Here is a 144,179-nt window from a genome sequence, read left to right on the forward strand (position 1 = left end):
ATACCAGTAGTGACAAAATGCTGCTTCCTAACTTAGGGGAGAAAGTTGAGCTTAAATGAAGACGTTTCTGTGTTTTCCATGTTGAGACATGTGATCTGCCATCTGTATTTGCAGTGACAGGGTGCAGTCGCTGTGTTACCTGCAACTAACCAGGCAGCTCGTCTCCTGTTCCTCGGATGGTGGGATTGCAGTGTGGAACATGGACGTTAGCAGAGAAGAGGTAATAACAGGCAAAGGGGAAGCAATGCTGACGGAGATCCCTGAGGACCCTGCTTCTCGGTTTTCTCCCTACAGTGTAAATGCTGGCTGCCCCCTGTTCCACCCATGGATTTTTGTTTGAGGGTCCTGCTTGTCATTTTGCACTGTATCTTCTCTCCATGTGGGGGTTTCCACCAATGACGAGTAGTGTGTACAGTCACATAGCATTTAGGCTAATGTTAGCCTTGAGAAATAAATCCACTGGGAGGATTCGAGACAGCCAGCCTTTCAGCACATCCAGCAATGTGGGCTACTGGGGACCCTCCAAAGTACCCTAGGCTTTGAAGCATTCCTGTACAGAAACCCTGAGGTGTGTCAGAGACCATCATCAGTGATGTAGCTATGTACTTGTTGTCTTTCTGGGAAAATGTTTCTGTTTCTCTGCTTATTTCTCTTATTTTCCATTGAGCTCCACTCTACTAAGTCCATATTGACATAATGTTCTTTTTGGGCAACATGATTTTTAACTTGGTTGAGCCACTAACTAGTTGAGACCTTAATTTCTTTTCTTTGAGTGTCTATTCCTGTTCCCAAAAAGTGAAATCATTGAATGAGTTGATTTCTAAGTCTTCTTCCGTTTCCTTAAATAGATACTCTAAAGATCTACACAATCTGTCTTTTTTTTTTTGAGTTATGCCTGCAGTGAATATGCTTGACCTTGTCATTATGTGATTATTCAATAATTTATTTCAAGCAAGTTTCCAAAAATAGACCTTGCATTGCAAGAGTAGGTACGCTCTAAAGGCCTTTTATAGATTTCATCAGATGGTTTCCAGGCAGGATTTCCATTCTCATTTCTGCCAGCACTGGGACTATCTGTCTTTTTTCTGTGGCATTAGAGCCTATGATGACAATTGCCAAAGAGCTGATTCCAGAGAAGATCTTAAAGTCTAAGATCTAAGTGAGGCTAATGATTATAGTTTAACTTCAGAAGCATTTATCAAGCTCCTACAGGGTAGCCATACTGTCTGGGAGCTTAGGTGAAGATCCATACTCCATGGTTGCCCTTGATCATTTAGAGTGCAGTGTGCGGCACACACTTAAAGAGGACACCACGCCTAATGCAGAATTCTCACCAACCCCTGCACCTGTGCCTGTTCTGTGTTGCTGCAGGTATTTGTGAGTCTAGTTCTCACTGAATAAACCATTTTTAGCATGTCCCAGAAGAAATAATCAAGGGGGTTCAATCTGTTTTTTTATTTTTTTAAAGTAGCATGACTCATTTCTACACTTTATGGCTACTAAGTTCTGTACACAAAGATTCTTCCCCACAAGAGGCTTGTAATCTAATGAAAGAAATAGCCTCCCCTATAAATAATAGAATACACTCTATAATACAGAGACATCGTTATTCTTTGGTTTCTTAGTAACCTTGTAAGATGCCAATCCAATAATGAGGACACGCTTTTTGAGAAAAAGGAAAAAGAAGGTTTATTGCTTTGTTGGCAAAGGAGAAACACAGGGGACTGCTGTCCCAAAGGCTGTGATTCTCCCCATCATTTCTTAATCTTGTTCTTAGAGAACAGAAAGCTCAGAGACAGGTATTAAGAGAAGACCATGGAACTAGTGCTACTAGTGGCTCTCTAAGGGCTCACCATTGGATTTCTTCCACTGTTCTGATCCTCAGGAAGTACTTTTAGAAAAAAAAAAAAACATTTAGAAAATAGAAGCAGACCCTTTATTCAATCTTACATAATTGTGGACTGTATTTGCACATCTCCGGAACTGAAAAATAATTCCACCAGTCAAGGTGCTTCCTGTGTGGGCAGTTTACTTCCTTATAGTCATCTATGGAAGAGGTGGGAAAGCAAACTGTCAAAAAGATGCATTATTTTTAGCAATCTTTCTCCCTGGCCAAATAAATGTAGTAGAAAGGTAAATAGCCTGTGATTTCTGAGGTTACCCTGGTTAGGATTTCGAATAGTTTTATAGAATTTCCTTAGCTAAGCACACAGGGGCTTGAGCCCACATTCTCCAGCTCTACCATGCTTGCCTGGAATTTCTTTCCAAGTCACCTGTGACAATTGCCTGGAGCATTTCCAGTTCATCATAGCTGCCAACCACCCCGGTACCATCAGGCCTGAAGCAAATTTGCCTACCTGCTAGGTTATAATTAGAGGGCTTCCTTTTTGGAAGCATCTACAAACTCTCAGTGAACAAGGAACAGTATTTATAGGCAATGAATCCCCTTGAAAAGAGAACATTTTCAAACTTGTAGATCAACTAGTATAATGTTTCTTACATTAAATGCAGTGTTGACGAATGCAGAAGTTAGTGGTAGTAGTAAAATGGATTTAGATCAGGCAGATGGAACAAGATGTGGGAAAGAGAGTGAAGCAGTCATAATGCATGATTAATATTCTCTTTTGCTCTTCTTCACACAAAACAAAGCTTGTTTCTCCTTGGATAATAAAGAGCAGAATTGCTCACAATAGCTTATAGTTTAACCTCGAATTTTGAGTATGAAGGAATTATGCTCCCTGAAGCAAGACCTCAGTTCTATTGTTTGACATATCCCAGAACTATGTTTGGAGACCCCATGTGGTAAAGCAAAGAGCTTGGTGGACAAGCCGAGTGACCCAGGCAGGATTCCTGTGTCTCCTAGGCCATGGACAGCTGCTTCAGTCTCAGAGCCAGTTTTTTGTCTATAAAATGGGAATAATGTTGCTCTGTATTTCCTAGGCATGTGATGAAAATTCAGTGACATAAAGCATATAAAAAACTTGCCTGCTGCCTGGACTTAGGTGGCATTTACTGCATACCAGGCACTATTCAGAACACTTCACAAATATGAGCTCATTTAACCCTCACAGCCTTGTGAGGTACATACTACTGTTTTCAGATGTTACTGATGAGGAAACTGAGGCACAAAGAAGATACATAATACCCCTGAGGACAGAGCTGAGAAATGACAGAGTCAGGATTTTAGTGCAAGAAATCTGAGCCTGAGTCTGAGCTATTATAACCACCTGCTAGGACTATTCAAAGGAATTGAGAATTTAAAAGGTGTCTTATTTATGTATTTTTAAAATGCCCTTGCTTGAAATTGAGTCACTTAGAAACTTGGTAAGATGTTAGAAAATCCATGAATGTGTTGCTTAACTGACACCGCTGGAGAGAGGGACCTTTAATGTTAAAGGAGTGTTCTGGGCCATTGAATCATGATTCTTCAAGTGCCAACCCATTATGGAGATACTGTTTTGGATGAAAATGTATAAATTTGATATATTTTCCTCATTTCTTGATGATGCAGTTTTACCTTTCTGACCACAGGTCATTGTGTGTTGTATGGTAATAAAATTCATGTTTGTTGTTTTAAGTTTCTTTCCCCTTCCTATAGGACTAACAGATTTTTTCCTGGAACTGTATTCTTGCCTCCAATTCTACTTACTTTGGTTCTTTTTAGGACAGGCTTAAATCTGTTGTGAACCAAGAAACAGGTTTTTAGAATGTGAAGATCAAAACAGGCCAATAGTGTCATAATGAGAAGCTGAGGGGAAATGCAGTCCTGTAACATTGCTGAAATCATGGTGGTGACTCAGAATGTAAGCACAGTATTGACTGTGGCAACCAGCTCCAACATATTGTAGAACTGAAAAAGAAATACTGGCGCCAGCAAATTCTGTTACTCCTGCAATAATTTCTGAAACAGCAATGCAAACATACAGATGTGTTGACATTGACTGTGACTTTCTGCTCCCCAGGCTCCTCAGTGGTTGGAAAGTGATTCCTGTCAAAAATGTGAGCAGCCCTTTTTCTGGAACATAAAGCAGATGTGGGACACGAAGACGCTGGGGTTGAGACAGGTGAGTGGGCAACACTGACACATCACGGGGTGGGTGTTATTTCCATGTTTGATGAATCTGTTGATCTTTGAGGGAAATCACACTTTGTTGGAAATTCTGTGAATTCCTACATTTTTTATATCACTATCATATGAAGAGCACCACTTTTCCTGGGGCCAGTGAGACTTGATTCGCAACTATTCGGTGTTGTCCTATGTAGAAACAGTGAGGTTTTTTTTAATTGATACTTCTTCAGTTTATGAGTGTTAGTGAAGTCAGTATTTCATCCAGCTGCATATAAATTAGAACAAATTAGAGCATCTACTTATATGCTTTATGCTGCTGCAGTCAGGTAAGAAGTAGCAATTTAATCCTCACTGGCATACTCTGACCTATAAAATTTAGCTTATTCTAAATTGTTCCAGTGCAAACATACCTGGAACAATCTTGTTAAATATGGTTTGAGGACTGATTTTTATTTTTTATATCAAAGAAACATGCCCCAAGTAGCCTATAGATTTCCAAGGTACAAATAACACTTTCTATTCATATAATAATAAAGTTCTACAACAAAATATATTTCTACAGCAGCCTTGAAGGTAGCCCCTCACTCAGGGTGAATATGCATTTTTGCAGGTACGTGAAAGAGAATGATGATTTTATTCCTTTTGTTCTGGTTGCATCTCTGTGAGGGATCAGCCTAAAGTTTGTATGTGTTAAAAAACTTCCTTTGAGTTCACTCACAAAGCTACCCTACCATAAGATCTAATATGAGATCGGCAGCCAATGCAGGAGTTATTTTAGTGCTCATTAACATTCTAATGCTCTGGAATAGCCTCTGAATTCTATCATTAGATTTCTTGCAATGCATGTCTAGCAGTAGATAGTGCATTGTAATTGTTGGGAGAAGTATTCCTCACTTCTAAAGGAAACATGAAGGAATGAATTTTTACTCATTAACAACTAATAGAACAGAAAAGATGCTGGTCATGAAATTTTAATGGTAAAAGAATGTGACTCCCATCTGCTTCAAATGTATGATATGTCAGGGTCATTGTACTGTCATGTGTAACTAATTAAAACAAATAATAAAAAAAAAAGAAAGTGACAAAATCAGCAATAATAATTGGGACTGTTTTGGAATGTTCTCTAAGCTTATTTCCTGAATCACCATTTGAGAGATTATGATTTTTTTTCACTGGCATGATGGCACACTCCTATAATCCCAGCAATTTGGGAGAGTGAGACAAGAGGATTGCAAGTTCAAGGCCAGCCTCAGCAACATAGCAATACCCTAAGCAACTTAGTGAGACCCTGTCTCAAAATAAAAAATTAAAGGGGCTGGGGTGCAGCTCAGTGGTTAAGCATCTCTGGGTTTCATCCTCAGTACAAACAAACAAACAACAAAGATTTTTTTATATTAGTGTCCTAATGAGGACATAATACATTTTAACCTTAAAATTTTTCTTTGATGGAGGAATAGATTATCCTTCCCAGACTCTGCAGTGATTGGGCTCCTAAATGAACTTGAACTCAGTTTTAATAATAACATGTAGACACATAATATGAAGAAATAGAAAACAGTTTATGATCAATGGAGTAAGGTTATCTGGAAACCCTTGACTGATGTTGAAGTTATTGATTGATATAACTTGAAGATATTGATTGATATTGGGTGATTATAATTCAAAGCATAGCTTCCCATGTGCATTATAGCCAAAGCTAACTGCTGTTCTCCTCCTCTGGTGACCCTGAAAGCATCACTGCAGGAAGTGTGGGCAGGCCGTCTGTGGGAAGTGCAGCAGCAAGCGCTCCAGCTACCCGGTCATGGGTTTCGAGTTCCAAGTCCGAGTTTGTGATTCCTGTTATGATTCCATCAAAGATGAAGAGTGAGTGCTCACATGTTTTGTCTTACTGCATCTTACTCCTTCTGTCTAATGGACACCTAAAATATGAACAGGCTCTTCTGCCATGTGTTTGTCTCTTCTGAATTTCATAAACCATTTCTTAAAGAGGAAACCCTGACCTACTATTATGACTTATGACTACCACTGTTTATCTCAAGCTGCCCCATTAGTGGTACAGATTTCTCATGAGGAATGCTGTGACCAGCCCAGTAGCCAACTGGACAATCCTGAGTCTCAGCATCGTGTAGGGTAGTGTGCAGGGACAAGGCCAAGAGCATGTGGATGGCAGCAGTTGAGCTGGCTGTCTACAAAAACATTCAGCGCCCTGACCTTTGTGTACACATGTGTACAAACTTAATTACTGGGAAAACTCTACAGATCAGTACACTTTCTTCTATAAATAACTGAATATTTATATTCTATTATTTTTTAAATTTATTTTTTAAATTTATTCTTTTTAGATATACATGACAATATACAATGTATTTTGACATATTATACACACATGGAGTATAATTTCCCATTCTTTTAGTTGTACATGATGTGGAATTACACTGGTCATGTATTTATATATGTCTGATTCATTCTATTGTCTTTCCTATTCCTATCCCCTCTCCCTTCCCTTTATTCTCCTTTGTCTAATCCAATGAATTTCTATTCTCTCCCCCTTATTGTGTGTTAATATCTGCATATCAGAGAGAACATTTGACCCTTGTTTTGGGGGAATTGGCTTATTTCCACTTAGCATGATAGTCTACAGATTGATTTACCATCAAATGCTATAACTTTATTCTTTTTTATGACTGAGTAATCCATTGTTTGTCTGTACCACATTTTCTTTATCCATTCATCTGTTGAAGGGCACCTTGATTGGTTCCATAGTTTAGCTATTGTGAACTGAGCTTCTGTAAACATTGATGTGGCTGTGTCACTGTAGTGTGCTGATTTTAAGTCCTTTGGGTATAAACTGAAGAATGGGATAACTGGGTCAAATGGTGGTCCCATTCCAGATTTTCTGAGGAATCTCCTTACTGCTTTCTAGAGTGGTTGTACCAGCAGTCCAGCCAACAGTGTTTGAGTGTGCCTTCTTCCCCCACATCCTCACCAACATTTATTGTTACTTGTATTCTTGATAATTGCTATTCTGACTGAAGTAGGATAGAATCTCAGTGTAGTTTTAATTTCCATTTCTCTAATTGCTAGAGATGTTGAACTTTTTTTCTTATGTGTGTTGACCATTCGAATTTCTTCTTCTGTGAAGTCCCAGCATTCTATTCTTAAATAACTATTTGTTGTAAGTGTACATCTGTCTACATACCTGATTCTGCCAGGACAAAACCACGATTGCCTTTTTTCCCCCTTTGAATCACTGTTAAAGCAGTGGGGCAAACCTGGGCAGAGGCTCAAATTGGAAAGCCAATGTGTGGTGGCTAGTGTTGTAAAATGAGCCAGTGGTGGGAGTAAGGGCTGCTGGGCTGTAGAGCACAGTGGGTGCCTTCACTGAAAGCACGCACTGCACCTATGGAAGGCAAACAGGTTTCAGAGAATGCCACAGCTTTCGGATGGATGCCTTGCCTGTGCCATGTGATCTTAGCAGTTCCTATTCTAAGTTGAAGGCTTGCATTTTATGCATCAGCCTTTCCAATTGAAAGTAATCAACTATTTTGAGTGTCTTATAAAACCTTTGATAAAACAGTCTTATAATTTATTTTGCTCTCTTTCATCCTTTAATGTTAAATTAGTCTTCATTTAAATTAGTCACATTTTTAGAATCTAATTTTTAGAATCTAATTTTAGCAGTATTATTTAAATGTTTATGATGTTTATACTGCTGACAAGACCCCTTATCCCTTCACCCTAGGAGGTAAGGTAATGACTTCTTTTTTCTTTGTCAGTCGGACCTCTCTGGCAACCTTTCATGAAGGCAAACATAACATCTCCCACATGTCCATGGACATTGCTAGGGGACTGATGGTGACCTGTGGGACCGACCGTGTTGTAAAGGTAAGCTGGCGCGTTGTCTCGGCTTCTCGGTGTGGGCTGCTCCATTGTCACACTGTGAATGAGCTTCAGACATTTCCAGACAGTTACTGTTTCAACTGGTGAATGTGCCTTCCCTTTTCATAAGCAACCTACTGCCCACTTGAGATCCCAAGTGACAAATTGCATGCTTGTGAGTTTCCAACCCCTGGTGGCAGGGAATCTCTGGGGTTTCCTTTTGCTGTGGGAGGATGGCAAAGTGAGTTAGTCAGGCCTGGCTGCCCTTAGATCCCGGGGTCCTGGGCTGTCCCCAGGTCTCTTCCTCCCAGTGGGCCTGGACCTTTGCCGGTGCCTGTGCCCACGCCTTCCAGGCCTTTGGATGCCCCTTTACCTGTGGACAGAGGGCAGCCTAATTGTAAGGGACAGCCACATGTTTCTTCATTAAATCTCTGGGTCACTAACACAGATGTTTTATAATTAGTGTCCCTCTTGAGTTGTGAAACCGGGAAATATTTTATACTCCCAATGGGATTTTTAAAAAATTTAAATGTATAGCAAAACATTACCGTAATGTTATTTTCTTATACTGCCTATAAGATTCTTGCATGTCATAGAAAACTGCATGTTTTATCTCTATGTAGATCTTAAGGAGGTTTTGTAATGAGAGAGGAGAATGGGATAACTGACTATTTGACAACTTTTCTAGGTTAGCAGCAATTTGTTTGTCATCGTAGACTTGATACTAGCCTCATGGTCAGTGCTGCCTTCTCCATGTGTCTTATTTCCCTTGTAGATATGGGACATGACGCCTGTGGTGGGCTGCAGCCTGGCAACTGGGTTTTCTCCACACTGATCCGGGAGCTGGGTGATATCAACACCTTACGAACAGTGGCCTCCACCAAGTGAAATCCTTCCCATGTAGCTCCACAGCCACTGTCACAAGCATGGGCAGTAGCCACCTAAAAACAAATCAACATTTTTTAAAAGAAAAAATGTAAAGGTGTGTTTTTGGGCATTTGTGGAACTTCCCTGTGGGAACTAATGTGGAAAAGGTCTGTCTGTAGAGGTTCCCTGAGGAATGAAATTACTTCAACAAAAATTCCTCATGAACAGTGACCTCATAGGTAAGAGTAATCTAGTAAATGAGATTTTTAGAGGGAGAGAAAAAAAAAAATAGAACAAAAAGTTAATGCTTAAATCTTCCTGAAAGCAGTCCCAAGTACAAATACATGTCCACTCAGACTAGCGGGCCTTCAAGGGCCCTTGAGCCTATTGTTGGAGCAGGTGTTGGGGTCAGGACAACCTGTATTCCCTTTCTCCAGGTGTGCAGCAGGAACTTATGAAACCAGAGGTCGCTCCCTGTGGCTGGCAACACATGAATATTCTCTGTCCACGGTTGCTGATTAACTTACAGATGTCTGTTCTCTGCAGGTAGCACCGTACTCTGTGCTTAGCATCTAGCTCGCTTCAGTTGTTTCTCTTCTAGCCAGTAGCCATGGGTGACTTTTGCAGTTGTTATTGAGTTGTGAAATTTCTCTAGTAACCAAGACAGTCCACATTTTTCCCTTTCCCTCAAATGTGCTGAGGGCATAGCTTTTTTATGGTGCTGTTAACATGAGAGTCACACAAACACCCGACACTTTCTCATTTCAGCTAGTAGTGACTAATGAAGACCCAGCTGCCATATGGTGGTGATGGGAAAGAGCAGTCTGCTTCACGGAGCCCAGTCCTCCTTCACACCTTAGTCCCAAGACGAGCCCCTGCGAGATTGTGGGAATTTAATATGCTCCTCAGAAAAGCACTCCAGGGCTTGTAAGTGATGCTGACTTTTAGTTGTAACTGGTATTATCCATGTCATAGGAGGGAGTTGGTGGCCCACAGCTGTAATGGGTGACCATCAGGTCCTGTTCAGTAATCCCTATCTTTTAGATCATCTTCACAACTGCCAAAAGCTATTGTTTAAAATGCATTTTTAAAGCTTTTGACCAAGAGTACTAGAATGAGGAAGAGGCAGGGAATGGGAACCCGTCTTTTAATAGTCAAATAGTTCTCTGTGTGTTGCCTTAACAGCTCGTGTATCTTTGGTTTTGGGTTATGGAAGTGAGTGGAGAAAGACTTACTTTTTGAAAAGACTAATGTAAAAATAAATAGCAACAATATCTCTGTTAGTTCATGGATATGGATTAAAAAAACTTCTGCATCACTGCAATGGGATCATATCAAGACATTGTCATCATTCTGTTTGATAACTAAAGGACTAAATCTGCTTTATAAACATGGTTTATTGGGGCAAAAAAATTAAGACAGGCAATGAAGCAAAGTTTTTTTAATGGCTGTGTGACACAAAAAAATAACTTTGGAAAGTGAAGGCAGCAGTGCACCATGTTCTGGAATGATCTGCATTGGAAGCTGAATTGTCTTGAGAAATAAGAATGATCTTGTTATAATTTTTTTGTTACATCACCTGAAAAAGGTATTTCTTTGAAAAACACATCCTAGACTCTGCAAAATGTATATTACTAACATAATGTGGAAGACAAATTGAACAATGGTAACTTTTTAACCACAAGGTTGAATGTTCAACTTCATGTATTAACTTCAGTCAGTCAGTGGTTCAACCCAAACAGAAGTGCTTTTCTCTGGGTATTAAGTCCTGAAAGGAGAGCTCTTACCCTGTGGAGCAGTGCTGCCCTTTGACTGTGTATTTCTTTAACTTCTGTAAAATATGACCTTTTAATGTCTGTGGCAGATAGAAGAGAATATCACAGCTGCTGAGAATACACCATAGCTTTCCAACTTTTTATTTTAATAAAAATCTTAATGAACAACCCTGTGCTCCATAGAGAGCACAGAGTTATTTTAGGCCTTCTAAGGCATTAATATGAATCAAGGAGGAAAATTATATTTAAGGAGGAATCAGCGTGAGATACCTTAGAAAATTCTAGAGTGTTTAGGTATGGTTTACTCTTTGCCTGAGCCTGTGATCTCTTTTCATTTAAAAAAATGTGTTTGCCATACTGATCTTGTCTCTGTCACTTGTGAGGTTGCAAATGCAGTAATATTTTTGATGGAGTGGGAGAAGATTATTTTCTGTGTTACTGATTAGGCGCACAGGGAAGGTTCAGATAGCTGATAGTTACTGCCTTATTTTGACTGTATTTCTCTTAAACGGGTCGCTTAAGATAGTTCTTCATGTAGCAGTTTACTGTTTTTTCCATTCCTGAATCTTCAAGCTAATTTGTACAAATAGGGACTAAGAAGTACAGAAAATTAGACAAGATCCTTATGTTTAGGTCTAGAATGTATGTGACAAGGAAATGCCAATTCTTCGTTATCAGCATATTTTGAAATCGTCCCTGTTTTTAAATAAGTCTAAGTGATAGCAATACCTCTGTAGCATTAGGTAGAAACATGTTATTATTCACTACCTTGTAAATCTCTGTTTACTACGTCCTTCTTCTGTCTTGCTACCTAGAGGATATAAACAAAAAAATATTACTCTAGAACATACCACTTTGTTCTCCCTTTTAAAGATTCAGTTTGTTAGTATCTATATTTTTTAAAACTGTTGAAACTGACCCAAATATGTAATACAAAATCAATTTTCATTAAAGTTCTTTCTACTTCTGTTACTGAATCTGGTGTTCTCCTGAAAAATAAGAAACCAGTTATTAAAGACATCTGCTCATTAGATATGTGAGGTTTAACAAATAAGTAATACATGCTACGTTTATTCAAGTGTCTATTGCTTAATTGTTAATTGTGAGCAGATTATCGAATGCCTCCTCTATTTTATGTAGTTTACAATAACTTTGAATAAGTTGAAGTTTAATTGTGCAGCAAATTTATATTAGAGTACAATTTAAAGTGTTTTCCTGTATAGCCTTTTTTGACTGGGGAAGCAGAGGGTGATATTAATTAGTACTCTTTGTTCTTGTACTAGCGTTTCTAGAAGATATGGTGCCCTGCATATCCCAGAGAGGCTAGAAAACTTTGTTCTCTGCTCCTATTGTGGATTCTGTTTTTGTGGTTTTTTTTTTTTTTTTGAGAATATACATATAATAAAATATTCCTGGCTTGTTACTACGCTGCTTAATTTAGCTTTTGTTGTGTTTGCGCTTGACATAGAGCAATGGTAGTATCAGTGATTTATTTAGCACCCTCTCTTCTGGGTGCTTTACCTGCACTATGTTATTGAATCCTGGTAACCCTTATGCACGGCATCATCTTCCCTCACCATTTACATTTGAAGATGAGAAAACCAAGAAGATTCCATCTGTCCGTCCGTCTGACTGGAAAGCATGTGCCTTCGCAGATGCCCCACCTCACTGTGCCTGCAGGTCATGGGCTTTCATGTAAGGCAGGTGGGCTGGATCTCTGCTGAAGTTTGGGAAGGCCTGCTTGAGTCATCAAGGCTCAGGACATAGCTCTCTGCACAGCACCTCCATGTGAGCTCTGCCTCTCAGCAGCTCAGTTTTGCAGTTAAGACATGGTAGCTCAGGCCCAGGAGGAATGAATCCTAGCTAAGGCAGTGAGCAGTTGTCCTAGCCAGTCAGGTTACTGTGTTTTTCAAGAACAGATATAGCTTTGTTTCTTCTCTGCATTAAAATATTCTCTAAAATATAAGAAAAGTAAAGTAACAAATAATATGAAACAGTTTTTAAAAATGCTCTAATCTTACCACACAGAGAAAACACTATTAAATTTATGCTGTATGTTAAATAAATACACACAGATCTATTTTTAATGGGAATATACTTATTTTTCCACTTGATACATTGTAGATGGTTTACCCATGTTTAAAAATTGTTCTACATGCTGTTATTTTTAATGGCCACATAGCTGTAGTACATTGGCTGCGCCCCCTCTGGGCTCTTGCTGGGATCAGGTGTCTCCATCTCTTTGAGGTTGGGTTAGGCCTTGTGATCTGCTTAGCAAGTGCAGTAGTAGCTGGGATGAAGCTTTTCAGTGTGGGCAAGAGGCTCTCTCCATGACTGTTCTTTCATGGAAGTCATGGGGACATTTGTGGACAGAAGTGTGATACCGAGCCGTCCCATAGAAACAGCTGCCCTGAACCTGCGATGGAATTAGCATAAGCAAGAAATGCATCTTCATTGCTTTAGTGCACTGAAGTAAGGCTGTGTGCATGTCCTCCAAAAAGGAGGGCCCAGTCTTTGGATCCTCAGTGCCCAGCAAAAAGATCTGCTGCATCCTTAAAGCCGTTGACCCTTTGATTTTCTAATCCTTAAGTTTTTTGATATTTTTTTTTGTGTGTGTGTATCATTCATTACTCAACAGATGGAGAACAAAACTAAGTGTCTATAAAACTAAGTGTCTATATTCTTCCCATTTTTTGAAAATGCCACCTTAGGCTGAGCATGTAGAAAGTTCTGCTGTGCACTTTTCCTCAAGTTGTTGGAATTAGAGAAGTTGGAAAGCACCTTCTAATAAATTGGGAATCTGCTTGCATGGACCCAAGAGGGAGAAAGGGAAAAGGATTCTTCCTTTTTTCTATATGTTCAAGGAGAAATGTGTTTGTTTCTTCATCTACTTGTGTAAAAACAGTTTGTTACTCGGTTGATTTGGGGGCTTGTAAGTTATTCTTGTACTTTCATATTTCATTTCATGGTCAGATGGAGCATCTAATATCTTTTGCTGCAAGAGTCCTGTCAGCTGGCCGTGTACCAAATGAACACAAGTTGCAAGTGTGTGCTGAAAGCATAGGCAAGCTTGTAGACACAAGCCTCAGCACAAGCACCCCTTCACTACACATCCCCGTCATGGCCACTTCACGTGATTCAGCTGCTGCTTCCGCAGTCCAGTCCACTCCCTTTCAGTGATTCCATTAGCCCCCCAACCAGCCCCCCTGGTCCTGCCACTGCCCCATCAGCCCACTCTCCACAAGACTGTTTGGGTATGCCTCAAATCATGCCATTCCACAAACCCCGCACAACTCCCGTCCCAGTCACAGAAGTTCAGGTTCTGAAATGGCTCCTCATCATCCCCCCAAACATCTACTGTGGTCTCTGGATTGCTCCTCTCTCACCACATCACACTCCTTGTTCTGCCCTCCCAACTTTAGTAACACAGGGAATTTGTGCATATGACATCATGAGCCAGTGCCAGGCACAAAGTATCTAACAAATAATGATGCTTCTGTCTGTACCATTTGGGTACTCTGTGCATAAATTAAATAGAAATCTGTGAATTTTCTTAGGAAACAAGCTGGTAATGGAACAGTTTGCAACCATCACTTCTGTCCATCTCATTTCATGTGTCAAACTGTTGATACACTTTCCAAAGGTTGAGGGCAGTAGATTATAAATGATGAGTACACAGGGTTGGGGGTAGGCACCATAAAGTGTTTCTGGTTCTCCTCAAAACATCAAACTCAAAGGAGGTCTGATCATCACGAGACTTTAAGAGCTCTGCTTTGTTGCTTCATGTTCACACGAGTGCCGTTGGTCCTTTTAAAATGCTTCTGCAAATTGCAGACCTTCCTCCTAAGTAGTAGGATCTATGTTCCCTCCTCTTGAATCTGGGCCAACCATAGTGAACTCAGTGACCCCACTGGAACATCAGTCATTCACTAATAGAACGTGGCAGAAGTGACTGCAGTGTCTAAGGTTAGATCAGAAGATGCCATGCAGTTGACACCAGGTTCTCGTGGGAAGCCAGCACCTGAGACCACCAGGTGTCTGATCAACAGCTGAGTTGAATTCCCAGCTGAGAACCAGACTTGTGAGTGTACCATTGAAGACATAGCCCAGCTGAGCTTTCAGGTGGTTGCACATCCAGCCGACAACTGACTGCAATGGCTTGAGATGCCCCGAACATGGACTGCCCAAGTGAGCTTCTGCTAAATTCCTCGCCAGCCAAATTGTGAATACAATAAAGTGATTGTCTTAAATCATTGAGTTTTGGAGTGATTTGTTATACAGCAATAGTATTCTGAACAGTGATCTCCTAAGTCTTCCTCTGGGGACCAGAGTGCAGAGCACTCTTCCAAGCAAAGGAATTGATTTGGACACAAGGTGATGTAAGTACAGATGAGGAGCTTCCTCAAAAAACAAGGTGGATTTCCATAAGGGCACTCTGGAAGCTCAAGGTTTCTGTCAGATACTGATAGATACTCTTAAAGTTGGATCTGGTCTCATTAAAGTTAAAATTCAAAGAACATATTTTGAATTGTTTTGTAATAATAATGAGTAATAGTAATTTATATTTGATGTATTTTTCATTTTAAATTTATATTTTAATCTTATAATACTTTTGCATGGTTCAAAGTCATAACTATGAATGGATATATATTGATTTTAATTAGGTTTTTAATTTAGCTCCAAGACCTGCAACTCTTATGACATCATTTTCTATATGAACATAATTTTAAACTGAAATATTTAAAGCCTTTTCTTTTTCTTTCTTTTCTTTTTTTCTGTGTGTGTGTGTGTGTGTGTGTGTGTGTGTTGTGCTGGAGATTGAACCCAGGGCCTTGTGCAGGCAAGGCAAGCACTCTTATCAACTGAACTAAATTCCCAGCCCCAAGCTTCTATTTTTATTTCCAAGAAAAACAACATACTTGGTCTTAGGTTGTGGCTCAGGGGTAAGTTGCTCACCTAGCACATTCGAGGGGCTGGGTTCGATCCTCAGCACCACATAAAAATAGATAAATAAATAAAGGTATTGTGTCCAACTACAATTAAAAAAAAATTTAAAAACATACTTTTTTCCCAAGATATGAAAGCTGACTCCTTATCCTTCACCCTACCCCCAACAACAACAACAACAACAACAACAACAAAACTTTGTGGTTTGACACAGTATTGCTAATTATTAGAGAAGAATCAACTAATGTTGCAGTTTTTGATAATTTGGTAATGATTTCACCCCAGATGAAAACTATTTCAATAGGGTTCTTTAAAGTAACAAAGATATATTTTTAAAACTACAAAATCTATCACAGAAATAAATCTTTCAAGGTAAATGTTCTTAATGTGCTTGTTAACTTTTCAATATATGTTTTAGAAATCCCTGTTATCTAGGACATGCAGATGGCTGTTGGTCCACAATTATGATCACTTACAGAGGGTGCAATCAGCTGTTTCTTTTCTTAACTTTTAGAAAAAGTTGTAAGAATAATATAAAAAACCCTACATGCCCTCCCAAATTCTCCATATATTAATCCTTTATGGTTTATGTATGTAATTGATACTTTGAGACTTTGTAAATTACTCTTCAAATCTTCACCACTAATTTTGTATCCATTGATAATTTTTGCTTGACAGTTTTCTTGGTACTCTCCAAGATAGCTGATGATTTTCTTATTCCAGATTCCTTCAACATTAACTGACTGCTTTCTGCTGTAAGCTTTGTCTCAGCCAGACGTGGTGGCACACACCTGTAATCCCAGTGGCTCAGGAGACTGAGGCAGGAAAATCTCGAGTTCAAAGCCAGCCTCAGCAAAAGCAAGGCCCTAAGCAACTCAGTGAGAACGTGTCTCTAAATAAAATAGAAAATAGGGCAGGGGATATGGTTCAGTGGTTGAGTGCTCCTGAGTTCAATCCCTGTTACTCACCCCCTCGCCAATAAAAGTATAGCTTTATCTCAAGGTGCAGAAAATATACAACGGACAAAAAGCAAGCTTTTTGACAAATGATGCTGAAAAACTGGATATCCATATATAGAAGAATGTATCTGGCTGCCATCGAATTAAAAAGAACAGCAAAGGAAATAATTAGAAATGTGAAAAACCTACAGATGGGGAAAACTCTTTGCTAGCTATTCTTCTGGCAGAGGATTAATAACTAGAATATATAAAGAACACAAAAAACTTTACACAGAAAGATCAAATAACCCAATTAATAAATGGGCAAATGAATTAAGCAGACACTTCTCAAAAGAAGAAACACAGATGGCCAAGAAACACATGAAAAAAATTCAATATCATTAGCAATTAGAGAAATGCAAATCAAAACTACACTGAAATTTCATCTCACACCATTCAGAATGGCAGTCCTCAAGAAAACAATACATGCTGGAGAGGATGGGAGAATATTTTTTTTAACTGTTTCTGGGACTGTGAATTAGTATAACCACTTGGAAATCAGTATGGAAGTTCCCCAGAAGGCTAGGAATGGAACCACCATACGACCCAGTATACCACTCCTTGGTATTTACCCTGAAGAATTAAAGTCGTCATCCTACAGTGATACATGCATTTATGACAGCACAGTTCACAATAGCCAAACTATGAAACCACCAAGCATCCATGAATGAATGAAAAGAAAATGAGACGTATATACACAATGGAGTTTTATTCAGTCATAAAAAAATGAAATTATGTCTTTCAGGAAAATGGATGGAACTAGAGCCTATTAAGCAAAATAAGTCAAACCCAGAATGTAGTTATGTTTTCTCTTATCTGAGGAAGCTAGGGAAGAAAAAGGAAAAGAAAGGTGGGAGTGAATCTCCTAAAAATCAAAGGGAGGTCAATAGAGGAAAGGGACCAAGGTGTGGGAGGGAGGGAGGGAGGGAGGAAATGCTGGGGAATGATATTGGCCAAATTATATTGTTACATTGTGTAAATGGAGGAATATGTAACAAAAAATCCACCATTCTGTAGGATTATAATGTATCAATACAAATGTGGAAAAAAAAAAAAAACCCTTTGTCTCTCTCCATCTATTTCCTGGCTTGTGTGCTTCCTCTTTATAAATGAATCCATCTGTGTGGCCCCATGGGGTCACATTGCATTCACTAGGTCATACTCTGTGGCTATTGCTTTTATTTCGTTGCTCACATGATTCCAGATTTTGTCAGTGGGAACCCTTTGAGCTGTTCATATGCTGTGCTCATTCCTTGAGCACTCCCTTACTTCTTGGCATAAGGAGACCTTCTCTGCTTTCCTTGTACTTGCCCTGCATCAGTCCTGGTACCTGCCATTTCTTCTGAAAGCTGTGATTCTTTTCACCGCACTTGGAAACCGGATCCGGGTGCTGGCTGTGCTTTGCCTTGGCACTGCTGAAGGTCTTCTAGGTCTTCTCAAGGGAGGGGGCTTCGGAAACAGACGTACATCCCCCCCCACACACACACACACACACGTGTCGACACAGCACACATGGAAGCCCACACTCTTACCCACACTGTCACCTCTATCTAAACCTCTAATTGTCTTCTTCATGATGACTCCAATTCCAGGTCAACACCACAGGGGCCCTTTTACCAGTGTCTTACCCAGATTTGCACGTCCTTCTGCAACAGTGGGGACTTATTTTCCAGCATCCCTACTGTAGTGACTTATTTATTTACTTGTTGAATCCTAGACCATGCAGAACGTAGTCCAAGAATTCCTGATCACATGAAGGAGGAGGAGATGGAAAAAAGGAAGTGGTGCGGGAAGGGGGGCAGGAGGGGGGCAGGAAGGAGTAGAGAAGAGGGAGGAAGTTGTTTCCTAATTAAAAGTCCTTTAGATTTAAGCCTGAGAGGATGTAGTCCACACACTGTCCCCAGTTGCTTAGATTAGTCCTCTCCTCAACCCTTGTTCAGCGATTCTTGTTACTCATGTGAAGTAGAGTTGGCTTTATTTGTATCACAAGTTAGGAACCTCACCAGCCTTGCTTTCCCCTTTTTTTTTTTTTTTAAAGGTTATTGTGATGGTTAATTTTCTGTCAATTTGGCTGAGCCATGGTGCCTAGATAGTTAAGCAGACATTTTTCTGGATGTTTCCGTGAAGGTGTTTTTTGAATAAAATCACATTTAAAACAGTAGACTGTAGTCAAGCAAATTGCTCTCCATGGCATGGTGGGCCTCATCCAGTCATTTGAAGGCCTCCACGCAGCTTCATCTCCCCTAAGTAAGAAGGAACTCTGCAAGAAGACAGATGTGCAACATGGCTCTTGCCTGTGTCTCTAGCCTGGTGGCCAACCTGCAGATTCTGAACTTGCTGGTCTTTATAATTGCAATGGCCAATTCCATAAAATTTTGCATTTTTTCTCTCACACACATTTTATTGGTTCTGTTTCCCTGGAAAACCTTAATATAGGTGTGAAACAACTCAAATTCAAATACTGAAACTACCAAAAGCTCTACTTGGAGAAGCGACCTGCCACGACCTTATTCTTTCCATCCTTTCCACTTCTTTTCTACCTCTTGTCTAGAGTTATATCATTGTACAGCTCCTGGTTAACAGTGCGCTTTTTGTGCAGAGAGCAATGTATGTGCATTGTTTCCCCTTTTGTTTTACACACAAGTAGCATACTGTAAATACCCTTTTGCACTTTGCATTTTTCACTGGACTATGTATCCTGGAAACTGCTGCACATCAGTTCCCAGAGATCTTGCTGACGGTTTGTACTGCTGCATAGGAAGCCTACACCATATTAAATGAAACTGCCTCCTAGCTAAGAGTATATAACTTAGTTTCCAATATTTTTAAATTACCAACAATCTTGTGGTGATTAGGCCTCTACTTCTGAATGTGTATTTTTGTATTGCCAGAGGTATATCTTCATGTAAGTTCCTAAAAATGGAATTTCTGTGTCAAAAGTAAATGCATATGTAGGTTTGTTAGGTGTTGCCAAATCGCAAAGCATTGAACCAGCTTGCATTCGGGCATGTGTAAATTTGATTGCTATGCCTTTTTGCCCATTTGTCTATCAGGTGTTTTGATTCTTTCCCCATCAATTTTAAAGAAGCTTTTTAAAAAATTTATTTGTGCATTATAATTCTACATAAAGTGGGATTAATAGGCCATATTTGTACTTGCACATAACATAATTTGATCAGTCTCCTTTCTCAGTGCCTTTGCTTTGCCCCCCTCCTTCCCTTGATCCGCTTGCTCTACTCTATTGATCTCTTTCATTACTATTTTAATTAGTGCATTATAATTACATATGCAAGTGGAACCCATTGTGCTATGGTCACATATGGTCATAGCACAGATTTGATAGATTTCACTCCCCAGTACTTCCCAGGTCGTCCTTTCCTCCCTCCCTCTCCATCTATCCCCTCCCACCACTCTAATGGTCTTCCTTCTATTTTCATGAGATCTGTTTTTTTTTTTTTTTTTTTCAATTCCCATTTGCTCTTTCTCTCTCTTGCTTCCACACAGGAAAGAAAACATTTGACTTTGAGGAGGTCTTTCTTTATACATTAGGGATATAGCATTTATTATTATATTTTGCACATTTCTTTTTTAGTTTGTCATTTTTTTTTCTTTTTTCAAAATTTGCTCTAACTAGTTGAACATGACATCAGAATGCACTTGGATTCATTGTACACAAATAGAATATAACTTTTCATTTCTATGGTTGTATAGTTTTTCATTTAAAAAAAATTCCTTTTTTTTTCTTGTCTGCCATGAAATTTATTGTTCCTAGGTGATAAAATTTGTCAATGTTTTCTTTTTACTGATTCTAGCTCTTATTAGAAAACCTCCCCAATGTCCAGGTTAAAGAGAGCTTTAAATGTTTTCTTCTAGTACTTCTGTTTTTTTTTTTCTTTTTACATGTAGATGTATATGGAGTTTATTCTCATATGTGGTGTGAGGTATGATCAAATCGTGCATTTTCCCAAAGGGCAAATCAGGGCCTCAGTACCATTCATTACACAGACATCTCTACCTCAGTGATTTGAGATGTTGCCTTTGTAATAAAGTTCTAAAAGTGGTTGGGTCCATTTCTGGACTCTTTGTGCCATTCTGCTGGTTCTTGTACTCAAACAATGTGCTGCCCTGTTTAGTTATGAAGCCTTTGTGGTGTCTTAACCTCTAGCAGGGCTAGTCCATGTAGTAGCTTCTCTTTTTAAACGTTTCCTGACTGCTCTCATGTATTTGTTTTTCCATGTGAACTTTGCTTGTACTTGTTGAGAAATTCTGTGTAAAAACAATGTTCCCATGTGTTCAAGTCTACTTCAATTTGTAGAATGTCTTTTCTCAAATGAAGTTTTATACATTTCATGGTAAATTTCCTCTCCTGAATTCTCAAGTGCTTTTTGTCATCTTTGTTGGTAAATGGCGGTTTCTCTACTGCTCTTGCTTCCTACTGGTAATCATGTCTATGAAGGTTATTAATGATTTTATCTATTGATAATGAGCCCTGCTTCTTGACTGAATTCCATTATCTGAGTATTGAGGGTCTTTAAACAAGCCTGTCCCAACCCCACAGTGGAAATAAGATTGTCTTCGTTAAACCCAGACTGGGTGGCATAGTTGTAATTAAATTATGTGAAGTCTTTTTCTGCCACATTTCAAGTATAATTTGTAGATACTTCTAATTTTTTTTTAGAAAAAGAATATTAATCAGATTATACTACTTACTACTTAAGTGAGTCTGAATGATTTAAAACTTTACTAACATAATGGGTAGAGGATAAGAAGATATTTCATACATTTTTTAGATTTCCAAAAGGCAGTATTTTTTTTTCTTCTTTAAAGTCTAACGCTTTATATGTTTAAATGCATTAACTAAGGATAGTAAACAATTAAGCACCTAATTGTGTTGAAAATGCAATTGCACATTTAGGAAAATCCTCCCTAGTTGTGAAGATGTTTCTGCACTCTGATGATCATTTCAATGGCTCTTTAATCTCTTTGTCTGCATCCTAATGAATGCAGTGGGGTCTTCTAATTAAGGGTAGAGCTCTGGATTTATTAACACCTACTGCCTAAATCTCAAAGCCAAGCATGATCCAAGGGAGAAGTTACATCCCAGAAAGTAAAATACTATTGCAAAACTTATCTGCTGTTTGTATTGAATGTCTAGAAATCAAAACCTGAAGGACATAACCGGAAGTGTGCCTACTCCAAGTAAGCCTTGAAGCCTGGCTCCTTTTTTCTTTTTTTTTTCAATTCTGGCACTGGGGCCTTGTTTAGAGTCAACTGAATGAAAAAGTAAACAAAATATATCTCAACATATTCTTCATAGGCATCACTGGTGAAGGAAAATAGATTATTAAAAGCCAATTGGTGATTTCAACAAAGTCAAAGCAAAAGGGCTTTGAAGATATAGAGTATCAAAGAGGGTAACTGCTGATTCATTTGTTCACTTAAATATCTTTTTTTTTTTTTGCATTCTTTGGTGTTGGCATTAGTTTAAATAAAATGCTAGCGATATAGCAGTGAAGAGATGAATCCTTGTCCTCCTGAACTTTTGCATTGTGCTGGGAAGGGATGAAACAGAAACGATTAGCTGAAGTTTTGGTGACTGTCAGTTATCTGGACTTCAATAAAAATACTGGGGTCTTTTGAGCAATTCACAGGGTTCCACAGGAAGGGAAAGTCCATCTTCCTGGGAAGCTTCAGCTAACCGGATATAAGTGGGAGCCCTGAATACTGGATAGGATGTGAAGACAGTGGAAGCCAGTTGGACTGGTGAGGAGGCCCTAGGGACTGTGTCCACAGTTCTAAGGGTTATTCAAGCAAAAAAATGGTGGAATGAGCTGCTGTTGAGGTAGGGTCCACATGGTTTATGCAGGAGGTTAAGATGTCTGGAGAGAAGGGGAGGGAACTTTCTCAAGTAGTCATGGTGGAGAAGGATAGTGAGACCAACTCACAGGGGTTGGGTTGTCTGTTTCCTGGGTACCCTCCCTCCCTCTTTTTTTACACCTCCTTTCTTCCTTCCCTGTCAGAATAGCTTTCTGCCAAGAGGGCACATTGGTCAGACTGAGTCACCCCAGTCCTCAGCTGCAACCAGGCTGGGAGGGGCCTCCCTTCAAGTGTCTTTGTCCTTTCCTAATATTTGAAGGATAGTTTGGTATCATTTAATATTTGAGTATATAATTTTAGAATGGATATTTCTTTTTCAAAATGCTGAAGGGATTTCTACATGGCTTCCTAGGTTCTCATGTGACAGGAAATTTAATCCATTCCCATATATACATATTGACTTGTTTTGTTCTCAAAGAGTTCAGAATCTCCTCTTTATCCTCATATTCCGAAACTTCCAATGCACTGCCTCGCGTGGGTCCTGTACTCATTAGGCAGAACGCTCAGTGGCCCCTTTGATCTGACAGCATGTGTTCTTTCTATTCTGGGAATTTTTCCTGCAGCATTTCCTTCATAACCACTTCCGGAACTCTTCTCTGTTCTTCCTGGCTCTTCTGACATTCGGATGTAGAACGTTTTTGGCAGAAACCTCTAGTTTTGCTACCCTTTCCTGTTTTCCATCTCTTCATCATCGCCCCTACTTTCTGGATAATTCTTTCAATTTTAACTTACATTTCCTTTCTTCTCTTAGATGCATGATTTCCGAGAGCACTGTGTTGTTCTCTGAATTTTTTAAATGCCTCCTGTTCCAGTTTTTTGTAATCATTACTTTTTAAATTTATATATGACAGCGGAATGCATTACAATTCATATTAGACACATAGAGCACAAATTTTTCATATCTCTGGTTGTACACAAAGTATATTCACACCAATTCGTGTCTTCATACCTGCACTTAGGGTAATGATGTCCTTCTCATTCCACCCTCATTTCTACCCCCATTCCCCCTCCATTCCCCTCCTACCCCTCTGCCCTATCTAAATGGATGGAGTTAGAGAAGATAATCCTAAGTCAAGTTAGCCAATCCCCAAAAACCAAATTCTGAATGTTTTGTCTGATATAAGGAGGCTGGTTCATAGTGGGATAGGGAGGGGGAGCATGGGAGGAATAGATGAACCCCGTTCCAGTTTAATGAGTGCAAAGTCTTCTGTTGTCTTTCTACTGATTTTGCTGCTAGTTCCCCACTCTCTTGTCTTTCCTGAGCCTCAGTCCTGTTTATTCCAGTTTGCTTCCATCTCTCCCTCATGGCAGAAGTTTTCCTGGAGTATCTGGGAATCCCTGGTGGGCTGCTCATATTTAAAAACAAAGCACCAAGAGATGATGTCACTGCCTGAGAGCACAGGAGGCCTCTCTGGAAACACCAGTGGGCTGCTTCCCTGGGGAACACAGTGGTCATGACCAGTGGGTCATTACTCTTGGGGTTCCCTGGCCCTGTTGGAGATGGACCCAGCTTTCTGGGTGCTGAGTTAGGGAGGATGACATCTCACCTTTTAAGATGTAAAATCACACTATTTCCAGGATCCTGAGGCAGGGGAGGGAGTTGGAAGGGGCCAACTGCTTCTTGACTATACTCCTGATCAATGCCACTATAGTTTGTCTCACCAGGGCCCCACCTTCCCTTCACGATACCCGTGCCTTGAATTCCCGGATCCCTTGAGGGGTTCTGTGGTGCTGATGGAGTGGGCTTTGTCTTCCCCCACTATCAGCTTACGTTTCCACCTTCCCTAGTCCACAAAGTCAGTTACTCCATGGCTAACAAATTTTTCTGTGATTATTGACTATTCTTTTCATAGTTTTAGATTGAAGCCTATTTACATATTTTTGATACTGGGGATTGAACCCAGGGGCACTTAACCACTGAGCCACATCCCCAACCCTTTTTATATTTCATTTTGAGACAGTGTCTTGTGAAGTTGCTTAAGGCCTCGCTAAGTTGCTGAGGCTGGCTTTGAAATTGTGATCCTCCTGCCTCAGCCTCCTGAGCAGCTGGAATTATAGGGGTGTGCCACCGCATCCAGCAAATCTAATTATTTTTTAAAAAAATCCCCCTTCTGTAATTTTAGAAGAATTTCCAAGGAGTAAGAGAAGGAAAATGAGTGATAACTACATCGTATTCATCTGGGAGACTCCAGTTCTTTACATTTTCATACACACACATTCATCTGCATTTACACATAAGCACATATGTGGACCACTTTATTAAAGATGTACAGATAGAAGACTGTGAGCAGGAAGCTAGGCACATGATATTTCATCTCTTTATCTTTGATTTGTAACTCCCCCACATTGGTTCCCTCTGTCATGTTCCAAAAACCTCAATAAGAACGTTCCTTTCCAATTTACCATATTTTTATAAAAGTAAACTTGAAAATGTCTACCTTCATAAAATAGACTACTGCATCCCAAGAAAAAGCACAGAAGAAGAAAAAGGCAGGGGATAAATATCGTATTGCATTTTGCCTTTTGATCTAATGCCGGCATTTTGGCCTGAGAAGAGTTAGGCCCTCACTTGGGCTCATGGCGTCTTTAGTGGTCTATACTCTGGCTATTCACTGCTTCTCCTTTGCTGTGCAATCTCTCTGTTTGATTTTAGGCACTTCATTTAAAAATCCGAGAGCTGAACAAATCTCTATTCAAAAAATATTTGCTATCAGCTTATACTTTTAGGTTGTGTTCACTTGAGGTCAGCCTGTCTGGATGACACAGCCTAGATGACCTAGATTATTTAAGCTAATACTTTTAAGAACACTCTGTAGTGGAAATTGTTTTTATTCCCATTTTACAGATGAAGAAGTGGACATCAGATTCCACTCTTTCTTCCTGCAAAATTCATCCTCTTGCTCGGCCCAGTTTCTGGGATCCCAGAGGAGGACAACAGGAGGTGCTATGGAACCTGTCCAGGGCCAGGATAGGAGGAGCCTGGACTTGGGCCCCAGCCTTCGCTGGCTTTGAATTCCAGGGCTGCTTCTCACTGGCTGTGCTAACATCTGCATGTTATGCAAGTACTGGGTACACTGGCTGGTTTCATCACCTGCAAAATGTGCAGAGCGATAGGCATTGAAGATGAAGGCATATAAAGAAGCCAGTCTAGACTCCACAGCAGATAATAAATATCTGTTCCTTTCCTCTCCCTTGCTTCACTGGGAGTGATGGGGGTGACATGGAGCTGGAGCCTGCGTTGGGCACTTTTCCATAAGGCCTGTACTGGGCAGTGCTGCTCAAGAGCTCCTCTCCCGGCCCCCGGGGTGCTTGTTACCTAGCTTTTTGAAAGAGGGAACCTATAAGGAACTACGTGGGGCTGGGGTGTTGGTGAGGCCTAGGGAGAGACCCTCCGAGGACAGGAAACAGAGGTGTAGGGCGGAGAACTGTCAGGCCCAGGAAGGAAGGGGAGGTGCTGGGGGGCATGGAGCCCAGGAACTTTCCTCAGTGGGGCCCTGAGTGATTTCCGGTTTGGCTCATGCAACAGGTGCTCACCCACTGAGCACGCAGTCTGTGGCAGCCGTGGGCCTGGGAGGAAGGGGTGGAAGGTGCCAAGACAGTGGGCTGCGGGCTGACTCCCTCCAGTGGGATTCCCCTTAGGAGCAGCCCCGTGAGCTCCTGGGCCAGTGTTGGACCTCTGTCCTCTGATCTCCTTGTCAGTCCGTGGGGAGAAGAATCACCTTCAGAGTTAAGTGATTTAGAGCTGTGAGGTTCAGAGTTGAGGCCGACAGGTGTCCTCACAGCCCGCCAGGCTCACAGTGCTTGGTGCAGGTGAGCAATGTTTATGTGCCAGAGGGACCAGAAGAGCAGGCTTTAACATCTGACGAGTGTCACTGCAAGGTGTCGGAGGCCCTGTCTCCACTGGCTGGCGGGATCCTGTCGAGGGTGGATCCTCGGGTGGATCCCAGACCTGGTTCCCACTCCTGTCTTGTAGGGCTCTGTCTTTCTTCTCTGGCTCCTTCTTGGCATTTGTTCTTGGGCCCCTCTTTTTGGGGACAGAGTCCACAGTGCAATGGGAGTGACCCAGGCCCGAGGGTCCAGCTTCTGCAGTGCCACGGACTTGGACACATCCCAGTGGTGACTCTTTTCAAGCCTGTGAAGTTGGGGGGAAATTTTAAAGGTTACAAATTTTGAGTCACAGCAAAATTGTCTGGGAGAACACTCAAGCCCTGCTTCTATCTGAGGACCCTGAGGCATGGTAAGGGCCTGTGACTTGACCACCTGGGTCCCAGCCAAGGTGAAGACAGGACTAGAGTGGAGCTCTCCTGGGATTCTAGAATCAAAACACCTCTGCATATTCCATGGTCCAAAATTTACTGATTTTACAAATGGTAATGCTGACTTTCTTGCTTCCTAAGTTCTATATGGAAAGGTGTGGTGTGAGATTTTTGAGGCCGTGACAAAGTGCCTGAGAAAAATAACTTTAAGAAGTAAATATTTATTTTGGCTTACCATTTCAGGGGTTTCAGTGCAAGGATGGCCAGCTGTATTGTTTTGGGCCTAGGGTAAGGCAGAACTCGTGACAGAGGGAATGCAGTGGAGAAACCCACTCACTTCATGGTGGCCCAGAAACACAGCTCGAGAGGAGACTTCAGGGCACAATCCTCCACCCTCTCCCCCAAGTGACCTCTTGTTCCAACTATGTTCCACTATGTTATACCCTCCTAGTGCCACAGCTATGAAACCATCAATAGAGTGATCCATTAATGAGCCCAGAGCCCTGGGGACCAAGTGTTCAACACATGAGCTTTGGGGGAACGTTTCGGGTCCCCACCACAGCAGCAATCAGCAAAATATACTCACTGAGCCAATGAATGAACAAAGCTCCTAAATGTGGCCCTGGAGCAGGAAGGAATTTTCCCAGGTAATGACTCATTTTCTTTAGCAGAGAGGGCAACATAGAAAGGTTCTCCCTGGCAGCTGTTACTCACTGCGAACACAGGAGGGCTCCGCTGCCGCGTCTTGGCAAGTGACCTTGGTCTTCCTTGAAAGCCGTCTGCACCTAACTCTCACAGACCGGCAGCGTCTAGTCTTTAAAGCCCAGGACAAAAATAGAAAATGTTCCTTCACTGCTCTGGGAGCCTCATTTTACCACATGTTCCACTCTGAGCTAATGTTCAGACTTCCATTTTGTCTGGAAATGCAAATTTGATACGAGAAGACCATCTAGGTTAATATTCAGTGGCTACTAAGTGGGAGATATAAAAAATATGGGAAATACCCAAGAGCAATCAACTTCCCAGAGAAATGATTTCCTGTGTTGCAAAGGGAGGCTTAGGAAGCAAAGTCCCCGCTGCCCAGGGCTGTGAAGGCCCACGTCATTTAAAAAGAAATCCAAAGAGAAAGCGGTAGGAGAGGGTAGAGCAAGGTTCCCTTCCTGAATTCTTTTATGGTGTGGACTAATGAGATCTGGATTCCATTTTGCACAAAAAACTTAAAGAAAGAGATTCTTTTTCTATTTAAACCCCAGCTTTTACCAAGGCCTGCCTCCCCTGGGAGACAGATCTCCTGCCACCTGCATCCTCCTGTGCTCCAGCCCCTCCTGCCTTCCTTCAGTCCTCACCTGTCTCCCTCTTGTCCCCTTCACCTGGCAGGTCCCTTCAGGCCTTAGGAAAAATGTCCCTTCCTTGGAGAGTCTCTTCCTGAGTTCCCCAACCTAGTACGTTCCCTCTCACTATCCCTGGTTTTATCCACCATAGAACTTAGCACAGTTTCATTAAACTGTTTTTGTTTGCATACTGCTTTACTGCCTGTCCCTGTATGTAGGACAGGAGTGTCAACTGTCTCCTGCACTGGTACTTCATACCTGGCACAGGGCCAGCACGGAGGACTTTTATATGGAAGTGCTGCCTTGGGCTTAATAAGGAATTAAAAAATGGTGGGAGAAGGAGAGCAGCTCCAGGAGTCTCTGATCACTTACTGATTATTAACAATAGTTAATGCAAGTTTTCTAGTCATTTAGAAAAAGAGAGGTTCATCCTCTGCCTTGGTCCTTGGGCTTTGTCTCTGCCAGTCTTCAGGGCTCCACTTCTTACAGAACTGAATGAGAAGCAAGTCATGGAGTATTTGAGATGAACTGAAGAATCACTTGCTTTGGAGCAAGTGGCTGGCTGTCACAGGCAGAGAGTGAGGGTCAGGTCCCAGGCAAACCTGGCCCAAGTGAGATCTTATTCCCCCTGGTTGTTCACCAACTTTTGTATCAATGAGAACAGTTAACTTTTACTAAGTGCGTGCTAAATTCCAGACACCCTGCTAAACCCTTTTCAGGTGTTACTGTGGTTAATTCTCAGAACAAAACTATGGGTTCGATGCTAACAGCATCTCCATTTACAGATGAGGAAGCTTGGGCCCAGAGAAGTTAGGCAACAGTTGCACAGCTAATAAGGGGTGAGGCAGAACCTTTCAGTGGAGTCTGAGCTCACAAGCACCTCCCTGGAAGCCTTTGGGCAGACCTGAATCCTCTGGGCATTCCTCTGGGCAGGTAGGGTGGGGCAGCAAAGCTGCAGCATGTCCCCCCAGTGATTCTGCACACAGCCAAGCTCGAGGACCACCGGGCTCTGGTGGGAGAGGACTGGACACCTCCTGGCTCCCCCAAAGCTTCAGCAGGACTTTCCCCAGGGGTGTTCAAGTTCTCTCTTCTGTTCAAGGTGGCAACTCCCAACTTCATGATGAAGGAAGAGGACTGACCATTGTGTTCAAGATAGGCACCGAGGAACGTTCCCCACAAACTCCAAGAATCTGTGCTGTAATTTGGGTGTTGACTTAAAAGTTCTTCCCCCTGGTGGCACTACTAGGAATTGGTGAGAACTTTAGGTAGTGGGCCTGGGGGGGGGGGGCAGGTGCACCCTTGAAGGTGATTTTAGGAATCCTAGTCTCTTCCTCTTTCCTTTTTTTTCCCCCTGGGACCCAAGGTGAGTTGCTCTGCCATGCACTGCCACCAAAATGTGCTGCCTCAGCAGAGGCTGAAAGCAATGGGATCACTGGATCAAGGACTGGAATCTCCAAAGTAATAAGCCAAAACAACTCTCTTATCTTTTTAAGTTAATTGCCTCAGGCGTTTTGTTACAGTGAGATAACTGACTAGTACAGGTTGAACAGAATAAATGCAGCCAAATAAGCAGGGAGTGAAGAGAACAAAAATAAAGGAAAACTCAAGGTTCAAATAAAACAACCATGCTGGTGGCTGCAAGGTAACTACAGTGGAAAGATCACGGGCTTTGGAGCCAGGAGATCCCATGGGTGAATCCTAGCACTATCTGCCTTTTCTTAGTGAGACCATCTTGGCACTTTGTGTGACCATTCTGAGTCAGCCTCCTCCACTCTAGAAGAGGGTTAGTAACACACCCAGAACGTGTAAAGCAATCCCAGCACTTTCTAAAACGAGTAGTTGCGAGGGAAGGAGGGTGCAGGAAAATAGTGAGGTTTGAGGAAACAGATGAAGGGGAAGGGTCTGCAGAGAACACCCCACTGCCCCATGAATTCCTGGCAGCCTTTTACTTCACCCCAGTCTTAACAGGCTAGCTCCAAAGGACAGCATGTTTGTTTTAAAGGCAAGATGAACAGCCAGTCCTTCCTACCTGGTAACATTGCTTTTAGATACCTGCTAGAAAAAGCCAACCTGTAACTAGATACTTAGGATGACACGATATTGTAAGGACAGCGTCAGAAAGCAAAGTACCTGATCACTTTCTATGGGAGGGAATGTATTTTCTCACGTTTCTGAATCTGGAAGACAGCAGCCTGCTGATGCTTTCTCAGGTAACAAGCTGCCTTTGCAGATTCACCAAACTCCATCCTGTCACTTACTCTGAAGAATCTTAGACCATATGGCCTCCAGATCCTGGCTGTGTGTGCACACTACCATCCTGCTTATTGATGAATGTCATGTGAAATTCCAGTGTGGCTTGCAGAGCCAGTGACATCCCACACCACCCTGCTCAATTCCTAGCCACTGTGTCTAAGCATTCAAAGCAGGCACCACTTCAGGAAGCTTTTTGTCAGTAGGCAAGGTAGCTTTTCCATAAAGTTAGGACTAACAGAAACTTATTTCTGATAGGGATAACAACTGTAATTATTGAATACTGACAATTGCACTCTGTCAGCATCTTTAGAAGGCACAGGAATTATTATTACCATTTTACAGATGAAGAAGCGGAAATAGCAAGGTTAAGCAATTTGCCCAAAGTCACCCCGTGTAGAAGAGGCTGGGCTGGCACTCAGAGCATCTGGCTGCACATCTCCTTCTCCTGCAGGAAGACAGTCTAGGACAGTTATCAGGACAGTTATCAGCATAGTTCAACAAGGCCGCAGTACCCTGGGCAGGGGTTGGCTCTCAGTGCTCTCCCTGTCCTAACTCACATGAGGGATAGGTGACTCTGATTGTTTTCTGTCCTCCTTCCCACTCCAAGCTCTGGGTTTTGAAGTACTGGCCTGAAGTTCATTGCCTACCACACACGTTTCCCCATGGTCTCTGCTCTCAATGCTTAGGCTTCACCCAGCCCCAGATGCCAAGCAGAGTTCATCTAAAAGCTACAAAACTGAAAACTGCTTCTTATCCTGCTAATTATCTGGAGCATCAGGGCCAACAATTCCCTGGTTGATGTCGAATTAAGTAAAAACCAAGGAGTTGGGTGCATTCAACAAGAGGCTGGCGATACTGGACCCTCACATGGCATCAAGACACAGACCAAGCTGGAGGCCTTTCCTGTACAATTATGCCACTGATCTTCCCAGCCACCACGAGAACTTTCTGGAGAGTGGCACGTGTTTCAGCATTGGGATTCCAAAGTAGGATGGATGTGGGAGGGAGGAAACGGGAGCAAAAGTCAGGCCAGAATGGGGTGCTGCAGCAGGAATGATGCTGATCCTCACAAACCAGGTCCCCATACCGGCCACAGCATCCAAAGGACAGCCAGTGCTTGCAGGAGGTGTGTTCCGAGGCTTCTCAGGCTTCAAGTCCTGCTCGGTACACCTGGCCCTGGCCCGGGCCCCGACAGGCACTGCATTCTCCACTGTGGCTGTGATTTCCAGCCCTGTCTAAGGTCTCTGCATGCCACTTCTTCTTCCTGGCTGGTATAACCCTGATAACCATCAGCACGTTTGTTGAAGGACCTTGTACTCAACAAGACTAACTCAGGCACTGCTCCTTATCCCGGGCCCCTTATCTCGGTGTAGTTAGCCTTTAACCAGATGGTCATTAGCCTGGGCACTGTTCTGAAGGAAAGGCCTTGTTCCCTTCCTGAGGGACCTCATTGGATAATACCAAGTCAGTCATGTCTGTTTGCAGATTCCAGTGACTATTGGTAAGACTTCAATAGGCGTCAGGAAGGGCTCTGCATAATTTCACAGACAGAATGCCCTCTCTACCTTTGACATGTAGCCTTTTCCTTTCTAAACACAATCTAGCATTTGTAGTAGAATAAAATAACGTTTGCATGGTATTAATTAGCCTATCTAGAGCAACAGGATTAAGATGATATTAAGCCTCTGTGGCAGAGATGAAGGTAGCTGCAGGGACAGCCACCTCATTCTTTCATGATTTCACATTGTCACTGGTCTGCGGTCTGCATGCATCCCTCAGGATGTCAAGAAGGAGTGGTAGAACACACCATTCTCAGTGGTTGGCAGGTGGATGCATTTTTAAAAGCAAATTTGTGGTCTTAAGAGATAATGGAGAAAATTAACTTATGGAGGAACCAGCAGGGCTTAGCAACCCTTTCTCTGCAGAGGACAGCCCCACTAGGTGGAGCCACTGGAAGAACCTGCCAGGTGACCGCCATCTGGGCATGTAACTTTTCTGGCTTTTCTCACTTTCCTCAAGGGTCATGGCTCTGGGGCTTGTACCCTTCTGTCTACACATGCAGACATCATGAAAAGCACATTGTAAACACTCTGTTGTAGAAATGGAAACAGTTCAAGAGTTTGTATACCGCCTTCGCTGATTTCAGTTTAGGTGCAAGTCATAACCTAATTGAACTGAATCTTTACAGACAGGGTGATCTGAGTGTGTGTGTGTGTGTGTGTGTGTGTGTTGGTGTGTGTGCACTCATGTGTACGTGGGTCTCTAGGAATTAAGCGCACACATACTATTCTGAATCTCATTGCCAGATTATTGATTTCAAATTTCCAAAACTATCCATAGAGATCTTTGAGTCATTCTCTAATAATTTCACATTTAAAGTTCCGCCCAATTTGGTACACAGTTGTTCAAACAGTTCCTTCTAGCATTATGTCCCTGTGCCCTGCAGCCAAATCTCTTTCAAATCAATTTCCTCCAAGTACAGCTTTGTTCCAGCTGCACACTAACCCCCACTCCAGTCCCTCCCTCCCCCAACCCAAATCTGGACTTGAAACCCTTAACTAGATAGTTTCAATTACTGGAATGACATAAGTGTCGTTAAAGATTAGTCCAAACTTGCACTAGCAACTCTGAAATCCCCACTATCCCAACTTAGTCCAAAGACTGAGCCTGAGTATGATATGCTTGGAGGTTTGGAAGATGGGGGTGGAGGGGAGGGGGAGTGGGAGTCAGCAAACAAGAGGCAAGAACCAGGAAGTAGAGGTGAGGGGGAGAGTGGTGTTTCCTAGAGGGGGCTGGGAGCAGTCTGGTCAAATTCTGATGGACGGAGGGGAAACCCAGACCGCTGCCACTGGAGTGGGCAGCGAGGGCTCCCTGGTGATCGTGTGAGCAGCTCAGTAGAGTGGTGGGTGCAGAACCTCGTGGGAGTGGGTTCAAAAGGATGTGGGATGAGAGGCTACAAAGAGGGAGGCCTGGTGACCGCGTGAGACACACTTGATGGGAGCAGAGAAGGAGCGTGGCTGTTAGAAGGGAGTATGGAGCCAGGAAGGTTTTGCTTTGGTTTTAAAAGATGGAGGACACCACTGCGTGTTTAGCATTGCAGGGACTGATCCCAGGGACAGAGATGCCACTGCCAAGTAAGAGCTTAGACTATGTGGAAGAGGGTGACCTTGTGCCCCTTAGAAGCAAGGGCCCGGACGACCATTCATCCTAGGGACAGGAGGGAGGAGAAATGGGAGAGGTGAGAGACGGCATGGTGTTTTAGGGAGGAGGAAGTTCTCTTTGGATGGCTTCTGTTTTCTCAGTGACCAGTGGAGAGGGAGGAAAGAAGAGGAGGGGCAGGACAGTCCTTTGGCAAGGCAAGGAAGTCACCAGAGGAGTGCAGCCAGAGTGCCAGTGGGACTCAGACTCGGCCATCGAGGTGCAGGGGCAGGGATTTAGAGTCAGGCCAGCTGCGCTGTGGAGAAGTTTCTCCAGTTAAATTCAAACGGAAACTTTTTTATGTTCAGATTTATTCTCACAGGGCACAGTGGCACCTGTCTGTCATCCCAGCGACTCGGAGGCTGAGGCAGGGTGGGGATGGCCTTAGGCCTGAGCCAAACCCACTCCATTTAAAAAACTCCAGTTTGAAACCTGCAGTCTCACCAGGCACACCTAAGGGAGCCCTCCAGTATGGCCCTCAGACACAAACAAGTCACTTCCCCGACCCTGAGAAACTCAGGGTGAAGCCTTGGCAGGCTGGCCTCCTCTGGTAAGAGGGAAAGGCAAAAAGATCAGGGTGGGACCCTCAGAGCAGATGTCTTAACCCCAGGGTAAATGATATCACTGAGATGGTAGCTGATAAGGATTGAAAGGGGAGTTAAAAGCCCCCAAATTTAGTATAAATAATAGAGCAAATGAACAGATATTCAGCCAGCCAACAATGATGCACCCAAGCTGGAGGGCCTGATGAAGATCTGACTGACATCCCATCCTTTATCACCGTTTGTCTCATCATCTTGACCTTGGTGAGAACTGCACTTCTCCCTGTGACCAGCCGTCAGCTCCATCCCAGGAGAAGCCTGGTTCCTGACCTGGTCACTGTGCTCTAAGTGTGCATCTGCTGGACTTAAAGCCTAAGGCTTGAGACTTCTGATCTGACACTTGGACTTAGCCTGCAGAGGGAATGTCTGTCATTAGCCTGTCATGAACAGGTGTGTTTGCAGTGCTTAGAATCAATCTAGAATTGTTTGCTGTGGCTTGATAATATCTATTGCAGTGCTTGGCATTAAGGATTGTCACTTTCTTGATTAAGAACCTATAGAGTGAAATTGTATTTAGTGATTTGAGTGAGTAAAGTATTGAAAAAGGCAGAAGCTTTATTCTTTTTTTTTTTTAAACGCTCAGGAAGGGGAGTGGGTACTAATATTTTTATGAGGATTAGAATTCTCACAGGTGGGATTTTACTTTATTTTTTATTATTTTTTTTTAGAGAGAGAGAGAGAATTTTTTAATATTTATTTTTTAGTTTTTCGGCGGACACAACATCTTTGTTTGTATGTGGTGCTGAGCATCGAACCCGGGCCGCATGCATGCCAGGCGAGCGCACTACCGCTTGAGCCACATCCCCAGCCCCAGAAGCTTTATTCTTTATTTCTCCCCTCCACTGCACCTTTTACCATTGCAACAGGCAGGAGGACTGCGAGTTCAAACTCAGCCTCTGCAACTTAGCAAGGCTCTAAGCAACTCAGCAAGATCCTTTCTCTAATAAAATATTTAGAAGGGCTAGGGATGTGGTGGCTTGGTGGTTAAGTGTTTGTGGGTTCGATCCCTTGTTTAAAAAAAAAAAAAATTCTTAACTCCAGTCTCACAGGTTGTTCCTTTCTGGAGGGAATTTTGGACAGATGGGGGCTCTCTTATATGAGGGTGAACTGGTCAGTCCTTCTTATATTTATCTATTCAGATAGATAGATATTGAGGCTTTAAAATGGTTTAATTTTTAAACCAGTAATTTTGAATTTCTTGAAGCCACCTGATGTAACCAGAAGACTGAATTATATGCACATGAATTCTTGTTGTGGTATTTGTAAAACTGAAATGGCTTCTGTATTTATTATAAGAACTTAGACTCTGGGAATCATATTATTCCTTCAGCTATATAGTATTTGCAAGACTGGCCAAAATCTCTGTATTGAGTTATAAGGACAGAGACGCCAGGAATCATATTACTTATTCAGTTACAGGGAAACAGAGAACATGAATACTCCAAGAATGGAATATCATATGTCTTTTAAATATCATTTTTTAAACTAGAATTTGATATTGAGAATTTTTCACAGTAGAACATTAAGGGGAAAATCCATTGCAACCATCCCAGCAGACACCACCGGCTCATCTCCCACTGGAGATATCTTGAGCTTCTTACCAAGGCTCCCTGCATCCTGTCTCCTCTCCCCCCGAGCCATCCTGTTCTGTTCACGTCTGTACCAATGGGATGTTTATGAAACATCTCTAAATTGTGACCTCGCTGCTTCTCAGCTGTGCAAGCCTCACGTGGTCTCCCATGTCTTGACCTCTTATTCTGCGTGACCCGCCCCTCCCCAACTCTTGACTTTCTTGATCCAGTGTTCCTGGTCTCCTGCCCGAGCCCATGCACACCCTGCTCCTCCTGCTCCTCTGGCTGCCCACTCCTCCCCTCTCACTCATCCTTCTGGCCTCAGTTCACTGTCCCTGCCTCGGGGAAACCTTCCCTGACTTATGTCCAGAATCATGTTGGTCACAAGGGACAAGCCAAACTGCTTCAGGTACCAAAAAAAGTTCAGTGTCAGCTTCAGGCATGATGCAGGCCTCAAGACTTATTGTGAAGGACTTGTTTATTTCTCTACCCAAGGCCCAGTATCCTTGATGTTGGCTCCAGAGAAAAGTTCATCCTCCACGGTGCTAAAATACCCGAAGAAGCTCCAGTTTCTTTTTTCACTTTCAAACCTACTAGGAAGAATGGAGGTACTTCTCCAAGACAGATCTAAAAATATCCCCAGATTTGTTCTTCCTGGTTTGAGTTACTTGACTCTGGGCATACACCTATTTTAGAACCCATCATTCTTGTTATTGGAAAGCAAAATATTGGTTGGCCAACACTGAGTCATGTGCCACCCGGAAATTTATAAGTTCATGTGTGGGTTAGGTCCTGAACTCCAAGCCAAGAGTTACAGGAAACTGGGGAAAGGGACCTTGAAGAAGCAAATGACAAATGTCTGCTAGGAATGATTTAGTATATGTTTGCACAGCATCTAATCTTTTCCTTTTTAGCATTTGTGATCATTACACATTTTTTGTATATTATTATTTGTTTAAGATTTGTCTTCCTCATAACACTGACACCCACTTTGAGAGGCACTATATCTCCTTTCTTTACTGTTCTATGGCAATGCCCAGAATGGATCTCAGCACAGAGTGGACGCAATAAATATCTGTTTGATAACTATGTTACTAAAAAAATAAATAAAACACTTGGATGCAAAACATTTCATATGGTAGCGGTCTCAGTCTATTTTGTGCTGCTATAACAAACTACCTGAGATCAGGTACTTTATAAAGAATGGAAGTTTATTTCTTATAGTTATGGAAGCTGGAAGTCCAGCATTGATCACGGCACCAGGAATATTGGTGGCTGGGAAAAGCCCATCCTTTGTTCCAAGGTGGGGCTTTGACTGTCTCTGGAGGGAACAGACATTGTGTTCTCAAATAGCAGACAGGACTAAACTGGTTTCCTCTAGCCCTTTTATTATTTATTTATTTATTTTAAAAATATTTTTTAGTTGTAGATGGACATACAATATCTTTATTTATTTTATGTGGTGCTAAGGATTGAACCCAGTGCTTCACACACGCTAGGCATGCGCTTTATCACTGAGCTACAGCCCCAGCCCCCTCTAGCCTTTTTACAAGGCACTAATTCATCCAGAGAACAGAACACTCATGTCTGAATTTATCCTCAAAGACCCCACCTCTGAAAACTCCCCCAAAGGGGAGTTAAGTTCCAACATACATTTGGGAGGGGACACATTTAAATCTATTCAAATTCCAATTTTTCTTTTAAAACTGAAATCTTTCTCTCTTCTCTCCCTAGAGAACATGAATCCAAAAGGAAATATACCAAATACAACAGTGGTTATATTTAGACCGTAAAGTTAAGAGTGAGGTTTAAACTGATGTTTTTCTGTATTTTCCAGATCCACAATGGACCTACATTATTTTTTAGTTGAAAAGTTCTTTGAAATAATCTCTAGAAATATATTGGGCAGGTTCCTTCCATCTGGAGTAAAAATTCCCCATTTTGAAAGGTAAAGGAGTTTCTAAAGAACAGAAGGCCTCCTGCTACAGGTTTCACCGTGACCAGTGAATTCCTGGTCACATCAGAAGGCATTCCTGGAGATGTCATGACTTGAGACATTAACAGGAGGGTCCTGAAGAAGAGCAGAGCAGGTGTCAATCAAATATGTGTGTTGCCATGAAGCTGACTTTCAAAATGGTCTTTCTTTGTCTTTTATTGTTTTAAACTAATAGCTTGATCTCTCTCTCTGTTTCTAAAATATTAGTATTTTGGTTAGAACACTATTAGCCTTTTCCTTTATTACCATGTCTGTAATTTGCTGTTCTCCTCTACTGTGGACTCAGGGGTGGTCTTTGCTACCTTGTCTCTGTACCTTCTGTTAACGTGTGTTTATGGAATGATCTGAGCAGGGAAACTCCTAAATGAAGCTGACCAAATGCCAGGGAACTATACTGTGAGTACATCATACCACCTAATCACAGGACCTGCTCAGAAACAACAGTGGTTGAGACACACCGTGATGTGTACTGGCTTCTGGTAGTCCAGTAGGTTCTGAATCTCAAAGCTCCTTAGGGATCTGGCAGGGTACTCCTCTCTGCACTGGAACATCCTGAGCTACCGGGCCTCCTTTGGGCCATCCCTGAGGTTGGTCTGCATGTTAGTGGACCTGACATGGAGGCAGGAGCTCCAAAAGGAGAGAAGATGGGATAGGGAAGGCAAACTAAAATATGCAAGTAATTCTGCTGAGAATGCAGGCATCCAAATACACACTACTTAACTCCCCCTGCTGTGTCCTGAGTGGGTCTAACGGGGCGGGCTCCTGGGGGAACCAGTTTGGGTAGAAGGTCTTTGATTTCAGGCCTATCTCCGCCTCTTATCAGCTGTCTGAGCTGGCTCTGGCCTCTCCACCTCTGAGCCTCAGGCTGTCATCTGTACAAGGAGTACAGTACCTCTTAGGGCTTTTCTTGATGGCAGATAAGATAACTTAAGTTATGTGAAGTGTCCAGCCCACTATAGGTCTCTCTCTTAGAATGGCTTTGGGTGTGGTGTGAGAATGTGGAAGAATGCTAAACCAGGGGAGTGTCTTCTACCCATTTTAGCAAGGTCAAGAGGGAAGACAAAGGATGCTAATAGCTCCTTCTCTAATCTCACCCTCTCCAACATGGGCCAAATGGTAAAGAAATTTCTCCTGCTTGAAGTTTGGGTTTTGTTTGTTTTTTGGTACCAGGGATTGTTGAACCCAGGACTCTTAATCAATGAGCCACATGCCCAGCCCTTTTTCTTTTTTTTTTTTTTTTTCATTTTGACACAGGGTCTTACTAAGTTGCCGAGACTGACTTTGAACTTGCGATCCTCCTGCTTCAGCTTCCCAAATCGCTAGGATGCTGGGATTACAGTGTGTGCTACCATGCCTGGTTGGTTTAAGTTTTGGCTGAACAGTCATGGCAAGAACACTGAGCTCTCTTCAGCTTTAAAACTCATCGTTTATAATCCCATCTCTTTCCCATGAGCAGTAGAACTCTCCAAGAAGAAGGCTCTGATGTTTTCCATAGGCTCTTCAAGGTGAGAGGCAGAGCTGGGCTCTGTGCTGAAGGTCAGGGAAAGCAGAGAGGCACAGAAGTTAGACTAGCTAGGTAAAGGCCTGAGGCAGGGAAGGCTGCACCCTGGGAAGCATGAGGAATTGGAAAGTACCTCTGAGAAGAAGTTTCCTACTCTTTTACCAGGTAAAGCCATCCCATAGCCTGGGATTTAATTGCTGTTAAACAATCCTCTTCCAATGCCCTTACAGGTACCACCACCCCAGGCTGGAAAGGGTTGTCAGAGTGTACAGAAAGTGCCAATCAGGCATCTGGAGTAGGCTCTTTGGGGGGCCTGTTTCTCTCCTGGGTGTGTTTAACACAGTTGTTTTATCTTCTGTAGAGGAAATCCATTGCTCAAGGCTACTGCCCACTAATCACATCTTCTGCCATTAACTCTGGCCACAAAGGATTTCTTTGAGTACCCCCCCCCCCCCCACACACACACCCCAGAAGGACAGCCTCGTGTTTTGTTGTTGTTGTCGTTGTTGTTTTTGTTGTTTTCTTCTTTCTCAGAGAACTGGTCTTGTATCACCTCCTCAAGTGGGCAGCCTTTGCCTTCCCCAACTGCCCAGCTAAATTACTGTGACTTCCTTGTGCCTAGCCCAGCAACAATATCTTAACACTCATTTTACTTTGTCATACTTTATTATACTTTATTCACGTATTTATTATGTGTTGTCCCACAAGAGACCAAGCTCCAGGAGGAGTACTATCTGCTGCGTGCTCCCAGCTGAATCCCCGGGGTGCTCCTCCTAGGCCTGCCACCTGCACCTAGTACATGCGCATGAATACAGGGCACCTCACTAATGCTTAAACAGAAGGACCTCTCCCTTGCCTCCAGGCCACCTGAGCCGGGTCCACATCTGTGGAAAGTACTTGATAGATAACTGAGAAGGGCTTCCACAGGTTTGGAGATCCAGAGATCACACATGGATCTTAACCTTTTTAGGGTCGCATATTTCTTTAGGAATTTGAGTAAACACACACACTACTCTCTTTCCCCCAAAGAACATAAATACGCACCCTTAGCTCTGCTTACAACCCGTGGGCGAGGAGATTCCTGAGGTCCCAGATAAAAATCCTAGAGTTAAGAAAAATAAAGAAGTGGAAAGAAATTAGAAAACCAACCTTCAACAACACAACAGACAACTTTTTAAAGGGGACCTGCTTGAAATGGTCTTGTTCCAAGGAACAAGTTCTTGGATTGCAAGTTTATGCTAAAAAATAACAGGGGAACGGGGTGGGGGCGGGGGTAACAATCGCTACTGCTCCTGGATCTGCCAACCGTTCCCTTCCTACACGTTGTAGAACAAGACGATCTTGCACACCTTCCGCAGGTGTATCGGAAAACAGTTTTGCCGGGTCGGATAAACACCTGCCCAGTGAACCGAGGGCACTTTTGCCCGGCAGTCAAGAAAGCAGATCCCCCAGCCTCGAGCTCCTGGCGCAGGGAGCTACAGGTGGGGTTGTGCGCGCTCGCGGCCTTGGCGTCCCGGGGCTGAGGGCTCTCGGCGGTAACTGGCGCGCGCGCAGGTGCATGTGCACCTGCGGCGCAGGGCGGGGAAAGTTGTGACGGGGGCGGGGCAAGAGAAAGGGAAAGTGGAGAGGAGGGGGAGGCAGAAAGGAAGGAGAGAAAAAGGAGGAGCACGAAGAGAAGGAAGGGGAAGAGGAAGAGGATGAAGGGATGGGGGAGGAGACGACGAGGAAGAAGAATGGGAGGAGCGGGAGGGGAGGAGGGCGGCCGCGCGGGGAGGAGTCTGCAAACTTTCTGTTCAAGGGCATTGTGGGAAGCAGCCATGGTCTGAGGAGGGCGCCTCACCTGTCAGCCGCGCGGGCTCCTGCGCTCGGCTTCAGCCCTCGGGTCCTTCGCGCTCGGTGCTTTCGGGACAGGGGCGGTGGCGGCCGGGTCACCATGGTGAGTGCCAGTGCGCCGCGCTGCGGCGCTGACCCGGGGCGTGCGCGCTCCCGGGAGGCACCTGCGGCTCCAGGGCCCGGCGAGCGTTTTCCGAAAGGGGGTGGAGGCCCAGCAGAGTCCGGGTCTCCTAGCAGCTCGAGCCTCGGCACTACTGTCCCGGGCAATGAGGACGCGCCTGGGACCCCTGTCCATGATCCCCGCTGCAACCGCGCTCCGCAGCTTCATTCATTGGATTCACTTTTGCTGAGCGCTTAGTGTAAGCCGGCACCGTGCCAAGCGCTGGGGATGTCGCGGGGGACCAGGTGGATCTCCAGCTTTTAGGGAGCTTATTTTCTAGGAGGAGGATACGAAGGGAAGGAGCCGTGTAATAAACACGCAAAATAAAGATAACTTCCGAGACTAAGGAGTGCCCAGAAGTCGGGAGCACTACCGGGTGGAGACGCAACTTTTGATTCGGCAAAGGAGGTGGTGACATTTGGGCCTCTGAGGTCCTGGAGGGGCGCTGCAGGTAGAATGATTCGCGACCTCAATCCTCGCTTGTTGCAGAAGTGGGCAGGGCCAGAAGAGGCGGGTCTTTATAAACCAAAGTTAAGTTTTGGCTTTTGTTGCAACTGAGTAGGGAAACTTTGGGAGCATTTTAGCAAGAAAAGTGATCTTATTCACTTTATGCTTGTATCTTTTGGGCCATTGGTGAAGAATGGACGTGTGTGTGTGTGTGTGTGTGTGTGTGTTGGGGAGAGGCAACGTGGAAGCTGGGAAACGTGGTACAATGCTGTGAGGGTTATGGTGTCCTGCACTTTGGAGAAATAACAAGAGCTTCTCTTGCTTCTGCCTTCTGTTAGGGACAGTATGTTGAGAGTGCAGGGGTCTAAACTGAGAAGTCTCCCTTCCCCAAGTGAACTCACTTCCCAAATCTGTGGAAGAGAATTCGCCTGCAGGCCCGCTGTGGACTCAACTGGCCCATTATAGGTAGGAGTAGATGGCCATGGTGTTAAGCAAGTTGATTGATAGGGAGAGCCACGGAGTGCTGAGCATCCACGGAAAAATCAGATGCTTGTTCCTAGGAGAGGCTTGGTAGCACACACTGAAGGCACCAGTTTTGCATGTTGGGGGTTTCTTGTAAGTACAACATGATATAAAAAGGAGACTGTAAATAATGAAACAGCTGTCTTGGCTTGCTCAAGTTTCCAAGGAACAAGGTGACTGTGAGCCCAGCTCATTTGCTTAATGGAGGGTGGAATCAGGCCCTGAGTTTCTGAGTAGTTAAATATGGTTTCCATCCTGTAGGTTGGAACAGGTCTGTGAGGAAAGGACCCCAAATTCTAGACAATACCTAGTGTGAGTTTTACTTTTTCTATCTGGTGTCATATGATGAGTTGATCAAAAAAGTGGGAAGTTTCTCCATCTTTTCTACCAGGCCTTCCCAATGGAAAACACTGTTATTGAGCCCCAAGCGGAATGTCCAGCCCCTTACATATAGGGTCTCATTGCATCCTGGTAGTGACCAAATGAGGCTCTGCAGTTACCTGCTCTGAGCTGTTCTTACAGTGTGACCTTACACAATTCTTTGATCTCTCTCTGTGTTTGTTCCTTTGTGCAATGGGGATAACAGTTGCTTCTAACTGATAAGGTAGGGGTACTAAAATGTGGCCTGGGAACCCCTAGAAGTGCCCAAGACTTTTTCTGGAGGTCTGCAAACTCAAAGCCATTTTATAATAATATTAAGATGTTAATTTGACTTTTTATTTTCATTCTTCCAAGACTGCAGTGAAGTTTCGAGCCTACGTGACCTGAAATAGTACAAAAAATTAAATACAGAGGCAGGTAGGAGAGTCCTACTGTCTTTCTTAGGGTAGGCATTAGGGAGCCTTACAGAAATGAAACAAAAATGTCATTCATTTCACAAGTTTCTTTTTTTTATTTTTATTTTTTTACTTTGGAATTTTTTAATAAATTTTTTAAAAAATATTTTTTAGTTGTCAATGGACCTTTACTTTACTTATTTTTAGTGCTGAGAATTGAATCCAGTGCCTCACACGTGCTCAGCAAGTGCTCTGCCACTGCGCCACAACCCCAGCTCCTGGAAAATATTTTTATTGGCTATAAAAATGTTATTTATTTAACATATTATTTTTATTTTTTAAAATATTTTTTAGGTGTACTTGGACAGAATACCTTTATTTTATTTATTTTTGTGTGGTGCTGAGGATCGAACCCAGGGCCTCACACATGCTAGATGAGCGCTCTGATGCTAAGCCACAACCCTGGCCCCTATTATTATTTTTAAATGAATTAATAAATACCTAATTTATCTTAATTTCTAATGTAGTAAATAGCAATGGATATAACCTACACACACAGAACCATCTTTGAGGTTCTCAGTTTTTAAGAGTATCCAAGACATTTCATAATTATTGTCATGGATCTGGTACAGGAACTATGAGTAGATGTGCTTAGAGCCACTAACTCTCATGTCATTACTGTCATGGGTGGGAAAGAATCCTTCCCTAGTGCTCAGCAGCTTGAGTGCTCAGCCCTCTTTATTGACGGCCAGCCCCTCTGTCTCCCTGCTTGACTCCTACTTCCTGGCTGTTTTGCTAGGAAGCTGGAAGATGGTTACAGCAGGCCACCTTGTACTTGTACACAAAGCAGTTCTTGATTCCATGTACCAGCAATCCTGGTTTCATATCTCCTTTAGTTGGGACACAGTACTGTTTGCATCTGGATCATAGAGTTTAAATCAACTGTGGACTTTATCTTGCTTTTGTTTTAGAAATCTCTACCTTGGATAAGGATGTTAGGCCTCTTGGGCTTCAGGAATCCTCAGGCTCTCAGCCCAGTGTGCTTAAATCTTACTGATAAGAATTTTACTATTGAACGGTCCACAATGTTGATGGATGAAGGAGGATTTTCCCTTAAGAAGATAGCTGTGGAGAATGATAGGGTGGTGATTGAAAGGCTTTGGAGACACCTTTAGTAAAAATGCAAGTGGACTTTGATTTATGCTGTGCACATACTTCTGAAAAGTTGAGGTGACTTTTTCAGCTTCCTGATGAGCATAGCAGGGGATTCACCCACTGAAAGAAACCCCAAAGGTGACCCCTTTGGAAATACACAAAATCATCTTTTTTTTGGTGTGTTGCAAATCCTGTTCTCAGAATGTGTGCTATTTATATAAAGTGAGATAGACTTGTAATAAAATATTTGAGTATTTTTAGATTTTAAATTTGACTTGAAAGAAAGAGAACTTTCCAACTGAACTGTGCAGCCATCTCTTTACCAGAATTTATATTTCTAGTACAGTAAATAACAATGGATATAACGCACACTTCTTCCAAATCAGATTAAAAAAACCTTTGCCCTGCTAGTTGTAATCTCATTGTGTATATACAACTAGGAAAGGTTCAAGGGAGTTGCAGCGGGTGAGGGAGGAGACCCTGCCACCCCCCAACCCCCCCAGTAAATCAACTTCTTTGATGCTGAAATGAATTGTATTAAGTATGTAGTTATTTTGGCAGTTTAAATTCCAGTTTGAGGGCGAAGGAATCCATTAGAGTCATGCATGATGTCCTCCTGGGAGACTTGGACTGGGCTGCTGGCCAACAGTTGGGGTGGGGTAGAGGGCTTGGGAGTCGGGGAGAGAAATGACCTTTGTGGGTTTGGTTGTGCTGGGGGTTTCCCACACCAGGCCCTACCCACAGGTCTCCCAGCCCCATCAGACTTGAATGGACTCCTGGTCAGGACTGTTACTTCTGAGTTCCCATGGTGCCCATTCTTTGGTGTGTGTGTGTGTGTGTGGGGGGGAATATTGTCGACTGCTTCCATTCTTGTGCGTGGCCTCCCAACAACAGCTGGCAGGAGACAGTTAGGGCTAGTGCACTGAATACTGCACTGAATCATCAATACCTGTTTTGGGGGGGGTCCCATGAAGTTTTTCATTATGAGTTAAAACATAATTGGTCATCCCCCCGCCTCCACACAAAACTCCTTTAAGAATCCCCCAAGGTAAGCACTTCTTGACATGAATCATTTTTTCAATTTTATTTTCCTATTATTACAACCAGAATTCCTTCCAGAAACCAGAGATTTCACTATATCTTCCCCGGGGCCAGTTCTTACCTCTCTCATAGAATCTTTCTTTCTGGAATATCTTGTTCTCTGGATACCTTTTCCTGGTGGAGTTCTCAGTTTTTCCTTAAGTATATTAGCCACTGACCCAGAAAATCTTCCTTTGAAGCCCCTGATCCCGTGATGTCAAAGAATGTACACAGATAATGTCTCTAAAATTCTCTCTAGCCAGCACCCCAACTCTCTAGAGAAATGTATGTCTTGGGAGGCTGCTAGAATTCAGTGTCAACAGTCACGGAGTACCACTGATTATTCAAGTTAGAAATTGAATGAATGTCCTTGACCATTATGAGGAAGCTGGCCTTTGAAAAATCTCCGTCAAAGTTTGTGAACTTGCTGACAGGTGGAGCTGGGGTCTGACCCTGCTCTCTCCAAATAGTTTCTGAAAATAGCCTGGGGGAAAATAAAATGATCACTCATTATTCTTCCAGTGTGATGAGGCATGGACCTGAAGAACATTCAGTCAAGAATAAGGACATTAGTGTTCTATAGTTTACTGACTTTGTTGCATCTTCTCTACCTGGATTTCTGCACTGGTAAGATGATTGTACACATGGAAGTTCAGTAGCCACCTACATGCTGAAAGTCTTCCTTCTACCCTGGATATATCAAAGAGGAGGAACTAAGATCATGATTTGAAAACTGGAGTGCCTGTTCCCTTTATGTGCTCATCCTCATAGAAGGGGGATATCAAGGGATAAACCAGAGTTATCCTTGGAACTTTGGCAAGATTTGAAAGAAAATATCTTTATGTTAAAACACAAGTATATTTGGGTTCATGATGCAAAATTCACACACATGCTTTAAAGACCTAAGATGTAGTTTGCTTACAGGTGGCTTCTCAAGTCACCTTACAGGTCTCTTGAGCCTACCTGCCTTTTATGCTGTTATTTGGATAGAAACATTTAAAAGACAGTTCTAAGGCAAGGGAAAGCAACCTTCCCAGGAAATGGCCAGTTGGTAATTTTTTAGGCTTTGTAGATCTTACACACTGTCACTACTACTCAACTCTTCTACTGTAGAATGAAGCAGTCATGGACAAGATGCAATGGGTAAGGCTGGGTTTTAACAAAACTTTATGTACAACAAGTGGAGGGCCAGATTTGGCCTCTAGGTTGGTCCATATTCTAGGCAACTTTTACTAATTTATTTATTTGTATATTGCACAAATTGGGTACCTGCCCCAGGACAGGCAGGACTGGCTTCATTATTTGCAGTGTCCAGTATAAAATGAAAACAAAGTTTATGAGGGGAAAAAAAAAGTTTATGGGAATTTCAAGACAATGGCACTGGAGCATTAAACCAAGTGCCAGGTCCTTCTGAGTGCAGGGTTCTGGGCAACGCTCCTGTGTCCACAGAACCCAACCAGGGTCCAGGCCTCAGAGATGGCACTGAAGAAGCTAAAGCACCCCACCCTCCTGGAGCTCACATTCTTGGTGAGCTCTGTGAAAATTTTGGATCACTCACACCGAAGAATTTACTCTCGAGCATTGTTTGGTCAGAGCGTTGTCTTGCTCTCACTCCATGGAAATTGCAGATGTTTCTGAGGCAGGTGGAGTGGAGAATGGGGTGGCTTTGGTGGTTACTTAAGGCCCCTGTCCCTCTTCTGGCCCAAAGAAGTGAGGCCATCCTTCCCACTGACTCGCCTGGCCCTTGTCCACTTCCTGAGCCAGCTGTGCCTGGGAAGTACTCAGAGGCTACACCTCTGTCCTGGTTTCAGATTGGCAGCTCTGCTGGAGGCCTTGCCACATCAGGTGCCTGTGGGGTGCACCCTGGGTGAGGGTATCAAGGCCTCTCCAGCCCCTCATCCAGTGTGATACCATTTGTCACTTAAGATTCTGTACATTATTTCTCTACTGGTATAAAATAAAGAGACAGATGAAAACTTCCAGAATGATATTCAAGAAGGCAGTTCTTTCTGGGAAGAGGGCTAGGTATCTGATGTGTAAAAAGATTCATTTTTAAATTGTGTATTCTTTTCAGTACTTCACTTTTTTCTATGTACATATGATACACTAAAAAGTACATGAAAAGTGATGTGTGTGTGTGTGTGTGTGTGTGTGTGTGTGTGTGTGTGTGTGTGTGTTAGAGAGAGAGAGACAGAGAGAGAGTTGGAACCCAGGGCTTTGTGCATGATAGGCAACCACTCTATCACTGAACCACACCCCAGCCTAAAAAAGTAACTTTTAAAGTAGTGTCATTTATTTTATTTCTCCAACAAAACAGTTTTATTTTCTCCTGTGCCTTGTAACTTCTGAGGCCTTGGTGTGTCTGGAATTGAGATGGAAACAGAAGTGGCCCTTTGAAAACAGAAACACACGATATGCTCTCTCATCTTGGACCTAGAGCAATGGGGTTGGCCATCTATTGACTGAGATCTCTGGTACCATGAGCCAAAATAAACTGTTCCTCTTCTAAGTTATTCTTGTCAGGTATTTTGGCCACAGTGATGCAAAAGCTGACTGAAACAGAAATTTATACTGAGAAGTAGGGTTATTGCTGTGACTAACTGAAACATGTTGTTCAGAAGCCTTTGGAAATGGTTTGGGGGAGGACTTTGGAAAAGTTTAGAGATGCAAGCTGGAAAAATCTTTGAAAGGTTGCAAAGAGAGCTTAACGGGCAATTATGGTGGGAGCTCAGAAGACCAGAATATGGCAGAGAAGATGATACTAGTGAGGTTTCAGAGGGAAACAAGGATTCTATTGGGATTTGACCAATAGAGGCCACTCATGTTATAGTCTGGAAAGAACTTGGCCACATTTTGCCCAGTTCTGAGACTGTGTGAGGCTGAATTTAAAAATGGTTGGCTAGTTTATCTGGCAGAGGAAATTCCAAGGCAGCACAGCATTCAGTCAGTGGCATGTATATTGCTGCAGCTTTTCACCATATTTACTATGAAAATTGGGCACAGAGAACAGCTAAAAGATAATAAAGACTTAGTTTGACCAGAAAAATGCTTGTAGAACTGGGGCCAAGGAAGGTGTACTCTTGACAGAGATGCTGAGTACTTCCAACAAGTGACATGGGAAAGATGGCTGAGGGCATCTCAGGAATTCACAAAATCAGACCCACTATAGGTTCCAGGGGTCTAAAGGAGAAAATTCCTCGGAGAAGAGATCATTGGAGCACTTTGCTTGCACAAGGGGATCTAGGAAGTTGAGCACCCCAGCTGCTCAGAGACTACGGAGCCAGGATTTCAGGGGTCCAACTAGTGTGTGAACTGGCAGCAGACCTTGGCTTCATTCATGTGGTGAGGGCTCTGCAGGATGCTGGAGTTAGCAGGGCAGGGAGGTTTTCACTGAGATTTTAAAGGAAGGCCTTGGAGGTTAGGTATGGTATAGCAGGGTCAGAATGCCTGTGGGTGGCCCCTGGAGGGGCAGTTCATGAAGCTTTGAGGGGGAAGCCAAAGCTGGAATGGAGACCCAAGGAATTAAGAGATGACATCACGTGGACTGGCTGCTGGGAAAAGCTGCTGGCTGTGGAAGAGCCAGGCTAAAGAGAGGTCACGTGGGCTGAACCAGGAGGCAAAAGGGATTGGGCTGCTCAAACCCTTTGGAAAGCACATTGTGTGGCCACGTGTCCCAGATGCTGTATGAGGAGTAGTTGTGGGGGAGTTATGGGAGCTGTTTGCCAAACTGGATTTCAACTTGGTTGGTCTCATCTCTTCTTTCTGTGCCCCATTCCTCCCTTTTAGAATGGGAGTGTTTACTCTGTGCCACTGTATATTGGATATAGGTAACCTGCTTATGATTTTTACAGGGGCTAACACCCAAGAATTTGCCTTGAGCCTCCAAGCAGACTTTGGACTTGGACTTTTGGGCAGTGCTGAAACTGTTAAGACATGGGACAATTGGAGATGAACTCAATGCATTTTTGCATTGTGAGATGGACATGAGCTTTTAGGGGATTGGGACAGAATGTTATGGTTTGGATATGAGGTGTCCCCTAGAGCACCTGTGTTAATGCAGGACTGTTCAGAGGTGAAATGATTGGATTGTGAGAGCCATAACCTAATAAGCCATCCTACTTTGAATGGACTAACTGGGTGGTAACAGCAGGCAGGTGGAGTATAGCTGGAGGAGATGGGTCACTGGAAGTACTTAGCACCCCAGTGCCCCCCAGGAGGGTGTACCTTCCCTGCAGCCCTACTCCCATCTGCTTCCTGACTGCCATAAGGTGAGCAGCTTCCCTCCACCACACCCTTCCACCATGATGTTCTGTCTTACCTTGGGCCCAGAGTAATGGAGTCAGCTGTCTGTGGGCTGAGATCTCTGAAACCATGAGCCCCAAATAAAACTTTTTATCCTCTAAATTGTTCTTGTTGGGTATTTTGATCATAGAAACACAAAATCTGACTAACACACACACACACACACACACACACACATACACACACACAACTATACACACATGTACCATCTAGCTAGCTACCTGTGTACCTTGGGCTCTTGGCCAGACTTCTAGGACTCCTTTGCCATCTACATAAGAATGAAGAATATAGGGGGAGAAAAAATAGAAACATGACCCATCTTCCTACTTGGCTCTGAAAAGAGACTTTGGGAAATGAGGTAGAATGATATTTCTTTTTGTTTCACAGGACTGATGCATTAAAATGCAGAGAGAGATACTTGTCAGATCACTGGGATGCTTGGTAGACAATGACTGTGCCTGCAAAATTAAGAAGTCATGCCCTTAAAAAGTCAGGAAGGACCTGTCAGGCTTGGTAGTAGATTCAGATTATCACGGAGTTAATCTGCTTCAAATTTCAGTGTTTGCTGCTCACCCACTGCCCTTCTCTCTACCCCTCCCAGAAAATCAGTAGAGCCAATTTTTATTAGGGAACTTGAATGAAATTAGTATTTCTTCTAAGATAATATCAGAATTTCACATGATAGCAGAACATGCTGTCTGAAGAGGAATTTCCCTATGTAGATGTTTTGTTAAGCATTTCCAGAAAAGTAACAGGTGCATAGCTTTTCATGACACCTGTACCTGTTCACCTGTAAAGGAGGGTGTGGGTGCCATGTGGTGGAAAGGGGAATGCAGTGAGGTAGGCAACCCTACCCCTGAGAAATAGGGTCTCATTAAGTTGCTTAGGGCCTTGCTAAGTTTCTGAGGCTGGCTGTGAACTTGAGAGCCTCCTGCTTGAGCCTCCTGAGTCACTAGGATTACAGGAGTATGCCACCAAGCCTGGCTAGGAGCAATCTTCAAGATGGTCCATAGGCACACCTTACCCTCTGAGAAATGTATTTGAGTAGATGAAAAACCTAGATATAAATTGCAAATATTAGAGTGGTGGGGAAACGTAAAGGGTTACAAAAATAGCACATTTTTGAAAAAACAGTGTGATTCAAAACTCTGTGTATAGACCTCCTCTTCTTTTTTGTGTAACACAAATATTTACCTTCAGTTTCTTTACTAAGAAGTCACATCCTCAAGTCTAAGTTCACTGTGTTTGAGTCCTGTCTTTCAAAATTCATTCGGTCTCATTATTTCAATGCTTAAGAGTGCAGATAATCTAGTCTGCATCAACAATCTTTGCAAAAAGAGGGCGGGGGTTGGGTCCTAGGAGGCTTGGAAACATAATGAGACCACCGTGCCTCTCTGATCCCTGAGCTTTGTTGGTGGTAAACTTGGAAAGGGCATGTGGATACACCATTGCCACCCCATAACACATCGTGTTTACAACTGAAGGCCTCTTTGTCAAGGTGGAATATCCCAGGGGGAAAGTTTTTAATGAGTGCTGAGTAGGCTGAAGTAGGAAGAAAATGAAAGTTCTTAATAAACCCTGAAGTGGTCATTACCATGCAGTGTTGAGCATAGTAAGCATAGCATCTTGAATAGAGTTCAAAAAATTTACATTAAGAAACATCAAATACGCATTGCTATGTAATAGGAGTACGGTCCCAAGATCTTAATATTTTATTCAGTTTCAAAGTCATACTGAAAATTGCCTGGAACGTCTGCCTTCTATTTCCAGCATCTTTTTTCTCCGTAAATGATTTGAAATCAAACAAGACTAGTCTGCCTCTCTGGGAGAAAATCCAAGCAGGGCACATTGACTATAGAGAAAAAATGAAACAACTAATAGGTATTATCGATATGTTCAAAGCTGATTATTTCTATCTAGAGGAAATGATAAATGGAGAAATACTACATCTGTCCATCTCTGTGTTCTTAACTGGGGTGGTTATTAGGAAAGAAAAGCCCACAGTGTAAGATCTGTCTCTTGATTACAGAGATTCCTTGTAATATTGAGGAGAAATTTCTCACGTGCATTGCAAAGATAGACTAGTATGGGAGTGGAAATTAAGTTTGAGGTGTGTTGTTAAAAATATGTAATTGGAGGGATTCAGCGGACAAGGGAGGCACTCAAGGGAGAGATCTTGGGCTGAGCCTAAAGGGTGAGGTGGCCCTGCCTTTGGCTAAGTGTGTATGCATGAATGTCAGATATGTGTGAGTGGGGAGGGGCTAATTGGGAGAATGTAGAGAAATGGAGTAGCTATTAAGAAAACGTAAGTCCTGGAGGAGAGCTGGGTGAAGGTCAGCCACACTGAACTGTTTTCTAATGGGTTTGCCCATCTCTGCTTCTTTCCTCTTCCTCCAACCCACCTTCCAGCCCGCCATGAAATTCTCTATCCAGTTTTATCAGGGAGTTATTAGTATTTAGTTTATCTGGAAAATCTATTTGTAAAATGGATTTTCCAGATAACTAAAAAGAATATCTTTAAAATTTTCTAGAATTTAAATAAATAAATATTCAGCATTTGGAAAATGGGTTAAAAGTAGCTTGAAGCTTGTCCATGGTCATATGGGGCTGACATCACTCCACTACAGGGGTTTGGGGCTGGCACTGCCTTCTGGGCAGACTGGGTCTGATGCTGCGGACACAGCAGGTGTATTTAGGTGTTGGCGTGTCTGTGTGTACCTGTGCTCCTATGCATTGATTCCTAAGGTATCTCCCTCCAGCACCTGATGTGCTGGCCCCCTGTTCTCTTCCCCCACCACTTCACTATGGTCTCTGAAAAGGGGAAAATACATATTTTTAATTTACCTATTATTTACATTGACAAATAAAAATGATTTTTATTTACAAAGTACCACATGTTGTTTTAATATAAGTATGCATTGCAGAATGGCTGAATTAAACTCAGTAACCTATGAATTACCTCACATATTTATCTTTGTGTGTGTGGTAAAAACATTTTAATCTACTCTTCTAGCAGTTTTCAAGCATATGTTGTTATTAATTGTAGTCACCCTGCTGTACAATAGATTTCTTTTTTAAAAAATAATTTATTTATTTTAATTAGGTATATATGACAGCAGAATACATTTTACATAACTGCAGCACAACTTTACATTTCTGGTTATACAAGATGTAGCGCATCCCACCATATGTGCAGTCATACATGTATCTAGGGTAATGATGTCCATCTCATTACACCGTTTTTCCTGCCCTCATGCCCCCTCCCTGCCCTCCCTCCCTCCCCTTTGCCCAATCAAAGTTTCTCCATTTTTCCCGTGCCTCCCCCCTCCCTGTTATGGACCAGCATCCACTTATCAGAGACAACATTCAGCCTTTGGTGTTTGGCTTATTTTGTTTAGCATGATATTCTTCAACTCCATCCATTTACCCACAAATGCCATAAGTTTATTCTCTTTTAATGCTGACTAATATTTCATTGTGTATATATGTCACAATTTCTTTATTCATCTATTGAAGGGCATCTAATTTGCTTCCACAGTTTAGCTATTGTGAGTTGAGGTGCTATGAACATTAATGTGGTTGCGTTACTATAGTATGCTGATTTTTATAGACTGAGGAGTGGGAGAGCTGGGTCAAATGGTGGTTCCCTTCCAGATTTTCTAAGGAATCACCATACTGCTTTCCAGATTGGTTGTACTAATTTGCCTTGGTTGTACCAAGTGTGCCTTTTCCCCCACATCCTCACCAACATTTATTATTGTCTATATTCTTGATGACTGCCATTATGACTGGCATGAGATGAAATCTTAAAGTAGTTTTGATTTTCTCTAATTACTAGAGATGTTGAACATTTTTTCATGTATTTGTTAATCGAATGTACATCTTCTTTGTAGAAGTGTCTTTTTAGCTCTTTAGCCCATTTATTGATTAGGCATTTTTTTTGTGTGTGTGTTAAGTTTTTTGAGTTCTTTATATATCCTGGAGATTGGTGTTGTGTCTGATGTGTGTGTAGCAAAAATTTGCTCCCCAAATGTAGGCTGTATGTTCACCTCATTGATTGTTTGTTTTACTGAGAAGAAGTTTTTTAGTTTGAATCCATCCCATTTATTCATTCTTGATTTTATATCTTGCACTTTAGGAGTCTTGGTTAAGGAAGTTGGGGCCTAATCTGACATGATGGAGATTTGGGCCTACTTTTTCCTCTATTAGTTGCAGGGTCTCTGGACGAATTCCTAGGTCTTTGATCCACTTTGGGTTTTGTGGTTGGTGAGATAAAGGGATTTATTTTCATTTTGCTGCAGATGGATATCCAGTTCTCCCAGCACCATTTGTTGAAGAAGCTATCTTTTTTCCACTGTATGTTTTTGGCACCTTTGTCTAGTATGAGATTTCTTAATCTTACTCCTTCTAACTAAAGTTTTTTTAATCAGTTGACCAATATTTCCTCAATTTTCTCCTCTTCCTCCTAGCCTCTGATAAACACTATTCCACCTTTCTTATTCTATGACTTCATCTTTTTTAGTTTCCACAGGTAGATGAGGTCCCCTGGCGTTTGTCTTTCTGTGCTTGGTTTATTTCATTTAGCACAACGTCTTCCAGGTACATGTTGCTGCGATGACAGAATCCCCCCCACCCCTTCTCCTTCTCTGGGGGCTGAATCCAGGACACTGTACCACTAAGCCCAGCCCCAGCCCTTGTTAAATTTTATTTTGAGATGGCCTCACTAAGTTGCTTCTGAGGCTGGCCTTGAACTTGTGATCCTCCTACCTCAGCTTCCTAAGTAGCTGGGATTACGGGCCTCTGTCGCTGGGCCCAGCTCTCCTTTTCAAATGATTTTTTCGATGATTTTCCAATGTGCATGAATACCACGTTTTCTTTAGACATCCATTGATGGACACTTAAGTGATTTTGTATTTTGGGCATTGTGAAAACATTGCAGTGGTCATGGGAGTGCAGCGATCTCTTCACCACACCAATTTCCTTTCCTTGGGAAAGGATATATACCCAGTGGTGGGATTGCTGGGTCATACAGTGGTTGTATTTGGAATATTTTTTTCCATAATGGTTGTGATTATGTATATTCCTACCAATAGTGTATAAGGGATCCTTTTCTTCAAACCTTTGCTAAAAACATTTCTTACTTTTTGTCTTTTTGATAGTAGGTCTTTATAACAGGTGCAAAGTGATTTCTCCCTGTGATTTTAACTTGTGTTTCCATGGTGACAAATGATGTTGAGCATTTTTTCCCATATACTTGTTATCTATTTATATGTCTTCTTTTGATAAATGTCTGTCCAAGTACTTTGCCCATTTTTCAATTTGGATATTTGTTTTCCTGCTGTTGAGTTGCTTGGGTTTCTTATATATGTTAGATTTTAACCCCTTCTCATGTGTATGGTTTGAAAGTATTTTCTCCCATTTCATGGGTCATGTCTTTATTCTCTTGATTGTTTATTTTGCTGTGCAGAAGCTTTTTAGTTGGATGGAATAGGGGAGCTGATTTTGCCAGCAGCCTAAGAGACCATCAATAGCAGGAAGAAGAGCATTGGCTGGGCAAGATGGCTGGGCCGAAGAGAAGGCCCCAGGTTCTGTACTCCTCACCAGGTCACTCAGCCAACCCAGGACCTGTCCTTGACTATCAAGTGAGGAGAACTTGTGCCTGAGATATAATCTTAAAAATCCTTTCTGGCTCTTACAATCTGTTACAAGAAAAGAATAACATGCCTCTCCAAACCTAGAGTATGTGATTTTCTGAATGCTTCCATATCAGAAGCAAGGCTGGCACCACATAAAAGTGATCATTTCTGTATCCTTGTGTTGCTGCTGCTCAGGGGCTTGGCTGGTCCAATGCAGCTTGCTGTGGGGTTTCCATGTCTGAAGTGGGCACGAAATTTCTGTGCCAACACAGAGTGCACCTAGCTGTGTATGAAGGCTGTGCCTCATTCACAAACATTTGCATGTGTCTAGGTGCCACAGTAAGCACAGTTTTGGCTTCAGGAGGTGAAGTGTCAAAGCATAGCTCTACCATTTTGCTTTAGGTACACACTTATTGACTATCAGAACTGGAGATTATTAGAACAAAGTTAACAAATTTGATCATGCTTCTGGGCCTATGGGAGGGAAAGCATCTGTGAATAGAGTAGCTCCTATGCAGTACTCAACAGTGGGCCTCTGGAATATCGAAAATGAAGATGTGGTCAAGGGTAAATTTTGATGGGGTCCTGAAAAGATGTTACAGATTTACAGATTTGGATTAGTAAGGATCATGTTTCAGATTGCAGGGATGGGGTGGGGGTGGGGGACAGTGGGAGAAGCCAGAGCTGGGGCAGTGACATAGGTTCTTGCAAGATGTTTCTGAGGGCTGTAAGCAGGGTGGCCTGGCCTGTGTGGGAATGAGTTTACAAGACACTCCCCGACCCTACCACCACCACCAAAGAGAAAGAGAGAGAGAGAGAGACAGACAGATACACACACACACACACACACACACACACCCTGGAAATCTAGACTCAAGATGAAGCAAAAATCATTTTGTGGATGTGAATTGACAGAGGAAAGTTTCTTGCCATTTGTCTGAAGGGAGGTCCAGATAGCTTGACATGTTTTTTTTTTTTTTTTTGTGTGTGTGTGTGTGTGTGTGTGTGAGTGTGTGTTTTTCTATTTCAGAATCTCCATTTCATAGGACTGGAACATAGGTACTGCTTGGGACAAATACCTAAAATAAATCTCTGCCCTTCTGTGGTTTTTCTGGATGGTAGATATCATATATTCATGAATCGATGTTACTGACTTGAAGTTCCAAGTGGAGTTTAAGATTTTATGTTCCTTTTCTGTTACATTAGATAAGTTAAGCAATCCCACCCATACCTCAGAAGAACTGAAGCCATCTTTGCCTAGTTTCTGTGCCAACAAGAGTGCACCTAGCTGTGCATGGAGGCCATTTTAAAAGAAAATTAAGGCAGTAAATAACACATGGTACACAGCAGTGTGTTAGTCCATGCCTATTTAAGAATTATTATTATTATTATTGTTATTATTATTATTTTGTGGGGCTGGGGATTGAACCTAGAGCCTTCTGCATGTAAGGCAAGCACTTTACCAAATGAGCTATCTCCCCAGCCCAAGAATTAATGTTTTAAAACATAACGGACTGAAAGTGAAGACTTCAACTCTGATGCCTATATAAAGCATTTGAGAAAAGACCTTTATCCTCTGCAAGATAAATAACTTTTAAGTCTGAGAAAAGAAATTTGGGATGTACAGGGAATTGAACCCAGGAGCACCTTACCAGTGAATTATATCCTGAGCCTTTTTTATTTTTTATTTTAAGACAGGGACATGCTGAGCTGGTGAGGGTCTTGTTAAGTTGCTTAGGCTGACTTTCAACTTGTGATCTTCCCCTGCCTTAGCCTCTGGAATCACTGGGATTACAGGAGTGTTCCACTGTGCTTGGCTTAAGAGAAAAACTTTTTAAACCTTGCATACTGGGCTTGTCTAACTTATTAGTAAATTGATATCAAAAGTGTCTTTTAAATCATGATAATAATTTTTGAAGAAACTAGCTCAGCAAACATGCCAATAGGAATTGCATTAGAGTAATCTTATGCATATGTATCAGTTTAAGGGTCAAAACCTTGATATTTTAAAGGCCACACTAAATCTTTCCAACAAGAGTTACATTAAGTAGAATAAATAAGAAGATAAACAGGTGCCTTGTTTACCTGGAGTGAAGACAGATGCAACAGCCATGAGTTAGGCCAACTAGTTGGTCCTCTAATTCTTTTTTTTCCCCCCACTAAGTTTTGCTATTCTGATTTTGAGCTGTTCCAAGAAATCTGATTGTCATCTAGCTTCTCAAGAACATGGTCCTCCAGGGAGATTCAAACACATGTACCAACATGACAATTATGTTCAACAATAAAAATGACCTACTGCATGCAGCCCTGGTGCAGGGCACTTTAAGATGTATTAAGTTGTTTAATCTGCATACCTAGGCAATGTATCATATTGAAGCTCCCCCAAAAATTAAGTTGTTGACACTTAAAAGAATTTCTTGAAATAATCAAAATACAGCTGGCTTGGAATTGAATACAGGTTGCACATTATAGCTTTATTAAAAATGCCCAAGGCCCGAGGACCATCTGGAAGGAAAATGGGTATCTATAGATTTCCTGAAAGATGAAAAGGCCCAAAAATTTCAGCAGATTTTCAAAGTTGTTTTTCTCTTAGAAGTCTTTAAGAACCGCTGGCTACTTTGAAGATGTCATTACTTAATGGTAATACAGTTAAGCCTTGTTCACGGCCAAATAGCTTGACACATTTTAAGTTGCACTGACGACGTGGCTCCAGGGCTAATTATTTGATGGCGAGCCAGACATCATGCTCAAATCCCCAAACAAGATTCCTTTCTACCCTTCTGACATGATGCCATGGAAGGTGCGCAGTGCTGTCTACCTGGAGCATCCCAGCTCCCTACACGCACGTAGCAAAGCCAGCATGAAACCCACCCAGTGCTGGCCCACTGGGGTCATGGCAGATAGACTCTACCCCTTCAATTGTGAACACTTGTTTGTTTGATTGTTTTTGGAAATCGCATCTGCTAAATAGTCAAATTGCATGAACTTTTTTTTAAGGGACAATGTAACAGATGTTTTCAGGTCCCTTTTGCTAGAAATAATCATTTTTTACGTCACTCAGTACAGAAAAGCACACTATTTTCTCACTTCTTTCCCTTGCCAAATAGTTTTAAATAGTTATTTTAAAATTCAGAAATCTAACCTAATTTTAGCAATGTGTAGCTACAGAATCAACCACAGTCATTGGCACCCATAAATAATTATAGCAGTTGGCATAAAAACTGACATTTAATTATAAATCTTTCAAGGGTGCTACAAAAATACCATTTCAAGATGCCTTGTAAAGAAAAGGAAGTCCTACTCTGTGATTATCTATTATTTCACAGTTAAATAAATTTTAACTGTTAAAAGGTAATTTTATGTCTTTTTTTTTTTTTTTGGTCACTTTCACTCAAGGTTCTAAATTTTAGCTTCCATAGCCAAAAGTCTAGTACAGAATATAATTCTAAATTAAAAATATATAGCATTAATGTTGTAGTCGAATGTAATGGCACATTCTTACTATCAGGTCTTTGGGAGGCCAAGGCAGGAGGATTGCAAGTTTGGGGCCAGCCTGGGCAATTAGCAAGATCCTGTCTCAAAGTGAAAAGCGCTGGGGGTGGAGCTCGTTGGTAGAGTCCTTGCATAGCATGCACAAGGCCCTGGGTTCACGCTCCAGGAACACACACACACACACACACCCGTGTTCACAAATCCTTCCAGTTGTCTTCTTTTCCCAGCACTCTAAATAGACCACTGCTGCCAACACACATTCCTTCAGTTATTCGTCTGTAACCACTTTCTGGGTGTCACTCCAGCTGCGTGTACTAAGACTATGCCACAGTGATGTTGAGTGCACCATTTCTTCTACAGAGGGCTGATCTCACTCCCTGTGGAGTACTTGATTTAATTGCCAGCTGTGGCGCTGAGCCTAGCCATTTGTAAATAAGCTGTAGCATGTCCACACTGATTTTTGGTTCCTACATAAGCAGACTCGGAGACACAAGTTGGTAACTAGCAGTTCCAGGCCCACTGCACATGCCTCAGGCTGCACCTGGTTGGTGGGACGGATGGTGCATGGATGGTAGGTAGACCTCAGGCTTTAGAGTCAGGCAGGTCAGAGATGGAGCCCCTCTGCCACTTCTTTGCCTATGAGTTCAGTCATCGGCACAGGAACTGAGGGACACCCATCCAAAGACTCTGAACTCTTCATTTTTTTCTCTTTTCTTTTCTTTTCTTTCTTTCTTCCCTCCCTCCCTCCCCCTCTCTTTCTTTTGTCCTAGGGATCAAACCCAGGGCTTTATGCATGTAAGGCAGGCACTCTAACAACTGAGCAATATACCCAGGCCTTGATTAGTTTTTGAGAAGTGATCAATTGAAGTAACTTTTTTTTTCCTGAATGCATAGAGTTGGAAGGAATAATCATCTCCTATCATAGAGTTTATCATCAAATACTCTGCAGTCCTCATTTTAACTAATTAATCCAACTGGTGATAAAGTTCTTTCTGATAATATTGTGTTTTGTGGAATGCAAAATAATGTTTGCCTAAGAATGGTCTGTATGCTTGAATATTTGCTGTGGAGTTAAAAAAATATTTAGAATTCTTAGGTGACAAGGACCCATCGTCTTGATTTCTCATAGAGTGTTTACATATTGGTTTGTATGCACAAACTCATTTTATCAGTTAGTACCACAGTCCTCAGGAACCAGAAGATGGTTTGTAAACTTAGGAGGGAAGGTGATTTCTACCTTGAGAGTTGGGTCAGACCCTAAAGAATCATTACTTGGGTCTGCCTGGAATTAATTAACTAGGTCTCTCAGATTTCCTTGGACTGGATCCATAATCAACCACGGTTGGCTTCTTCTGGAATTAGCTCCTCGGGACTCTTCCTCCCAAAGAAAATATGTCATGGGGTGGAGGACCAAGACTTTACAAGCAAGGGGAATTGATGGCCACATCCTTAGTGCCATAGTAAAAAATACTCAAAGGGTTTCCACTTGGTTATTAAACACTAATATTTATTTTCAGAGTCAGTGGTATTATTTTACTAACTCTATCAACCCTATTGGTGAAATGAATTAAATAGAGGTCAAATACTAAATCACATTCATTTAAAATAAAAATTGGGTCTTTGTTCTTATTAATAGCCTACAATCTCCCGTACCATCTTAGAGATCATGTGATATTTTGTAGTTTAATGTACAAGCCTCCTTTTGATTGAAGTATAACTAATAGTTTCTATATTTGAAACAGGAGAATGTTTTGCAAATAGTGCATGTTTATATGATCAGCAAGAGTTTGGTTTGTGAAGCTACGTAGGGTCTTTGGAAAATGAGTCTCATGGATATGCTTCAGATCATTTTGGCCGGGAGGGCCAGGGATGGTTTAAATAGTACCTTTCAAGTATATTTGATTTCAGAATTAAGTGGCATCTAGCGTGCAGAAAGACAAGGGCATCTGTGAACTAGATGTGGTGGGACAGAAAAGGAAAGGCAGTGATGACCACTTCCCACCGTTAACAGAAAATAAGGCTCAGAATGAGAGTCACCTAGGGATGCCCCTGTCACCACAGCTTCTCCCTAGTGGTTTTTCTCTAACTTGCTAGTACCGTCTTCCTCTCAGTCACAGATGGTCTGGGCTTCTCAGGCTTGGAAACCCCAGGCCAATTTCATTTCTTGAAGCCTTAGGCATGTGAGAAAATAAAGAGGTGTCCAAATAAATATTGTGGCACATTTTAAAGTCTGTTGCTTAACAAGTTGAGGCATGTATCAAGCATAAAAAACCAGGTACTTCATTTTGCCTTTTGCAAAAAGTTTTAAGGATTTACAAAAATGTTGTAGGCCCACTGTACATGCTGGGAGCTTGACTTAGTAATGGGACACATGTTTATAGACATGTAGAGAATGTCTCTGTCTTTGGGCTTCCTTGGGCTTTCTCTAGGACAGCCTGTATAATGCCATAGTTCTAAATGTGAGACCCTTTGTGGCTCTGAGCTTCATCTTTTGGAAAGTGTTTTAGGGAAAGGATGCAGGGCTGTGTCAAAGTGGATTTAGTTCTCTTGTATCCTCAAAGCAGGACTACAGTTGGTAAAAACATTTTGAGTTGGGGATATTTTCTAGCCTACCTGGCATCTAAGCTGTTTTCCCATTTATATAGCTGCGTGGTGAGTTACTTTACTTCTCAGAGCCTCTGATACCTCTTTATATATATATATATATATATATATATATTTTGGTGGTGCTGGGGATTAACCCAGGGCTTTGTGCATGCTAGGCAAGTGCTCTACCACTGAGCTACACCCCCAGCCCCATTTCCTTGTCTTAAAAGATGAAAAATAACATTTATATCATAATTATAATCATCGTTCATGTGTTTTTTGGATACAGGTATCAAAACCCTTAGCACATCACTGACATGTAATAAATAATGTTCCAGATAATGCACAATAGCAATATGTTATTTTTGTTTGCTGTACTATTCTTCCTTTCCCAATATCTACTTCCTTTCTTATTATTTGGCTTATACAGAAAATGCAGACCCATGAGAAGACTGCATGTTTACATCTCTAGGCAAAAATTTTAATAGACAGACTTTGGAAGTCATAGAAAAAATTGCTCATTGAGGTTTTGTAATATGCAAGCTCCATGGAAACCCACAAAGCTCCCCAAACTTTAACTGGAGCTGCTCAGATTTTACTTTTGTCTCTTTGTAATTAACTTTTATTTGTTTCTAAAATTTTTATGATTAGAAAAAATACCCCAAACTTGAAAACCACTTCTCTAAGGGCAGTGGATAGGAAGGAGCCACATCCGCTGTTCCTTCCTTACAAAGACTCACATGCATGTATGCAGATGGGGAAGACTTTGGCCAATAAATGTGATATTTTGTAATTTGGTTTCTAAGAAATATGGAAAAAATGATTTATGACCAAGAACCCCTCTCCATATTCTATTCTTCTCAAGAATGCAGGGTTACCGCTGCCTGTGGGTAGACATCTAGTGTCAGGTAGTTAGAGTTGAAAGGAACCTTGGACATTGTGTCAAGTTCATCCCCCCAAGATGCCAGTCACCTTGCATAATCACACAGAAATGGGTCTTGGCAGAATCCGAGCTGTTGAGCATTTCTTGTGCCAGCGTGCCCTGTTGCTTTCTAAGGTGATTATTTTACTGGCTCAGTGGTAAATAGGCAGAAAACAAGCAGGCCTCAAACCACTTAGCCCCCCAAAATACCAAGACACGTATTCTGATTTTCTACCCCTTATGTCCAAGAGGCCCCAAGGCATAAACCCAAGCCCTGAGAACCAATTGACCCAAAGCTCCCCCAAGTTTGTAGATGGAAGTATTGAAGATGGGCCCCAAAGAGCCAATGCACAAGGGCAAAGGGCTGAAGCAGGTATGTTTCCAAAGAAGAAGTACAAAGGACTGAGTCACTCATAAAAAGATGCTCCGCATCACGAATCACTAGGGAAATGCAAATCAAAAACACAATGAGATAGCATCTCATACTCATTAGGATGGCTCCCGACACAAATGCAGAGAATCTAGATTTGACAAGGACAGGAAACTGGAGCCTGTGCTCTGCTGGTGAGATGCCAAGTGGGAAGCACTGTGAGAAACAGCAGAGCAGCCTCGAAAAATCAGACAGAGCACTGCCATAGCATCCATCAGGACTTGACAGCAGGGACTCTGAGAGGTACTTGTACATCCGTGCCCATGGCAGCCAGTGTCATTCACAGTAGACAAGAGGAGGAGTCTAGGTGTCCACTGAAGGAGAAGTGGATGAGCACCCTGAGGCACGTATAATGCGTGCAATGGAGTACTACTGAGCCATAGAAAGGAGAAAATCCCGACCCCTAGAAGAGCAGGATGAACCTCAACACTGGGCTCTATGAATGTGGTGGCTGCACCGCTGTGGCTGCACCAGTGCCACTAACCTCTATGTGTAAAGATGGCTAGAAGGGCAAATTTTGTATTATGTCTATTTTGTCACAATAAAAACGTAAACATCTGAACAGTTTCAAAAATGGAGTCAAAATGAAAGCACAGTAAAAAGTGAATGTCTTCTTGAATGAGTGTTGCCTTGCCGTGAGTGAGTCCACCAGGGTGCAGTCTAATGCCAAAGTGGCCTATTCGAAGGTAGCTAATGAATGCTAAGTTAGTAGGAGTTTTCAGTGCATTGCAAATTATTTTTTGATTAGGTTTTTCTTTTCTTTCTAATGAGATAGTGTGTATTTTCATTTAGGTAGCCATTATTTTGTGTGTTGTTTCAAGAAAGGAAATAATACTGCTTTAGGGGTCCAGGTGCAATCTTAGGCACTGTGTATTTAGAAAACTGCAAGAGAGTGCGGTGCGGTCAGGTACCATTTATTTGCCCTCTGTCATGTATTAAGCCACTTAGTCCAGATTTTCACTGGTGCAGCTGCTTTTTGCTTTGGTTTGAGGTCAGGATCTCTAGATTCTTGTTCTGCCTCAACAGTTTACTGAGAAATGGGACTTTGGCCAAGTGGCTTCTCTCTAGAACTGCGAGACAAAAATCACAGCCCCGTAGACTTCACACGTCGAGTGTGAAATAATGACAGTAACATAATAAATACATAAAATGACAGATCATAAGTACCAAGAATACCGACAGTGTGGGGTTGGAGAATAAGAGTGGTGCACTCTGGTGGTGATGCATTTATGTAGGGTGTGGGGTAGGCTTCACCGAGAAGAAGAGTTTGAACAGATTTGATGGTGGCGAAAGAGGGACCCATGAAATATTTGGGGAAAGTACTTTGAGCAGAAGACATGTCCCTGAGGTAGGGCATGCCTGTGTGCTGCAGTAGGGTAAACCAGAGGAAGAATGGATTATGACATCGGAGGCCCTGAGAGGCATGCTGAGTAGGGCTTTTAGGCCATTGTAAGGGTCTGGCTCTCCCTGGAGAGAGTATTTTGAGCAGGAATGGGTCCTTTCTATGACCAAAATATATCTAGCTCTTTCATTAATAGCAGATTGTAAGAAGCAGTGGTTGGAAATAGTTGTTACCATTTTACTAAATGTGATCCACTTAAAATTCCACTAGTCTGCCACAGTTTTTTTTTAAAAAATAAATTGAGTATCTTGAAGGAAATTAAGTATTTCTAATGAAATTTAGCTGCCTGAATTGTTTTCTAGCGCATAGTCTAGTGTGCCATAGAGTGTCAGAAATTAGGCATCATTTAGTTCTGCTGTAAGAAAAGATGAGATATTTAAAATTAGGAATTAGACATCCTACAAATTTCTAATGAAAAGGTGATTAAAAAGAGCTCTTCTGCAGTGTTTCAGGTGACCCATTGACTGACCAAAGTGACCCTCTTCCCCCTCTGCAGATCAGATTTCTATTACTTAGGCTATGATTTAAAAATTTGTCCAGAGGGAGGGGACGGCACAGAGAGGACAGAGGGCAGACAGGGGGAGGGGTCCTACAGGGAGGAGGGGTGGGTGGGGTCAGGTGGGAGGGAGTGGTGTCTCAACAGGGAGGACAGGGAGAGGGATGGCAAAGGGAGGAGGTGGGTTGGGGTCAGGGGGTGAGGGAGAGGACCGAGCAGCGCTGCTCTGCCTGGCTGCCTGGGGCCCTCAGGGTCGTGTTGGCTGGCAGCTGCCAACAATCCCAATGGCAAGACTGGGCTGTCTGAACCCTGGGAGCCCCATCTTAGCCTTGCCGGTTTCCTGTGCTCTGGGTCTTACTTATGAACCACTGTGGGGAAGAATTCATGTAAACTATCCCTTCACTCGGATTAAGGGGCTGCTGGCTCGCAGGTTCTGGGCAAAGCCACAGTTCCTCGGTGGAGCGGTGAGCGCAGTGTGCTGGGTGAGGCCGCTGCCTCTAACTGCTGGCCTGCGGGGAAGCCCAGTTCTTCCATTCCTGGGTTGGAGTAGATACTGTATTCTTTGTTATGCAGCAATCTTAGCTTACATTTTTTAAAAAAATTATGTCAGCAAACCTAAATTACTATAGAAAATGTGGAAAAAACACACATGTAAAAAGGGAGGTTAAAAAAAAAGACAAACCCTAGCCAGACCCCTGTAATATCAGCTGCTGGGGAGACTGAGGCAGGAGGATAGTGAGTTCAAAGCCAGCAAAAGCAAGGCACTATGCAACTCAGTGAGACCCTGTCTCTAAATAAAATACAAAATAGGGCTGGGAGTGTGGCTCAGTGGTCCTTGAGTTCAATTCCTGGTACCCTGCCCGCCACCGCCCCCCCCAAAAAAAAACAGCAGAAAATACGAGAGAACCATGGCAATATTCTATGCTACTGTTTTTTTTTTTTTTTCTTGAGATGTTGTAAAAGTAAACATGAATGATATTTCAAGTTTTTGGAGCCCCCAAAAGAAAGTTAAGTCTTAATCACATCTCCCTACATATACCTGTGTATATTCATATTCATATATATACATGATAAATACATATTGTAAATACTGAAGGCATAAAGGCAACTCTGGCAGTAAGGAAAGGGGAGAATCTGGTTTATTTTATATATAGGTAAAATGATATAAAATATATAAAAATTTTAAATAAAAATGATAGAAAGATAATCCTTTGTTTATATCAAAACCTGAACTGTGACCATCAGTCTCTGGTGGCATGAATTTGCATTTGCTGGTGGGCACTGGGAGGTGTTCTTTGGGCTTAGCACTGTCAATAATGAAGGCATGTGGTTACTTACTCAGTTGGAACCGGTCTAGTTTCTTTTTAACTTGGCAGCCATGCCTGCTAGAGAGCTATGCGGTTTCTCTAGTGCTTGAATCAAGTCTAGCTTTCTTTTCTTTTTTTCCAGAGGCCAGAGGTTTGACATTCTTTTTGGTCCTCTGTGTGATTTGGTATAATCTCTACTTAATAGAGAGTGAACTCTCTTGCACCATTTAGATTCTGTCCTTGTCCAAGCAGCATTAGAAGTGGAAGTTTCTGGCACACTCAGACTGGTGAAGGCACCAAACGTATTGAGATTTAATCTCAGAATCACTATGCAAAAGTTCTGAAAAAAACATAGCCAAATTACAATGGTTAAAAAGTATAATAAGAAAAAGGAAACCCAACTCATTGAGATTTCAAAGCAAAACAGTTGAGAGTCCACCTTCGAGAATGCCATTGATTTTCAAATTGCACTTTTTACAAAGCACGAGAAGTTAGGTATGGTTCCGCACCACAAGGAGGCTTTAGGAAGCACAAAGGTGTCAGCTGTACCTTCTTTCTCTCCTCCTTGCCATCCTCTCACTCTATTTCTGTTAGAGAAAAGATTTTTCTACCAATGTAAAGCCTGTTTAGTTATCTAATCATCTCACAGGAAGTAGTGGCTCCGTGGTAGGGTAATTTTTTCCAAGTTCAGGTTCCTGGTTCTCATTTGTACAAGAAGAGATAAGGGCCCATGCTTGATCTAGTTAAACTGCTTAGATGATGACTTCAGATATGTTTTTCTGCTAGCAAAAAGTTGCCTATTCAACCAACTTTGCTCAGAACTTTCCCCACCCATCTGATTGTCGCTTCTGTGATATATGTAATAGTCATGACTTGGAGTGATTCAGTGCTAAAGTCATTATTGTTTTGAGTTGAATTTAGTTCTTTTATCTTAATCTCTGTAAGCATAGGTTTTGGTGTCTCCTAGTAGTTTTTATGATTGGCGCAGAAACCTTTTGTATCGGATGGGGCAAAGGAGCTTTAAGATCTGTCATTATGTAAAGATGATTCAATATCATATTTTATTTAAAAGTGGTTGAGATCAGCCTAATTGGAGCCACTTTATTTATTTATTAATTAAAAAAAAATTCCCTCAAAAGGCCACATTGTCCAGCTATTGAGAGAGTGAGCTTTGGAGTTAAATGCCTAACTCTGGAAACTTCTAGCTGATCAACCTGAAGTAAAGTGCTCACATTTTTTGAGCTCCAGTTTCCTTATTAATCAAAGGTGATAATAGTAATATTGACCACTTTCAGCTTGGGAGAAGATTAAATAAAGTATTACATGTGAAATGCTTGGCATGGTGGCTGGCCATCCAATATGTTCAAGACCTTTCAACTGTTAACTATTATAGTATCTCTCTGGTATTAGCAAAGGATTGATCTAGTTATAATTGCTTGCATAAATGGGAAAAATAAAGAGAAGTCAGAGTTTTAGCTTTTTTTGGGGGGGGGACAGGCAAAAGTGTTCTAAGGTACTGAATATTCTTGTTCCTGCTAGTTCCTCACCACTGACTATAATGTTAGCTCTAGATTTTATACAGATTCTTTATGACATTGAGGACATTTCCTCCTATTCCCAATGTGCTAAGAGGGTTAATGTGCATGGGTGTTGGATTTTGCCAAATGCTCTTTCCACATCTATTGATATGTCCATGCAATTTTTATTCTTTAGCACTTTGATATAATAGGATGCATTAATTGATTTTAAAATTTGACTAGCCTTGCGTACCTGGAATAAATCCCACTGGTCACGGTGCATAATTCTCTTGAATATTATTACATTTGATTTGCTAATATTTTGTTGAGTATTTTTACATCTACATTCATAAGGAGATTTCTGTAGTTTTAAGCCGAGATGGCTTGCTTCATGCCAGCTCTGTTGTCCTAATAAATGTCCTTTTATTTCGTGAGTCTAGGAATGAGTGATTATTTCATTTTGAAATACCTCACTGTGGTAGATACTGAATAAATATTTGCTAAGTTGAATGGAATCTACTGACTTTATCTATGGAATGTAGATGATTTGGTTTTGTGAAGTTGAATTGTAATGATGGAGAAAACAATGATGATGGTTTTTAGGAATGAAAAAAAGAAGACATAAAATTGTCCTGTCCTTTCAGTATATCCACCCTAACTACCCATCTATTTGTCCTTTTTTCTTCTTTTCTGGTAAATGTTACCCTACAATAGAGGCTGATGGATAACAGACAGTTTTATGAGGAATTTTCTTCATAGAGGTAACTAAGTTTTACATCTAGGTAGCCTCTGGCTAGTTCTCAGCAGTTAACGTTTAATTTGTGAATCACTCTGAGCTGGCACATAATCAGCATATTTCAATGTGTTGTTTTGCATCATTCCATTTGTTCTCCGCCGCCCCCGCCCCCACCAACTTCCTCAACTTGCCTCCTTCACAGAGCATTTCACCTGTTACAAGCAGAGAGTTCTGCCACCAGATGGTGTGCAAGGACTGGGAACAGAACTGAAGTACACCCATCGATGTGGTCTCTTTCCTATATTTTGTTTTGTGACAAAGGTCTGAGGTTGTGCAGATTTTAAATATTCACATATATTTTTCTTTTGCAACAGAAACCTAGGCTAGAAATCTTGAGGGGGCAAAACTTGTAAAATTTGGTGAATAAACATTAACAGAAGAAACTTGTCCCAGAACAGATTTTATAATAATATTAGGAGGAGATGGGGAAGTAAGATTCTGGGGTCAGAGGATCGCCTCCTCATATGGGTCATTTTCAAAACCACAAAAGAGAGAAATCTTTTGATCCTAGTAAAGCTGCCGAATGCTGGCGCAGTGAGTCTCCTGGTCATCTGGTTCAGCAGGCTGCAGTGAGGCCTGCAGCCCAAAGCAGCTTGTGGACAAGCTCACTCACAGTGCTTTGCTTTGCTTGAATGATGCATTCTTGGTTATTATAATAATTAAGTGCTGACATTAGAACAATTCCAACACTTCACATGAACATCCAGATTTCAGGTTTCCTAGACACCAGGCAACAGTGTCTTGTTGTTTTTTCTTAGCAACACCTGTGGCTGAGTTGTGGCTGCCACTTTCTCTGGAACGTGTGCTTTGCAGTGGCTGTTGTCTCTTCCACCCTCTATTTTATTACTTAAATCTTTACTCACATTTAATATGTTACCTGCCTCTGCCCAACCCATGAAAGGTATTTGAACATGTGACCTCTTCTCCTTTCATAGCTGATGACATGGGGCCAGGAGAGGGGGGCTGACCATTATTCAGTGCCTCACCTGTCTTTTAACTCCCCCTCCCCCTGGGCTGCTTCTGTGCATGGGAACTGGAGGGACAGAGCAGTAATTCACCATGAAGGAGTGATGCAGTTCAAGTCGACAATCAGCAGGGAAGGTAAACACTAAAAATAAAATTTAAAAAATAGCTGCTGTTAATTATAGAAAAGACAGTAAAAAAAAAAATGTACAAACATAAGTTAAAAAATGGGGAACCTGAAAGTAAGCACCTTGCACAGGATGATTAAATACATGATCAGAAGGCCATTGTTCAACAGGCATAAGGAAGAAAAGAACCGTGAGTGATTCACCTGCAAGCTTGGGCTGTTTCTGGGAGAGGTGATTAATGAGGTGAGGTGACTGAATAAGGTAGCAGTCAGCCAGAAGTTGGGTGGTTTGCTGTCAGGGAATCTCAGGGGCCTTCATGGAGACCTGTAAGATGCAGTCATGGACTCTTCCCATCAGGATATGGGAACTGTTAGTGAAAACAGTGAGGGGATGATAACAGTATGATTCCAAAGGGGGAAGGGAGAGTGGTTTTTGTGGACCTCAATGATGGGGAGTGGGAGGGGCCAACTCCTGGATGATACACTAGTGACTAGTGATTTACTAGAGTGCTTCACACCAGATTCTGCACAAGAACTTAGTGTGTGTAATGTAATTTCATCCTCTGATTGTCAAAATCTTCCCATCGAACATCCCAACTACTCTACTGCTCACCTACCCCTGGCCAAGGATGTGGTTTTGTCTATTAATAAATGCTCAGCATGTCCTGAGCCATACCTAGATGACCTAGGGATAACTACAGTGTAGCACACCTTGGACCAAACCAGAAACACCATGTTGGTTGGACTGACATGTAACAAATCTGAAAGAACTAAAATATTAATTTGTAGCATAAGACAACAGGGTTTCAGAGGGTCACTCTTAGTCAGATTTTTATCACTCTGCCCAGAATAATTATTGACAAGAACACCTTGAAGAGGAAAAATTTATTTTGGGCTCATGATTTTAGTAGTCTCATCTCATCATTGGCACACTCTATTGTTCTGGACCTGAAATAAGGCATGATATCTTGGCACAAGGGCATGGCTGGGGGAAGCTGCTCAGCTCGTGGTAGATGGGAAGCAGAAAGGAGAAAGAGAAGGAGCAGCCAGGGACAAGGTATAGTCCTCAAGGATACCCTCCGCTGGTGACCCACTTCCTCTAGTCTTGTCCTATCTACCTACAGTTACCACCCACGCTGTAATAGTCCTTTCAAATTATGAATTCATCAAATGGATTAATCCACTAATCCACCAAAATGGATTATTCCACTGATTAGGTTATAGCTCTTATAATTTAATCATCCCGCTTCTGGACATTGCTGCTTGTCTCAATCTTTCGGGGGATAACTTAGATTCAGACCATAACAGATAGTAACCCCAGTGGTGAGTTTATGATGCCCAATAAAATCCTAAGCTTTATAAGGAAAGCTATTTTAAGAAAAGTGTAGTGTTCTATAACCCTTATCAAAAACTCAAGGTGATTTTTTTTACCCTGAATATTTATCCAAGACTAGTTGACATTTCTCAAAATTCAATAGTTCCTCCAATATTTGAGTCCCTGTTATGAGCAAGGAATAAAGTTATGCAGGAAGAAACACAAAATGATAAGGGAATTAAGAAACCCAGGATAGGAAAAGAAGCTTAAGAGGTGAGACTTCTTTAATCCAAAGGCGAAGGATGAGGGGCACACAAAGTGACTTATTAAAACATGAAGGAGAGTTACAGAATCAGCAAAAACTTCTAACAGTCCTCTCTTTAAAAATTGTGTTAGGTGGGAAAGTGAAATGGGGAGCTTTGGCCAAAGGGTCCAAAGTTTCAGTGAGGATAAATAATTTCTGCCAATAATATAGACAGCATGGCCCTGTAGTTAGTAATAATGTAGTGTATGCTTTTATTCTTAAGACAGTAGATGTGAAGTGTTCTCAATACACACACACAAACACACAGGATAACTAGGGTGATGTTAGTTAGCTTGTTGTAATCATTTCACAAAGTATACATATATCAAAACATCACATTTTATACCATATGTATACCATTTTTATTTATCACTTGTACCTCAACCAGGCAGAAAAAAAAAAAAAAAAACTGTATTAGGAATACAAGAATTCAGGCCAAATGTTATTTGCCTTGAAGTAAAATCAAGACATATACTAAAATGTACTACTCTACCTGGAATCTCCTTATTCCATGAGCTGGTACAGGTTGAAAAATAAAAATACATCAGAAAAAATCAAATGTTAGTGCAGACCGAATAGTTTAGAACAATTAATGTATATAAGTGTTTGCCTTATAAACTTGTGCATTTTCTCTGGGGAAGGAGAGGGGATGACAACATCCAGAATAAGGTTTATCAATAGATATTCCACCCCCCCTAATTTATTCTTTTTAAAATTACCTTTTATTTTGTAACCCAAGTACATGCTCATGCACATAGTTTCCAAAGTCAGTCAAATAATTTGTGATGAAAATAGCACCCCCTGTTGGTTTCTAGACTTTTCTCTCAGAGGCAACTAATTTAAATAATTACAACCTTTTCTTTTGCTGTTTATATTTCTAAGTAATGTGCTGTGCTGGTTGTTTACACAATCTCCTGACTTCCCGTTAGGGTAACTGAGCATTCCTTCTCTTCCATTCACCCCTCCCTCACCCAACACACACACACACACACACACACACACACACACACACAGACCACCCCACACTTTTCTCTCTTCAACACAGTCTTAAGAACCATGATCATGATTTATTTCTTTATTTTCTTTATTGGTTGTTCAAAACATTACAAAGCTCATGACATATCATCTTTCATACATTTGACTCAATTGGGTTATGAACTCCCATTTTTACCCCAAATACAAATTGCAGAATCACATCGGTTACACACTCACATGATTTATTTCTTGTATCATTTTTTCCTAGATTGATAATCTTGTTTTTTCCACTTGCCTAGTTTTCTGTTTATCTGTCACTATTTTTTCTCCAATGCACTGGCCGATCTTTCAGATGCCTATCAATACTTTTCATCTATACAGAACATCCTCTTCCTTTTTTGCCTTCTCTCTGGATGCTTCCTCCCCCACCCTCTCCTTCCCTCTACAGGGGTTGCTTTCTTGGCCAAGCACCACATCACATCATTCTCACTTTCCCTTGCACCACACTTTCACTTTGGATTTCTGGTGCCCAAGAGAATAGACACTCTTGCATTTACTCCTTCCTTTTCTGGGGGACATCCTCCAATTGTTTCTTAAGAAATATTGGAGGTAGCACCATATGACCTAGCTACACCACTCCCCCAAATTAAAGTCATCATGCTACAGAGATATGTACATACCCATGTTTATATCAGCACTATTCACAATAGCCACATGGAACAAGGCTAGGTGTCCATCAAGGGATAAATGGATGAGGAAAATGTGGTATGTATATACAATTAAATTTCATGCAGCCATAAAGAAAAATGAAATTATGTAATTGTAGGAAAATAGATGGAACTTGGGAACATTATGTTAAGTGAAATAAGTCAAGCTCAGATTGTCAAGTGTCTTTGTTTTCTCTTATTCGTGGAAGCTAGAGAGGAAAAAGGAAAAGAAAAGAAAGGTTGTGCGGAGATGGTAGGGATCTCATGAAAACTGAAGGGAGTCCAGTAGAGGAGAGGAGAGGCACCTTGCCTAGGGGAGGGGAAGGGGAAATATTAGGTAATGATATTGCCCAACTTATGTTATGTTGTTTGCATATCAACAAATCCCACCATTATGTACAGGAATCAGTTTCTTGAATGAAGAAATTTTATCTTAGAAAAAAAGCTGGAGGTGGAGGCTCAGAAACACATTCTTTTCTTAAGTGAAGATGCAGGGCTTTGCTAGCTCTGGATTTGGTGTAAGATCCAGGAGGGTTGCAGGAGTCTATAATTACTTAAGGACCTAGGTGGTTTGTGCCAGTCCTCGGAGTGTTGATACAACTCTGAAGTGCATAGTCATGCCACATAGTGAGATTTTTGTTAAGAATGGGCAGCAATATATGGCAGTGGTCCCACAGGATTTTAATGGAGCTGAGAAATTCCTGTTGCCTAGTGATATCTTGACACACAAGATCATGGGGCAACACGCTTTTCACATGTCTGTGGTGAAGCTGTGCTTAGGTTTTCCAATGCATGACCTTCCTTAAATTTCTGTGTCCTTTAACAAAGCCATTGGGAATGTATTGCTCTGTGTGTGTGTGTGTGTGTGTGTGTGTATGTGTGTGTGTGTGTAGGTGTATGTACATGCACGTGTGTTCTCACTTGGCTCTCATCCCTGAAAATTCCTCAAATAGCAAATACCAGTTTTTTACAGGAAGATTTCTGGGTCGGCCTCCTGTTTCGAGGTCTTTTCCTCAGCCCCCGTTATCTAAGGATATGTGCCTCCAAGTGTTGCTCTCAGGCGTTCGCTGACAAGAACTAGCTGCTTCTCTCTGGAGACGACCTTGTTCAGTCATAGCTGCCCCTGCTTTACTAAGTCATCCATCACACTCTGGTTCCTCTCCATCATCCAAAGGCTGCCATCACCTCCCCTGCCATCTTAGTCTCAGGGGCTTGATACATTTATTTTCAATTCCACTATTGCCCCTATCAGTGGTATTTGGGGTACGAGAGGAGATAAAAGCCTGTGCTCAATTCCATATGTTTACCTTGAAATTTCTTTTGATTTCTTATCACAATTATAAGCTTCCCAGGGGGAAAACCAGTTCTCTTCTACGTGTCTGTTTTGTAGTGCACCTCCTAGGCACACCACAAATAGTGGTCAAATGAATAAATTATTTATGCCAACAGATCTCTCTGAAATCCAATTATTTTAGCTGCTGATGTGATTATTTCTCCTGAGATTATCTTGGGCTAATCTTGAAACCAGGTGAGGGTGCTGATTGCCCCTGGAAGGGCTTTCAAACTGACACCTGTAACCGAGGGAGGTATTTTTCTCCATTTTACTTGATTATTTAGTGTGTCAGCATGACAAAAAAGAAGTTTCAATCCATTTCTGCTTCAAAGGTGGTATCTTTCTATTTTTCATAAGGACTTTAGCTATTTAATCTTTACTGCCCTTCTTGAAGGTTGGCTTTCTGACTGTTTAAAATGTAATGGTTTGGCACATACAGAGTCCTATCCAAATAATTGTTTCCCGTACTTGGAAAAAAAAGTGTGTGTGCATGTGTGTGTGTGTATACACTTTTTAAATATAAATGTATGTGTTTATATACTGTATACACACATATATACACTTTTTTCTTCTTCCTGGTACCTAATATTCTTCTGAATTTAAATATTAACACTAAATAAAAAGTTGCTTTTCTGTATTAAACATTTCTTTTACTTTTCACCTTGTTGTGAGTGACCTTGTTGCTGTGTTCATATGCTTGTCCTCTCTCTCCTTGTCCTTTCCCCTCACTCCTCCTCTTTCTTCTCTTCCTTCTTTTAGCCACGAATGGTAGCAGGAAATGGGGTTTGAACCTCTACTTAGTACAAGTATATGCCGTTGGAACAAAAGTTTCTGGTCATGATCCTTAACACTTAACAGGTGTGACTGCTCTGAGGCTGTCTTCTGTCAGGCTCTGTTTCACTCAAAACAGGCGATTGGGATCTGCTGTTTATTTTACAACACAGGAGGTCACAGCCTGATATTGCAAAACAGTGCTCCAGGTAGCGTGAAGAGACCCTAAACCACACGTTCATGCTTCCCCCCTCCCTCCCTCCCTCTCTTCATTTTGTTGCCAGAATTAAATATCATTGCTTTGAAATCAGAAATAAAGATTAGAAGGTCCTAACAAGGCAGTGATGCTCATTTTTATGTACTCCTTAACTGCCATCTTTATCCTTATGCACGGCTGGCATCTTAGTCCTGTGGCGGGAAGACATTTGGTCTAGTTAGTTTGTCCTTTTTATTTTTTATTTTTAGAGGTGTTTTCATAGCAAAATTAAGTAGAAGGCAGACAGATGTTCCATACACCCCTCCCCCTACACCTGTAGCCTCCCCCACAGTCTCCACCCTGAACCTGAGGGCACCTCTGGGATGTCTGATGAACCTATACTGACTCATCATTATCACTCAAAGTCCACTCGGTAGTAAGTCCACCCAAAGCCCTTTAAGGTCCTCTTTTCGTCTTGGACATTCTAGCAACTGGAAACATTGGTAAAGCCACACACCCACCGTCACAGATCACACGGATATCTTCCCTGCGCTGACAGCCCTCTGCTCAGCCCCATCATGCTCCTCTCCCCTGCCTGGTCCCTGGCAGCCACACAGACCCTGTGCCTTTGCCACCCTGCAGGTTCCCCTGAATTGCATGCCATCTCTTTGAGGTATAATTTTATTTGTTGAAAGAACTTTGACATTTACTTAGTATTAGGCCTTGCTGACTGATTTTTATTGAAATCACTAAGATTCTTTTTATTAAGCATTTTTTTTCTAGTCATAGAGTCATACATATGAATTTTGGAAAATCCAGTCAAGAACAAAGAAGAAGATAACATTTATAATTCCACTGTTCTAAAATAATGATTATTAATAGTTTTAATATTAATAGTAGTAACTATTAATATATAATAACTATTAATAATATATTGCCTTCATCTCCTTTGTTTGCAAGTACAATGCATTTTTGCTATAATGCCTGTTACAGTTTGGATCCCAGAGAGTCCCCAAAAGCTCCTGTGCTGATGCAGGAACATTAGTGGTGACATAATTCGATTGTGAGGGCTGTAACCTGATCAGGCCACCCTTCTTACTGAGTGGCTACTGTAGGCATTAAAAAGTATATAATAAGAAAACACCCAGAAGAGTTCAAGTCCTGGATCTTACTGAGAATTTGAGGCTCTGCCCTTTGAGGTGAGGAATTGTGCTAGTGGATACTCTGGGGGCAAGGAAGTCTTGATTCCTCTGGTATCTTTGGATTTGTGGGATCATCTGTGAGCTAGACCCCTCAAAATGGTGACTGGCAGAAGTATCCCCTTTTGAGGTGAGGATGGGAGGTCTTTGTGGAGCGTTGATTTTATGGGAGAGTATTACCAGCCTATTATTCTGTTCTTCCCAGAAATATTGCTAAAAAGGGACATTGGGGTGTTGTTTTCTGAAACTGATGAAGTTTGTTTTTGACATCAACTTGAAGTTGACTATCTCTGCAAATACTGGAAAAAACCCTCCCGTTTGCCGTTTTTTTTTTTTCCCTACTCTCAAGCTAATGCTAATCAAAAACAGTATTTAGTTAACCTCTTGAAACAAGTTAGTCAAGTGTGCCCTGAAGGACTAAACTGATAAATAGGATAAAATTAATTGCTGGAGGTGAATCACTACAATTCATTCTTCCCGTTTGCTTAAGCTGTGTTTTTGAGATTGGAGAGGTACCGGGTTCCACAGCACAAGCCTGGTTCTTCACTAGAACAGAACTTGAAGACTAGATCTTCCAACCACGTCTTAGGCAATGCAATTCATGGAGAAACTTGAGTTGATCTGTTGCTTCTTTTGAACTTGGTGCACATTTTTATAACCTCAAGAACTTGAGGTTTCTGATCTCACAGTCATTCAATTTTATACTTATAAAATGGCAGTCACTTTCATGATATCTCTGCGAACCAAAAATACCTTCTCAATATGATTCCTAGGAAATATCTACTGTGTTCCATTACTGAGTTATTTATACCTGTGCTGATGGTGAAATGGGTATTTAAGAAAGTGCTCTGTGCAAAGCAGGTATTTAACATTTCAGCCTGAAGATGGTTTTTCTTAAAGCTGCGGAATAAGGAGGGCTTTTTAATTTGGTTTCTCATCACCAATGGATGTCTTAGTCCTCAGGATTTTGCTATCATAGATATTTTATTTCTAAGACAGAAAATCAGCTATTAAATCCTCACATTCTGTAGGTTGGGGTTTTGGGAAGCTTTGAAGGAAGAATTGTTTTAGTCTGGGCCCCAGCTGTTATTATGTTAGGCCTAAGTTATAACATTTAGAGCCAAACCCTTTAGTAAAAGAAGAGTTGAATATTTGTTGAAAAATTTTAAATGTAATTATTTTTGGTTTCCAGCATATATTTCCCCCTCTATGACACATTTAACCAAAACAATGCATTTTATTTTTTTAAAACCAAAATAATTATTTTTAAGCCTGACCTTCTAATACTATGGGTTGAGGAAATTTAATCTCTCCTAAGATAAGCATCAGCCATCTGACAATTTCTGAAAATAAAATCTACCATCCATCCAAGTACTAAAAGTAAATTTCTAGATGTTACAATATCTTCCCCTCATTGAAAGCTTTTAGAATTTATTTAAATATAAACTTTCATTGCAAATACACATTTTGAAACATTTGAAAATAAAATCAGGCTGCTTCCTAGTATAGCCATCATGCTATCTAAATTGTTAAAAAATCTACCGAGATGCCAAAGACAGTTGCAACTTGAGATGGCTGATCCAAAGCTCTCAGCCAAGGAGCCCACAAAGTAGAGTGCAGAGCTCAGATTTAAGACCTAAATATGGTCCCCTTCTCGGTTTCTCTTTCCCCTACCTCATCCTTATTTTCTCTTCTTCTCTCCTTTATTTCTATATCATCATTATGTTTCTATAATTGTGATCTGTAACTAGGATGTAACTTTTAAAGTAAATCCTTCCACTGATTTTAACATTCTCCCTGCCCTGCTTATTTTCTTCAAGGCCTACTACTACTACTCCCTTGATATATTTGTCATTAAATGATTCTAGAAATCTTAAAAAGGAATTGAAGTTTAAAACAGAATCCATCCCCTATAATAGAAGTAAGCTATGTTTGTCACTTTTTTTCTCTGATGGGTTGTATGTCATTTGTCAAATGAGATAATTTTCATGATAGTGTTTCTCGTCTGTTCTAATTTATATTCCCATGTGAACCCCACTGAATTTCTGTGTCTCTGCAGAGTGACTCGGTTGACCAAGTTCTGGTTTTCCCTGTCTTTTATTTGTTCTAGATACATTTCATATTGCTCTTCAGTCGACAAGGGAAATTGCGGCTGCAGAAATGGTACACCACCCTCCCCGACAAAGAAAGGAAAAAGGTCACTCGGGAAATTGTTCAGATTATTCTCTCTCGTGGTCACAGGACAAGCAGTTTTATTGACTGGAAGGAGCTAAAACTTGTTTATAAAAGGTGTGAGTAACTTTATAAGAACTGGATTTCTCACTGTTGCTTTGGTTTGTTCTAATCATGAACATATTAGATTACAACACCAATGACGTCATTTCCTGAAGTCTTTGAAAGCTGAGGCTCAGATATTCGTACCTTTAAGCCAACTAGCCAAGAACTCTTATTATTAAAATGACTTCCATGGGCTAGGATGGATTCTAAAGACTAGAACTGTTTGTTGATTGTGCATAGGTGAATTCAGGAAATATTGGATGAGCCCCTGTCATATTCCTGGCATTCTGACTAATGGCCACAGATACAGACAAGTAACTCTCCTGCTGTCACAGAGTGTACTCCTTGGTTTAGATAAGATATTTTCAGTGAGTAACATGCTATGGAGAAAATTCAGGTTCATGTGCTAGAGCGATGGGGACTGTGTTTACTGGAGCAGCTTTTTATATACATATTATTCATATTTGTACTTGGGTAAACGGAAGACACAGTTCAAGGAATTAATTTCCAGTCACAGTAACTGACTAGTAATTGGTAAAGCCGGAACTCAAATCCGGATTTTTCTGGCTTTAAAGCCTATATATTCTTTTTACTGCATCTGTTTGAAACGGTAAGACTATCCTAGAAAGGAATCTCTATAAATGAGAAAACTGAGCCCTGGGAGGTATGATTTTGCCCATGAAGACCAGAAGCTTGATGCCTAAGTAGGACCAGAACATGGCCAACCTGACTGAACCTGCATCCAGCATCACGCGGTGGTTTCTAGGAGGAAAGCAAACATTAGAAGTGTCCTTGCAGAGGGGTGCTTATGAAACCTAGAAGGAAAAATGGAGGTGACCTCTGCAGACTGATATTTAATGGAGTAAGTTAGCATCAGGTGCTGATCCTTCTGCCGGGTCCACGCTCAGAGCTGACAAATTGAGGGATGCCTACCGAAAGACTGAAGTGCTTTGTGAAGTACCAGGGCGCGAAGCAAGGGCCCCTGAGAGCATGGGTCAGGGCTTTGGATTTTACAAAGCACAATTTATAAGCTGGAGAGAATTACCTTGAAGAGCTATTATCAGGGGGACAGAATTCTTTGGTCCCTGGCAATTGTAAAATTCTGTTGAGAGCCTTTCATGTAATTAACAGAAGTGATATAATCACCACAATGTTTGTATATATTCTGTTTCATATTTAGGGAACATATTGGATGTGATGAATAATAATTTCATTCTTGGAAGGGGAGACTCTCTGGAGAAGTGGAGGGGACTGTGTATTCATTGGGAAAAACCATCTTTTGGTTGTTTAATGTCTCATCCTGTTTTGCTTTTCTTTATTTTTTTCAAGGTATGCTAGTTTGTATTTTTGCTGTGCAGTAGAAAATCAAGACAATGAGCTTTTGACACTAGAGATCGTTCACCGTTATGTGGAGTTGCTGGACAAATACTTTGGAAATGTAAGTGTTGCCCTGCTCTGTTAGACTCAGGCTCCATCTCAGCTCCTGCTTTAGTTCTCTCTCTTATTACACTCCTTCTCTCTCCCAAGTCTAAAATATGAATTAAATTTGTTCCCAGGATAGTACTAGTCCACCTTAGATCGGAACACAGCTTTTCTCCCTACCTGTTATTCTTAGTAAATGAAAGACAAACCTTTCTGGAGGGGGTGTGTCTTTACCTTGTTTCACTGAACCAGAACTTGGTCATGGAGGGTCCTTGATGCTCTCTTCCTCATTCCTTACTGGCTTTGATATCTCTCTTCCTTTTGACTTTTTATCCCTTTTCTGGCTTTTTATCCCATGCTACAAATATTCTTTAATGTTGTTAATATATAAGGAAAAATAAAACACCAAACAGAAAAAAGCCCAAATCCTTTCTGTTCACGTTGCTGTTCCAGAATCCTTTTGCATTTGCTGCCAATTAATACACTATACCAATATTATCCTTATTTCATGTCATACCCGATCTGCCTGAACCTTCAACCTATTCATTCAACATTAGCATACAACATTAGCATCCACTCTCCCTGCTGGTCACACCAGTGACATTTCCTGAGTCCCCACCTTCCCTCCCATCTCTGCAGCCCTGGATCCTTCCTCATTGCAAAGTGTTCTTTAAGTTCCCTCCTCTTTATTTTGCCATGACAATGGTTTCTGCTGGCTCTTGTCCTTTGTATCTTGCCCTCTAAATGCCTTGCTTTCCTAACTACTCTCCTGGTGTATCTACTGACTCTCTCTCCTGGAAATCCTTCACCAGCTGGCTCTTCTTTGCATCTCTGATGATGGGCTTCACTGGACATCTCACAATCTGGAACCTACCTGTTCTATCTTGAGGTTGAAATTGATTATGTTCCAGAATTCTCCGGTGCCCAAGGACAGGGTTCTTTTGGGTTTTTTTCCTACCCTTTTGTAGAATCTACCTCTGTCTATTCAAATTAGACTGCCGTCATCTCTTCCCTTCCACTCCTCACTAGCAGAGGTTTACTTGGGATTTCAGTTTTGCCTTCCTTTCTAAACTTCCCATTGGGTCCTTTCTGTTTCTGGGTTGTTCTGTTTCTTTCTTGGCCGTCTTTCTTAGGCATGGCATTCCTTTGCAGTCATTTTTCATTATCTGTTGTGAATAAAATTCAAACCTCCTAGGTGGCATTTCAGCTTTCAGAACTCAGTCCCTGACCGTTCCTCTAACCTTGTGATGTTCCTGCTGCGCATACCTGCCATCACCAGTCCTTCAGGACATGGCACAGGTCAGAGCACTCCTAACACAAGAGCTGCCTCACCACCAAGTTGCAAGTCCCTGAAGTCCTGACTTTGACTTGGTTGTTTTCTTCCATCCATTGTAACCAGCTCCGAGCCAGATTTTAGCCAATCATTTAATCTAGTTCGCCATTTCAAGAAACATATCATTGGATTTGGAAAATGTTTTTCTCTCTTAATATTCTCTGCCCTATCCTCTTGCTCACTAAAGACTTTTTTTTTTTTTTTTAATCAAGAGAAGTTAGGAGAATTTGTTCCCAGAAGAGTCTTCTGTGTTCCCTGTAATGGAAAAAGCAGTTTTTGCAGAGTTGATCAGGGCTTTATCAGATTTGTTGCAATAGTTTTCTTAAGAATGAGCCCTGGGAGAGGTTAGAAAAGAATTTTCTCTCCCTCCCTTCCCCCACCTTTTCCTCCCTTGTAAATGATGTTTTAGTCCTAAAATGCTGCTTCAAGGATTTCAATTGTGGTACAATATAGAAGTAATAAGACAGCTATGCCATTTTTTCTTTTTCCTTCTCCTGCTTCACCAAGTTTTCATTTTTTAAAGAGTGATTTGCAGATGTAAAGTAATGTTTCAAATGTGAGATAATTTAATTTAACACTTTCTTTTATTTCTATGAATTCTAGCATTTTGCTATTTTCCTTTGAAATAAACTACAGACATGGCCCTTTGCAAGGGTCTGGAAGAGTTTTCTGAAGTCCAAAATTTCCCATCACCTGTCTTCTCTCCCTTATTTCTGAACTCTGATTTAACCTGTTCTGTTTTCTTAGATTAAACCAAGTGTGATAATGTGAACCGAGGCTGAGTTTTGATCTCGGTATATCTAACCGAAAGTCAACCAAGTATTTCAGAGCATGTCACATCTCGAGAGAATTTGAATGACCTTCACCAATGTTTTGTCCAGTCAAAGTAGAAGGAAAGTCAGAATGAATTCCCAGCTCTCTAACATTAATTTTCCAGCCTATTCTGGTATCCTTTAGAAGCTTGATCTTTGTCATGAGCCAAAATGTAATTCACTAAAAAATTCAATGAATCTTTGATTAAGCTAAGAGCAGCTAAGAGTCCTTCAAGGCTCTGTGCCCAGTAGGTGTTCAATTCTTATTAATTAACAGTGATGAGCAAAGTGCCGATTTTCATTGACATCATCTCAGAAATAATATATTTGTCTTTTCCTCTTGTGTTCCCTTTAACCATGCCCTTTTATTATCCAAGGCAAAGCATTGTCCTCAGCATCTCTTATAACTCAGGCAAATATTATCTTCCAAAGACAGAGAATTCAAAATCTCTGGTTACTAATTTAAGTTATGTATTTTTTAGCACTTTTCAATTCCAAGGAGATTTACAAGGATTAACTAGTTAATCTTTCGATCTTCAGTAAGTAGCATTAACCCCAATTTATAGAGGCTAAGAAGAAATGCCTTAGAGTCTCACAGTAGATAAGCGTCTGTTTGAGGATTTAGATACCTACCAAACTTTCCATTACAGATTGTGGTATGAAGTTTTACTGATGCACTCAGAGTACCCAGATGTGGCCATCCCAGCAAGTTTTTGAACTTCATGTAGGGACCACTATGCATCCTGCCGAGTCCTGTTGTCAGCTTGTACTAACTCACCCATGATTTAAGACCCATCATCTATCTCCATTTTACAGATGAGAAAAATGGCATTCAGAAAGGTTAATAGAAGTATTTGCTTTGCTAGCCTCATGGAGCTGCTAGTTATGAGGGTCAAAGAGAAAGTAAAGAGCAAAACTTTATAAACTCTAAATTGCCGTATAGTCGTATGTTGTATTATAACTTTTTATATTATACATAGCTTTATAGTATTTATGTAGTTTCTTATTGTCTGAAGCATTTCCTGCATGCAGTTTGAATTTTTTTGTATTGACGTTGGAACAAAATTCAGTTAAGGGCAGGTGCTTTTAGACTCTACTCAAAAGAATTTAGTTGGTGAAATGCCAGAAATAACTTCACTGCAGCAGGGCTTCTGCCAAAAGAAAAGACCCACAAGCCGTATTATAGTAAAACACAAGAAGGAAGTCAAGATTCTGCTGTTGTTAACTTTATTCTTGATGCTATAGATAACATAAGGAAAAAATGAGTAAAGAGGTTCATGTGTATATTAACATGGTGCAGGAAGCCACAGGTGTTCACATAATTAGGTAGAGTGGAGTCTTGTAAGCATTGAGGCAGAATCTTGAGGAATTTAGAAGTATTTGAGTAATGAAGCAATAACTGAAGAAACTTGAATTTTGCATAAGGTTCTCCAGGGGTGTTATCTCTTATTCTCAGTTGGAGTTAGTCTCAAAGATTAACCAGAGAATAGCATTTTGAAGTTGCCGTATATGAAATATTTGCTCATTATCAGAATTCTCGATAATGACAATGAACTTGTTTATTCATTTCTCTTAATGATCTAGAGGTAGTAACTGTATATCAAAGTATGTATGTTTTTATGTAACTGGATCTGCATACCACCTTACCTTATTCTTATCCATTGAAACCAGGTGCAGTAAATTTGTTGCCCCATGGCTACTGGAAGAGACCCCACAGGCCTGGGGATAGGTGCTGCTCTCAGAGTGGGGTGTCACAAATTCCTAGAGAACTTGCATTAGTATCTGTTGGGTCCACTTGCTAGACTCTGATTGCTGGTTTGTCCTGATGAGGCTCCTATCTATCTTGGATTCCTGATGTACATCCACCTTGAACCCTAAGGCTCCTCTGCTATCGCTCCTGTAACTCCCGACTTCTGCCTCTCCTGACCTCTGGTAACTGCTTACTTCTTGTACCCTCTTTCCTGTGTGTGGCTGAATAATCTACTGTGATTTCTTTTTGTTTAGTTATATTGCTGAAAATTACAAAGTAATGCACATTTTTCATATCCTTCAAGACATACATAATTTTTATTCTTAGATAAATGGGATTGCATTATGCATATGACTCTGCAACTTTTTGTTGTTGTTGTTGTTCCTTATAAGTCTATCTTGATGATCTTTCCATATCAATCCCGGTAAATCTCCTTCTTCCCAACACCTATACAGAATACCCGTGCCACTATGGGTGTATACATATTTTATTTAAACAACTTCCTATGGATAGAATTTAAGTTGTTTCAAATTATTATTAAAAATGATACTACCATAATCTTTGTTGTTTATTATATTTGGTACACTGGTTTGAGTATAATATGAGAAATTCTTTGTGGAAGTTTTACAATGTTTACAATTGGTAGATACTACAATTTGATCCTCTGAAATAGTCTAAAAAATCCATAAATTCCACTCACAGTGGGTGCAAAAACCTATATATCCATACATCAGCAGCAGTGAATGTTGTTTTAATTTACATTTGCATTTCTCTGATTGCTAGAAAGCTACAGGCCACATTAGTTGTGTGCTGGCATTTTCCCTTTCTTGCTTTGTCTGAACTGTTTCTTAAACAGTCTTTACTTTTTAAAATTTTTTTTCCAATTGCGATACTAATCTTAGATATTTGCAAGGATTCTTTCTGTATCATGGACACTATCTCCTTCCCCTTCCCCATCATCATTTATGTTGCAGATCTCCTCCCTGGTGTGTGCTATAATTCCCCCTTGTTTATAGTGGTGCATGGTGCACACTATTTTCTGATCTATTCAGATTCTTACTTGGAAAACTTCATTCCACTCTCATTCAAATTCTTACAATGAGAAGTAAAACAAAGAGTTCATAAACTGTGGACATACCCTTTTATCATACCATTTTCTCCCTGATGGGGGGTCTCAAGAGGGAAACCTATTGGTCTAGGAAGTTATAGGGTGATGTTTTAGTGGACAGATTTTAATTTTGGAATTATTCACATATGTTTATGTGGGCACACACATACACACATAAAGAGAGACTCTTGAGGGAGGAAGGGATAAGTACAGATAATCTATTTTCCTCTCTATCTGCTTATTGTTGATGAATGCTGTTTTCTAATGAATTAGGAGATTGTGACCTTTGCTGATGAGTTAGATGAGTTTTTCTGAGCTGGCCATCCATTACAGTGGCATTCTATCCATTTATTCATATGCTTCTAGATTCAATTCTGTCAACATAAACCAGTTTTGTGTTGTAAGTTTATTGACCTGAATTCTAAATATATGGAGCAATTTGCTAAAATATTGACACCCATTTTATATAAAGTTATAGCATTTGGTGGAATCAGAGAATTGTTTATCTGGGGAGTCATTAATCCCTGGTGTGATAAAAACAAGGCTGTACGATAGCCAACTCATTCACTTACTCCAGATTCATTGCATTCCAAAATTATTGTGCTCCACTGTGTGCCAGATTCTAGGGATATAAAGGTGACTAAAACAGGGTCTCTGCCTTATGGACAGTAGGTTAGAACACATCAGTGCCCAGATGTGAGAACAGAGGGGAAGCCATGTGGGATCTGAATGGGAAGAGGATTTGGGGAAATCATTGCATCTGAGACATTTCAGTTTGGCTTTGAAATATGAGCTTGGTTTTGCCAGCAGCAAGATAAAAGAAAGGGCATTTGGTAGAACATTCTAGGAATTGCTGGAATGTGCCAGGGTGAAGGCATGAAAGAATATGGCAAGTTTGTGGTACATGTGGCTGTAGCTCAGGAGGAGCATCGGCACAGGAGAGCAGAGAGCAGGGCCTGGATGGATAGTCAGATCCCTGTGTGCTAGTAAGGAACTGAACTTGGTCCTGAACCTGACCTCACGCCAGAGAGGTACAAGATCAGTGTTTTAGCAGTGTGAGTGATGGATGGTTCTGAGCAGGCACAGACACCACCTGGAAGGTCATTGCAATGGGCCCAGTGAGAGGTTTTGTAGGTCTGAGCAGCTGTGAAGTGCAGCAGGGTGTGGGAGGGATTGTGGGAGGAGGGAGGGGAAGGATAGGGATTATTTAGATGGTAGAGTCAATAGGAATTGGTTACTAAAAGGGGAGGGCAAGCCCAAGGGATGGAAAGGAATGAGGAGAGGGTAAAATGAACTGAACTCTAGAAGGAGTTAGACTGAGCAATTAGGAAGAGTTCAAATTGATGTGTGGCATGGTGATCTGGATGGAGGAATATCCAGGTAGAAATGTCTCCCTGATGCCCCAGATGGAGATCAGGCTGGACATCAGAGTGTGTTGAGCCACCCGGGTGCTGGACAGAGCTCTGAGAGCCCACGAGATCGTCTGGGCGAATGTGAATATTGCAAAGAGAAGAGGCTGTGTTGAGGAACAGAATATTTAAGGAGAAGATAGATGGCCAGAATGTAGGCAGTGTGTGGCAGAGATGTCATCTGTTCTGATGATTGATAGGTCCCAAGTACTCATAAATATTTCTTAATTGGGGAGGAGGAGACAAATCATCTGAGGAGCCTGAAAAAGAATCATCAGAGATAGAAGTGGACAGGCATTAATGAGCGGGCCAAGGTCAGGGGAGCAAGGGAGAGGAGGTTCAGGAGGCAGATTGGTGAAATATATCAGATGCTCCTGAGAGAGGTCAATGTGGTGGAGGACTGGAGACTTTGAATGAGCCAACCAGAAGAGGGCAGCTCCAGGTGGGTGGGTGTACTATGGGTACAAAGAGAAGGTCAGATGTCAAAGCCTTTGGAATAAGGCGGAAGACCCACAAGGATAGTGCTTGAGCTGCTGTCTGATGGAAACCTAGGAAATGGGCCCTATTTGGATTATGACAGTAGCCTTGACACTTTCTATACTTACACACTGAGATCTATCAGACTCTGCATTAGTCTGTGACAGTGGTTCTTAATGTGAAGTCCGGCTGGCCAGAAGCATTCTCTAGGAATCTGTTAGAGTGGCACTCTGGCCCTGACCCAGAAACCCTGGGGATGGGGCTTCTGGGAGAGGTTGATACACTCTAAATTTTAAAAAACATTGTTTTGTGGGCTAATTTTGAGAAAAATTAGCATTTTTGAGCTAATTTGCAGAGTGAGCTTTTAAAGCTAGGAGAGAGTCCTAAAGCCAAGATTTTCAGACCAAAGGGTAGGAGAAATGAAATTCTGCCCTTGTGCCTGAAACGCAGCCAGGGTTCAATTATTTGCTGCAGGTGGGTAGAGGAGCTGAGTAGTCTCCTTCTTCCACTGAGTCTCAAATTTCTTGTTGCAGCATAAAATATTATTTTCTAAGGAGAAGGTCTGCTTTAATAGAATGTGGTTTTACTTTTATTAAGGGCCTGGGATTCCTTAGTTCTATTTTTCTGTGCTTAAAATACCATCTGATCCTTCCGTCTTTGGGGTGTGCATGGGTGCAGCTGTGGGAAAGCTGGGGATGCTGGGGAGGGTCTCCACTGCTGCTGCTGCCACTTTATCAAAACATTTGTTTTTGTCTTACCAGGTCTGCGAGCTGGATATTATCTTTAATTTTGAAAAGGCATATTTTATCCTTGATGAATTTATAATAGGTGGAGAAATTCAGGAAACATCCAAGAAAACTGCTGTCAAAGCTATTGAAGACTCTGATATGTTACAAGAGGTCAGTATAATGTTCCATGCCATAGGAAAAGATGATGACGATGATGGTGGTGACGATACTGTTAATAAGATTACAGGGTAGCCCTGTAATCCCAGCTACTCAGGAGACTAAGACAGAATTGCAAGTTCAAGGCCAGCCTGGGCAATTTAGTGACACCCCATCTCAAAAAATAAAATGGGAATGTGGTCAAACATGACCCCAGGTTCAAAAAAATATTATATTAACCACCATTCTGTTGGTACTTTGTGCTGAGTATAGTTTCTCAGCAATTCACATGTATTAGCTTATTTCTTTCAGTAACTCTAAGAAGTAGCTATTATTGTTATTCCATTTTACAGATGAGTAAATAGAGGCATCAGAAGATTAATGACCTGCTCAGGTTTACACAGTTAATAAATGGGCAATAGAGTTTGAACCTAAGCAGATGGGTCCTGTTTGGATGAACATTTTAGTGAGATATCAAAAAGGTATCAAATTCTTGGTGTTATTCTTTGAAAAAATAATGTTATAAGATGTATAAAAAGACTTTCATTGAAATATCTGTGCTGCCTGAGAAAGGAGAATAGCAGTACATAGCTATTTCATTTGCCAGGAATATTAGGGCTTTGTTATTGAACATGGCATTTATCATTTTAATTAAAATTTCTTACACCTCCTGGGAAGGCCAAACGTGTGCTCCTGTTTGCATAAATAAATTGGAAGCACTGTGGATGCTTGCTGAGATATAAATGGGCTCTGAAGAATCCATTTGGTACTGCTCCTGACTCTCTGTGATTCTTATATTGTGGGATTTTTCTTTTAGTAGCAGCCCAGATTTCAATCATATCTAATGGGGAACTTAGCCTATGCTACCTCCTTCAGTCCTCCCATGGACACTGTGATAAAGAGCAGTTAGATCCACTGATCTCTGCTCTCCAAATCCAGATGATTTGATCAGCCCCAGCTCAGGCATGTGCTTGGTGGGCTGAGTTCCATCCCAGCTTGGCCAAGGCTAGGTCCTTCTCCCAGAGCGTCAGTGGGGTCTCTGCATCTTTGTTTTCATAACAGCAGGTCAAGAGGATGCAGAGCATCCTTAAGTACCTTCTTAAAATTGGCATCAAAGCCATTCTTCCTGCTCTTTGGAAATAAGAGGCTGATTAAGTTAACAACATTAGGAATGATTTCCCAGCATGTTTGGTACTCCTTTGAGCTGATTTCTTGCTCCTGCTCATGGAGGGCATCAGTCTCTAGGGGAGTGGACCTGAAAAAAGACATCTATTTGAGTGAGCACCCATAAGCAGCTCCGTGTGACTCCATGTGAGGCCATGCATTTATTACTAGAGGTGTTCTCACCTTAAAAATGCATTTCAATTCTCTGAGGCTTACTTGGCTCTCTCCAAAATGCCACTGGAAAGGGATTTTTACAAGGTACTAGCGAAATCTGTGGTTTGGAAATCCCATGGAATAACATTTTGTAAAATATGCTGGAGGAGGAGCAGAGACGGTGAGAGGGAGAGGTTATTTAAAATGCTGTCCTCAGGGTTCCCAATGTGGAATCTCTATACAGGAGGAAAAGACTCCTCACAGGGTCTTTGGTGCTTCAGTAATTAAAGCTTCCTGAATTGGGGCCAAGACATACCTGGATTATTTTGAAATTTCCCCTTTCTTTAGGAAAGAGAGTATTAAAGAGATTGTAGTGAATGTGGTGTTTCTAGTTTCATCTAAATATGAAAAGCAGGTATTTTACAAGTAAACTCTTTCACATTAAGGGACATGGTAGTTCAAGTCCCTGGTGATTGAGTGGACAATCTTGATGGGTGGGTCTAAGGGACCTGCATTTAACCCTGTGTTCCCCAGCAAGTAGCAATGTCATGCTGCCCTTAAATAGCTCTGATTGAATAAATAGCACCCACCAATAGAGAAAGTGTCACTAGTGTCTTTTTGGGCTCTGGTACTCCCTTCATGGACATTTTGGTGAGCTTGCTGAAAATTAACTTTATCTATCTTGCCTGATTCAGAAAGTTTAGAATGAGTAGGAGAAAATAATCGCATAAAGGCAAAAAAGAAAAAAAAAAAAAAGTGCTTTCTTGATTCTGTGTCCTTGGACCTAAGCAAATGTTTGTCGTTACTGTAGGCTGGGAAAGGTCTTCATGACACTGACTTTACTTTAAGAACACAGTACCTTCTCCAAGTAGGTCCGGAGTCTTTTCCCCAATCTACTTAATAATTCTTAAGATTAAAAATAAATAAATAAAAGTTGTCTTTACTCAGTTAATAAGACCTCATGGTCTCAGAGTCTCAAAACTCTAGATGCTCCAGGCTTATTCTGAGTGTACCCGGGCTAGATGTTGACAATAAGGAAAGTCAAAATTTAATTGGTTGAGGATGACTTATTTGGGAGGGAGTAACAAGGTGGATATGATGACATAAAGTTGTTAGAAGCAAAGGAAATTCCAACTAAGAGATAACTACCCACAGGGATTGCAATTCCTAGGATTACCAGTAGGGGCAGTCATCAGCAGATGTCTTACACAAAGAGATAACAAAGAAGGGAAAGCCAAATGGTACCTGAAAGCTCAAGCAACAGGATGCCTCATGTGCATGTGTGGATGTAGGAGCAACCTGCTCAGTGTGCCCCTACACTGTCACCATTCTTAGCACATTAACAGCTAAGCCAAACCAGAGTGCAGTAGGCATAGCATGTACAGTGCAGAATGCACAAGATGCACACCACAGTGCTAGATAGAGCCAGAAGGTATCCCAAGGTACACACTCCAGCCCTCTTCTTGCAAAGATAAGGGCACACCTCTTTAGGGATGTGTCTGTCTTAAAAGTCTGCTCCAAACCTTTCAAGTGACAAACTCAAGAAAATATCACCTCTGAGGTTACTGGTTCATGTAGATTGAGTGACAGTTGGGCTCAGGCAAGGCAGTCAGCACAGCAGTCAGCAGCCTGTGTCATATGGTAGTGTGAGCAGTGCTGATAGCTAGAGGCCAGTGAGCCCCAAAGCCAGTAAGGTGTCTACTCCAGGGCCTTTGACTGACTCAGGCTTCTTCAAGACTGCAGAAAGGAACTATGTACTCATATTGTCATGCATTTTAGTCAAATTTGCAAAAGGAAGGTATTTTATACAGCCCTACAGTGAATCTAAGCTATGTTAGAAGAGCATTGGCCATTAATTAGTGAGAATAGCATGCTATTCTGGATTTTTGTTATATTTGCCATCTTTTTAATATTAATAACCTCTCATCATTTCAAGTAAACTTTATACTTAATTTTATATTTGTAATTTTGTGTTCCTTTCAAAGGGTATGAATTCCATGTTTCATAAAACTGACATGGTCTGTTAGCTGGCATGATACCCCAGCTAAGTTAAAAGACATGGGTGACATCTGTAGGAGGAGATACAGGACAGAAGCCTTAAGGATGTGGGCCTCTATTGGCCAATGCTTTTTAGGAGGCCTAACAGCTTTTGAAGAAAGTGTGGGTGATTTAGTAGCAGTATTTTCAGCAGAAGAGCACTGAATTCTAGAAGGCAGATAGAAGCAGTTAGAAAAACTGATTTCTAACTGCGGTCTCCCCCTGGCGATCTTGGTTGGCTATGACCTTGGTCTATTTGGCTCATGCTGTCAGTGTCTCTCCTGGCAGGTTCGAATGAGTCACAGACACTGAGGTCTGAACTTAAGAACAAGTGAGGCAGGGGTTGCTAATAGAACTGGTGGCAACTCGGCCCAGAAGAGGCAGGGCATTGCCCAGGAAAGACTTGCTGCCCTTCTGAGCTCTCTTATTGATTCAACCTGGGGCTATGGTGTTTCTCAAACAATATATGGTGTTTGTGGTAGGAGGGAGGGCGATGGAAAGTCAACCCATCTTGTATAGTATAGTACTTGCAACATTATTATACCTATGATTGTGAATCTCTTTAAACACTTTTTTTAAAAAAAAAATTCTGTAAAAGAAATATGGAGCTGTGTCTTTTTGGCAAACTTGGTAACTGATGAGTAGGATGAAAAAACATGATTTGTATACTTAGGAGGAAAGACTTTCAAAACCCATGGCCACTGTTCTGCAGAATCATGATATATGTATCATTTATGTCTTGGCAGTAAGTGTACCAAGGATGTTCTGCACAGTGTAGGGAGCAGGACATGTGCTCTGCAAGTGCCCTTCAGGCCTCCCTAGACACATTCCTGGATGCGGTCCTCATGATTCTTTAGCAGACACATTCACCTTGAGTCAACAGTGCTTCTTGGCAGGTGTGGTTTCTGCTTTTCTCTTAGCAGATACTCATTGGATGATCAAGCTTAGCTTTTCCAGCCATATGGTCATGTGTACAAATGATACTTAAACTTCAAACCACCTTTCTCTATCAGAATGCAAAGATTTATGTCCACAAATGCTTTTGAAAACTTTTTTCAATATGGCAAAAAATATCCCAAAGAATGAAAAAGATTTCACTGTTTGCTACAGAATTCAGCTTAAAGGGAAAATTGTTCTAATTCATTGTTCTCTTTCAGACAATGGAAGAATACATGAACAAACCTACATTTTAACTGTACATCTACTTGAAGACTCCGAGTGCTATGAATTATAAATTTACAAACAAGCAATGCCTTACAGTCAGTCTTGACAAAGCCTCTGGCACCATGCCAAAAATAACTTAAAGGGATTCTTTGTTAACTAGCACAAATTGAAGTCATTTAACATGATATATTTATAATTGCTACACATCTGTATTATACTATATATGAGTACTTTTTGTGTGCCTGGTTTCTTGAAACGACTGTTGAATAACCCAACGGATGAATAGTTGTTTGCAATGTTTTAACTCCATGTGATATTTTAAAGCTAATTTTGAAAAAAATGATTGCATTATATTTGCATTGCATTTGACCTCCTACTGACAGGTTGAAAACTGTATTGTTGATAACCTGTGATTCTGAAAGTAAAGTATATATTATTAATGTCTTTCCTAAATATTTAATTTTTAAAAGTATATATTAATTCAAACTTATGTTAATAGTTGAGTTCATACCTAATGCTGGATATTTTTCAAATACTTAATAATACTGTAATTTCAGGCCAGATACAATGTATCTTATTTTAATGTTCTGAATTCATTTATTTTTTGAGGATTAGAATTAGAGATGATAACCAAAGAAAGTTTAGAACTTAACAAGTGTTCTTGAGGCTTTAGGAGCTGCTACCTAGGCTGAGGTTTTAATTTTACCTTTTAATTGAATATAAGGGACATTCCGATAAGGTTATGTTTTCTACAAACTCTATATATTTATTAAGATTTTTAGAGATCCAGAGATCTAGTGTCTATGACATTCTTTATTATAAAAATAGTATATTAGGGATTAAAAACAATGCAATAATTATTATTGCTACTACTATTTTAAAAATCTCTTATGTTAAAAGCACTCTTAGTTGCTTGAGAGGTTTTATTTCAAATATTTTTAATGTAAATTTAATATATTTTAAGTCATTGCTTATTAAGCTTACTAAGGGCATTTATTAGCTATCATTGCAGTCTAAATGGTGGATGGTTTTCCTCCTCCCTTCCCCCAATTTTCTGCTTGTCATTACTGTAAATATGTTACCTTAATGCTTCCTGGAATGAAAATTCTACATGACTAGGTACTAAATATAATCTGAGCTGGGCCTAGTGGCACATGCCTGTAATCCCAGTGTCTCATTAAAGTTGAGGCAGGAGGATTGTGAGTTCAAAGCCAGCCTCAACAATTTAGAGAGGCCCTAAGTAATGCATCGAGACCCTATCTCTAAATAAAATATAAAAAAGGGCTGGGAATGTTGCTCAGTGGTTAAGTGCCCCTGGGTTCAGTCCTCGGTACCAACAAAACAAAACAAAACAAAAAAAATGTGATCCGACACATTATGGGGAAATAGCTTGCACTGTTCTGTCTTGGTGCCTTTCTCTGAAATCTTACCTGTACATTTTCAATGTGAGTCTCGAGGGCTGGTATCGCTCATAGTGGAGCTGTCAATGCCTCCTAGTGCTTTTCTTAAGGCAAGCCAGCAGATTCCATATGGTACCCCCCTCATAGAACATGATGGAAATATGTCCTCTGTGGGTCATCTCAGTAGAGAGCTTCAGGGAAAAAGGCAAGATGGGAGTACAAGAACAGAGGGCCAACTTGACCAATTCCCCAATATAACCATTATTTAAAGGAAATAATTCAGATGAGTATATGGAATAATCACTGGGCTTTTAACTATTTCCTCAAATTAATAATATGATTGCAATTATGACATCAGACTGAAGTTTATCATTTTTTATCACCGTGTTTACTGTTTCTTTAGTTTTGTTCTTTAACTTTTTTTTTGGTAAATATGGTAAAACTCTGTTTTTTAAGACAATTTTGTAAAATATTTTGTACCTTCATGTAAATATATCACAGTTTTTCTGGTTCCTTTCCATTATTTCTGGATGAAGGTATTTTTTGAACCTCATTAAATGTACTACATATGTTCTGGATAATTCCATATTAGAGACTGTCTAGCTATACATAGATATTCTCAGACTTCCTGTCACATACAGAAAATGATTATGTCTTTGTGGCACACTGGGGTAAGTTTGAGGAATTTGGGGGGCATCTTTTATGGGTTTTGGTGAAAATAGTCATTACGTTTTCTTTGTATTGTATAATTATAACAAGGGTACCAAGTGCAAGGAATGGCAATAAATATTCAGCTTGTATAATGCTTCCAAATAAAATATTTTAAAAATTTTTGATGAGAAACTTGAATGTGTTGTCATGAATATATTTTTTAACCAGATTTTTAATGCTTGAAATTGCCACCCCTAATTTCTGGCCCAAGTCCCTATCATTTTCTTGGTACTTTTCATGAAGAAGAAACTTCCCAAGTAGGGACAGCAACTTGTTCCTTCTGACTCCTTGGTCACTATTCCTGTACATTTCGATAATCTGATTTTTTTTTAACCTACATTTAATGGTGCAGTCATTGTTTAAATTTAGAGCCTAACTTTTCTTAATCTCTCTCTATATGCTTTTCTGCTGACCTTAGTGTACTTGCAGGGATGCTTTGAGCCATAATGCTAAGCACCCTACTTGTATTCAGCTGGAGCCTCACAATGGGGATCACTAGAACCTGGGGCTCTGCATGCTGGTCCTGGCTGCCCCTGAGAAGCCTCATGGGCTTGCTCTTTAGAACGGGTGGAACATCAGAGTCAGGTGGGATCGTGAGGTAAGCTAGTTCAAACCTCTCATTGTACAGAAGAGGAAAGGAAATCAGGACTTTAACATTTATTCTTTGATCAGGTCCCAGTGCTAAACACTTGTTTAATAAAACTTTGACTGTTCAAAGGTATTACCCATGAAAGTATTCGATGAGTCTGTTTTCTTGGTATAAAGTACAAGCTAATGATATTCGAGGCATGTTTTTCGCCCTTTTAAATGAGGCAGGTGAAGTGTGTTGGGAACACTTGAGATGATTGATTACATTTTAGGGGTAAAGAAAAGAGTTGTTCCTGGAATACAGGCAAAAGGTGAATGACCAGTTTGTGTTGCTGACTTGTGCAGGTGGGATTTCTGTCACCTTTTAGAGGGAGGAGAAATCAGAGAAGGAATACATATTCTGCTAGTGTTGAATAATAGCCTGGAAAAACTACTGAGCTCTGTGACTACTTCCTACATTTAGCTGAAGCTTATCAGGTCACCCTTGGTTGTATCTAACCATGAGAAAAGAGCTTCACCTTTGGTTATGGGCTGAGGAAGAAACAGCAAGCCCTGGATGAAAATAACACTGAAACATAAGCAGAGACTGGAGGGTTATTTACCAAGTCACTTCCTGTTTCCCCCTGGGCAGAGACCTATGCTTTATTTCCCAGCCTCTTTTTTTTTTTATTATTGGTTATTCAAAACATTACAAAGATTGCAGAATCACATCGGTTACACATCCACATTTTTACATAATACCATAATAGTAACTGTTGTATTCTGCTACCTTTCCTATCCTCTACTATCCCCCCTCCCCTCCCCTCCCATCTTCTCTCTCTACCCCATCTACTGTAATTCATTTCTCTCATTTTTTTCCCATTCCCCTCACAAACTCTTATATGTAATTTTGTATAACAATGAGGGTCTCCTTCCATTTCCATGCAATTTCCCTTTTCTCTCCCTTTCCCTCCCACTTCATGACTCTGCTTAATGTTAATCTTTTCCTCCTGCTCTTCCTCCCTGCTCTGTTCTTGGTTGCTCTCATTATATCAAAGAAGACATTTGGCATTTGTTTTTGAGGGATTGGCTAGCTTCACTTAGCATAATCTGCTCTAATGCCATCCATTTCCCTGCAAATTCCATGATTTTGTCATTTCTTAGTGCTGCGTAGTACTCCATTGTGTATAAATGCCACATTTTTTTTATCCATTCATCTATTGAGGGGCATCGGGGTTGGTTCCACAGTCTAGCTATTGTGAATTGTGCTGCTATGAACATCGATGTGGCAGTATCCCCGTAGTACGCTCTTTTTCCCAGCCTCTTTTGAAGTTGAGTTTATAAATGACAGAATTATGACCCGTGGAATGTGGGTCAAAGTAATATGAGCCCCATTGCAGGTCTGGCTCATGAATGTGGCCCTCCATTTTCTGACTTTCCCTGTTCACAGCTCAAGGAAAAAGACTCCAGGATCCAGAAAGGCAGAACCATGAGATGGAGGAGACCTAAAACGAAGCTGTCAGGAAAGGCAGCCATCTAGGCCAGCCACGTGGCATGATGTGTGTGGTAGAAACGGACTTGTGTTGTGTGAAGCCACTGAACTCCTGGGTGTTGGCCACAGTCTTGAGCCCACCCCCACCTAATGCATGAAGCCAATGGATAATAAACAGAGTTGGCTACCAAGAAGACACACCCAAACAGAGAAGCGGAAGTATGATGTTGTCATTCATATGTCACATAAGTTTTCATAAATAGAAAGTGGGTCCCACAGGCCACCCTAATCTTGCATACAATTTTACTTTCTCACTGTGTAAAAATTTATGTGATCTTATAAAAACTAGATCTAGTTTCTTCTGGAACTTGTAAGAGCTGGCAGCATTGGGCCTGCTTTTCTGCATGGAGTTGCAGAGTCTGCTCCCATCACTCTACCTACCTACCCATCACTCTAGCCTAACCCTGGAACATTTGCATTTGATCCCCATACTGGATTTATACCCTGCTTCTGTGGTTGCTTTTGCAGCCCCTTGCTCTCTGCCTTTATATATTTATTTATTTTATAAATAAATATAAAATCTCACTGGGGATAAAGCCCAGGGATGTTTTACCACTAAGCCACATCCCTATCCCTTAATTTTTTGGGGGGCAGGGGGGAGGAGATTACAGAATCTTGCTAAGTTGCCCAGGCTGACTTGATCCAGAGCTCCTGTCTCAGCCTCTCAGGTCGCTGAGTATACAGGCCTGTGCTACCATGCTTGGCTGAGTCTGCTTTGGGGAATACTTTGATCTGACTACTTCTGAACTTGTAAGTCACCTAATCCACGTTCCTTCACACTTCTTCCAGTGTGATATGTTACTTTCTCCTTGGCTCATCCTTTCTTTCTACTCTTCTTGCATAATATAGGTGTCTCCCAGGGTAACTGTTGCTCCAGATATGAAATGATAGGTATTTTAATATGTGTCTTACCTCTTGCTGACATAAAAAATTCGGGGTGTGTGTGAGCCAGAGAGGGAGCCTTTTCAGATTTCCTAAATGGCCTATTGATGTCCTAAACACACACCATTCTTAATAGCTATCAGATTGAAAACCTCTCCTTTAAACCATGTGGTTTTCTTAATACTCCTGGGCTAGAACCATAAGACGTTCACGAAGCCAGCAAGCAGTCTGTTCGTTTCCAGGGAACATCACCAGGATAGTTTATTTTGGGCCAAGAAGGACTGTATTATCTCTTCTATTGTCTTGAGTTCATAAAGAACATTAAAGCATTGCACTTCTGAAGCATGATAAAAGTTCAAAAGTTCAGGTGACAGATGATACTCTATTGTTCAAGATTTTTTTCTATTTTGTCTATAGCTGGGTCCCAACCATTCATATTAGAGCCTTTCACACAGTAAGACACCAATAAGAGTTATAATGAAAGTTGAATGCTGATGTGCAATTATGTAACAATGAATCCCACCATTATGTATAATTATAATGCATCAATAAAAAAAAGGGGAAAAATGAATCCAAAAGACTAAGTTCCACATAATGATTCCTTGGCTGCAGTTGTCCTTGTGGTAGAGTGATCAAAATGAAAACTGAGGACTCAGGTGATCTTAAGGATGAGTTTTGTGTCCTTGTGAAAGAAACAAGTGGGTGGGACCAACAGCTAATCTACCACCTTTCCAGGGCAGCCTTCATTCCGAACCCTCTATGAGAAGCCATTCTTCTGGGTGGCACAGCCCTCTCTCGCCAACATGATGGAAGAGAAGCCATGTTTTGTTGATGTGGTTGTACAAAGAGCAGTGTTTTTTTTTTTTTTTTTTTTTTTTTTTTAATGTGACTACCCAATGATGAGATCTTTCTGTATTTTTAATTATGTCACATAGATTATGACTGTAGCACTCGGTTATTTCAAAGGACAGCTTTTTTAGAATACAAGCGTCCTTTTCAATTCTTATTTTTTCTCATGCACAGGGTAGGAGCAGTCTCCCTTTTATCCTCTGCTACAAAAACACGTTGACTTTCTCTCATAGATACCATATGAAATCGGTGCAAATGCAAGGGATATGAAAACAAAGCCTCAGAAGGCACACTTGTAAACAGAAAGGAAAAATACCTTTTAAGGAAGCTGGACTGCAGCCGAAAGTGGTAGTTGCCATGGGAATGATCGACTGCCAATTACCTGGTACACCAGACCTTGCTAAGATATTACTCATAAGGGACAGGAAAGCAGTTTCTTTCTTTAAAAAAATTTTTTTTAAACAGATGAGTAGATAAGGAAAGGCAGGCAATAGTGAAAGAAAGAATGTGGTATTTCATGTTGGATGAATGTAAAGATTCCCATTTATTTGATTGTCTCTTTTTTTGTTATTTATATAGTGGGAAATATAATGGAAACAAGAATTTAGAGTGAATAGCAATTGCGAATGAGGCCTGAGAGCCAAAGTCAAACCTTGATTCTGACTTCTTCCCGTCCTTCTTGATAGTTACATTTGAGTGAGAAAGGCAAATTAATTATAGGCAGTAGAAAATCAGACTTCATGATAAAGTGTGCATGTGACAACGGAGAATTTCTTTTTAAAACATATCCTATGGGACTGACTTCTTTACTCTCAATGGCTTCATTAGAAATCATAATGCAAATATTAATATTTAGAGAAATAAAACTTATTGGGAAATAAATTGATTGGGAAAGCATATTAGGCTCTTTCTTGCTTAATTGTCCTTAGGGAAAGCAGATCATTCATATCAGGACTCCTTCACCATGGCCTCCCCATAGACAGCCTGCCTTCCACCTGGGCTTCCCAGCCGGTGTGTTGTGGCAGGTGGAGGTGATGTACACTGACTACAGGTGTCCTCAGGGGTCCTTTGTCCCCAGGGGAGCCTTCTTCCTTTACCAAAGGAAATGTGCCCCAAATAGGATCGTTTTCTCTGCTGCCATGATACAAAAAAGGTTGGAGGAGGGATCTGCCTTACAACAGCCACCTTGTAACAGCCAGCCTGACAAACGTGGGGCGGTGGAGAGGACGCTGGAAAGCAGCCTTCTTAGTCTGGCAGTCTCCAGGCCCAGTGCACCGAGCTCTCGTGGCCCTACCACATGCTGACAGCCTTGGGAGAGCTCCCTTCACCGCCCAGGAACTGGATCACTACTCAGGGCTCAGCTCAACCTCGACTCCTGCAAAACCACTTTCTTCCCCAGCACAGGTGGATGTTATGGGGTGCCACAGGAATAAAGAGCACCATGGGCCAAAAAACATGACCATGCAGTGGCGATGGGTACCTTCTCAGAACCATGAACTTCTACAAGGCCGAGGCCGTGAGCTTTCTACTACTATGCAGAGGCGTTACTTGTCCATTACTTACGTAAATAAAAATGCTTCAAAGAAGTGTGTTTAGACAATAGTTGTGAGGTTCCCACCCACCACATCACCCTGGACACATTCACTATGGATCAGGGTCCCACTGTCTCTTTTTAGTCCTTGAATGGAGCCACTTGAGGAGACATAATTTTTCTCTGAAGACACCCGTTCATGAAAGAGTTAACTTGAGTGTGTGTGCTCAAAGCCTGCACATTCCAAATGAAAACCTGCTTTCAGAATTGGCTGGTTTTGGGGAGGTAACCTCTGGGCCCTTGGAATGTTCTGATAAGAGTATTTTTTTTTTTTAACATGCTGCAGGCCTTGGACCATGACTTGTGCCACCAGTGTGACCAGTTATGTTTGTCCTAATGGTGAGATTTATTGTGAACCCCATGTTTGCTCTGAGTTATGGCCTGGAATCTGTTGCAAGGGACTCTCTGTAAAACCCCTGGACACCAGGCTCAGTGGTTGGCCACACATTGTCAAACACTGTTGTTGGTAGATTAAATACATTTCATGGGACATTACTGAGAGGGGACATCTATAACATTGCACCTGGCTTCTTGCCCCCTGTTCCTTTTCCTTTTGGAGATTCTAATCTCTACTTTTTCTGTAATTGCAACTAGAGTAACTTTGGGTTTCTGTGAGTCCTGCAGTGAATTATTGAGCCTCAATTTAGAGTGAATAGAAACACCCATACCCCACCCGATTCAACTGCTGTTTTTGGTAGCATGGTATGCTTCTACAGAGATCTAGGGAGACCAGGCAGAGACAACTGGAGGGAGCATTTGAGAAGGTGTTTGAGGGTTCTGGGAGAAGGCCAGACCTTCATCATGCTCTACTGGGATTATGCAGGGAGAATCAGAATTGCTATGGCTGAGGCAAAGACAGACTCTCCTCCAACATTGGAATCAGTGTAAGTAAGGCTTTGTTTCTTCTGATTTAAAAGGTATCTTCATGTTCCCAAGGGAAGGGGACACACACACACACACACACACACACACACACACACACACACACATATATATATATATATATATATATATATATGACTGTTTATGCCACTATATATTACTGGGAATTGTATAGATTTGGGGGTTTCTAACTCTGCAAAGGCAGCAAGTCTGAGAGTCTTACTAGATCCGTCCCTTCTGGGGGGAAGTCCTCCAAGGCCTGGGGAATTGTTTCACCATTTCACTCCACAAAGGCCAGGAATTAGCATGTAGAGTTTCTTAACTGATTGAAGACTTGGGATTTGGACCTGTAATATCAAGGTCTATAACTAGACTCTGCCACTTGCCAGCTTCGGACAACTGCTTTTCCCTGCCTCGTTTTCCTCTTCTGAACGAGGGAGGAACTGGAGCCTGGTGAATTCTGCACAAAGGCTGGCTGCGGCTCTGGGTTTCTCTTCTGGATCCGTCTCATGAGCACCAGGAGTGCTGGCATGGCTTTTAGTAGGGAAGGGGACTCATGACTCAAAATAGCTTCATGGAGCTAAAACAAAGAAAATAGTCTGCAACGGGGCGACATTTTGTGAGCAGATGACAGAAGTTGCACTTTAATACCATTTCTTACATATTATATTGAAATAAGAGAATTTCCTTATGGATTTCCATGGGTTCCTGGGGTGGACATCTTTGTCCCTTAGCTCCTCCCTTAACACCTCTCTCAAAGCCTTTGCTGGGAGCCACAGGCATGCAGTTGTCCAGGACAACTTTCTTGCTTTGCCAGACAGAGTAAGCATGGAGCTAATAATACCCTGGGCACCAAAAGGACAAACCTAACAAAATAGAAACTTAGACAAATTTTAGGTTCAAAATAGTTTCTTCCCTTGACATAACAAGGATAATCCTAAAATGATAAGATTACCCAGATTCAACAGGCCACAGGCCATTTGTGATCCCTGGAACCTAATAGCCCCAGCAGGCTAAGATCTCATGTGACCTGGAGGCCAGCAAGCCTGTCTCTCCACATTACTGCCAACACCATTAATAAACAATTTTCCACAGGCCAAATCCAGTGTGTGGACTGTTGACTAGCCACAAAGATAAGGTGGTCTTTATATTTTTAAAGGGTTGTTAGAAGAATAAAAAGGAGAAGGAGTTGGAAAGGAGTAGGAGGAGACAGACTTTGAGGTCCACAAAACCTAAAGTTTTACTATATGGCTCCTTCTACAACAAACTTGCTTACTCCTGGTCTTACCTTAGAGAAAAACCCATAAGGCAGAAAATCTGGACGAGCTTTGCACTAGTTATATGGTAGATTAAAAGACTGAAAGCCATCTAAATGCCCAGAATAAACAAATGGCTGTGTGCTATTAATTCATGTGAGAGGATGTTTCTCCCCCAATAAAGTGGGGCTGAAGTGGAGAAAGGCTCCTGGACCTGCTCTTCTGTACTTTGCTTGTGCTCAGAAGCCATTATGGGCTTCCCAGATGCCAACATTTTAAAACTCCTGTGCCTGATGCAGCTGCTGATGAAGCCACACATTTAAAACATGATGATATCCTGCTTTGAAGAAGATGAACTTTACTTAAAAGGGTGGATCCAGACACCTCCTGGTACCTGTGCTCTCTGACTTTTAAGATAATTGTAGTAGGGAGGTGACACCCAGGGCCACACAGTCTACTTAGAGGCATGTTCTATCCCAGGACACTCTGTTTCCTGTCTAAGGAAGCATCTCCATTTCCTGGCCTCCCATAGGAGCCCTGCTTCCACATTCTGCAGAGAATGTTGTGGATGTGTGGAATTCATTACTGTAATTGCATCGTGGGTCTCTCTGAATCTGGACACCACAAGGTGTTCTCCACAGAGTCCCTGCATCTATGGAGATTCATGGCATCATTGGTTGTTTCTGTAAGTTTGGCCTCAGAGCCGTGGCCAGAGATATAATCAGGGACATAATATGTTTTGTTGAAAAGCATCAGATACAATTTACATTATTAACTCAATAATGTTTCAGTCTTTCTGATGAGGGAGAATTTGAGAAGGATTTCTGAACCCAGGCCTAATGCCAGTGACTTCCCAGGAGAGTTACAATCCAGATCAGATCTAGCTCTCTGGGGCTCTGAACCCTGCAGTGGTTCCCTGTTCCTATAAGATGGAAAATGTCTCTGCTCCTTGGTGTGCAGTCAGGTCTTTTCATGACCTATCCAGCCTCACTGTTCTTGGTTCCTCACATTCCCCTGTGCCCCAATATGGGATATGCTTTCTTATGCATTTTGGGGAACCTCAAGCTTACATGTCACCTCCTCAGAGAGCCCTTACTGGATCCCAGAAGTTGAGTAGCAGCAGGATCTCCCCAGAGTTACTTTCTTGTCCACAACCCTGTTTCTTTTTCTCTATGACACATCATCTGCAATTACCCTACTGGTTTGTTTGTTTACGTATTTATCTACCTATGTGTGTGTATTTATGTACTGATTTTCTATCTTGTCTGCCTCTTCTCCTTCACCAGAAGATACGTTCTTTGAGGTCAGGTCCTAGAACACTGCTTAGCAGAGAGCCTGGCCTGCAGTAGCTTCCTGAGTTGTCCTTTTTCCATTATCTGTAGGAGGATACCTTCTTATCTTCAGGACCTAAGGGTCACCCTCTTGGACCTCCCCAGGTAGATAAGGCACCCCTCCTTTTGTTAATTGCCTTTTGCTCTTGGTAGGTGTATTGCATACCACACGGCACTGTGAGGGGCCTCAGAAGGCAAGGAGTGGGTCTTGGTATCCATAACTCATAACTGGCATGTTGTGAATGCAGACTTTTTTCTTTTCACTTTTTTTTTTTTTTTTTTTACTGGTGCATTATAGTTGTGTATAAAGGTGGGATTTGTTGTTACATATTCATACATGCACACAGTATGATACAGTTTAGCCAATATAACTCCCCAGTACTTTTCCCCTCCTTCCCTCTTCCTACTCCCTGGCCCTTTTCCTCTCTGAAAGCAGATTTTTATTTCTTTGTGTAGATTTTTTTTTTTTTTTTGAGGTTCTGGGGATTGAACCTGGGGCCTTGCACAAGGCAAGCTTCGTGCCACTAAGCCACATCTCCACCCCCATAAGCAGATTTTTAATGTGCAAATGAGTAAATGAATGAATCTGTAGTGGTTCCCAATTAATATTTGTCAATATGTTGAACTGGTTTGAGTCTACATTTCTTTGGCTCTTTTTTCTTAAGAGGAAATAAAGATGTCTCTACAAAGTGTATTATTTTTCCTCAAGTTACAATACATGCGTGTATGGAGCAGGCGGGCTTTGTTTATGTGGTTTAGTCTCCCCCTCTTCCTCCTCTTCCTTCTTCTCTCTTGAGAGACAAACAAAAGCTCTAGGAATCACGTGCAGCAGGGCTGTGGCTGTGACAGTGCTGTGTCCACGTCTTTCCTACCATGGGGAGTCACACAGTGCCACAGAAAATGAGTTCTGAACAGCTTCAGAGAGTGCGCTTCTAAGACCAGATGCCTCTCACCAGAGGTGATCAGAATCATAGCAGGATGGTGGTTGACATAAGCCAAGAGTCAGGTGGCAGATTTGTTCAGATGGTCAGAGTGTAAGATCCAGGGAAAAGGGAGATTTGTTCACTCGTTCCTTCTTCACCCATGCGTCTCTTCAGACACCCATTCTTTAGGAATACCCTACTTAAGTAAAAAGAGGACTCAAGGTGAATTATACTAGGACAAGAATCAATGAATGAGAAAAGAGGACTTGGGGTGAATTGCACTAGGACAAGAATCAATGAATGAGCTTGGAATAGAAAAATCAGCTTGGGATGGAGAGACCCATTGGGGCACAGTGTCAGGCCAAACCTGGGCTTCCAGGAACATCCACAAGTGCTTTGTCTATCTCCTTCCTTGTTCACTGGTTGGTGTTTCAGGGGTAGGAGAAGAACAACACCAGCCCTGGGTGAAGCCAAGCAGAGGTGGGCTCAGTAGCCATTTTATGCAGCTCTTGTTCATGACTGATTCTAAAGCCAAAGTGACAGAGTGAATATCCAGATGAATGCTGGTTTCACTTTGGAAGGATCTCTGCTGAGTCTGGTCTTATTTCTGGTCTTGCTCACACACAAGTCAGAATTCCTCTTTTGGAACTCACCTCAGGGATGATGCCTGTTAGCCATGACTTATAGGACACCTACTGTGTGAGGGGACCTCACTACTCTAAAAAGCGTCATTTTACAGATAAGGGAATGGAGGCATAGGAAGTGTTGATTCAACCAAGTTCATGTAGATGTTAATAGACAACCCACCATTCTTCCCAAATCATTTGTTGGCACCTCCATACTGGGAAATTTTTTGAAGTCTTGGTGAATGTGGTAGATGATTAACTTAGGTAAAAATCTTTTAGGTAAGAATGATGATGATTTAATAAGACCAGCCTTCATGTGGGATTTGCAGACAACATTTTAAGGTGATTTCAAAGATTAGTTTTAGAAGATCAAATGGGAAAAAATATTTCAGACACTAGGAATACTTGGCATATAAGCATGGACTTCTTGATTGCAGCAATGGCTTTAATATAAGAAAGAAGGAGAGAGAGAAGACAAGAGGGGAGGGGAGGGGACAGAAGAAGAGGGAAGGAGAGAGGAGCTGAAAAGAAAGGTAAGAAAAGAGGAATTATACACATGGACCTGTGACACACATCCAGACACCCAGTTCAGTGCTAGAAATACAGTAGGATTATTTGCATAATGTCATATGTAAAGTTGTGGAGTTGGCTCTGTGTTGGAATCCTAGCTCTGTGGTTATTCTCTGTGGGACTTTGGGTTTTGTCCAATTTCTTGTTTTTACTCATCAGTAAAACTGAAAAAAAGAAATCCCCTTTTCTTTTAAGTTTGTCATAGGAATTCAATGAAGAAAAGTATGTGCAAAAGAGGTTCATGTCTGACATTTAGGAAGTAGTCAATCAATGTCAGCTAAACCTAGTTTTGGATATGTAAGTGAATGGAACTGAGTTGCCTCATTGACAACCAATATTCTTCTGAAATACACACCTAATCAGAAAAAAAATAGTCCAAGATATTGTTGAGTGGATGAATGATGCATCTGTTGAGAAATTTTGCCAATGAAATAGCTCAATAAGAGGCCAAATTTTTAAAGATGGACTTTAAAAGTGTTATGCTTGTTCCCATACTGGCCAAGAATGGGTTCAAAATGGAGGCATGGGAGTTGGAACACGAGGAGGAGGGCAATAGAGGAATGTGGCTGTGTCTTTCAGAAACTTCAGAGTCCTGATGTTCTTGTTGATTCAGAGGGATCTGCACAGGGCCACTCTGAATTTGTGACCTAGAAGAGAAATTGTGGTGGGTTAGAGCTTCCAGTCCAGCAGAGCTAATCCATGCAACACTGAGAAACAAGCCACTTATCTTTAGGGTCGTCCAGTGGCCCCTCTCTGAAGGCTCCTATGGAGCCCCACCCCAGGCTCTCCAGGTGACCTCTGGGGGTACTCCTGCCTTGGTGCAAAACAGCTCACTTTTAGGTAGCAAGCCCACATAAGCAGCCCAGTCTTTCAATCAGTTCTGACCTCTCAGGCCCTTCCCCTAGCACCGACAGAGCACACCAGTGACAGGGGAGGACACAAACTCACAACAGTTGTGAGTTACCTTGAGCCATGATGAAACATGTCTTCCTCACCAGCAGCCAGGAAGGCCTGGTTTCAAGCCAGAGACTGCTGTCTCCAATCCTGTTCTTATCCCTTTGGTTATGCCCTTAGTGATCTCACTCACATCCAAACTTGATGAATGGGCCATTTTTATGTTGAATCTGCTGGTGGCACCTGTCAGAGTGGCAAGACAGGGGCAATGTCATTTCTCTAAGCAAGTGTCTGGGATAGCCAAGAGAATGCATGTGTGTTGCTGTGGGGCTGTGTTATGGTTTAGAACCATACTGTCCCCTGCAAAGCTGGGGAGTTAAGCATTGCAGGAATGTTCAGAGGTGAAATGATTATAATATGGAAAGCTATAACCTCATTAGTGGATTAATCCATTTGATAGATTAATAATTTGAATGGCCTACTGGATGGTAACTGTAAGTAGGTGGGAATTGATGAGAAAGTAGGTCACTGGGGGTGTGGCCTGGACTATATCCCCTGGCCCCTTCCTCTCTCTCTCTCTCTCTCTCTCTCTCTCTCTCTCTCTCTCTCTCTCTCTCCTTCCCTACTGCCATGAGCAGAGCAGCCTTCCTCCACCATGCTCTTCTGCCATGATATTTCTGCCTTAGAGCAGGCCAACCATGCACTGAACCTCTGTAACAGAACAAAGCTTCCTCCTTTATGTTGCTCTTATCAGGTGTTTTGATCACATGGTGCTGTGGGACTGTGATGAGAAGTTGACTAACACAGGCTTCCTGGAGGGTCCACTTTTAGGACTTAATTACTTCTGTCCCTCACTGACCCACCTCCACCTCCACCTCCACTGACTCACCTCTAAGGCTTGCCAGATGCATCTTTAAAATATTTTTGAAACTCTGACTCTTTTCATCTCCTTTGCCTTTTCTACTTTACTTCAAACTACCCCCACTTGTGGCCAGGAGATCATAATGGCCCCTCAGCTGGTCACTGCCCTGCTTGACTCACTATGGTCTTTTCTGGGATCTTTTTCAAACAATAATCTCAATCATGGCACTTCCTTTCTCAAAAGCCTCCAAAAGCTTCCCATTACACCTTAATTAAAATTCCCATTTTTTTTTTTTTTCTAATTGTCACCTACAGGAATGTAACTCCTGCCACCTCCTCTAGACTCAAGTTGTTTTCCCTTTTTCTCTGCTCATGTTGGTTTCACCCCTGATTTGTGAGTCACCTTATGATCAGCAGAGCCACTGGCTAAATCCCCTGGCTGTGCCGGAGGACAAGCTCAGGGTTGTATGCCACAGAGGTTCCCCTGTGGTTTGTTACAGCTGCCATTTGTCAGTAAAGTTTGGTGGCTGGCTTCCCTACCATACTGGAGTGTGTGCTTCAATGCTGCTACTCAAAGTGGCAATTCCAGACTCTTCCATTGTTTTCTATTGATTTATTATTGAAACTATGTCACTGTTTAATTGCTTTATTGCTCTTCACTTGCTTTGCTTTCATTTCCTTGAGCCATCCTCACTACCCAATGCTGTAGTGTATATCTGTCATTCCTTTTTCATCTCTCTGCATAAGCTACCTGAGGGCAGGTTTTTTTTCTTATTCAGTCCTGTCCCACAGGGTCTATAATGTGCAGAGTTGATGCTCAGTAAACATCTGTTGGAGAAAGGGCTGATGTTAAATTCTTTTTGTCTCAGCCCACGTGTCACCCGGGAGGCCTTTCCTATCATGGCCTCCACACTTCCTGGGTATACGGTCAGGCTGGGTGCTTCCCACCATCTGGTGCTTCCTGTCTCAGCATCCTCTGTGGCCTGCCTGTGAATCTGTCTGTTCCCCTCTAGACCATGCATTCCCTGAAACCAGAGGCTTTATGTGGATCACCATATTATCCCCAGAGCTTGATGGCAAGGCTTGGTGCACAGCAGCGGTGACGGGTCCTTTCTGAAGGTACAAGTGTATGTTCAGGATAGTCAGCCCATCCTGAAGTGAAGGACTTGCTATGGTGCTGATGGACAAGGCAACAAGAAAGAAAAACACCTAAAAAGGAGAATACAATTTCCCTGGGCTCAGTTGCTTTATTTTTACAGGATCAATTTTATGACAATTAAAATTTTTAGTTAGCTAAACTGTCTATTCACAGATGACTTGAAATGGTCCCTGGAGAGGGAATGACTCAAAAAAATGAACAAGACTGATGTTGATGTGTGACTTATGCCTTCAAAGACACTCAGCAGCCCGCCCATTAGTTATGCCCAGCTCCTCAGTGACTGTATTTGTGTGTGGGCTTCAATTCAGAAGGCTAAATACAGGGTCAAGAGCTCCAGGCAATTTGTATAAACCGTGACCAAAAGCTTATCTCGTGCTTTCTATCAAGCTCCCATTTCAGCCTGTCCTTCTTGTATTGGCTTTTTATTTTTGATCTAGTTTTATCTGGATGAACCAGAAGCAAAGAATATTTTATTAGAAACATCTTTACTTACAGTTAAAAGCACCCCTACCTGTTACTTCCAGAGCGGAGCATATTCAAAGTAGTTATTTTTGCACCTTTTTCTTTCTTCTTCCCTAGCCCTCCCACTTCCCCTTCCCTTTTCTTTCTTCTCCTTCTTTTAAATTGGAGAACAAAGCCTCATTGAAAGTTAGTCACAGAGCTGTGGCAGTACTTAGATCATGTGACAGCGAGTTGCCATTGAATCAAAACTGGAGTCAGCTTCTACTCCAATGGGTGAGATAGTGGAAGCAAGACTGGGTTGCCTTGGAGGAGATCAAAGCTTCTGCCTCATGCTGAGGAAAGGCCCAAGCTTGCGGTGTTGTATGAATATGATATGTCAAGAACTATGTAATGTTTTGAACAACCAATAATAAAAATTAAAAAAAAAAAGATATAATCTGTGCCATTGTTTTCTAGGTGAAAGGATCTGAAGGAATTGTAGAATGAGCAACTGGTGAAGGTGTCAACTACTCAAACCTACATACTTGCCATTTTTCTGAGGCATGACTGTGTGTAGCTGAAGTTGTTGAAATTAAAATCACATCCTCGTAACATGCATCCAGTTGTGGAGGGCAGACGACATAAACCACTGTAATGCTTAGCATAGTGCCTGGCACATTGAGGCCTCAATAAATACCAGTTGAGCTTGATTTTTATTTGTTAGTTTTTATTATTGCTACTATTTGTTGAATTCTAACAGTCTAGAGGCTTTGAATCTCTTCCTGCATTTCATTTCAACCTCACCCAGGGAGATATTCTTATCATTTTCACTTTACTTTTGAAGAAGCTAATGCAGAGAGCTCAGATCACATAGCTGGCCAGTGTAGAGCCTGGTCACCATCACCATCATCATTTGTATAAGATTTTGGGAAATAGAGGAGAAGGGGGATTATTGAGTAGCTAGCAAATGGAATGGGATTTTATTTTAAAGGATTTTAAAATAAGATTTGTTCAAATTATACGTGTAAGCATATTACAGAGAGTCCGGAAAATGCAAAAAAGCATAGAGGAGAGAAAGAACCCACCGACCATCCCACTGTAACAAGATTTGGATTGTAATGCTAATGTTGGCTTCGAGCCAATCTGAAGGAAGACTGTTAGTGTCTTACCAGGGGCCGTTTCTAAAAATGATAGATTTCTTCCTGTATGAGTACTCCTGTGTCATCTAATGTCTCCATTATGATACTTAATGACCATACTACAATTTATCTGTGTATATTTACTTCTACTTGTTGTCTTCTTTCAGAAAAAAAAAAAATCACTCCTTGAGGGCAGACCCTTTGTGTCATCAGCTTTGCATCTTTCACTTGATGCCCAATATATGATAAATTCCCAGAAAATATAATTACTGGTTGATTTAAGCATACACACACTCCTAAACCCACGCATACCAGGAAGTCACAAGTATATCTTCCTCTAAGCCATCTCCCCAAAGGACCTCAGAGACTTGTAAGACGTAGGGGTGGTTAAATTTGTCACATCCACAATTATATTATTGCCCTTTCCACTTGTGCAGAAGGAAAACAGATGCCAGAAAACCTGTGGATTATCAGAAACTGAATCGGCTGAGGACTCTGACAGTAGCATCTGTCCAGGGGTATCTTTTTACTGATGCAAATCTTGCAGCCCTTGACACTTGTTTTTCAGTGATTGACCTAGTTTTCTCTATACCAGTTTGTAATTTGTGTTGACCTGATAGGGCCAAGAGGTGTATATCTTCTTAGTATAGGGTCAGGGCTTTTTCATCTTTCTTATTATACCCCACAATGTATCTGCAGAGATACTTGATGATTTTGACATCCCAAACAATGACACACTGGTCCACAACTGTAATGCCATTGTGTCGGTTGGACTTCCATGAGCAGGGAATACCAAGTACTTCAGTTGTCTTAACACAATACGTGTGAGGTTGGAGAGAATTCCAATTCCTGGTAAAGGCTACTGTATCCATCAAGATATGGTCATGAACACACAGGTATCAGTTATTTTAGCAGAGAATTTAATGTTAGAAAATGGTTTATTAGGGTGCAAAGGAATCCAGAAGCATCTTATTACAGAGGTGGAAACTATAGGAATTAGGGAAACAAGAAAGCCGCTGGGATTGTTGGAATCTAGAAGCTTGGAGTAGGGATAATTCAGAGCTGGGCCTGGGGCTCTGAGGAGATTCAGATCTCTGAGAAGAGAGAAAGCCTAGGAGAAAGTAGATGGTGGGGCTAGAAAATGAAAGTTCATTGAGGGCTGTAGGAGCATTCATTTTATGTCTGGCATGTTGGGAAATTCATTTGACTTGATTTATTTTGGGAATCATAAAAGGAAATAAATGTACAAGAGAATGTGATATTAAGGAACGGGTAGGTTGTCCTTCATGCAAATAATTCTCATTTTTTTTTTTTTGACAAAGATGCAAACCTACGGTTTACATAAACTTTAGAAAAGGAAGTCAGAGAAGTCAGTAGCAATATAGTTGCTGATTCCTAGAACCAAGAGGCAGCAGCATTTGAACCCTGACACACAGTAGGGAGTGCAGAGAACCTTCTGAAACAGACAGAATTTGGTTCAGATCTCAGCTTTATCACGAGCAGTGACAGTACTGCAGTCATTTAACCTCTGTGTACTTCAATTCTTTGTAATTGGGGTTATTGTTACCATCAACACATGCAGTTTTCTACAGAGTGAAAATCAAAATATGCCCAACACTTAACCTTTGCTTCTTTTGGAGACTCCACCTCCAACACTGTAAATCTATATTGTAATAATGAGGAAGTGCCTGCCTATTTCTGATCTGGAAAATTGACTTCTGAGCCCCCATTCTACTTTGTATGTGTTTGTGCATGTCCAACAGATGCTAGGAGCTTGGGATTTACTTAGTTTGAGCTTCAGAAACAGCCTTACTTTCTTGATGTACACCCAAGTTTAGGAGATTCCAGACTAAATATTAGAATAGCTTGGAGAACTATCAGGCAGATGTTTGATTAAAATTCTCTCCAGGATTAAAGCAGGCAGAATCTCAGGCAGACTGATAAAACATACAGTATAGGGATGCCCCCTAAGGAAAAGGGGGGAGAGCAAGAAATTTTGGAGTCAAATAAAGATAAGAAATTCAGAAGATGTAAATTTACATCAACTTCACAAAAGAAAGTCAGAGAGTTAGAGTTTATCTATGATAACTAGATATTTCCCAAAGAACTGGGATTCTCATTCTCAGTGACCAAAGTTTTATCTGTTTGGAGAAGGAAAAGGTCACTCACTAGCTTCTCAAGAGTTCATTGAAAATATCGAAAATATCAGCTCAACTCTTATTTAATATTTGTCGGGAATCTTCTCATCTAATTTGCTCTCCTTGGCAGACCTCTGCTAGCATGATAGTTCACAGGGCAGGTCTCTCTCTCATTATAATTTGGAAAATTGTAATTTATTTCCTGTTACTCATCAGTCCTGTGTGTTTGGGTGACAGTGTTACAATGAGGCCTGAACTGGGGCAGGATCAGCATCAAACTAATTAGAAGGAGCTTTTCACATCAATAGTATATATGTGCATACGTTACATTGTTCCGAAAGTCCTTCAAATCTATTGTTTTTCTCTCCCATCACAGTGCCTGAAGTTCTGTCATGAGATTTATGCACATAGTCTGTGCAGGCAGTCCTTGACTTTGGGGTTTAATTTGTGGGTTGTTTTTTTTTTTGCTTTATGTTGATGCAAAAGCAATACACGTTCAGTGGAAACCATACTTCAGATTTTGATCTCTTCCCAGACCAGTGACATGTGATGTATGATACTCACTGTGATACTGGGCAGAGGAAGCAAGCAGCAGCTCCCAGTGGACCAAGTGGTCAAGAGGGTAAATATCCAATTGTGCCACTAGGTAGGCTATGATGTTACAAAACGAGGTGCACCAAAGATGTTTTTGACTTATGATGGGTGTATTGGGATATAACCTCCTCTTAAGCCAAGGAGGATTGGGAGTTCCAGAAGTTACCATAATGAAAATGCAACTCAACCCAACAGACCCTTGTTGAGGGACCTTTAGTGCAAGGTACTGGGATGGTCCCCTGAGTAACAGAATGAAAGCAAAAACTAATGATGGTAAAGTTCACTGCTGTCAAGAATCACAAAACAAATTGTGAATTGCAATGAAAAATAATGTCAAAATATGCCAAAGGAGGGGTAAAGACTCTTATCCAATAAAAATTCAAAGAGCTAAGTGATAAGTGGGTGCTAAGTCCACCAGACACAGAACTTAAACATCAGAGAGAGGTAGACCAGGTAACGGATCCATTATAGCCGTCAGCAAGCTACATTTGATCTCTTCATTAGATAACCAGTCTCCTTGGAAAGAAGAGAAAGTTTTAGGATGGATCTGATGGCACTGCTCAGGGAACTAAACAGGGGGTTACCTAGACAAGAGGTTCTGGGACAAATAACTAAGGTGCTGAACTGTGATATATCCAAACATTTTCCACAAACAAATTTGTTAAGACTTTTTGCACAGGGATGTCAGAGCTGGGTTGAACTGTCCTGCGGGTTTCTTGAAACCCTTGAACCTTTAATGAATCCTTAGAGTGAACACTGGACTGGATCTGTGAAAAGTCTGGTAAAGTCCTTGGCAATCCTGATATGACTGACATATTGGAGAAGATTATGATTGAAAGGTTGTAAGCAAATAGTCATGAAATGCATGTTGTGTCCCCACAAAATGCATATACTAAAACCCTAACCCCCAACATGTTGATATTTGGAAATAGGGCCTCTGGGAGGGGATGAAGTGTAGATGAGGTCATGAGGTTGGAGTCTCAACGATGGGATCTTTGTCCTTATGAGAAGAAAAAGAGATGGAGAGACTACTATCCTTTCTCTCTCTCTCTCTCTCTCTCTCTCTCTCTCTCTCTCTCTCTCTCTCTCCCTCCCTCCCTCAAGTGAGGACATGGCATGAAGACAAACCTCTGCCAACCAGAAACAGGGTCATCATCAGTCATTGAATCTGCCAGCACCACCCTCCAGAACTGTGAGAAATAAGTGTGTGTTGCGCAAGCCACCCCGTCTGTGGTATTTGTTACAGCAGCTTGAATGGACTAAGACACACACCCATCAGTACAACACTCCTAGGAAAAGGACTGAATTTCCTCAGCGTTTTCCAGAAGAAAAGAACTCTCAACAAGGATGTGGTGCGACTTGCCAGGAAGAAAGACTTCTGTTCTTGGTTTTCTGGTTAATTTGACAGCGAAATTGGAGTTTTCACCGTTTAAACTTTCTTGGGCTTTAATCATCACTGCCAGGCGGGGGAAGAGGAAGCAGTTTTGACCCACACAGGGCCCTGGAGGGCATTTGGGTCACTCTTCCCAGGCCATTGCCATTCTCTTCCTCCAGCTCTGAGAGCGCGGAGGCTTTGACGTCAGCTGAGGGTGAGTCATCCTTCCTCCCGGGGCTGGCTGGGATCTGCAGGCTCTTTGCGGCAGCTATTCTGTTAGTCATTCACAAAAAAACATATTGGAAAAGCTGGAGGGAAATGCTCGGATGAACAAGTGATTACATTTCTATTTTCACGCCTGAGAATCCGCGGGCTTGCTCACAGACGCACCTCATCCAGCACCAGGCCCCCTCAGGGCACCCAGGTAAATACTGGGGACTGATTGATAAAAGGATCTGCTGGGTCCTTGTCAATCTCAGTGTCGAAACTGAATTTTCAGATGTGATTACGTGGCTGGTAGATATGGCTTTGTGCCTGTTTAGCCCTCTGCACTGTGGAATGTCAACTCGGATTGATGGGATTTACATAAAGAGGTTAGTGACTTTGCTGTCCCCACTCTCAGGAACATTCTGAAAGGAAAATGAAGGAGGCTTTTTTGGAGTTTCATCTGCCGGGACCCATGAGGGAATCGAGGGAGGGGAAGTTGAGCTGTGATCTAACTGTGATTCTCTGTTTTGCTCAAGAAAGTCCTCAGCAATCATTCAATTTCTTTTGAAAACCTGCTGGGGAAAAGAATAAACATATCTCCTCGCCTGTCAGAAATGTAGGGGACCAATCAAGAGCGAAGGGGAAGAAGGAGCATTAGTTCTAGAAGCTCAAACCTGAGATAGGATATGTCATTATTTCTTTGCCCTCAATTGATGGATAGATAAGTAATCTGAGCCCCAGAGAGACCCATGAATTAATTAAGACCATGAAGTGTGGGGACTGTGATCCCAGCTTTCTTCTCGTTGTTCCCCTTAGCAGATCTCCACGTATTTACACCCCATCTATAAAGGGGTAACTCTTGTATTTCTTAGTCCTTAACTTCAACCACATACATATATATGGTTTATACCTTAAACCCTTGCTTGAAAGCCAAGTAGGGTGGAGCTGATGCACCCCTATAATCCAAGTAGGGTGGAGCTGATGCACCCCTATAATCCTAGACACTTGGGAGGCTGAGGCAGGAGGATCACAAGTTCAAAGACAGCCTCAGCCACTTAATGAGACCCTAAGAAACTTAGTGAGACCCCGTTTCAAAATAAAAAAAAAAAAAATAAAAAGAGCTGGAGGTGGGGCTCAGTGGTTAAACACTCTTGAGTTCAATCCCTAGTACCCCCCTCCCCCCAAAAGAAAGCCAGGTAGGTGTTTCACATTTCATATCCAAACTGAAAGTCCTGACTTTCCCCACACGCTCGCTCCTCTGGTCTCCCTCAAAGGGAGCCCCTATTTGTAGTTATCTAAGCCAAAGAGTCTAAGAGCCATCCTAGAATCTGATTCCTCTGTTCTTCTCACTCCTTCAAATTCATTATGAGGACTTAAACTCTCTATCATTTCCCTTCTCTGCACATCCACTGCCAACACCCCAGTAGAAACCGTGGTTATTTCTCATGGGTCTCCCAGAAGCAGCGCATGACCTCTCCCCTTCACTCCTTAACTGCTGTGATGCTCATCACCACACACAAGTTCAGGTGAAATTCTAAAAATTTCAATCAGACATGTTAACTTTGTTTCTTGCTTTAAAATGTCCCCTGGATTCCCACTGTCCTTGGGATGGCATTTGGAATGGCCATCTGGACAGCAGGAGCTTACGAGGTGTGGCCATCCAATTCCTCTTTCCCCTTCTTGCTCAGGTCTCTCAGTCCCTCCAAAATGCCCATCTCACCCCACCTCACCCGGCTCTGCACTTGCAGTTTTCCCTCCTGGAAGTCCTTCCCCTTCCTCTTCACAGAGTGTTTCTTTTTCTCCTCAGTCCCAGCTGGAAGGTCACTCCTGGACACCCTCCTGCATCCCACTGCCACCATACCTGTGCATCACATCACGGATTCCTTTGTAAAATCAATCACACACTGAAATTAACCAGCTCATTTATTTACTTGTATATACTATTTCCATCTCCCGGCCCCTTTCCCAGTAAGTTGTGAGCCTTACGTGACCAAGGGCTTTGTCTGTCTTAAAGTATGGCAGAGTGGTTAAGCTCTTCACTCTGGAGAGAGATTTCCCGTATACAAAGCCCAGCTCTGCCACCTTCTAGGTGTGTGATCCTGGGGGAAATCCTTTAACCTCTCCATTGTCTATATTCTCTTTGGTCAAGTGATGGCAGTGAGAGCTCCTGCCTCTTTATGCTTTGTGTAACAATCACTCCCTGTGGGACATCTCTGGCCTTAAGGCAGACCTCCATAAGCACTAGCTCCCTCTGCCCTAACCACTTAGCCCCTGCTTAGCACACATTTGTCCAACTGACCAACACATTAATTCTATTTACTTAAGGGAAGTGTCTTCTGGGGAGTGCTTTTTGAGCACACATGGAAAGGGGCTCCTGCCTAGGGGATCGGTAGGGTGTCATCACCCTCCCTGTGTGGAGGCCGGCTGGAGAGAGAGGAAAGGTCCATCGCCACAGAAAGCAATATTAGTAGAAGCCAGGGTTTATTTTGTGCTTACTTGGTGCTAAGTACTACAACCCATTTTTCTTCTCAAAATGATTGAAACATTTCATGTGAAGTTACATCTAGGAACGTATTCTATGGTCACTCCTTCCACCACCCTTCCTCAGACCACAGAAGCCGTGGGAGGTCATCCTGCGTACTCCTTACCTTCTGTTCCCAGGTCTCCTTGGTATCCACCCATCTTTAGCTCCCAATAGAGATGCCATTTCCTTACAGGAGCCTCATCTGGCCCTGACAGAATGTTCCAGACCTCCCTGGTGTATGTGCCTACTGTGCCACTGATCCTTCTTTCTGGCAGGCATCACACATTAATTTATAGGATGGTTCCATTAATCTGTCTTCCTAATTAGAGGGATAGGACTTTGATTTTCTCATCCTATTGTGGCCTCAGAGTCCAGCAACACCCCTGGCCAGTGATTGGCAAGCAGGAAATACTTGTTGAGTAGGTGGGCGTCAGTACTCAGCAGAATACAACTCCCCCAAGCCTAACTGTAGCTCTTTGGAAATGGAAAAATGAAAAGGCAAGTTTTATTTGAATTGAAAGTCTGTGCTTGTCACCACCCAGGCTCTTCACTTCCTTCCCAGCTGAATTTAACCCCAGGTAATGAGGCTACACAAAAGTTGCCATAAGCTCTAAACAGAAGGAGAAGTTAACACATACACAAAAGGAAATGGAAGAAGGCAGCCCTGGTAAGCGAGAGATAAAACCAAGACACTCTAGAAGGTTTGAACTTTATTGTATCAAAAACATGTAACAAAAAAATCATAAATAATCTTTTCTTCTATGACACTAAGCAGACATATTCTCATGAGCTCCTGTGCAGTTCCTGTAGGCTCATGAGCCCTGCTAGAAGAAAACCTGGAACTGTTTTTCAAAAATGTACAGAGAAATTCAGTGGATGCTACCAAACCTACAAATGAACAAAATAGGGCCTGTCTGATAGGGGCATTATTTCTGAAGAGTCTGGCTCAACAACATCAACAACTAAAACAGGGAAATTTAAAATAGAAGACACATTAAGTGTTAGTATCTTAAGATCACTTGATGAGAAAGTTCATGCCGCACTTTATTTTTTCTCATTATCATAAGACTTTAATTCATTGTGAGCCGCACTGATGATTGACAACTTTTGATTATTTACGCCCATGTTTTCCACTGGGGCTTATTAGGAAACCAGCTGGAAGCTTGACGGAATTCAGAGGAAAAATAAATAAACCCAATCCATGCAGATGATAACATCTGCAGAGATGGCAGAAATTGAGAAATGATCAAAAGAAGTTCTAGTTTGGTCCACTCCATTGATGGCTTGTGAAATGCAGACGTGCATCAAGCGTAGTGATAAGAGCCCTGTAATTGTAGCTCCAGAAGTTCAGAAAAGAAAACATGACAGATTTGAATTTGAACACAAATCAGAAGACATTTGTCAAGCCTAATGGTAAAGACACCTAGTTCAAGCATACTATAATGCCAAATCTCTTGTCTGGAATTTGACTTTTTTTTGTAGTCTTTGAAAAATTAATACTTCAGTCAGGGATAAAGTTTTTCAGAAGGGCATGCGAAATGTATGCTTACCATTTAGGATTAGATGTCAGCACAATAAACTGAAATTACATTATTGATGAAGTTACTAGAAGATATCTTAATACCAGTTGAAGTCCAAAAGAAAGTTTACATAAGAAATCACTTCTGAACCCGTGTCCAATCCAAAAATGGCTTATATGAAAAGCAGGAACAGAAGAAGAAAACAATGAGGATAAAAATGAATATAAAAATGAAGAAATTTTGAATAGGGAGTCTGACATTCACTATCTGCTTATTTTTTTATTGTTATAAAGTTTCTTCTTTTTATTTTTTTTAAAATTTTTTACTTATACAAATAGTTCAGAAATTTCATTTCTACCACAGAAATTGATCTCTTTGAACTCCATATCTATTGAGGTCAGTTTTGTCAAAATATATTTTTCTAGAAAAATTTTCACTTCATCTAGTTTTTAATATGTATTTTTTTATAAAGACCTGCAAAGTGATCTCACTTAAAAAAATCTTCTATTTGAATGATTATTTATCCCAGATTATTATTTTTTATATTGGTACTTCCTCACCCACTGCAATTAAGTTAGCTAGTGTTTTGTCCATTTTGTTGATGTTAAAAAAAATCAATATTTTGTTTTACTTGTTAGATCTACTGTTTTTCTCTTGTATTCTTCATTGTTTTCTGCTTTCATGTTTACTCTTTCTTACCTTGGGTTATATTTTGGTTTATTTGGTTGTTATTTAGCTTTTATGATTTGGAAATTTAGCTTATTTTCTTCATTTTTTTCCTTTGTGTTGATAAAGAACATAAGGCTATGAATTCTCCTCTAATAGCAACTTTAAGTATATTCCATATGTTCTGAAATGTAGTTTTCATTATCATTAATGTATAGAAGTTCTACTATTTCAAGGTGCATATTTCTTAATAGTTGTTTTTGATAGAAGAGTTTTTTGGTTTAAAATTATTTTAATATTTTATGATTTTGTAGAGTTATAATTTTAAAATAAAAATTATATATAGTTAAGGTTACAGCATGTGTTTTCATGAGTACACTTTGTGTATAATGGTTTACACAATCAGGCTATTGACATCACCACCTGATGTAGTTAACATTTTTTATGTGTGTTTGATAAGAACACTTAACATCTCTCAGTAAATTTCAAGTATAAAGTACTTTACTATGAAGTTACCTTGATGTACATTAGGTCTCTATAACTTTATCTTATAACCAAAAGTTTGTACCTTTTGGCCAACATGTCCCCATTTACTTTGGAATAATTTCATATTTATAGAAAAGTTACAAGATAGTACAGAGAATTCCAATAGACCTTTCAACCAGTTTCTCCTGTTGTTAATATGTTATTGTGGTGTGTCTGTCAAAAAGCAAAAAGAACCAATGTGAGCATGTTACTGTGAACTACACTTCAGGTTGTATTTAGATCTTTTCAATCTTCCCATATTGTCCTCTTTCTGTTCTAGACTCCAACCCAGGGGACGTTGCATTTAACTGTCAGGTCTCCTTAGTCTCCTCTGGTCTGTGACAGACAACTAAGTAAATGTGTTTTAATTTCCAGAGGAAGATCCTTTTAGTTTTATCAACATTTTTATTGATAATTACTGGTTTTATTGTCATCAGAGGGTGTTATTTTATGCAACATATTGATTTTGAAAAATTTCTTTGTGACCCAATACAGGATCACTTTTGTAAATAGTCTATGTGTGCTTGAGAAGAACATGTGTTGTCTATCATCAGGGAATGAAGCTCAGTACAAATTCACAAGATCTCTCCTATTGGCCCTGTTATTTGAGTCTTCTGTGCCTTCATCCTCCACTTGATCTATCTTGTGGAGAGTGGTGTGGAGTTTTCTAATGTGAGTATTCTTCTCTATGGTTCTCTGTGCATCTCCCTGGCTTCTGTTATATAAAGATAGTTTCTACTTGATTTGGTGCATTGATATTCAAGACCATATGATCTTCACTTTGAATTGTTAGCACTTAACATTTAAAAAATGTCTTTTGCCACATTTAATGACTTTGAATTCTTTCTTAGTCTGACAATGGAATCTCAGATCTTGGCTTTTTATATTTCCCATCTTTCTGCTACACATTTGCCCATTATTTTAAACCTCTTTGCATCACTTCAATTTTGGTGTATTTGTATATAGCATAAAGTTAAGCCTTACTTTTTGAGATTAATTGAAATGCTTTTCTTTTAATAAGTGAGCTAAACCCATTCACATTCACTGATAAAACTTTAGAGTTTGATCTTAACATTTTCAATTTATCGTATAAGTACTATGTCATATTTTCTGTGTTTCTCTGTATGTTTGCTTTGCTCTTAATTCTTTTTCTTTTGATATTTAGGAACATTTATAATTTTTTCTGGTAGTTACTCTTTTCCCTTTAAAAATATTTTCGGTCCTGTCATTTGTTAGTTAATCTCTTACTCTCTGGTTTGTGAGTTTTAAATCATATTGTTTAATACCCATAGAGTAATACCTACTGCTTATTCAATAATCAGTGAACTGATTTGTCTTTCCTTCATACCACTTCCTTGTCCTTTCATGTTTTGAGTGCATTATTTCTACTTTGTCAGAACATGAAACATCTAAATATCATTCTTCCATCTTGTTTTAACCTTTGTTTTTGTCTTAAATCTGCAACTATCTATATAAAATACTTATTATCCATTCTTCTTCCATTGTTTCATGAATTGTCCTTTGGTCAGATGAAGTTCATCTCAACAGATCCTTAGGAAGAGCACATGCATGTAGTAGACCCTGAGTTCTTCCACAATGGAACTGTTTTTCAGAGTCTTGATACATGAAAGACAGCATGGCTGAATGTAAAATCTCTCATGCATACTTTCTCTGAAAGTGGTACACATGTTTGGGTGCCTAAGTGGCTGTCAACTAGAGATAAAGGGTGCTGGTAAGAACCATTTTTATTCCATATACATGTCCTCCAAGAAGGCAACAAAGTCTAGATGAATATTTGACTGCAGTTAAACTGGCCCTAGATACTTGTTAAATACTAGGTCTCTTCCTTTTATTGGACAGGTGCTTTATTTTCATAGTCATCCACATAACCCTCTTCCTGAGTGTTATTCAATGCATTTTATGATGAATAAATTAATGCTCAGGAATGTTATGTGTCAAATTCACACAGCTGAAAAGTGACCATGCTGGGATATAAATTCTAGATCAGAAAGGACCCAAACCTACATTCATTCTGCAGTGAAGCCTGTTTAGTGTCATAGCAGAGATCACAGACTATGGTGCCAGACTGCCTGGGTTCAAATCCTGGCTCCCTCATTTATTAGCTGCTTTACATTTGGCAGATCACCTAATTTCAATTTCCCCATTTGTCAAATAGGGATAATTGCAACCTCTGAGTAGCTGGCATGAAGTGAGCCTCATGGGAGTGTTGCTACTGATCCACCATCTGGGACATCAGGAGAGACGTGGGACTAGTCAACCTTTATAAAGGAACCGGAACCATCTTTTGACATGACATTTACATCTTTCCAAGAAATCTGGTCACAGATTGTTTTCTAGCCTAATTTTTCACTACATTCCACCACAAGTTTATAGGTAAAATGGCTTTATAGTTAAGAAAGAGAACTTGACATCAGATTGCAGAGACCAAAGTCCTGGTTCTGCTATTTCTAATTGTGTGACTGTGGGGAATTAATTACCTAACTCTGCACCTCTTTCCTCAGAAAAGAGTTGATGGCTCTGATGTCATCCACCTCTTCATAAAATCAAGTGCCATGATGACATAATGTAATCCACTTAGCAAATTGTCCTACACTTAGTAGGCACTGTCCACATAGTAGGCATCATTGTCAATGTTTTCATCTCTGGGACCAAAGGACCTGACAAGAACAATTTTAGAGGAGAAAAAGTTTATTTGGCTCAAGGTCTCAGAGGTTTTGGTTCATAGATGACTGATTCCATTGCTCTGGGCCCAAGGTGAAGTAGAACATCATGGCAGAAAAGGGTGGTGGAGGAAAGCAGCTTAGGACATGATCCCCAGGAAACAGCTCTTGTTCACCAGGGACAAAATACAAACCCCCAAAACATGCCCCCATGATGTACCTCCTTAGTCACACCCAACTTGTCTACACTAACCACCCAGTTAATCCATTCAAGTGGATCAATGGACTGATTAGGTTAAGGATTTCATAAACCGATCAATTCTACTCTAAACTTTCTTGCATTGTCTCACACATGGGCTTTTGGTGGATACCTCATACCTAAACCATATCAGTGTCTCATGCAGGACTTTGTTTTTTCCCACCTAAACTGTAATTGATGTTGGAAGCCTCCAAACTGAAGTTTAATAACTTCTTACCATGTTAAACTTTAACCTAAAGATCAGTACATGGGAATTCAAGGTATGAATAGTGATATGGAGGAAGACAATTGAGGACACCTGTAAAAAAATACCAAGAATGGCTTGAGCTTATAAAGAAAGTGAAGAATAAGAATAAAACTTAATCTAATGGTGGAGAGACCATCAGTCCAGCCAGGAATAGTATAGATTAAAACTTCGTGTAAAAAATCTCTTTCAAGCTATCCTTAGAAGAACCATTGAATCAGAATATATTGAAATTTATTTTAAGAAACCAAAAAATCAAGTTTTATTGATGATCTTATTTTACTTTCTAAGCCAAATTACAGATATTGCATAGTGTATGCATTTTATGTTTCAACTAAGGGGGGCGGGTGGAAACCTTAGGTCACCCACAGATGCCAATGAGTTTTGTTTCTTTCTTATGCCAAGCATTTGTAAAATAAGGCATTGGATCGAATAATCTCCAAAGTCAACTGTAATCTTCAAGATTACCTCTACCTTTGATATTCTATGACATTTTAAAAATTTCTCTTTTCCTAAGGAGATTTCTGTGTTAGAGTAGGAACAGTAATACTGCAATATCCTTTTTAATGAGCTTTCCTCAGTGGAAGGTCACATAGAGTTTAATGGGATTAATTTGGCTGACACGTTCAATTTTAAAAGGAATTTCTGTGCTTGTGCCAACTGGCATGAATTTTGACAGGCAGAAAAGCTCAGGTCCTGCCAATTTCACACAGGAAAGCTGTGGCTTTGAAAAGTTGCTCACGGACACTGGTTGCTGAGATGAAAAGTAGATGGTTCAATTAGATATCCTTGGGTTCCCAGATGGCGCAGATCCTCTTGCGTCCCAGACAGGTACAGACCTGACTCTGGGACCCTTTTCCCAATCTGTAGTAAAAGGCAATCAGATGTGGGGCAAGGGCTACCCCAGAACTTACAGATGATGAATTTTAGATTAAGGTTAATTCAAAGAGACAAAGCAAAAGCTTTCTAGCGTGGCTGTGGCTGCAGCTGCAGCTTGGCAGCCCTGTGATTTCCCCTGTCCCTTTCTGACCCTTCCCTTTCTTCAACTTTAGGCTCAAGGGCAAAAGAAAGCTCTCTGTGGATAACTCTAGCTTTCTCAACAGAAAGTGCTCCTTCATCTTTCTCCAGTGCCTACAGGGCCATTTCTTTTCAAATTCCAGCAACTTTACCATGGTTGTGTTTTATACTTCTTCCTCTGGAAAGGGATAGCTTTGGGGACTGAGGGCAGGGCGGCTTCAAATAATTAGGGCTAACACAGAAGTGAAACCCACTGAAACTCCAAATAGATTTTTCCCTTTCTATCAGAAAGTATTGCCAATTAGCTAGGTAGATTCCATTTTTATCTTTTCTCTGAAGTTGCAGGTGAAGGAGAACACCCCAGAACAGACCAGGTATTGATCCATGGAACACATTTCTGTGGCTGCCATGTTTTTGAACACTGAATTTAATTGATTTGAAACTGTCTTGCCCTGGAGGTGAGGCCTAATGTTATGAAGTCACCAGAACTGGCCTCAGTGCCTGGCCTGGGGAGGCAGTACTCCAAATGGTTAAGATGTAAGCTTTAGACTCAACCACACTTGGCTTCCACTTAGGCCCCACTTCTGTGTGCTATCTAGGAGAGGTGCGTAACTGTTCCATGCCTTCTCTTCTCTAAAACTAGGGTAATAGTAGTACCTATCTCATAGAGCTGTAGTGAGGGATAGCTGAAGTAATTTAAATATTCAATACATACCAGCCATGAAGTTACGGACAATATCCTCTAAATACCTCAGCGCTCCTTATCCTGGAATCTGGGCTTCTTGGCTCCAAGTTAAATGTTTTATCGCCTGAATTAGATTGGAAGGAGGAAAAGAAGAGAAAGAAAAGGCTTAGCTTATAGAAACAGAGAAGAAAATTCAGGACTCGGTAACTTCTTTTAAGACAGGTGAGAATGAAATCATATAATTTTTATTTAGGTTTGGAACCTCAGAGACAAAGAAGATGGTAATGCTAGGCAACTTGTAGTCAGGAGAAGAAAGCATTTTGAGAAAAAAGACAGAAACATAATTGCTCATGTATACACAATGGGGCATCCATGGGACGGCCTATAGATTCAAGTAGGCAAAAGCAGGTATTGGGAAAATAATTCCTTGTTTATTTCTAGAAATTATAAAAGAGAATCCACATATAATTTAACTTTGATGTTTTTAGACTGGATGTTTCTTTTTATTGTTGATAGTATACATTATCATTATTTTTGTCCACCAAAACTTGAAGGCTTTTAAAACTTTTAAATTTATACATTTCTTCTTGAAAGACATTTACATTAAAATTTTGGGATGGTCATCAATGCTGTTGTTTTCCCCTAAGAATTTTACCATTATCTGAAAATGTGCTGGTCTTTATTTTAACTTAAATTTTGGCAAAGTTAATAAACAAACTACATTTCCTGAAACTATGCAGTGTATGCTTATTATTTATTACTTCATTGATTTGCAATTCAGAAATCTCTCAAAATGAAATGCCCATTAGGAAAATCTCTCTTTGAAAAGATACACTGAGAATAATCCTATTAGGCTAGAAGCCTGCTAAACAGGCTTATCAACTCTAGACACATTTTTCTACAAAGGGGAAAAAATAAAGATAGAATGAATGACAAGTAAACACTGATAGAAAAATGTATATTTAACTTTGGAGAGTAATAATCACATTACATTCAACTATTAGTTTCATACCAGGAAAAATTTGATGACCTTTTAAGATCCAAGCCTGATAACATTTAGATGACAAATGAAAATTCCAGTCTACCCTCAAATATCGGAATCAATGTGATTCTTTTTTTTTATAACTTCATTTTATTTAAGTATTTATTATATATTAGGTGTAGATGGACACAACACAATGCCTTTATTTTTATGTGGTGCTGAGGATCGAACCTGGGTCCCGCCCGTGCGAGGTGAGCGCTCTACTGCTGAGCCACAATCTCAGCCCCTCAATGTGATTCTTTAAATAGTCATCATATATGTTACTTAAAATTAAGAGGAAAAATAATCTTATTCTCTTATATATCTTTACCTATTCTGATGTATTATTTCTTAAAGATTTAGTTTTCGTTTTTCTTTAACCCAAAGGACTTCTTTTAACATTTTTGTAGCATAGGTCAGCAGAAGATGAAATCTTTCAGTTTTATCTGAAAATATCTTTATTTAACCTTGAGTTTTGAAGGTTATTTTTGCTGGAGGTAAAAATTTTGCATTGACTTTAAAAAATTATTTCAACACTTTAAACACACACTATCCTCTGGCCTTTCTGGTTACTGAAAAGTCAGTGATCTTTTGATTCTTGTGCCTTTGTGTGCAATTGTTCCTTTTCTTTGCTCTTAAGATTTTATCTTTCTCTTTGGTTTCCACCCCATTGACTATGATGTACCTAGGTATAGCTCTTACTGTATTCATTCTACTTGCTGTTCACTACAAATTTATGTCATTCACCAAATTTAGAAGCATTTCAGCCATTATTCCTTCAATTTTTTTTCTACCCCACACTTTTTCCTCTCATTCTTGCACTCCAGGTATAATTTGGTAGACCTTTGATATTGTCCCACAGGTCTCTGGGGCTGTATTATTATATTTTTTTCCAATCTTCTTTTCTACCTTTCTTCAGATTGAATAATTTCCATTGATCTATTTTCAAGTTGGCTGATATTTTCTATCATCTCCACTCTGATGCTAAGCTTATTTAGAAACATTTTTACTTCAGATACAGAGGGCTGGCAATTTAGCTCCGTGATACAGCATGCCTTAGCATGCATGAGGGGCTGGCTTCAATTCTCAGCATTGAAAAAGTATATATTTCAGATACAGCATTTTCTGGTTGTAGAATTTACATTTGATTTATTTTTTATAGTTCCTATTTTTCTCTGGTAAGATTTCACATACTATAAGAAGATATTTCCTCACATCTTTGGGTATAATTATTGTACCTTCTTCAAATCCTACTCTGCCAACTTCAACAACTGGGTCACCTCAGGATTGGTCTACGTTGTTTTTTCTCTTAAGAATAGGTCATCTTTTCCCGTTTATCTTAATGTTCAGTAATTTTGTATTATATTATATCCCAGGTATTGTGAATGATATGTTGTAGAATCTCCTGATTCTGTTTTGCTCTTTCAGAGACTATTGATTTTATTCTTAAAAGAAAACAGGTTATCATGGTCTGGGGTGGTGGCTCAGTGGCAGAGCACTTGCTGAGCATGTGTGAGGCACTGGGTTCGATTCTCAGCACTGCATATAAATAAATAAAAATAAAATAAAGGTACATTAACAACTGAAAAATGTTAAAAAAAAAAAAAAAAAGAAAACAGGTTATCAATGTGGTTGAATTCAAATAGAAATTTTTTGCCTCCCATGCAGTAGATAGGGCAGCTCAGATTTTAGTCCACATTTTAGTCTTTTATCCAGAGACTACCTTTTGCCTGAAAGTTACATAAACTGGAATTTTACTCATTGAAAATTTCACTCTGTTCTCTAATAAGTACCAACTGCACTTCGTGTCTGGCTGCTTCTGTTTGCTGTCCAGTGATTTCAGTGGGCTCCTGTTGAAACCTTGTCCAGGGTTTACAGTGTGAACTACTGGAAGGTTGGTTTGAAGGCGGTCCTCAACCCTGCTGGCAGTTGGATGACCTCTCCTCTCCCCACTACCCAGAACCTGGAATGACTCTGCGCTAAACCTGCCTTCTTGAGTGCTCTCAATCTTCTCCCACCTGTGGTTCCTTTTTCCTTTCTTCATTGCCTCTGGGCAAGAGAGTGGTTTTGTGTAAGTTTAGGATGAAAATGTTTCCGCAGAGGACAAGTAAGTCTCCACTCTTTTCGCCCTTGTTCTGTCCACATTATTGAACTGCAGAGAGCGTTCCCGGGTCCCTGGAGAGGCGACACATCAAGGGAAGCACGCTGAGGTCATCAGGCAGGTAAAAGGGAAACGCAAAGGTTGTTTGAAACCTGCTGTCCCTTCACGCCAGGAAGATGGACATTAACTCTTTTATTGGACAATCAAAGGCAATGAGTCTAAGAAAAGTGATTATTGCTGGGGTTGTGGCTCAGTGGTACGCCGTCGTCTGGCATGTGTGAGGCACTGGGTTCAATCCTTAGCACCACATAAAAGGAAGGAAGGAAGGAAAGAAAGAAAGAAAGAAAGAAAGAAAGAAAGAAAGAAAGAAAGAAAGAAAGAAAGGTATTGTGTCCATCTACAACTAAAAAATATTTTTAAAAAGAAAATTGATTATAAAAAATTAAATTTAGTATACAAATCATTATTTTCTTTTATAGCATTTCCCAGATTGTGTTTAGGTAAACATACCCAAGGTATTTACTGTAAGGCTCAATGAAAAAAAAAAAAAAAACAACTTATTTGAGAAGAGGAATATAGGTTCTTACCTGTGATGGTTAATAGTGGTGGTCAACCTGACTGGATTGAGAGCTGCCTAGAAGAGTGTTAAAGCTCACTTGTAGGTGTCTCTGGGAGGGTGCTCCCAGAGATGACTGGCATGTGGGCAGTGGACAGCAGTCTGAGGGGCGAAAGAGCCCTGAATGTGAAGGTGAGGGCAGGTGAACAAAAGTCAAGGAAGGAGGAAACTTAATGTCACATAGAAAATCAAAAGCTTTTTTTTTTTTTTTTTTTTTTTTTGATGCTGGGAAACAAACTCAGGGCCTCAAATGCTAGGCAAGAGCTCTACCACTAAGCTCCACCTCAGGCCCTGATTCTTTTTGAGTTAGTGAGAATATTACACTTCAGCTTCTTCAGCCTTTGAACTGGACTCGGCCCAGCAGCTTTCCATAGGGCTTCTAGGCCATTAGGCTCAATCTTGGGGCTGCAAAATGGGTCTCTTCGGTTCCAGGACTCCAGCTTCTTGGACTGAGCAGCTACTGGTTTCCATGGCTCTCCAGCTTGCAGACGGCCATTGTGGGACTGACTATCCGGCCTGTGATCACATCGTCTAGTCCAGCAAATGTCCATTGCTAATTATCTATACATTCTGTCTGCCCTGTTTCCCTGGAGACCCTGCCTTGTACACTCCTTCACACAAATTATAGGTTTACCAACGTCATGAGCACCATGACATTTTCTTGGCACTCTGCACATGCTTTCCGTCTTAAGTGATTCAGAAAGGGCATCGAGGTCCTTACTTGTCCTGCTTTCTCTTTCTCTGTGCTCTTGTTAACGTCAGCCATTTCCATGACTTTAAATAGTATCTTTGAGCTGTTGCCTCCCTATTGGATCATTGCAGCCTTAACCTCATCTCTGAGCCTACCTGAAGTTCTCATTTTACATTTTATAGACTTTAAAAAGCAGTATTTCAGTACAGAACTGTTCATTCTACCCATCACCTCTAAATGAATTCCCATCTTGTCTCCTCATCTCAATAAAGGGCATCCCACTTGCTCGTGCTGGAGAGTGGGGTCATCACTGACCCCCCATAACTTCCATCTGTTAGTGAGCCTCGGGGCTGTGGTTCTACCCCTAGCTATACGTCAGGCCCTTCTAATCATCTAATTTAGCAATATAAGCTATAAATATAAAGAAAACATGTTTGTCATGTTATTCTCTGAGAAACTGACATCTGTGGCTTCCTCTTATACCTTCAGACTTCTTGTTTATTTATTTTTTTGCTTCCTCATTATCACCTGCACTCATGAAGAGGACAAAGTCCCTGCTAAATAATGTAGATCAAGGTCAGAAAGCATGAGCACAGTAAATAAAGTTTTAATTCCTTTTGTGTGTGTGTGTATGTATTTGTGTGTATGAGAGAGAGAGAAAGAGAGAGAGAGAGAGAGAACGCATGTGCGAAAGAGGCACTAGGTATCAAACCCAGGGCCTTATTCAGGGCAAGCAGCCACTGAGCTACACCCCAGCTGTAAATAATGTTTTACTGGAACACTACAGACAAGCCTATTCTTTTACCGACAGTCTATGGTGGCTTCTGTGTTACCAGGGCATTGTTGATTCATGGTGACAGAGGCCCACCAAGCCTAATTATTTACCATCCGGCCTTCCACATAAAATGCCAATTTGTCACGTCATGATTTAAATACATGCTGTAAAGCTTTAAAGATGCGAGCCTTTAGTGTAAAAACAAGTAGTGTAAAGCTTTAAAGATGCGAGCCTTTAGTGTAAAAACAAGTAGTGAGTCCTTGGGGTCATTATCACCCTTTTTATTTTCTATACCCAGTGACATTACATATCTCAGGGGATGCCAGGGAATTCTGATCAGGAAGGGGAGGTTCTGAGCACTGATTTTCTTTCAGTCTTCAAAAGGAGGAGTCTTGTACATCTTGTTAACAACTCCAGATGATGGTTGATCAAATATTGAGGTAAACATGAGTATATTCGATCCTGGATCATTTGTATTGAACTAATTCTTCTCTCCTTTTCTGGTCCTACTTTGGACCTCAGGCAACAATGGCTGCTGGTAGAAAGGGTTCAAGAGAAGAGTTAAGAGAGCGACACGCCAAGTTCAAATGACCAAGGTGCTTAAACTCGTGGATCCTCAATTTCTTCATCTCTTAAACTGAGATAAAAACTATCCAATCACAGTACTTACGAAGAGGCTCTATGTCAGATGATGCGTTTGTAGAATGCTACACAGATTTGGGTTACTAATATTATTTCTGGAATCACAATAAAACATAACATATGGTAACATTAGGAAGAAGTCTGACATTTAACCATATCGTATAGGTACAAGTGGATAGCCACAAAATGAATCTTATAATCTTAGTGGCTTGAGAGGCTGAGGCAAAAGGATTAGGAGTTCAAAACCAGCCTTGGCAACTTGGTGAGACCCTAAACAACTTAGTGAGACCCTGTTTCTAAAAAAAAAAGTGGGGGGGGGGGCTGGGGATACGGATTGGTGGTAAAACCCATGGCTTAGTCTTATACCATGCATACATATAAGCTACAGAGGTATTAAAATAACTCTCTGCAAAAATCATAAAATAGGGAAGTGCTTTGATAAATATTGAAATGAGGAGATCCTTCCTTGGCAAAGTCCCCAAATCCAGGACCAATAAAGGGAAAGGCAGACGAATTTGACCACTTAAAATTTTAAAACGTTAGAGCTATAACAAGTACCATAATCAAAATTAAAAGGCTGTGAGAAAATATTTGCAACTGGAGGAAAAATTAATATAGGAAATATAAAGGGATATTATGAACCAATGAGGAAAGAAAAAATAACCCGATACAAAAAAAGAGGAGAGGACATGAACAGAGAATTCGTTGAATTGAGTGTCCAATAATTCTCATATATATGCTTAGCATAAAAATGCTTAGCTCACAAATAAAAAATGCAAAATAAACTGAATTATCCCGCTTCATCCAGACTTGTGAAAATTAAAGGATTGAAAGTATCTGGGAGTGGGGAAAGAATTTCTTTTAATGTGTGGGAATATAAATAATTTTGAAGTTTTTTTGGAGGAAATTTGGTAGTTACTGGTAAAATTTAAAATGTGCATACTCTTTAAGGAGTAATTTTACTTCTAAAAAGCTTCCCTTTAAAAATACACAAAATGAGCTGAACGCAGTGGGGCACTCCTAGAGTCTGAGGCAAAAGGATTAGGTGTTCAAAACCAGCTTTAGCAACTTGGTGAGTCCCTAAACAACTTAGTGAGACCCTGTTTCTAAAAAAAAAAAAAGGTGGTGGTGGGGGGCTGGGGATATGGCTTGGTGGTTAAACCCACTGGGTTCAATCCTTGATACAAAAAAACAAAAAACAAAACAAAACAAAAAAACACACATAAAATGAAAATAGTGGGCTGGGGCTGGGGCTTAATGGTAGCACACTTGCCTGGCATGTGTAAGGCACTGGGTTCGATTCTCAGCACCACATATAAATAAATAAATAGAGGTCTATAAACAAGTTAAAAAAACATTAAAAAATTAAAAAAAAGAAAATAGTAATCACTATTTTAATAGTAGCTTCTGTTTATTAAACACTTTATACCAGGCTCTCTCCCACATACTTTGTATTATTAAGTCATCTACTAATCCCATGACAACTCAGAAAGGTACTGAAAGGGAGAAAGGACAACTTACATAAATCAAAGTACAAGCAAGGTGATTAAATGACAGGTAATGTTTCTGGTGTGTGTTCTTTATTTATTAAATTGCTATTATGAACATATAGTGTTTTGTGATTGTGTGCTTTAATTTTTACATAAAACATATTATGGAAAATTCAATTCATAAACAACACATGTGTTCTATGTCTGCTTTGATTCCAATGATGGATATAGTGAGACATACTCAAGGAAAAAACAGATTCAAGCTTTAGATAAGTTACCATCTCATGAGGGAGAGATGAGGAAATATTTGGAACAAATGTAAGATATTTTATACCAATTGCTAAATCATCTGGTGTAGATAACTGTTGCTAAAGCAATCCAGAGAAGAAACCCTAGTACTTCTTCCAGTCTGTGACGGGCAGTCTCCAATCTTGCTGCCCTGAATTTCTCCAGTTGATATGGGTGGCATTCTGCGGCTATAGCTGTAGATTCATCTGCTCAAATAGTTGATTTTGCTGTTTCTTCTGGCTTGAGTTTCAGTCTGTATTGTTCCTTTTCAATTAAAATCACCACCTGGAGTAAATTCCAACAATGGAGAGATTATACAATAATGCAGTGCTATTAACCACAAAGCTTTCTGGCCCTGTTTCTAGAAATACACTACATCAATAAGCAAAACTTTCTGCTGGGCAAAGTAGTGTATGCTTATAAAAGCAGTGGCTCAGGAGGCTGAGGCAGGAGAATCACAAGTTCAAAGGCAGCCTCGGCAATTTAGCATGGCCCCAAGCAACTTAGTGAGACTGAATCTTAAAATAAAAAAACAAAAGTGGCTGGGGGTGTAGCTCACTAGTAAAGCATCCCTGGATTAAATTTCAGTGGCCAAAATAAATAAATAAGACTTTCTTTTGTAATGTATAAATGGCAGTATTCCACATGGCTAAGAGCATAGACTCTGAGCTCGACTTTAATATTGGCAGTGCACTTACTAGTTGTGTGATATTGGCAATCTACTTAATCTATGTCTTAATGTCATCCTCCCTGATAAGAGGATAATAACAATACTTTCATTATGAGGTTGTAATGAAGATTAAATGAGTCAATATATGCAGAGCACTCAGAGTAATATCTGGCACATAAAAAATGCTCTGTAAGCACCAGCTACTAAAAGTGGCCACACTTATTTAATACTTCTTCTTCGGGGGTGGGGGGTGGGTTGCTTCCATGTCATGGAGTTGAGCACTTCCACATGGACTCTTAGTCACTCCACTCTGGAAAATCTCAACAGGAAATTTTGCAGACTAAGCTCTACAATAGCCTCGGGGGACATTCCTATGGGCCTGATTCTGGGTGGCAGCTGAGATTCTCAGCAGGTGTGCCTGGCTCCAGGAACCAGTTTGTCCGTCTTATCCAGGCAACCCAGCTACGGCTTTGTGCACACAGTTGGACAAACGAGGGATGAAAACCAAGTTAAACCCAGTAGAAAAGAAGAGACTGAACACATTCTGATGGTGACAAGAAGGAAATGAACAGAGATGGCTAAACAAGTTGTCTCACAAACTGCTGAAGCCAGATTTAAAGTTAGGTAGTCAGTGTAGTTAGGTAAATCGGGTCTAATATCGAGTAAGATCCAAAATGGAGGCCATGTTGAGAATGAATTCCGGGAAAAGCTGAACAACTCTTGGAATGTTACTGAAGTCCGGGAAAAACCCAAGGCCCAGAGCCCATCCCAAAGAAGTGTTAATGAACAGCCCCCAGCAAACTTGAAGATGCTGACTCAGAAGTCCTTCCTCACCAGATTACTTCTTTGGCCCACCTGTGTCCCACCCCTCGGGCCTTCCCACCTACATTCCATCACAGAAGGAACTATAAAAAGGGGAACACATTCGCCCTTCAATGGATTCCACCTCTTGAGTCCCCTTCTTCCTCCAGGAGAAGTCTTTTCTGCTGTCCTTTAATAAAGCCTCTACTTTCCACTCTGACCTTGCCTCGGCGTGCTTCTCTGGTGTTATTCTTCAACATTGGGGAAGCAAGGACTTGTCACCGGTCAACAGCGGTAACACTGCTTGACCAGCTACCAAGATTAGTAGGTAATATCTCACTTTAAATGGATCCCAGAGGAACTCAGAAATTTGACTGGCTTTTGTTTTACTTGCTTGTCATGTGGACAAACAGATGAAGAGAACCAAACAAAGCAAAAGAATGTAATAGTAGGATGAGAAAATATGTTCTCATTGTCTTCATAGTTATTAGGGTTTTAATGCTCTTATCAAAACTCATATTGCAGTTAAATTCCCATTGTGTCTGAGACCAAGGTCCTCCTGGGTTATTTTGAGGTGGGTCTTTCTTAAAGGCCAATTTAAGTCTTCTCTCATATGTGTCTCTCACCACCCGATGCCCTTGCTGTCTAGGGATTCTTCAGAGAATCTCCACTAGCAAGAAGTCCCTTACAGGTGCAAACCATCAGCCTGGCACTTCCCAGACTCCAGAACTGAAAGAAATAAATTCCTCTCCTTTATAATCGCCAGTCTCTGGTATTCTGTTACAGCCACAGAAAATGGAAGAAACAATGGTCACACCCTGCTTTCAAAGGAGATGATTACTCATCACAAATATGAATCTCACTAAATGAATGCAAGAGAACCAAATGTAACGGACCATCTCCTCTCTAAGATGAAAATTTTATACTTTCTATTTTATTGGATAAAATTATTAAGATTTTTCTAGACCCTGAGGTTGTATCTTACGATGTTGGCTGCTGCACAGTTGCCATGATTGCTTTTTAAAATTGTTAACTTAGTTTCTTTTTAATACATATGTATTTATATGCCCCTCAGGGAAAGAGAGAGCATAGATTATCTCATTGTATTTATGTGTTTCCTGTAATTTTAATAAGTTTCTTAGTCAATACAGACTTTTTTTGAAGAAAAAAAAAGAAGAACATCTAAACCTTATGAATTTTGAGAGTATATCTCACTCTGAGATGGGATTCACAGTTGTGGCATTGAGAAATAAATTTTATGTTGGAAAATAAAGATCTTCATAATAGAAATAAGTTCACTAACTTCATATTTCAACTTCAAAGTGTGTCAGATTGGTTAGATGTGATGCTGAATCTCGGATAGCTAAATGCACCATCTTATGATTCATTTCCTTCAGTCTGAGTCATAACCCATCCTTGTTCATTCAGATCTATGCAAAAGGTCTTAAGATAAACTCTGCAGTAACTTATGTCTTGTTAACTAGGTGGGGAGGTGTCTGGTCACATTCCTATTGTCTTTCAAATGTACATTGAGTTCCGTGGGCAGCAATGTGAGACCTTGGAATACTCATCAGGTGGTTGGGGTGATACAACTTCTCTGTCTCCTCATTTCCTTTCTTATACACATTTTTCCTTCAGATTCTTTCTAGGTCTTCACATCAGTCTTTTTGCCTCCAGCACAACTTAAGTAAACTCACTTTGTTGCTTGGAACCAATTGAAGTTCTCCTATGCCTGAGACCAGGTTTCAAAACTCAGTCAAAAATCCACTCCCTTTCAAAGGCTCCCTTCCTCTTGTTAACTTCCAGTTACCTCAGTCATTTCCTGGATTCAGTTTCTGAACTGGAAATAATAATTTTCTCCCTTGTCATATCTTAACATGCCTCTGCCAGCCAGGAGGGTAAGTTGTTGGGATGGACTAAGGATCCCTCCCAAGAGGACATGGTGTCTGGATTAGTAGAAAACACAGAGGCAGAAGTCTGCCAGGTGGACAACTTTAACTCACTCCTGTAACCAGGTGACACAGAGGTTGTTACCGTCTGGGGTGCTGGGTTTGTTGTCTCCATTCAGTAAGGAATCGAAGGATAAGACCCCGAGACAGCAAGCAAGAAGTAAGTCTTATTGTAAAAGCAACAGAGATGTAATGATAGACACCTTCAAAGAGAAGGGGCCCCAAAGCTGGGAATCGATGGGGGAATTTTGACCTGAGGTTTTTATGTTCTCTGGAATTTCCTCCTTTCCTTATCTCCCCCCCTGTCCACTCCAACCTCACTGTTATCGATTGGTGGCCCCTGTGTCCACATGTCTGATTTAGTTTTTCTAATGGATCCCCCCTTTAAGAGCACAATATAGAGGTGTCTGTCTGATTGGGTCTCCCGCTTGTGTCTAATGAGCTTTTTTGTCAACCGGGAAGCTGACCTCATCAGAAGACCCTCCCCATGCGCCTTCATTCTGGCCTGGCCCCGACCTCACTTGCCATCCTGCCCTGGCTGCCTAAGCCCTTCTGTACTTCCTTCAAGGCCTCATCTTGATATGAGTGGACATATTTTATCACTCTGAGTCAATGCCCACTTCCTCTGAGGGAGAGAAAGTAATCGTGGAGGAAATTTGGTTGAATGCTCAGGAAAGAGGAGAAGCAATGTGTGCTGAATTTTATGGAATGGGGGGAGCTTAAGAGGAACTGAAGAGAATAAATTGGGACAGATCTTCTAACAGTGTTTGCCCTTGTTTGTAAGGAATAGAAAACTGTCTCTTTAATCAGAACAAGTGTCACCTGGAGGTAAGAAATAACCTCTGGGAAAAGTTAAGACTGGGCTCAAGATTGTTTCCACCCTCGCTTGTTCCAAGAGTCTCTACAAAATAATTTTGAAGAGCACATCCTATAGTTTCTCCTTCTTTAGAACAGTGATGACATCATTTAGAGAATCTTTAAAATCCTCGAATGACAATCAGAAGCATCTCCAGGGGAGCTGGATAAAGAGCTGTCCTTGAGCATACTCTGCTAATGTGGCTCCTTTGCCACAGTTTTATACAGAGTCATTGTTAGGAGGCAGGACCATGCTGTGAGCATGCTAGAAAAAGCAGGACCTTAAAATAGAAGGTGGTCACGAGTTGAAGGAAATGTCCCAAACAAGGACACAGTTCTCTACTCCCTTCCCCAGCCCAGTCCCAAGAATCTCTTTTCCTGAAGTGTGAATCCGATTGTGCTTTAAAGACAATGTAGGTACCAAGGTCATAGGGCATCTGTGGTCAGTATCAGAACAGTGGGACTCTGTGCTGCAAGTGCAGGCAGTTAAACATTCTTCAACTTCCCTTTCTCAATTGCTTCTAGAAGCTTCTATGTCAAGGAGTTTTGTTTTTTTCTTGGTCATTAGTCCCAGGTGCATGGTGTGCTACACATCTTGGCAGACAAATCTAGGAGCTTGCTGTGGATATTTTCTTTGCCTTGGTAAGACTGAGGTTTTTTTCCTGCCCCAAAATGAGTAAAACCAATCTCCCAGCTCCTCATAAGTGATCCTGATATTGATGAGAAAAGAGTTTGTTTATTTCTAAACCCCAGAGGTCAGATCACGGTGTTCTCTAGCCTGGATCATAAAATAAAAGTTAAATGCATTACCTGTTCCTTAATGAAAAGATGGGTATAAGATCTCCCTGTAGCTCATAGGATTCATGAGACATAAATGAAAAGGACAGCCTGCGGAATAGTATCAATTCAATTGATCTTTCTTTCCGGTAATGACTAGGCCTCAATCTCATTTGGGCTAGCACATTCAATGAAAGGAGATCAGTTTCTATGGAGAATAATTTCACTTAAATAGATGAGATAATAACTGGTCTAATGACAAGCATCTTGCAGCTGTGGGGATTAGACTTTTCATTTAGTAATTCTTTTTTTTTTTTGAAACATGCTACATTCTCAAAAGTATTTAGTGTCTCAAAGTACTGGTGCAGTTGGCAGCCAGACTGGTGATGATCATCCTTACTTGAGAGTCTGGGAGAAAGAGAGAAAGAAATGCTGTAAAATGTCATCAAGGGGTGAGATATCTGAGATGAACAGTAGCATAATGTCACTCCTGTGAATTTTTAATTAAAATTCACTGAACCTCTCAGAGCCTTTAATGATTTTTTTTTTTTTTTGGCAGTGCTGGGGATTGAACTCATGGCCTCACACAAGCTAGGCAAGTGCTTTTTACCACTGAGCCACATCCCCAGCCTTCCTCTTAGAGTCTTAAAAAAAAAAAAAAAAGAAAGAAAAGAAAAAAAAAAAAAAGAAACAACTTTCCTGCTATTGGATAACTTGCCATTGCCTCATGTTCGTCTTCATCGATGATTTCATTTTGCATTTGGAGATTCTAAGGATTGTTCCAAAAGGCAAAGGAATTCCATTTATAAGACTAAGATATCTATTTCTCTTTTTAAAGGAGGAACAGATAAATTTAGCAATGTCAAGTAAAATTAGGTTCAAAGATTCAGTCAAAATATTCACCTCTGCATAATTATGGTATCTGTATGTTGAGTGGCTCTGAAAACATTTGAATGTGTTGAAAAAATTTCCTTTAGAAAGTATTTGTTCATGGTAGAAATTCATTTTGTCTAACTATCATCCAGAGTCACCTATCAGAAGCCACTTGTGAATCAACTTGAATGTCTTGATATAGAAACAGGGGAAGTTGAGGCTCTTCTTGCCTTGTGCTACAGTGTGAACTTTAGATAAAAACCATTGATGCTAGATAGAAAGATTCTGGGGAAATTCAGGAAGGAACCTCTTTTTTTTTTTTTGTAAAGTTTCAAAAATCTCTCTTATTGATTAGGTGAAGTTAAATCTCAGTGAACAGAGGACTGGGTACTACTTGTTTGAATGACTAAAATCTAGAGGGATTAAAATTTCCTTGATTCACTGGAGGGTTGTTTTGAGGTTCCTAGTGGAGGGTTGTTTTGAGGTTATTTGGATTTATCAGCCTTGGCTGTTCATTGGACATCTGTGAAGCTTTTAAACACAGGTGTCTGAGCCCCACCCACATCTTCTGAATCTGAATTCAGGGAGAGGCTGGCCTCTGTTATCTGTGAGCTCCTGTGGTTGCTCAGAAGGCTGCTGGGTAGAGAAAGGCAGGCAGAGGTGTGGGGCTCCCATTTGCTTTCTGTTCCAGGACTCCTAAGTGTGTGTTCTCACGTATTGGGTTTCCTTGAGCAATGGTTAAAATTTGAAGGGGGACACAGCTTTCCCACTCCCCTGTTGACCGCTTAGCTCCTTGTTTCTCACTGTGAATTCTGTCTGGCGAGAAGAGAGGACACTGTAGGCAGGAAAGAGGGACTCAGGGGACCTCAATGGTAAGGCAGGATGATTCTTTTGGGGGGTTGTGAGACTGGAGAGAAGAGCAAGAAAGACTTCCAACTGGAAAGTGTAGAAGTGGAGGAGGAGGAGGTAGAGATAAACTCAACATGCATGTGTCAGGCTTTGTAGAATAATTCTTGGACAATATTAAATATCTGAAAAGGGTGGGGAATGAGACTTCTAATTGGCCTGAATTTCTTTCAATGTGATTCTTCCCAGGAGTGGATGATGGGAGGTGGGCCGCTTTGTCAGTCAGGAATGCTGACAGTGTTTGTGGGCTTCTTAATGACATGGGAGACCCAGTGGCTTTCCATGTTTCTACTCCCTCAGCCTTTGCATGTGGGCCTCTTATCTTCAGGTTTGCCTCTCAGGTCACAAGATGGTGGCACAGCCAGTTTCAAGGCAGGGGGAGGGGCAAGGCCTTGCACCAGTCTTTTCTATCAGAAGCAAGAACTTCTAGGTCCCACTAGCAGGCTTTTCTTGTGAGTCGCAGGACCAACTGGATCATATCGCCATCACTAGCATGGAGGAGCCTGCAGCAGTGAGTGATGGGCTTTTCTGTCTTCTCTAGTGGAAGGTAGGAAAGGAAGAAGGGGCTAGAATTGGCCACTGGGTGAACAAAACACGAGCGTGTGCTACCAGGGGATATGTGGTATGTGGCAGCTTCATGGGCCTTGCTTTTGAGTGACAAGAAGTGAGCCTTGGGACAGGAAATTGGCAAACTCCTGTTCTAGAACAGAGATTCCCAACTTTCCAGGATCATTGAGAACCTATTGAAAGCAGTTGTCTGGGCCTCAGGTTCACGGAGGTGACGTGGTCTCCACTCTCACTAGGCCTGGGTTAGACCTGGAGATTGACCCTTTTAATACTCTTCTCAGCTGACTCTAATGCAGGAGGTCTGTTCTAGTTCGGATCTGTAATGTCCCTAAAGGCTTATGTGTCAAAGGCTTAGTCTCTGGATGGTGGCACTATTTAGGGGGTAGTGGAAAATTTAGGAGATGCGACGCAGTTGGTGGTAGTAGATACTGGAGTATGCCATTGAAGGAGATATTTGAACCCTGGTCCTTTAGTTTCTCTCTCCCTGCCTGTTTCCTAGGAGTTAAGAGACAAGTAGCTTTATCCCACTACACCTTCTCCACCATGATGCTCTGTCCCATCACAGGTCCATAGCATGGAGACAGCAGACGATGAACTGAAACTTCTGACACCATGAACCAAAACAAGTCTTTCCTCCTTTCAGTTAATTTTCTTTGGTATTTTGTCACAGTAACAGAAAGCTGACTAAAACAAGTTCTATGGCTCACATATTAAGAAATACTGGTTTTGTGAAAAAAGTGAAAGTTATTTCAGTGGTTTTTCAAATTGGATGAATGTTAGAATCACCAGGGAGCTTTCAGAAATATCAAATATTAAGCATGGGCCATTTTTCCAAGAATTAACTCAGAAAACCTAGGATGAAGAGATCAGCATCCTTTGAAATTTCTAAAGGGGATTCTAATGTGCAGTCAGGGATGAGTTGACTAAAAGATTCTTCAGAGTATATCTAGGGACAGCTGGGGTGGCAAAAAATAAGGTACCAAACTCTCCATGATGGGTCTTAGAACTCTTTGAGAGGAATGGATAGAGAAGAGAAAGCAAAGAGAGGAAAGTGAAATAAAGTAAATAGCAAATGATGTGTAAGGAACAACGAGTGAAAAGGGAAACCATCTCAGAGTAGCTCAGCTTTTCATGCCTTTAAATACTGGTTCAATACTAATTTTAGATGCTACTGAAGCACTGATCTCAAGGAATTCTATCATAGAGCACACATTTGTTAATATTTGTGAATATGTTGTAATTAATTGCTTATTTTTCCCAGGAGTATTGAAATGTCAATAAAAGTGTCAGTCTTTGGAGTCCTTCACAGTTTATATCTGCAGAGATAAACTTCCTAAAAGATGGCGCTGTCACTTAGTTTAGACTGGATTTTTCCGCACAAAACAAATATTGTTTGGGCCACAGGCTCTTGGGGATCTGAAGAGCTCCTTGTCTTCATAGCAGGCTTAGCAGATTAAATATGACCATTTCAAATGTTATTTTTTTTTGTGTGTGTGTGGTATTAGAGATTGAACCCAGGGGTCCTGTATCATCAAGCTACAACCTCAGCCCTTTCTATTTTTTAGTTTGAGATAGGGTCTCACTAAATTGTCCAGGCTGGTCTCGAACTTGCAATCCTCTTGTCTTAGCTTCTTAAGTTGCTGGGGTGACAGGGTGCGCCACCATGTCTAGCTCTAGCTCAAATTCTTAACAGTAACTCTGGTGGCATTCTGCTGGGTGATAGAGAATTTTAAAAATATGTATACTACACCAGGCTGATACCCTGGAACAGATGTCTTTATGACAAGTAGTGTGTCCATGCTTATATACTGAAGCTTCCAAAGTGTTAAAGGCGTGTTGCTCATGCAAAGTGTTTTCTCCTGCATGCTACTGGGCCAGCTCTGGGGTGATGCTCATTGCCAAGACATGAACACTCACTGGGTATTGTCAGTTACAGTTTCCTAACAGGAAAGCAAAGAATGAAACAATGAAGACACAAGGAGAAACTAAAAGAAGAGATTAAACGTGAACTAAACACCCACTAGGTGTAAGGCAATGCTCATGAACAGAACATGAAGACGAAAAAGAAATCAATCCTACTTTTAGGAGAAAAACACACAGGTCAAATAACTAGAAAACATGAAGATGGTTTATAAATCATAGGACATTTGGAAGTTGTTCAGTGCAAAGGGCTCTTGGAAATTCAGAGAAGAGGAATTGGCCATTTTGCCTTGGAATTTGGGGCTGGTTTTAACTAAAGTAGCAGATTTGGATGCAAGAGCAGAAGCATGGGGTTATGGGTTGAATTTTGCCCCCAGGGCCCAATTCAGGTTGAAGGTCAAACCCTCAGTACCTCAGAGTGTGGACCTCTTTGGAAATGGAGTGGTTGCGATGTAATTAGTTAAGATGAAGTCTTACTGGAATAGAGTGGTCCCTGAATCCAATTTTACCAGTGCTCTATGCAGGGGGGAGGTTGGGGACCCAGACACAGGAAGAACTTCAGGTGAACACCAAGACAGGGATTGGAGATACATCTATGAGCAAGGAATGAATGCCAGCCCTTGCCAGCAAACCACCAGAAGCTACTCATGAGAAATGGAACAGGCAGAGTCCCACTGTGCCACAGCAGCCTTAGGAAACAGCAGATGTGGGTATTGTTTTGGCCAAGAACAATTAGGGGAAAAGGAGTACCTTTCTGGCAACTGGTATGAGATTGCTATGCTTAGGGTCCATGTTTGTGTGTGAGGGGAGGGTAGAGTGGCTAAGAAGGTATGTTTGGGGAGGACTGTGAGGAGCATTTGATTCTTTGCGAAGGGTTATGGTCCTTTTTTGGATGGGCAGGTATTGAGGAGCCATTGAAGATTTCAATGGAGAGTGAGATATTTAGACCTATAATAATTATTTCTATGTGTAAAAAATATTTTTGGAGGAAAATACCTGAGGAAATGTTCCTGTAGCCCAGGGTGAAGAACTGATGAGCTCACTTTTGCCTGTATCTGAGGGTGCCTTACCTCTGTGCCTTTCTTGTGGGACACTGTTGTCCTCGATCCCACCTTTTTTTTTAAGTCACAGTGCTGCTCCACAGGGATTCTCAAACAGACCTGCTGTTCCTTGATTGTACCAGAAACTCATCACGCAGCTCTTCAGATGCCCTACTTCCTGAATACAGTTGGTAATTGTACATAATTGGCCATTGTAGGAGTTTAAAAGGAATTAATCATTTGGAAGATCAGAAAGAACATTTAGCATATCTCATCAGTAGTCAGTTCCCCCGATTTATAAAACCAGGGTAATGATATAGTAGGATGTGGATGTGTTAGTCAGTGTCCTCCAGAGAATCAGAGCCAAGAGATTTATTCTGAGGAATTGGCTCCCAGGATGATGGAGGCTGAGAAGTCCTCTGATCTGCCATCTGTGAGCTGGAGACCCAGGAGACCCAGAGGTAGTTCCAGGCCAAATCCCCAAGCCCGAGGGCCAAGAAGACAAGTGCAGAGGAAGACCAATGTCCAGCTCAAGTGGTCAGGCTAGAAGCAAATTCCTTCTTCCTGTTCAGACCCTCAACAGATTGCATAATGCCACCCCCATCCCAGAGGTTAATGGATCTACTGGTCCACTGATTCAAATGCTCCTCTCACCAGGAAGCAACCTCATGGACAAACCCAGAAATGTGTAGTTTGGCACTCCTTGGCCTGGTCAAGTTTATGCACGGAGTTAACCATCACACTTTTTCATATTGGTTCTCAAGATTAAATGAGATGACGCAGGTCACATGCATAGAGAGTGCTCAGGAAATATTAGATATTATTAGTATTGGCAATGCTGATGGGGCTGAGATTCAAATCAAATCCCTCTTTCCTTTCATCCAAATTCCATGTTCTTTCTTCCTCCTCCTCCTCCTCCTCCTCCTCCTCCTCCTCCTCCTCCTCCCTTCTTCTCCTTCTTCTTCTTCTTCTTCTTCTTCTTCTTCTTCTTCTTCTTCTTCTTCTTCTTCTTCTTCTTCTTCTTCTTCTTCTTCTTTTGGTGCAAGGAATTGAATTCAGGGTCACTTAACCACTGAGCCACATCCCCAGCCTGTTTTATTTATTTTTTATTTTGAGTCAGGGTCTCACTAATTTGGTTAGGCCCTCCCTAAATTGTTGAGGCTGGCTTTGAACTTTTGATCCTCCTGCCTCAGCCTCTGGAGCCCCTGGGATTACAGGAGTGCACCAGCACACCTGGTTTTATGTTCTTTCTACCCCTCCATTCTGTCTCCGTAAGTGGTGCTGATCTGCAACAATTACAGGCGTTATGTTTCTCTCTAGATGTTTCTTATCATTGCTCTTCTCTCCTGACACATCTTACAGTGATGTCTTCCCATGCAAACTTCTCCTCCATGACAGACAGTGACAAGACTCAAGGGGATCCTCCAGAGGACCAGTTGAGAGCTGCTGTTGTGGTCAACAGGCGGGGCTGGCCTGGGCGAGCTGTGGTGCCTCACGCAATCGCAACATTGGTGGATCTGAGCTGAACAGACCCTCTGTCCTCCAGAGAGGCTGGGATCCCAAACTCGCGTAGTGTCTTTCAAAGTTGCCACCAGAGGCTTTCCTCATGGCTCTTCAAGGTTCTCCTTATGAGCAGTAGTAACAAAATTATGGTTAGAAAATAAAAACAACAGAGCATCTGGCTAAATGTGAAGCTTAACATCTGGCAAGGGGTGCATTCCTGCCAGGGGCTGTGAGTGATATTTATGGTGGGAGAATCTGTGCTTGGCATCCTTGCAGAGGCTTGATTGTTTGAAGAGTATGATGTCCTTTGTGACCAGAGTTCACAGAGAAAGCTGTGCCTAGTAGTCCCTTTATTTAAAAACAAAGCCCTCTGTCACCAGTTGAAATTTCTATCAGCTCAAAAAGCTAGCTTACAGTAGCAACAAACATTCCCCTGCATTAGTAGCTCTTACAATGTTGTTTCATTTCTTCTCTCACTTGGCACACAAATAGAGTAAATTTGTAGCTCCTCTCATCTTCAGTGATATCTGTTTTTTATTAAGTATATGTGGTTGGGCAATCATAAAACTAGTACACCTTTGTCTTACTCTATGAGGTAGATATTATTATCTCTTCTGCAGGTATGAGAACAGAGACTCACTTCTGTGAGTAAGTGGTAGACTGACTGGGTTTTGGATCCAGGTCTTTCCAATGCTAAACCAGTTAATTTACTATCATGTTATGCTACTCTCTTAAGCTCTCAGATTTTTAAGTATATGTTCATTAA

The 144,179-nt window shown here is 41.2% G+C and overlaps 2 protein-coding genes across 5 annotated transcripts in view; both read left to right on the forward strand.

The window, feature by feature from the left end:
• Window positions 1-12,013, forward strand: part of Wdfy1 (WD repeat and FYVE domain containing 1) — a 44,975-nt gene extending 32,962 nt beyond the window's left edge. For 3 of the 4 annotated variants that reach the window (XM_076865956.1, XM_076865957.1, XM_076865958.1), the window contains 5 exons: window positions 115-220; window positions 3,963-4,064; window positions 5,802-5,932; window positions 7,846-7,954; window positions 8,724-12,013. In XM_076865956.1, coding sequence (XP_076722071.1) covers window positions 115-220; window positions 3,963-4,064; window positions 5,802-5,932; window positions 7,846-7,954; window positions 8,724-8,783 — 508 coding nt within the window. In that variant the 3' untranslated portion in view covers window positions 8,784-12,013. The remainder of the gene's footprint in view (window positions 1-114; window positions 221-3,962; window positions 4,065-5,801; window positions 5,933-7,845; window positions 7,955-8,723) is intronic. The other variant, XR_013092314.1, reaches the window with a different exon arrangement.
• Window positions 12,014-40,961: 28,948 nt separating this feature from the next.
• On the forward strand, window positions 40,962-92,162 carry Ap1s3 (adaptor related protein complex 1 subunit sigma 3). The gene is made up of 5 exons (XM_076866412.2): window positions 40,962-41,056; window positions 77,980-78,158; window positions 79,476-79,584; window positions 87,219-87,356; window positions 91,853-92,162. The coding sequence occupies exons 1-5, from the start codon at window positions 41,054-41,056 to the stop codon at window positions 91,886-91,888; spliced, it is 465 nt and encodes a 154-aa protein (XP_076722527.1). The 5' UTR covers window positions 40,962-41,053; the 3' UTR covers window positions 91,889-92,162.
• Window positions 92,163-144,179: the final 52,017 nt, after the last annotated feature.

Source organism: Callospermophilus lateralis, chromosome 9, assembly GCF_048772815.1.
Source record: "Callospermophilus lateralis isolate mCalLat2 chromosome 9, mCalLat2.hap1, whole genome shotgun sequence".
Classification (NCBI taxonomy): domain Eukaryota; kingdom Metazoa; phylum Chordata; class Mammalia; order Rodentia; family Sciuridae; genus Callospermophilus; species Callospermophilus lateralis.

What these genes read in the sequence shown, in the direction of transcription:
- Ap1s3 (XM_076866412.2), top strand. An exon ending in TGGACAAATACTTTGGAAAT is followed by an intron (nt 79,585 to 87,218) that starts GTAAGTGTTGCC and finishes TTGTCTTACCAG; the next exon opens with GTCTGCGAGCTGGATATTAT. An exon ending in ACTCTGATATGTTACAAGAG is followed by an intron (nt 87,357 to 91,852) that starts GTCAGTATAATG and finishes GTTCTCTTTCAG; the next exon opens with ACAATGGAAGAATACATGAA.